Source organism: Hemiscyllium ocellatum, chromosome 31 (genome assembly GCF_020745735.1).
Source record: "Hemiscyllium ocellatum isolate sHemOce1 chromosome 31, sHemOce1.pat.X.cur, whole genome shotgun sequence".
Taxonomy (NCBI): domain Eukaryota; kingdom Metazoa; phylum Chordata; class Chondrichthyes; order Orectolobiformes; family Hemiscylliidae; genus Hemiscyllium; species Hemiscyllium ocellatum.
Genome location: NC_083431.1, coordinates 9,622,840 through 9,767,018, shown reverse-complemented (window position 1 = coordinate 9,767,018; position 144,179 = coordinate 9,622,840). Strand labels below are relative to the sequence as shown.

The 144,179-nt window shown below is 44.9% G+C and overlaps 1 protein-coding gene and 1 non-coding gene across 2 annotated transcripts; both read right to left on the bottom strand.

Annotated features, from left to right (window-relative positions):
- Window positions 1-41,492: 41,492 nt before the first annotated feature.
- Window positions 41,493-41,683, bottom strand: LOC132830613 (U2 spliceosomal RNA). The gene has a single exon (XR_009646396.1). It is a non-coding gene; the product is annotated as a U2 spliceosomal RNA (small nuclear RNA).
- Window positions 41,684-53,066: 11,383 nt separating this feature from the next.
- rtn4rl1b (reticulon 4 receptor-like 1b) lies at window positions 53,067-116,429 on the bottom strand. The gene is made up of 2 exons (XM_060848033.1): window positions 115,858-116,429; window positions 53,067-60,724 (listed from the first exon to the last, which is right to left on the bottom strand). Exons 1-2 carry the CDS (start codon window positions 115,868-115,870, stop codon window positions 59,415-59,417), a joined length of 1,323 nt encoding a protein of 440 aa, XP_060704016.1. The 5' UTR covers window positions 115,871-116,429; the 3' UTR covers window positions 53,067-59,414.
- Window positions 116,430-144,179: the final 27,750 nt, after the last annotated feature.

Here is a 144,179-nt window from a genome sequence, read left to right as displayed (position 1 = left end):
CCCAAATGTACCTCTCATACTACCCATTAAAGTTAGAAGTTATGTTGAGAAGTCTGATATTTTGGAATCAAGCTGTTCAGAGATGTTATGACACACTGCTGGAACAGCTGAGGCATCAGTTCGGGCCTCCCTGGTCCAAAGTTTCAAAGTCCGACATTCTATTTACTTAATGCATACAAAACATAACGTGCCGTGTTCAATGAATGATGGTAACTGAAGGAGTAAGTGGAAACCGCCACCAATTAATAAACTCTCAACGTAGAGTTATTTGAGCTGGGAAGTACCAAAAATGAATGTGGTTTTTAGATATCACCTCAGCATGAGAAATCCTCTACTAGCAACTAATTAAAGATAGTCTAACTGAGGTTCAAATGCTGGCCTGTTCACGCATTTGTCAAACACCTTCAGTATTAACCAACAGCACTTTGAGGTGATTAAGTATAATAAGCAATTGCACCTTAATGAGGTGCAAACTGCTCACTCAACACCTGTTCCCTGCCCAAGTGACTAGATATTTGTTGGTGTTCATTCCGAGCAGCTTTGTGATGTGAGGTGTCGTTCTTTAGGGTCTCCTGCACACCTGGGAAATGAAACGTTGGCTTGGCGACTGCTACACAGAACACCTATGTTCTGTCCGTAAAACTGACCCTGAGCTTCCAGATGCCTGCCACTTTAACACTCCACTCTGTTCCCTGGCCAACACCTCTGTCTCAGGCTTTTGCTGCAGTGCTCCAGTGAAGCTCAGAGCAAGCTGGAAGAACAACACCACACTTTCCACTTGGAGACCCTGCAGCCTGAATATTGAGGTCATTAATTTCAGGGCCTGAGCACATCAACTCCACCGCCCTGTGGCCCAACATTTCAACTCCACCTCCCACTCTGCCGAGGACATGCAGGTCCTGGGCCTCCTCCACCACCGCTCCCTCACCACCCGACGCCTGGTGCCCTTATCCCAAGCCCCACACCAGGCCTTGACATCACATGGGCTGCCACCACAGCCATCCCATTGTCAGCCATTGATGGTCCCCATTAGCAGTGAGTCATTCTCCCAGGCTGACCTTTACCCATTTCTTTAGCTGTCCAACCCTTTTTCTCTCTGACTGGGCTTTATCCCCACCTATTGGTGGCATGATGGGTCAATGGTTAGTCCTGCAGCCTCACAGCCTTGGGTGACTGTGTGGAGTTTGTACATTCTCCCTGTGTCTGCGTGGGTTTCCTCCCACAGTCCAAAACTGTGCAGGTCCGGTGTATTGGCCAGGGTATATTGCACAAATGTTAGTTGCATTAGTTAAAGGGAGATGGGCCTGGGTGGGTTTATCTTCAGAGAGTTGGTGTGGACTGGTTGGGCAAAAGGGCCTGTTTCCACACTGTAGGGAATCGAATACAATCTATTGTTTATTCCTCCTCCCCCCTCCCATTCCAACCTCTGCATATATACCAACTTTTTCCTTGCTACCATCAGTTCAGAGGAGAGGTCACTGGATCTAAACGTTAACTCTGATTTCTCTCCACTGATGCTGCCAGACCTGCTGAGTTTTTCCAGCAAATTCTGATTTTGTTTCTGATTTCCAGCATCCACAGTTCTTTCGGTTTCTCATTCGTTAGGGGCTGGTCCCAGAGATAAAAAGTGAAGTGATTATAGTCCCACTCCCTCATCAGAGAGGGATGACTGGTGCTACGTTTAACCTGAGGGTCATCGCACCTGAGGCGAGGTGGAGAGGACCTTCCTAGTGACCTCATCTAGGACAGAAACCCAGTAAAAACAAGGACTGCAGATGCTGGAAACCAGAGTCTAGATTAGAGTGGTGCTGGAAAAGCACAGCAGGTCAGGCAGCATCCGAGAAGCAGGAAAATCGATGTTTCGGGCAAAAGCCCTTCATTGGATTCTGGATAATCCAAGATGGAGGACAAGAAGAATTTCGGGCTGTAAGAGTTGCTCCTTTTTGTTTGCGGTATTTTAGGTGCTGGAGGTGATTTCCTAGAATTCCAGGAGCAGCAATTACTGTTTCATATGCTGTTGTATTGTTTTGGAACTTTGGGAAAAAAAAGTCAAAATAACAACAGTTTTTTAAAAGGGAGAAGAACAGACAAAGGAAGCACATGGTGAGGTCAGTGCAGGAGAGAGAGAGAGAGAGAAAGAGAGAGAGAGAGAGAGAGAGAACCTGCATAGTTACCGCCTTTGCTGTTTGAATTCATGTATCGCTGGACATTGGAGTGCTGAGCTGCCAGAGGATGTGGTGGAGGCTGGTACAATTGCAGCATTTAAAAGACATTTGGTTGGGTATATGAATAGGAAGGGTTTGGAGGGATATGGGCCGGGTGCTGGCAGGTGGGACTAGATTGGGTTGGGATATCTGGTCGGCATGGACGGTGGGTCTGAAAAGTCTGTTTCCATGCTGTACATCTCTATGACTCTTATCAGGAATAGAGGCAGGGAACCTCCAGGGTGGAGAGATAAATGAGAAGGGGTGGGGGTAGGGGTGGGAAGAAAGTAGCATAGAGTACAATAGGTGAATGAGGGTGGGGAGGGAGGTGATAGGTCGGGGGCGGGTGGAGTGGATAGGTGGAAAGGAGGATAGGCAGGTAGGACAGGTCATGGGAACAATGCTGAGCTGAAAGGTTGGAACTGGGGTGAGGTGGGGGAAGGGGAAATGAGGAAACTGGTAAAGTCCACATTGATGCCCTGGCGTTAAAGTGTTCCGAGGCGGAAGATGAGGCGTTCTTCCTCCAGCCATCGGGTGGTAAGGGAGCGGCGGTGAAGGAGGCCCAGGACCTGCATGTCCTCGGAAGAGTGGGAGGGGGAGTTGAAATGTTGGGCCACGGGATGGTGGGGTTGATTGGTGCGGGTGTCCTGGAGATGTTCCCCAAAGCACTCTTCGAGAAGGCGTCTGGTCTCCCCAATGTAGAGGAGACTTCATCGGGAGCAACGGATACAATAAATTACATTGGTGGATGTGCAGGTGAAACTTTGATGGATGTGGAAGGCTCCTTTAGGGCCTTGGATGGAGGTGAGGGAGGAGGGGTGGGCACAGGTTTTGCAATTCCTGCGGTGGCAGGGGAAGGTACCAGGATGGGAGGGTGGGTTGTAATGGGGCGTGGACCTGACCAGGTAGTCACGGACGGAACGGTCTTTGCGGAAGGCAGAAAGGGGTGGGGAGGGAAATATATCCCTGGTGGTGGGGTATTTTTGGAGGTGGCGGAAATGTCTTCGGATGATATGGTTTATGCGAAGGTTGGTAGGGTGGAAGGTGAGCACCAGGGGCATTCTGTCCTTGTTACGGTTGGAGGGGTGGGGTCTGAGGCGGAGGGGCGGGATGTGGACGAGATGCATTGGAGGGCATCTTCAACCACGTGGGAGGGGAAATTGTGATCTCTAAAGAAGGAGGCCATCTGGTGTGTTCTATGGTGGAACTAGTCCTCAAGGGAGCAGATACGGCGGATGCACAGGAATTGGGAATACGGGATGGCATTTTTGCAGGAGGTAGGGTGGGAAGAGGTGTAATCCAGGTAGTTGTGGGAGTCGGTGGGGACAGAAACCCACCTGGTTGGTATTATTCTGCATCGCAAACCTGCCATCCAGGCTCAGAATGTCTAAAACTCACTTCCTTTGCATGCAAAATTTGGGAGAGAAAAGAAGGACCTTAAAATTGTTTCATGTGTAATGTGGAATAGTTTGCTCCTTGCACTAATTGAAACTCCCTCCCCCTTCCAAAATCTCAAAATTCCATTCCTAGCCAACAAACATACCCCTAAAAAACACAACAAATGGTGAAAAATCGAAATGTGGAATTGGGGTAATACTCATGGCAGCTTTCGAGAGTCAGACCTCAATTCCGAAATGTCATCCTGCTCATATTTGTGTGTCCCTGATTAATGTGTGTCTTAGAATTGAAGCAGGAATGGCATGATAAAAGAACAGTAAAGATCAGCTCATACCCTTTTAAAAATGCAATCCAATATTTTAATTAATCCACCAAGTGGCATCCACAAACACTCATGATTACTGACATGGATTAGTGCATCAGTTCACCTGATTAGACACCAGATTTCCAAAGAATTACACACAGCTGCAACAGCTGTTAAGAAGACAGGCAAGTATTTAGGACTGATAATAGCACACCTAATCCACTCATAATTCCATTCCACGCTTTGCATTTGAAAGCACCTTTCCCATTCACTCAGTTTGTAGAGAGACCCTGATCACTAGCGTAAATTCCATCCAGTTTGCAACACTTACTTGATGAATTTGCTTCATATTTCTGAGGATTTAACTCACACTGATTAATGATTGCTGCACGGAAAGCTATTTACAGACTCCAGCCTTGTCTTCAGGCCAATGTTTCAAACAGCATTTTCAAACAACCTCAGTGGAAAGATATAAATGCCAATTGTTATACAGTTTACAAGACATGCTCAGTTGAACTCACGAGTTCTGTTTAGGGACACAAGGATGTAAGTGGGTCATTCAGTCATTGAGTCATAGAGGTCTACGGCACAGAAACAGGCCCTTCAGCCCACCTTGTTCATGCTTTCACAATTTAAACTAGTGCCATTTGCCTGTATTTGGTCCACATCCCTCCATACCCATCCCATCTATGCACCTTTCGAAACGTCTCTTAAATAATGAAACTGTACTCACTTCTATCACTGCCCCTGGCAACCTGTTTCAGACACTCACCACCCTCTGCGTGAAAGAAATATCCCTCTGCACCTTCTTGTATCTCTCCCCTCTCACCTTAAACCTATGCCCTCTAGGTTCAGACTTCCCTACCCTGGGGAAAAAGTTGTCAGCTATCTACCTTATCTATGCCTCTTATGATTTTATAAACTTTTATAAGGTCACCCTCAGTCTCCTATGCGTCAGGGAACAATGTCCCAGCCTATTCAACCTCTCCTTATAACTTCTCATCCAGGTAACTTCCTAGTAAATCTTTTTTGCTCCCTTTTTAGTTTAATAATGTCCTTTCTATAGTAGGGTGACCAGAACTGCACACAGTACTCCAAATGTGGCCTCACTCAGTCCCCTGAGTTTGTTCTACCACTCAATCAGATTATGACTGATCCCTATCTAAATCTCATCTACCCCTCTCAGTTCTGTAGCGCTTCTCTCTCAGGAGTGCCATTCCAATGTGCTTTGTTGTCGAGAAGTTAGAGATAGTCTACTTTCCCTGCCTAATCTCAACCTTCCTGCCACAAGAGTGTAAGGCAGACACTGCAAACCTGAATCCCCAAGGGGAGACACTGGGCAATAAAAGCAAAATACTGCAGTTGCTGGAGATCTGAGATAAAAACAGCAAATGCTGGAGAAACTCAGTAGTATCTGTGGAGAAAGGAAAAGTTAACATTTTGGGTCCATTATGCCTTTTCTTCAGAACTAAATGTGGCTAGAAATTTGAGGGAGTTTATGTTGTTGACAAAGCAAGGAGGAGTGTGTGGAACAAAAGTAGGGAAATTATGCCTGCAGGAAGTGTGTTTGGATGCGAATCCTATTAGATTGCATGGATTCGGATGGACCAGCAATTAGAGGCAATGAGGAACTTGCATAAGCCAGGGGCTGTGATGGAGGGCAGTTTCAGGAAGGTAGAAAAATCACAGATACAGCAAGGTAGATAGGCTAAGCTAGGAAAGGTAGGAGAGGGTAGGCAGGTAGTGCAGGAGTGACCTGTGGCTCTCCCCATCTCAAACAAGTATGCTGTTTTAGATGCTATAAGGGGTGATGGCATCTCAAGGGAATGTAGAACTGACAGCTAGGTTTCTGGTACCATGACTGGCTCTAGTGTAATGAGCAGTAGGTCAGGTTCTTTGTGATGAGGAACTCTCTAGTCAGGGGCACAGACAGGCATTTGTGCAGCCAACAACAAGAGATTAGAATGGTGTGTTGTCTCCTTGGTGCCAGGGTCAAGGATATCTCAGAGTGGGTGCAGAATATTCTGGAAGGGGAGAGTAATGGCACGGTGGATCGGTGATTAGCAATGCTGCCTCACAACGCCAGGGATCCAGGTTTGATTCCAGCCTCGGGTGACTGTCTGTGTGGGGTTTGCACATTCTCCCCATGGGTTTCCTCCCACAGTCCAAAGATGTGCAGGTCAGGCGAATTGGCCATGCTAAATTGTCCCATAGTGTTCAGGGACGTGCAGGTGATTAGATTAGATTAGATTACTTCCAGTGTGGAAACAGGCCCTTCGGCCCAACACGTCCACACCGACCTGCCGAAGCGCAACCCATCGGTACCCCTACATTTACCCCTTACCTAACACTACGGGCAATTTAGCATGGCCAATTCACCTGACCCGCACATCTTTGTGACTATGGGAGGAAACCGGAGCACCCGGAGGAAACCCATGCAGACACAGGGAGAACGTGCAAACTCCACACAGTCAGTCGCCTGAGATGGGAATTGAACCCGGGTCTCAGGCGCTGTGAGGCAGCAGTGCTAACCACTGTGCCACCGTGCCGCCCATAAACCCATTTTCCTCGGGTTAGCAAGTGTCTTGTAAAAGAATATGTTCTGAACTTCTCTGAAGCCAACCATTCAAAGAATTGAGTTTAGGAGATTGCAGATAGGGACTGCCCAGGAAGAGTGTATTTTCCCTCAACTATTGTCCTGCTCCAATGTGATTGCGCATACAGAGAGCAAGAAAGTTAGAGTCCATCAGTACTAGTTAGTCACTGATAAAATAAAGAAAAATAATTCTTTATTCAGAGAGCTTGGAAGGGGAGTGTTGCTGAACAAAGAGACTTTGAGCACAGGTTCATAGTTCCTTGAAAGTGGAGTCGCAGATAGATAGGATAGTGAAGAAGGCATTTGGTATGCTTGCCTTTATTGGTCAGAGTATTGAATACAGGAGTTGGAAGGTCATGTTGTGCCTGTACACGACATTGGTTAGGTCATCAATATTGCATTCACTTCTGGTCTCCCTGCTATAGGGAGAATGCTGTCAAATGTGAGAAGGTTCAGAAAAGATTTACAAGGATGTGGCAGGGTTGGAGGGTTTGAGCTATAGGGAGAGGCTGAATAGATTGGGGGTGTTTTCCCTGGAGTGTCGGAGGCTAAGGGGTGACCGTATAGAGATTTATAAAATCATGAGGGGCATGGATAGGATAAATAGACCTGGGGTGGTGGAGGCCAAAACTAGAGGGCTTAGATTTAAGGTGAGGGGAGAAAGACTTAAAAGGGACCTAAGGGGCAACTTTTGTATGCAGAGGGTGATGCGTGCATGCAATGAACTGCCAGAGGAGGTGATCGAGGCTGGTACAATTACAACATTTAAAAAAGTCTGGATGGGTATATGAACAGGAAGGATTTAGAGGGGTATGGGCCAAGTGCTGGCAAATGGAACTAGATTAATTTAGGATATCTGGTTGGCATGGACAAGTTGGACCGAAGGATCTGTTTCCGTGCTGTACATTTCTATGACTCTCCAACTCTATGTGACATTTGTTATCCACAGGACCAAGAAAAAAACAGCCTGGGTACTTTCAGAAGGAAACTAGATGGGTGCATGAGAGAAAAGGGGATGGAAAGATGCACAGAAAGATTTAGATGATATGGACGGAGTGTAAAGGAGAGAGGAAGTCGGCCATTAAAGAGGAAGGAGCCTAATAGCACATCACAGCAATCAAACAGCTAACAAAACAGTGCCCCATAAAAACTGAAAGAACTGCAGATGCCGGAAATCAGAAACAATAACAGAATTTGGCGGAAAGGCTCAACAGGTCTGGCAGCATCTGTGGACAGATTTCAGAGTTAACGTTTCAGGTTCAAAGACCTTTCCTCAGAACTCTGAGGATGGAACAGTACAGCATGATTGTTGTAGGAATTGAAATTTAAAAAGAAAACGTGCATTTGAAGTCTCAGTAATAAAACAATTGTTGTTTGTTGTTAAAAACCCACCTGGATCACTTTAGGGAAGGAAATCTGTGGTCCTTACCCAATCTGTTCTAGATGTGACTCCGGAACCTCAACGACGTAGTTAACTGCCCTCTGAAATGATTGAGTGAGCCTTTCAGTTCAAGGGCACTAAATTCTGGCCTTGCCAAAGATGCCCCGAAAGGAAACCCAGATCTTGCTCGAAGACAAGCCCCTTATTGCCAACTCATTTCTCCAGAATTATGCATGGTAAGGTGGCTCCTCACATTGTAGCTGACACCCGTGAACTCTGTAGTGAATCCTTGCAATTTTCTGTCACAGAAAATGGATCCTCAATCACTGTACATATTTAAGGCAGGGTGGTGCGTGAGTGTGATAGGTTTTTTGGGATGAAGGGAATTGAGGAGGAATTGAGGGATAAGATGGGAAGGCAAAGTTGAGTTTGAAAATCAGTCTTGTTCTTGAAGAACTGTAAAAGGGGGCAGCTTCGAGGAGGTGACCCCTGACCCTGTTTCTTAAATGTTGGATTTACAGCAAAATGAGAGCTGCCTTTCAGGTTTTCCAGGATCATTGTTGTGTTTCTTTGTGATGAACTTAACCAAATGGTCGTTGGCCCTTATTCACATCCTGACTGAAAACATCTCTTTGTTGACAAAATTCGTTTTCCCAGAACTCATCCATCAGTGGAGACATCCCGGAAATGAGTAAATGGACTGTTTTATTGTTCCCAGCTGCAGTACGAGCTTCCAAAGTGTCTATAATTGAAATGTCTTTCTTTTTATGTGAGATCAAAGCAGATCTTCAGCCTCCTTAAAAAGAACCATATCTTACCCCTCCTCTTCTTCATATAGTGCCCTGTGAGTTTGTAGAATCATCACAGGGTTTCAGTTTAACACCTTGTCTACACCCTTTGACAGTGCGATGGATGTTCAGGACTGCACCGAAAGTGACAGCCGTTTCATGTGTTTGAACCTCTGGAGGCATGTCGTATCCATGACCTTCTGACTGAGATGTGAGAGTGCTCAAGGTTTCGCCAAGATTTTGCTTCCAATGTAACAGCTTTGAATGCTCCCTGCCTCCATTTGGCAGTCCCAAGTGTTGGAACAGAACATGTCAAATGATCACAAAACTTGGTTGAAATTCAGGCGATGTGTTTCTTTGCCGAACCCACAGCCGGGTCAGGGTGTTGTGAAGTGTTAGTGCCTGGATCGATGAAGGTAAATTCAGTGCCACATGTCTCCGTGCCATCTCCCCAGCACCACCTCACTCTGTGTCATTTGGATCAATTTGAAACCAATTAGAACAAGTTAAATTCAATTCAGGGGCCTATTTCCAAACAAACTGGAAATTTCCAGTTAGTGTATCTCAGACTGGCTTCGATTGTGTCCAACTCCAGATGGTTGGATCATGGCGTGAGGGTGGGAGCCATGGATCATTTGGAACAGCATCTCAGCCACCTCCTCTCCCAATCCTGAACCAGAAAGGTCGAGCTGCAGTGGCTAGCTATCCCCTGGAGGGGTCAGTGTCCTTCCAGGATATCACAGCCAAGCAATTGTGGCTTTTTAAACAGAAAAACTAAACCTGGCTTTCCATTTCTCTCTCCATTCTCATTTTGGGTCAGTGGATACTGACAGACCTCCCTTTGGAATATAGGATTTTTCAATAGGCCATTCAGCCCTTCAAAACCATTCCGGCAATTGAACAAAATCACAAACAATATGGTTGTTGGATTTGATTTATTATTGTCACATGTACCAAGATACATTGGAAAGTATTGTTTTTCTTTTCTACCTGGCGGTGGAATATGAATAAAGATTTCTGCACCTGTTCTTCTTCACTCTGCCTTACACTTGCAGACACACGTCATGAGTGCTGGGGAATAAATAAGCCCTGCTGCTGTTAGGCACTAGTGTGGGGGTTTCTTTTAAAAGAAAAGTATTGTTTTGCATGTTAACCAGATCAATCATACCTTACCTAAGTACATCAGGGTAACAGAACAGAATGCAGAATATATGTGACAGCTGAGAAAGATCAACATGAACATTTGAGAAGTCCGTTCATGTCTGATAACAGCGCGGAAGAAGCTGTTCCTGAATCTCTTGCTAAGTGTTTTAAGACTTTTTTATCTTCTGCCTAATGGAAGAGGGTGGAACAGATTATAACCAGGGGGGAGGGGTCTTTGATGATGCTGTCTGTTTTCCCAAGGCAGCAGGAAGTGTAGATGGAATCAGTGGAAGGAAGATTGGTTTCTGTGATGGACTGGGCTGTGTTCACAAACCGCTGTAATTTCTTGCGGTCTTGGGTACAGCAGTTGCCGTACCAAGCTGTGCTGCATCTGGATAGGATGCTTTCTATGGTGTGTCTATAAAAATTGAGAACAGTCCTTGTGGACATGCCAAATTTCCTTCGCCTTCGGAGTAAGTGGAGGCGTTGGTGTGCTTTCTAGCCTCAACATGGTTGGACAAGGACAGATTGTTGATGGGATTTACACCTGGGAACTTGAAGCTCTCCACAAGACAGAACCCCACTGGTTCTCACCTACCACCCCACCAACCTCCGCATACAACGTATCATCCGCCGCCATTTCCGCCACCTCCAAACGGACCCCACCACCAAGGATATATTTCTCTCCCCTCCCCTATCAGCGTTCCGCAAGGACCACTCCCTTCGTGACTCCCTCGTCAGATCCACACCCCCCACCAACCCAACCTCCACCCCCGGCACCTTCCCCTGCAACCGCAGGAAATGTAAAACTTGCGCCCACACCTCCACACTCACTTCCCTCCAAGGCCCCAAGGGATCCTTCCATATCCGCCACAAGTTCACCTGTACCTCCACACACATCATCTATTGCATCCGCTGCACCCGATGTGGCCTCCTCTATATTGGTGAGACAGGCCGCTTACTTGCGGAACGCTTCAGAGAACACCTCCGGGCCGCCCGAACCAACCAACCCAATCACCCCGTGGCTCAACACTTTAACTCTCCCTCCCACTCCACCGAGGACATGCAGGTCCTTGGACTCCTCCACCGGCAGAACACAACAACACGACGGCTGGAGGAGGAGCGCCTCATCTTCCGCCTGGGAACCCTCCAACCACAAGGTATGAATTCAGATTTCTCCAGTTTCCTCATTTCCCCTCCCCCCACCTTGTCTCAGTCGGTTCCCTCAACTCAGCACCGCCCTCCTAACCTGCAATCCTCTTCCTGACCTCTCCGCCCCCACCCCACTCCGGCCTATCACCCTCACCTTGACCTCCTTCCACCTATCCCACCTCCATCACCCCTCCCCCTAGTCCCTCCTCCCTACCTTTTATCTTAGCCTGCTTGGCTCTCTCTCTTATTCCTGATGAAGGGCTTATGCTCGAAACGTCGAATTCTCTATTCCTGAGATGCTGCCTGGCCTGCTGTGCTTTGACCAGCAACACATTTGCAGCTCTCCACATCAGCCCCATTGATACAGAGAGGGGCGTGCCCTCCACTCACTTCCTGAAGTCAGTGGCCAGCTCCTTCACGTTGCTGACATTTGAGGGAGAGATTGCTGTTTTTACACCACGCCAGTAAGCTCTCTATCTTCCGGTCCAGGACATTCGGCCTCGGACCTTCAGGTGACCATCCTCCAAGGAGGACTTCAGGACAGGCAACAATGCAAAGTGGCTGAGCAGAGGCTGATAGCCAAGTTCAGAACCCGTGAGGATGGCCTCAACTGGGACCTTGGGTTCAATAATATGACCCCACTACACTGTTCTCACACACACACACACACACACACACACACACACACACACACACACTCTTTCAGACCCACACACAGACCCTCTCTCATACACAAGCTATTTCTCATATGCTCACACTCACACCCCCACACTGACACCCACACACACGCCCTCTCACAGACATATACTCACATACAGACGCATATTCTCTCACAGACACCCACACCCCCACACACCCACCCACACACACATACTCACTCAGTCTCCCCTGCGCAAATATACATACAAGTTTGTGGGTGAATTTGTACTTCCAGAATTACATTTTATTTTGCTCAAAAACTGCATAAATCCATGTAAGATTCTCTAACCCCCACTTTGGAAATACAATCAGTCTGACCTAACACTGGGACACAGACAGCTTTTAATTTCACCCCTTCAATGCATTAGACAATAGACAATAGACAATAGGTGCAGGAGTAGGCCATTCTGCCCTTCGAGCCTGCACCACCATTCAATATGATCATGGCTGATCATCCTCAATCAGTATCCTGTTCCTGCCTTATCTCCATAACCCTTGATTCCACAATCCTTGAGAGCTTTATCCAACTCTTTCTTAAATGAATCCAGAGACTGGGCCTCCACTGCCCTCTCGGGCAGAGCGTTTCACACAGCCACCATTCTCTGGGTGAAGAAGTTTCTCCTCATCTCTGTCCTAAATGGTCTACCCCGTATTTTTAAGCTGTGTCCTCTGGTTCTGCCTCCAGAGTGTCCAATCCTTTCATAATCTTATATGTCTCAATCAGATCCCCTCTCAGTCTTCTAAACTCAAGGATACACAAGCCCAGTCGCTCCAATCTTTCAATGTAAAGTAATCCCGCCATTCCAGGAATTGACCTCGTGAACCTACGCTGCACTCCCTCAATAGCCAGAATGTCTTTCCTCAAATTTGGAAACCAGAACTGCAGGCGTGGTCTCACCAGGGCCCTGTACAGCTGCAGAAGGACCTCTTTGCTTCTATACTCAATTCCTCTTGTTATGAAGGCCAGCATGCTATTAGCTTTCTTCACTACCTGCTGTACCTGCATGCTTACCTTCATTGACTAGTGTACAAGAACACCCAGATCTCTCTGTACTGCCCTTTTACCTAAATTGATTCCATTTAGGTAGTAATCTGCCTTCCTGTTCTTGCCACCAGAGTGGATAACCATACATTTATCCACATTAAACTGCATCTGCCATGCATCTGACCACTCACCTAACTTGTCCAGGTCACCCTATAATCTCCTAACATCCTCATCACATTTCACCCTGTCACCCAGCTTAGTATCATCAGAAAATTTGTTAATGTTATTACTAATACCATCTTCTATATCATTAACATATATTGTAAAAAGCTGCGGTCCCAGTACTGATCCCTGTGGTACCCCACTGGTCACTGCCTGCCATTCCGAAATGGAGTCGTTTATTACTACTCTTTGTTTCCTATCAGCCAACCAACTTTCAATCCAAGTTAGTACTTTTCCCCCAATACCATGTGCCCTAATTTTGCTCACTAACCTCCTATGTGGGACTTTATCAAAAGCTTTCTGAAAGTCCAGATACACTACATCTACTGGATCTCCCTCGACCATCTTCAGAGTTACATCCTCAAAATATTCCAGAAGATTAGTTAAGCATGATTTCCCCTTCATAAATCCATGCTGACTCTGACCTATCCTGTTACTACTATCCAAATGTGCCGTAATTTCATCCTTTATAATAGACTCCAGCATCTTTCCCACCACTGAGGTCAGACTAACTGGTCTATAATTTCCTGCTTTCTCTCTCCCACCTTTCTTAAAAAGTGGTATAACATTAGCCACCCTCCAATCCGCAGGAACTGATCCCGAATCTATCGAACTCTGGAAAATAATCACCAACGCATCCACGATTTCTCGAGCCACCTGCTTCAGTACCCTGGGATGTAGACCATTAGGTCCTGGGGACTTATCAACCTTCAGACCTAACAGTCTCTCCAACACCAATTCCTGGCAAATATAAATTCCCTTTAGTTCAGGTCTTTCAGCCACTGTTACCTCGGGGAGAATGCTTGTGTCTTCCCCAGTGAACACAGATCTGAAGTACCAATTCAATTCTTCTGCCATTTCTTTGTTCCCCGTAATATATTCCCCTGTTTCTGTCTTCAAAGGCCCAATTTTAGTCTTAACCATTTTTTTGCCTTTCACATACCTAAAAAAACTTTTACTATCTTCCTTTATATTATTGGCCAGTTTGTCTTCGTACCTCATTTTTTCTCTGCTTATTTCTTTCTTAGTAATCCTCTGTTGTTCTTGAAAAGCTTCCCAGTCCTCCGTTTTCCTACTTATCTTTGCTATGTTATACTTTTTCTCTTTTAACTTTATATGTTTCTTAACTTCCCTCGTCAGCCGCGGCCACCCATGCCTTCTCCTGGGATCTTTCTTCCTTTTAGGAATGAACTGATCCTGCAACTTCTGCATTATACACAGAAACATCCGCCATTGTTCCTCCAGTCATCCCTGCTAAGGTATTGCACCACTGAACTTTGGCCAGCTCCTCCCTCATAGCTCCATAGTTCCCTTTATTCAACAGAAGTACTGTCACTTCTGATTGTACCCTCTCCCTCTCAAATTGCAGATTGAAGCTTATTGTATTATGGTCACTACTTCCCAATGGCTCCTTCACTTCAAGGTCCCTGACCAATTCTGGTTCGTTGCACAATACTAGATCCAGAATTGCCTTCTCCCTGGTCGGCTCCAGCACCAGCTGTTCTAAGAATCCATCTCTGAGGCACTCCACAAAGTCTCTTTCTTGAGGTTCAATACCATCCTGATTCTCCCAGTCTACCTGCATGTTGAAATCCCCCATAACAACTGTAGTAACATCTTTACAACAGGCCAATTTCAGCTCCTGATTTAACCTACATCCGACTTCCAGGCTACTGTTTGGGGGCCTGTAGATAACTCCCAAGAGGGTCTTTTTACCTTAGTATTTCTCAGCTTTATCCTCACTGACTCTACATCCCCTGATTCTGGGTCCCCCCGCGCAAGGGACTGACTATCATCCCTTACCAACATGGCTACCCCACCCCCTCTGCCTGTCAGTCTGTCCTTACGATAGCATTATCTGGACTGAGATGATACCTATTGTTAAAAGCTATCTTGAGAGTGCAAAGTTAAAAATCACAAAACTGGGAGCAAGAGCTGGGAGTGGAGATCTCTTCTGAAACATGGAAGAACATATGGGAGAATACTTGTAAGATCTCAATCTGTAATAGAACATCTGCTATGCAGTTAAGAGTTCTGCACAGGGCTCATCTGGCACCAGGCCATCTGGTGAAATTTAAAAAAGGGGCATCTTCAGTGTGCCCCAAATGTAAAATAAGTGTAGGTACTCTTATCCATTGCTTCTGGACATGTCACAGGCTCCGTGTTTATTGGAGCACTGTAGCGGGAGAGATAGGGAGGGTATTGAGGATTGAAGTCAAAGTAGACCCAATATCTCTCCACTTAGGTATACCGAATTTACCATCTTTAGACGGGCATGGGAAGAAACGATTTAATATTCTTGCATACTGTGCACGGAAGAATATTCTGGTGAACTGGGTGTCTGAGAACCCACCGGGCTTGTTGGGATGGCAGAATCTAATTATGGAGCACATTCCCTTGGGCTTGTTTTTACAAACATGGTACATCACACAACAGACCATTTTTATAAGACATGACAGTCCTACTTGAGCTATTTGGATATAGATTGATCAGCTATCTTAACTAGGGTGTTTGTTTAACCAGGATGGTTATATTTGTCAAGCCCAGGGCCCTGGAGGGGGTCTCCTGAGTTAATACGGGTATATATACAATGTTCCCGTTCCTTTGTTTGGGAGTTTTGCGCCGAGCAGAGCTGTTCTGTATTTCGTGTTTTTTTATTTTATTTTTTGATTTTCTATTTTTTTTGGTGTTGCTTTGCACAGTGTTAGGGTTTGTTTTGTATTATAGGGTAGGTTAGTAGTTAGTAGACAGTAGTTGTATTGTAATTTGTGATTTTTTTGTTTTTATTACACTGATATTTGTTATTGATTGTATTTTTCAATAATTTTAGATGTTTGTAAAGTTAAAAAAATTGCAAATAAATATATTTACAAAGAAAAATCACATAACACCAGGTTATAGTCCAACAGGTTTAACTGGAAGCACTAGCAACCACCTGATAAAGGAACGATACTCCGAAAGCTAGTGTGCTTCCAATTAAACCTGTTGGACTATAACCTGGTGTTGTGTGATTTTTAACTTTGTACACCCCAGTCCAACGCTGGCATCTCCAAATCTATATTGAGAGTGTAATTTTAAAAACATTCTGGGATTTACATATGAAGGAACCAAAACTAACATGGTCATTCTAAAAGATTAGATTAGATTAGATTACTTACAATGTGGAAACAGGCCCTTCGGCCCAACAAGTCCACACCGACCCGCCAAAGCGCAACCCACCCATACCCCTACATTTACCCCTTACCTAACACTACGGGCAATTTAGCATGGCCAATTCACCTGACCCGCACATCTTTGGACTGTGGGAGGAAACCGGAGCAAACCCACGCAGACACGGGGAGAACGTGCAAACTCCACACAGTCAGTCGCCTGAGTCAGGAATTGAACCCGGGTCTCAGGCGCTGTGAGGCAGCAGTCACAGTGCTAACCACTGTGCCACCGTGCCACGATAGACTGAAGTTAAATTTGTTCAGCATTACATTCCATGTCACTGCAATCCAGTTGCTATAAAATTTGTGTCTTATGATTCTGCTCCACAACCACCTGATGAAGGAACGTCGCTCCGAAAGCTAGTGTTTCCAAATAAACCTGTTGGACTATAACCTGGTGTTGTGAGATTTTTAACTTTGTCCACCCCAGGGCAACACCGGCTCCTCCACATAATATCTTCTTCCTGTACTCTGTCTCATCATTGTTTGAGATCTGACCCACTACAGTGGTGTCATCAACAAAGTTGTAAATGGAGTTAGAGTAGAATTTGGCCGCACAGTTGTGAATTGTAGCGTCATCACCACTTTCCTAAATGTGATGAGATATGATTTTTAATATGCTGATATGGGCTCTGTGGTGTTTGAGTAATCACTCTTCAAGCTTCAAGTAATCTGAACTCTACCTTGTTTATTCTGCAGGCTGTTTGCACAGGAGAAGCTCATGGTTCAGGTTGAATTAGACTCATTCACGGTCGTGCTCTCACTACATTATCCAGGTTCAGCTGTGGAAGTGTTTGCTGATGAAACACTCCATTCATACACAACTTTAAACCCTATTGCTAATAACAATATATGCCACACAATATAACCATCACGTTCCATAGGAAACAATATATGTCCTTTTCAATATATTGTAACTCTTCCTGTTATTAACTTCAGGAAAGCACTGGCAATATTACGAGTAATCCAGACTAATGTGTTGGAGCCATGGGTCCAAATCCCATCATGGCTGACGGTGAAATTTGATAAAGTTCTCCAATTAAAAAGCCAGTTTAGCAGTAACCATGTGACTGCTGTCAATTGTTGCAAAAACCTATTGGGTCACTAATTCCTTTTAGGAAGGGAAATCTGCCAGTCTGGCCCACATGTGACTCCAGACCCACAGCAAGTGGTTGACTCTCAGCTGCCCTCTGGCCAATAGGTAACCAGATACACATATGAATGAGATTTTAAAAGTGTTCCGAAACTAAAGAGTTTTTAAAAAAATATCATTCACAAGATGAGGGCATTGCTAGCTAGGTATGCATTTATTGCCCGGGGACAGTTAAGAGTCAACCACATTGCTGTGGGTCTGGAGTCACGTGTAGGCCAGACCAGGTAAGGATGGCAGTTTCCTTCCCTAAAGGACATTAGTGAATCAGACCAGTTTACCCACATCAAAAATGGGTTCATGGTCATCATTAAACTCTTAATTTCACATTTCACCATGTGCTGTGGTAGGATTCAAACCCCAATCCCGAAAACATTACCTGGGTCTCACATTAACAGTCCAGTGATAATACCACTAGGTAATTACCTCTCCCAATTATCATTTGACTTTTTCCTGTGATCAGAATCTCGCTCCTCTTAGCTTTAACTACTACCTGATAAATCACTGCTCCACAGCAATTTCTTCCACCCTATCATTTCACTGAAATGCTTCTTGAGTTTCTTGTAAATTGATTTAGTTGATCACTTGCATTTTCATGAACATAGGACATAGAACATAGAAAAATACAATGCAGTACAGGCCCTTTGGCCCTCGATGTTGCACCGACCCAAGCCCAACTAACCTACACTAGCCCACTATCCTCCATATGCCTATCCAATGCCCGTTTAAATGCCGATAAAGAGGGAGAGTCCACCACTGCCACTGGCAGGGCATCCCATGAACTCACAACTTGCTGAGTAAAGAATCTACCCCTAACATCTGTCCTATACCTACCACCCCTTAATTTAAAGCTATTCCCCCTCGTAATAGCTGACTCCATACGTGGAAAAAGGTTCTCATTGTCAACCCTATCTAAACCCCTAATCATCTTGTACACCTCTATCAAGTCACCCCTAAACCTTCTTTTCTCCAATGAAAACAGCCCCAAGTGCCTCAGCCTTTCCTCATACGATCTTCCTACCATACCAGGCAACATCCAGGTAAAACTCCTCTGCACCCGTTCCAATGCCTCCACATCCTTCCTATAGTATGGCGACCAAAACCACACACAATACTCCAGATGCAGCCGCACCAGAGTCTTATACAACTGCAACATGACCTCAGGACTCCGGAACTCAATTCCTCTACCAATAAAAGCCAGTACGCCATATGCCTTCTTCACAGCACTATTTACCTCGGCGGCAACTTTCAGAGATCTGTGTACATGGACGCCAAGATCCCTCTGCTCATCCACACTACCAAGTATTAGCCCAGTACTCCATCTTCTTGTTACTCTTACCAAAGTGAATCACTTCACACTTACCTACATTGAACTCCATTTGCCACCTTTCTGCCCAGCTCTGCAGCTTATCTATATCCCGCTGTAACCTGCCACATCCTTCCTCACTGTCAACAACTCCACTGACTTTCGTATCATCCGCAAACTTGCTCACCCAACCTTCTAGCCCCTCCTCCAGGTCATTTATAAAAACGACAAAGAGCAATGGTCCCTAAACAGATCTTTGTGGAACACCGCTAGTAACTGCACTCCAAGATGAACCTTTACCATCAACTACTACCTTCTAGTCTTCTTCCAGCCAGCCAATTCCTAATCTAAACCTCTAACGCACCCTCAATGCCATACCTCTGTATTTTTTGCAGTAGCCTACCATGGGGAACCTTATCAAACGCCTTACTAAAATCCATATACACCACATCTACCACTTTACCCTCGTCCACCTCCTTAGTCACCTTCTCAAAGAATCCAATAAGGTTTGTGAGGCACGACTGGCCCTTCACAAAACCATGCTGACTATCCTTGATCACATTATTCCTATCCAGATGTTCATAAATCCTATCCCTTACAATTCTCTCTAAGACTTTGCCCACAACAGAAGTGAGACTCACCGGCCTATAGTTACTAGGGTTATCCCTACTCCCCTTCTTGAACAAGAGTAAAAAGTGAGGTCTGCAGATGCTGGAGATCAGAGCTGAAAATGTGTTGCTGGTTAAAGCACAGCAGGTTAGGCAGCATCCAAGGAACAGGAAATTCGACGTTTCGGGCCAGAGCCCTTCATCAGGAATGAGGAGAATGTGCCAGGCAGGCTAAGATAAAAGGTAGGGAGGAGGGACTTGGGGGAGGGGCGATGGAGATGTGATAGGTGGAAGGAGGTCAAGGTGAGAGTGATAGGTTGGAATGGGGTGGGGGCAGAGAGGTCAGGAAGAAGATTGCAGGTTAGGAGGGCGGTGCTAAGTTGAGGGAACCGACTGAGACAAGGTGGGGGGAGGGGAAATGAGGAAACTGGAGAAATCTGAGTTCATTCCTTGTGGTTGGAGGGTTCCCAGGCGGAAGATGAGGCGCTCCTCCTCCAGCCGTCGTGTTGTTATGTTCTGCCGATGGAGGAGTCCAAGGACCTGCATGTCCTCGGTGGAGTGGGAGGGAGAGTTAAAGTGTTGAGCCACAGGGTGGTTGGGTTGGTTGGTCCAGGCGTCCAAGAGGTGTTCTCTGAAACGTTTCAGAGAACACCTCTTGGACGCCTGGACCAACCAACCCAACCACCCCGTCGCTCAACACTTTAACTCTCCCTCCCACTCCACCGAGGACATGCAGGTCCTTGGACTCCTCCATCGGCAGAACATAACAACACGACGGCTGGAGGAGGAGCGCCTCATCTTCCGCCTGGGAACCCTCCAACCACAAGGAATGAACTCAGATTTCTCCAGTTTCCTCATTTCCCCTCCCCCCACCTTGTCTCAGTCGGTTCCCTCAACTCAGCACCGCCCTCCTAACCTGCAATCTTCTTCCTGACCTCTCCGCCCCCACCCCACTCCAACCTATCACCCTCACCTTGACCTCCTTCCACCTATCACATCTCCATCGCCCCTCCCCCAAGTCCCTCCTCCCTACCTTTTATCTTAGCCTGCCTGGCACATTCTCCTCATTCCTGATGAAGGGCTCTGGCCCGAAACGTCGAATTTCCTGTTCCTTGGATGCTGCCTAACCTGCTGTGCTTTAACCAGCAACACATTTTCAGTTCTTGAACAAGGGAACCACATTTGCAATCCTCCAGTCTTCTAACACTATTCCTGTAGAAAACGAGGCCAAAACTTCAAGGCCAATGGCTCTGCAATCTCCTCCCTTGCTCCCCAGAGAACCCTAGTATAAATGCCATCAGGCCCAGGGGACTTACATATTTTCACCCTTTCCAGAATTTCCAACATCTCTTCCCTACATACCTCAAAGCCATCCATTCTAATTAATGGTGACTCAATATTCACATCGGCAACAATGTCCTGTTCCTGAGTGAATACCGACGAAAAGTATTCATTCAGTGTCTCTCCAATCTCTTCAGCCTCCACGCACAACTTCCCATTACTATCCTTGACTGGACCTATTCCTACCCTAGTCATTCTTTTATTCCTGACATACCTATAGAAAGCCTTTGGGTTTTCCCTAATCTTCCCAAGCAAGGACTTTTCATGTCCCCTCCTTGCTGCTCTTAGCTCTCTCTTTAGATCCTTCCTAGCTACCTTATAACTCTCAATCGCCCCAATTGATCCTTCACACCTCATCTTTACATAGGCTGCCTTCTTCCCTTTAACAAGGGATTCCTTATTAAACCACGACTCCCTCACATGTCCCTTTCCTCCCTGCCTCAAAACTCTACCTCAAAACCTTCAGGCGTAGGGCTTCTGTCCCATCTGCTCACCACTTCAAACTTTCTGGTCACTCTCAGATTCAAGTTCCTTAGGACAAGACATGCGAAGCCACTGTGACCCCATCTGTGATGATCACTTGCTTTCAGACCGAACCAATATCTCATTTTCATGTTTGTCTAGTGGAGTGGTCAGTCGTTTGCAAACAGCAGCATTTGCTTTCTCTTTCAGGAGCTGTGACTCTGCTGCAGCTGCACTTTTTGTATTTGGCTTTGTCCTATCCAGGTCGAACACAAAACTCCTGTTGTACACTCTTGACATTTTCTAAGGCTTTGTTCCTCGCCATTTGAAATTTCATTTCCTCTACTTGATCAGTCAGCAATTTAGCTTGATATTCCTGTCTTTTCCAGACTGATTCTATCAAAACCCCTTCAAGATCTTATACATTTCAATCAACCCCTGACTGCTTTTCTTTCTGAATCCAGCATTGTATGTTATCTTTAGAGAGTTTGAATTGCCATTAAGAGACAGACTTGTGCTCATGTCTTCCTCAATCTTGATATATACATTCCAAGAAACATCACTGCCTTTGACCTTACTTTTATCAGTGCTTGTGCTGGCCTTCCAATATCGGAATGGGGTAGTGATCCCTCTTTATGGCTTAGTTTACATCCTTGGGATTCAGGCAGGTTCCTAGCTGCCCATTTGGTTTCTCCCTCAGCGAGATGGAATGTGTCCAGTCCATAGCCTGTGAGTCTCCAGCGATCGATCTCTTCCAGCTCCTTTCAAGTCTCCCTATTAATTCCGGTGTTCCTTTATATCTGTGTGACGATGAATTCCTGGTTTCATCAGTGAGGCAATGGTGATGTGATACTCAAAATCTTCAAAGCATCCAACCACTTCATTAGAACATTGTGAGTAAATGGGATAAGGACCGTGCAGAGGCAAAAGGTTTATAGTTTAGAAAGTCACAGTCCTGATGGGCTGAAGGGCCTGTTCCTGTGCAGAGTCAAGATTAGAGTGGTGCTGGAAACCACCTTCACCCCCACCTCTATCACACCTACTGCACTTTCAGCTACCTTCCCCTTAGCCCCACCCCCGAGGCTCCCAGCCTCATTCCTGATGAAGGGCTTTTGCCCAAAATGTCGATTTCCCTGCTCCTCGGATGCTGCCTGACCTGCTGTGCTTTTCCAGCATCACTCTAATCTTGACTCTGATCTCCAGCATCTGCAGTCCTCACTTTCACCTATTCCTCTGCAGTACTGTTCTTTGATCTTTGTTCTTCGCACGTTTGCTCCAGATCTCCTTTGTATTTGATAGGAGGGTGCTTATCAATGGATGTGCTACCTACAATGTTCAGTATCCATAGAATTCCACAGATGCATGATCATGATCATTGAGTGAAATAATTTCTCCTCATCTCTGTTTTAAATCTGCCACCCCTTATCCTAAATTTACAGCCTCTCATTCTAGATTGTCCCATAAGTGGAAACATCCACACTACCACTCGGCCTGTATTGTTCTGTCCTGACTTATCAATGTGGCAGAAATGAAAGTACTCGGGGCAAGTGAGGACTGCAGATGCTGGAGATCAGAGTCAAGGATTCCTGATGAAGGGCTTATGCCTGAAATGTCGAGTTGCCTACTCCTCGGATACTGCCTGACCTGCTGTGCTTTCCCAGCACCACACTCTCGAGAAATGAAAGTACCTCCACCTCAGTCTGGTCATTGCCCAGGAGTAGCGCAGTTGGTATGATGTTCACTGTGAAACTGAACCAGGCAAACTGCCCCAAGCAGAAGGTGGCCCTGTACTTCAGTTACATTGACCTCACGGTCGATGGAGTGTCCCAGTGGACAATCCTGGAATGGTGGGGATACCCAAAACATATGTCAAGGTCATTAGCGATTACACAATGGAATGATGAACCCAAAAGGCAGGCCATCAGTTAGCTCCCTTTGAGATCTCGACCAGAGTGAAGCAGGACTGCATTCCAATATCCTCTTTAACCCAATCTCCATCTGCATTTGTAGCCGTGCTGTCAATCTCTGGCACACTCTTTCACCCATTCCACTCAATGATTAGCACAAAACTTCTTCAAAATTCACCCAGAAGTCCTTTGTATTGATGAGTGTTTTGTAAACACTCTCAGAACGAGAGGTTTGCAGATCATAAATGTCAGATGTTCCAAGGTTTCGATAAAAACAAAATACTTCAGCTCCTGGAAATCTGAAACAGAAAAACCTGGCGAAACTCGGCAGGTCTGGCAGCGATTGTGGCACAGTAACAGAGTTGACGTTTCGAGTCCGATACAACTTTCCCGTAGGACTGCACTTGCAGTGTTAACTGTGTTTCTCCCGCCACACATACTGTGTTTCAGGGGATTCCAAGTTGTTTGGATTGATCATCAGGCTGTGCGACCAAATGTCTTCATCAATGCTGCACGCTGACAAATGGTGATTCTTTAAATCCTGGTGACAGTCTGCTTGATAAAAGAGATGTCAGCTTGGATGAACAAGGTATGTCAAGTATTTAGGAGGATTCATATCAAAGTACTAAACCACCACAGACATTAGTCTGTCCCTGGGTGGCACGGTGGCTCAGTGGTTAGCACTGCTGCCTCACAGCAACAAGGACCTGAGTTCAATCCCAGCCTTGGGTGACTATCTGTGTGGAGTTTCTGTGCTTTCCCTTTGCCTGTATGAGGTTTCTAGTGGGTGTTCTGTCTTCCCCTCATGGTCCAAAGATGAGTTGGCTGAGTAGATTAGCCATTGAGAAATGCATGTGTCTGGATGGTATGCTCTTTGAAGGGTCAGTGTAGACTTGATGGGCTGAGTGGCCTCTTTCTAAACTGTCGGGGACTTTAATACAAAAAATCAAGCGGTGTGACCCTCTTGTCATTCCATCCTTTCTCCATGACTGCCCTGCATTCGATATTAGAAACACACAAAGTTCACGTGGGTGCCCTTCACTCTGTCCTGAGCATAGCAAGTCTATGTTACAACATCTTGGAATCTGACAAAGCCCAGTCAACCAGTACCAAGATAATGTCCTTGGAAGCCCATCTGTGTTTGGATGGGAGATATAAGTGGATATTCTGAGATATTTGCTATATGGCGAGCTCGCATCTGGCAAAAGAGACTAAGATCAGACTCGTAACCAGAGACATGCTCAGGGGAAACTGAAGTGGAGCAGCAACAGCCTAAGGAGCTGGTTGGATTGGTCTGAGAGAGAATTCACTGGAGCGCCCGACGCTAACAACTTCTGTCATTTTTGAAAAGGATCATGCCAACGTCTCTTTGATGTCCTAGAACAATGTTATATAGAAGCATCTGTCCTTGTCACAATATTTGAGTTTCAACAGTTTCTCCATCAATGTGTCCATACTGGAGCTGTATAAACATTTACGTGTTGCTGAATCTGCACATCCATCATCTTCATCAAACTTTGTCATGTTTCCTTCCATTTCTAAGAACAATGAACCTAGAACTGTACAGCACAGGAACAGGGCTTTTGGCCCATGAACATGAGCCAAATTAAACCAATCCTTCTGCAAGCCTTTGGTCCATATTCGTCCTTTCCTTCTGTATTCTCATGTCATAGTCATAGTCATAGAAATATACAGCATGGTAACAGACATCACTTAAACGTCCCTAATGTACCTGCCTCACCCCTGGCAGCATGTTCCAGACTCCTATCACTCTCTGTGTAAAAAACTTGCGCTCACATCTCCTTTGAACTTTCCCCTTCTCACCTTCAATGCATGTCCCCTAGTTCCAGACATGCTTCTCAATGTACTTATTACTGTGAAGTTGTGTTAAATCCATACCATTTCAATCCTCTTGCAAATTACTGCTCTTAAGCTTCTATCATGCGTTGGGGGTTGAATGTCCTAGTCAGCTGAAAGGCTGGTTTACAATACAGCATTAACATCACCTCCATAAGCTCAATTCCTGTCCCATTTGAGGTTCCAATAAGGGGTATTTCTCTCCCCTCACTTGGGCTGTAATGATCCTCAGGTTAAACCCCTCCACGAATCATCTCTCTCCTAAATGAGAAAGCCACACTGTGGTCTGGTAAAACTATGGGCACTTGTATTTGAATCTATCAATGTTATTTTAAATTCAGTTGCTGCAGAACTGGTTAGACTCTGCACAATATTTTTGTCATTTTTCAGTCCTTTTATTCTCTGTGTATTGCTGTAATTCTGTATTAAAGTCTACAATAAAGTTTTAAAGTTACATTACTGGTTCTTCTACAGTAATTTACTATTTTCAAATTTTCAATATTCAGTTTCTTTGTAATGTTGTATCTCTGTACCACTTACTGGCTCTCCTCACATCTTCTAAGAACTTTCTGCTATCTTTAATAATCAAAGTATTTGCTTCGTACTTTTCTCATACTTTTCCTTCCCTCTGTAGTCAAACTGAAATTCCCATCCTGACTTGGAACTCGTTCCATTCTATGCCTGCCTCTGTCGGCTACGTCGAACAGTCCCTCCTCAATACCTACGCAGGCACAGTGCCCCAACTCTTCCATTGTTACATTGATGACTGCACTGGTGCTGCATCCTGCATCGACTTCACTCACAACTTCCACTCCGCCCTTAACTTCACTCCCTCTATTTCAGACACATCCCTTCCCTTTCTTGACCTCTTTGATTCCATTTCCTGTGACAGTCTCCAGACGGATGTTTACTATAAACCCACAACTACCTGGATTGCACCTCCTCCCACCCAGTATCCTGAAAGAATTCCATCCTGTTTTCCCAATTGGTCCACTTCTGTCGCACCTTCTCGGTTGAGGAGACAGTCCACTCCCAAGCTTCGCAGATGTCCATCTATTTTGAACAACGTGCTTTTTCTCCACTCTGTCGACCAGACAGTCCTCCAGCGTACCACCTCCATTCCCTGCTCCATTGCTCGAAACACGCCCTCACCCCCCCAAATGTGATAAAGACAGGGTCCACCTTGTCCTCACCTACCATCCCACCAGTCTCTGCATCCAATGCATCCTTCCACGTTTCTGCCAACTCCAACGCCACCAAGAACATCTTTCCCTCCCTCCACTCCCCTGACTCCTGCAAGGACTGTTCCCTTCGACAATCCTTGGTTCATGCCACTCTCCCCACCAACACAGTTCTCTCCACCCCCCAAACCCCCAGGTACCTTCCCCTTCAACCAGAAAAGATGCAAACTCTGCCTGTACATCCCCCCCCCCACCCACCCCCCTCACCTCCATCCAGGGTCCTAACAGTCCTTCCGGGTGAGACAGAGGTTCAACTGCCTCTCTTCTAACCTAGTTTACTGGTTCAGGTGCTCCCGATACAGTCTTCTCTACCTCAGTGAGATCAAACGTAAACTAAGGGCATGTTTCGCTGAGCATCTCAGCCGAGCCCGCAGAGATTGACCAGCCCGCCCAGTCACCACTCATTTTAAATTCCCCTTCCCACTCCCTTTCCAACATGACCATCCTCAGCCTCCTCCAATGCCACAGCAAATTGGAGGAACAACACTTCATCTTTCGCCTGGGCAGCCTACAGCCCTGAGGACTTAACACTGAGTTCTCCAATTTCAAATAACCTTCCCTTCCCATCCCCCGACTCCTTTACCAGCCCCTCCCCCTCCGTTCCATTCCTCTGACTGATCCTTCCTTCCAGCTACCAACTGAATTCATTCCTCCCATTGACCAACCAGGCCATACCCTCTACCTGTGTTCACCTATCCCTACTTCACCACCCTGCCCCTCTCCTCACCCAAAACCCTCCCCTTTATCCACAGCTCCCCTTACAATCTCCCTATGCCTGAAGAAGGGTTATACCAGAAACGTTGACTTCTGCATTTCCTGTCGTGTTCTTCCAGCTTCCTGCTTGTCTCCCTTGAATTCCAGCATCTGCAGTTTTATTCATCTCTTCCATGAATAAGCAGGAACTGCATTTCTTTTGTTCACTCAGGGGATGTGGGTGTCACTGGCTACATCAGCATTTATTCACAGTGCTGTTCGAGAGGAAGTTCTAACATTTTGAACCAGGAACACTGAAGGATTGACAGTACTGGCACTTTGTGGTATTTGCCACCTCTGCCAGTATGTGGCACGGGTTAAGGGTTTGTTTGAGGTAGTTCACTACCATCAGTTCTTTATCGGAACTGTTTGGAGGGCCTGCTTAATTATCAGTAGTAAAGGATAGACCATTCAAAACAGAAGAGGTACCTGTCTTATTTAATAAGATGGTTTATTGCAGGATAGTAATAAATACAGTCTGCATTACTCAGCAGATGTAATTATTAAGGACTCTTAGGAGCCATATAAAATGCATCCGTTCCCTGTGAAAGCTAGTGTCTCCACATCGTCTAATTGTACAACATCGTCTAATTGTGTGGAACTAATGCACTTCAACATTAACACTTTCAGAACCATTGCTTCTCTGGTCAGATGTCAAAATATCCCACAGTATTATTTTCTGAAAGAGTAAGGAAGTTCTTTCAGATGTGGTGTCCAAACTTTAACAATTTCGCTGAAGATCATCAAGTCCCACATATTGCTATTAGTGGGATCTTGCTGTGTGTAAATTGGCTCTTGTCTTTACTCAATTATAACAGTGAGTACACATCAAAACTATTTTGTTGTAAAGTGCCTTGGGAAGTCCTGAGGGTGTGAAAGGTGCCAGATAAATGCAATTTCTTCCTTTCATTGATATGCCATCTGCAGATCTACATCTGCTATTTGCTCTGTTTCCTGGTTTAGTCCAGCAAATCCCATTGATATAAGAGATAGCAATCTCATGGAGCCTGGGGTTATTGACTGTAATGAAAGTATCAGCGAACGTACCCTAAATGAATCACATTCTCTATCTTTTCTGAGTGGTTTCAGTGGATTACTAGCTGGGTGAGACCTGTCTCTTCATGGGTTAGGGTAAACAACAGCAAAGCTCTATTCACACTGCCCCTTTGACATAATAAAACACACTAAAGCACTACACTGGTGCTTTAACAAACAAAATTTAACACTGAACCACTTAAAGACATGTCAGGGCAGCTGACCAGAATCATGGTTAAAAAGAGAGATCTTTAAAGTGGGGTAGGGGTGTGAGTGGGATTTGAATCCAGGATCTACTAACTTAGCTAGAAAGGTAGATAAACCAGAGTTGAGAGTGTGCTAGAAAAGCACATCAGGTCAGGCAGCATCCGAGGAGCAGGAGAGTTGACATTTCGGGCTGATGAAGGGCTCCTGCCTGAAACGGCGATTCTCCTGCTCCTCAGATGCTGCCTGACTGGCTGTGCTTTTCCAGCACCACACTCTCGACTCTGATCTCCAGCATTGGTGGTCCTCACTTTCTCCCAGGTAGATAAACCAGCTATGCCACAGCACCAGCAAGGCCAGAGAATAAATTCCAGAGATTCAATTCGAACCAGCTGAAGATATTTGCACTAACTGTGACTAATGTAAAATCAGCAAGAGGCTAGCACATTATGAGTGATGTGATTATTGGGGATGAAATTATCTGGTGGTATTGGCACTGGGTTCACATCCTGCTACAATAAACGGTGGAATTTGAATTCAATGAAGAATCTGGAATTAAGGCTCTAACGATGACCATGGACCTAGTCCTGATTGTTGGAAATTGGGAAAATTCCATCTGCTTCATGAATGTCCTTGAGAGAAGGAAACTTGTCAGCATTGCCTGGTCTGGGCTACATGTGACTCCAGACCCACAGCAATGTGGTTGACTCCTAATTGCCCTCTAGGAAATAAATGCTGGCCAACCCAGAGATGCCCACCTCTGTGAGTGAACAAAAAAAAATTCAAAGGATTGTAGAGCTACGGAAGAGTATTGATTGAGATGAGTGAGATCATGAAGGGATTGAAAATGAGAATGTGGATTAATTGGACTGGTAGCAATTGCAGATCATAGAAACATGGAAAAGAGGAGCAGGAGTAGGCCATTCTGCCCTTAGAGCCTGCTTCACCATTCAATATGATCATGGCTGATCATCCAACTCAGTACCTCATTCTCATTTTCTCCCCTTTAGTCCTAAAAACTAAGTCTAACTCCTTCCTGAAAACATTCAGTGTTTTGGTTTCAACCATTTTCTTGGGCAGGAAATCCCACAGACACACTATTCTCTGGATAAAGAAATTTCTCTGCATCTCAGTCCTAAATGGTATAATCTGTATCCTTACACTATGTGACCCCCTGGTTCTGTACTCCCGTTATAAGGAACATCCCTCCAGCTTTTACCCTGTCAGGTCTTGTTCGAATTTTATAAGTTTCTATAAGAATCCCATCTTTCTAAATACAGAGAATGTCCACCGTTGGTACACCATGCAGACTACATTGCAAGATTCCCAGCCTGTGCTGGGCTCGCTCGGTTGAAGTCGCACTTTAGCCCAATTCTCCAGGTTGAAGGGGAGGACAGGTCAGCCAGATTTCTTTTTCTTGACAAACAGTGACCAAACCCCTACCCCCCGCCCCCCCCAGGTTCTAACACAATTGGGCTCAACGATTCTTCAAGTCTTGGGTGCCCTCCTCCCGCCCCCAAAACCCCTTGTTAAATTTCACCATGAGTGTCTGCAAGAACAAAACTTCAGATTTCTATTTTGCTGCTTTCATGGGAGTTGCGTTTCACTGGCAATGAAAGCCAACACTTGTCACCGTCCCTAGTTGCCCTTGAACGAAATGCCTTGTTCAGCCACTTCAGATAGCAGTTAAGAGCCAACCACGTTGATGTGGATTTGGAATCTCACGTAGGCCAGACCTGGTAAGGGCAGCAGATTTCCGTCCCTTAATGACATTAATGAACCAGATGGATTTTAATGGCAACTGATGATATGATTGATTGATCTTCTGATTGGTGTCAATGAGACTAATATTCAATTCCACACAGAATCATAGAATCCCTACAGTGTGGGAACAGGCCCTTCAGCCCAACAAGTCCACACCGACCCTCCGAAGGAAATTCAGTTCCAGGATCAGAACGCGACTGATGCAATTCTGTAGCTGCACACAGCAGTGGGAGAGCCGTGACACCCCTGCCTCTGTACTGCAGGAACCGACCAGACCCTGCTGGTAGCCAATACTAGTCCTGTACTCATTGATTCCTCTGACTCAGTCAGCACTATCACTCTCCACATCAACAAACACAAACAGGACAACATAGGCAGCTTTCCTTTGCTGTGTTGACCTGATGTTAGAGTGGCAAAAAAACAACACTGCACAATAATGGAGAGTTGAGTGACCGTTTCTGAAATTAAACCGACACAAGGGAAAATGACTTTTTTTGTCGTCATTCCTTTTGACTGGTCGCCTGGCAGTTCTGGCTTGTGTTCAGAGCTTTATAGGACAGAGACACTGGCTTTTGGTGGATTTCGACAGCAATCTTGCTTCGTGATGGTCTGTTCGGGGGCACTCAAGATTTGCACGTTTACGTAGGTCAGTGGGTTATAGACCAAAGGATGGACCCTGGCCCATATCGCCTATACCCTACATCCACCAGGCCAGTGCCAAGCACCACACAACTCTACTCCCAGCTGAGATCTGTGAGTTCAGCATTGACAGCAGGTATGATTGACTGGAGGCTGTCTGGTTTTATCTGGTTTCCCTTTCAGGTAAAAAAAATTCTATACAAACTGACTGGGGGGAGGTGGAACAAACAAAGTGTTTGATGATTTCCAGCTGTTGTTTTGATAGAAAACTTGAAGGGAGTCTCGTCGAATAACTTTGCCAGGTAGGCAAGGAAGATTGTGCAACAGCACATGGTGCTGCATCTGACCCCATCCACAGGGGAAGAGAAAACAGACAAGTACCACCTGACAGGACCAGGTACAGCCTGCTGCAATACTAAACTTCTCAAATAGGCACCATGACCATGTTGAATCAAGAGTGTGGTGCTGGAAAAGCACAGCAGGTCAGGCAGCATCCAAGGAGCAGGAGAATCAACGTTTCGGGCAAAAGCCCTTCACCATGACCATGTTACTGAACAGGATGTACTTGGCCTTTCCCTAGTCTGAATCTGCCAAGACACTCCCCATTCTCACCGTGTGCACTGCCTGACAAATAGCTTTGTGATACATTGCAACTTTAGCTTACTGCGTCAATGCAAACTATGTGCATTGTTTTAACCAGAAGAGCTGTATTCGGGAAATCAGAAGGGAAGAGAAAGGCAGGACATCTCGACTAATCCAATCCCAAATCTGCATAAAATATTTTTAAAAAACCAGCCTCCCGTTTTTAGGCAGCTGTCCATCCAGACCTGTCGTGATTTTCCCCCAATGTAAGTATGACCCCTGGACAGACTGTTTCGCAATTTGCTTCAGGTGACTAGCAGTCATGCTGCCCTCAGGAATTTATTTTAATCTCTCTGAGATTTACCATTTATGGATAAAACAAAGTTTAGTGGTATAGTTATCTGAATTTAATTTGATTTGAACCCATGGGTGGAATCTTAGAAGGGTCTCAGAGACATGGGCTACGGCACGATTTGTGGAAGATATGGACGTGAGAGATGCCAAGGGGCAAGGGAGGTAGTTAAAGAGGTTGTAGTGATTGTAAAAAGGATCTTATTGAATATGAGCTCCCTGACTGAGGCTGTTAATCTGAGAGACACGGCTGAAATAAAAGGGTGAGTATCCGGGAAATTGGGATGCTGAGTGCCTGAGTCAGTGACAGGCAATGCTATTGTCAAAGGCTACAGGTTTGCAAAGAAAAGGTGATGGGATGTCCGGCACCAAAGAGTTATTTTAAAGGTGGCTTTGGTAAGGTAGGGTCAGAAAACTTGCCAAGCCTGATGGTGGGGAAATTTCTCCAAAATACTTGATACGGCTTAGACTTAACCAAAAAAAGTAAGATTCATTCCTGTGTCTAACGAGCATCTGCTGGGCCTCAGGAGTACTCGTCTGGTATATTAGACCAGGACGTATACCACCTATATGGGCCTACATACCAAGTGAAGGTTGAAATTAACTGACGCAAATCCGTATTCTTCTTTAGGCATCCTTGTATATCTCATCACACAGATCAGTTTCAAGTACTCCCCAATGCATTCAGTGTAAACTCACATGCTGGGAATACATTGGCTGGGAATACTAAGAAAGATCAACGTGCCTTATCTTTGTATGTTTTTAATTATAAATTGAATTCTACACAAGCCCTTTGCGTAGATGTAACAACTCACAGATGTTTCTTCATTTTATCTGTTGGTGCTTTTCAAATGGTGATACAGACAAGAAGCAATCATGCTGTCAGCTCTGGTCTAATCGGCATCAGTCACAAAATGAAGGCAATATCACTGGTGAGTACTTTGAAGTTTATCAATAACCCTTGGGAGCCAATTGTGGATCATGAATATAATTAGAATCTATTTTTATTTCACATTTTGCATGCGAGAACTGCTGGTCCTTTATGTTGACACTTGGCTGTAAATCAAATCTGTTTCAACACCCTGGCTAGCCCAGTCTAACTCAGACCAGTTCAGTCCAGCCTGGCCCAGCACAGAAACGAAAGCAGAAAATGCTGGCGAACCTCAGCAACTCTGACACCAACAGTGAGGAGAAAGCAGAGTTAACATTTTGGTGACTCTTCATCAGAACTGAACTTCATCAAGGGTAACTAGGGACAGGCAAAAAATGCCAGCTTAGCCAGCAACACCCAAGTCCCATGAATTAATTTTTAAAATGGTGAAAGCTTTGCAGTCTGCCACAAAATCTTCTCAAAACTAACGAGTTTTGAGAAGATTTGCAGCTCAGGTTGAGGTTCGGGGTGTAAGTTTGCTCGCTGAGCTGGAAGGTCCATTTTCAGACGTTTTGTCACCACACTAGGTAACATGATCAATGAGCCTCTAGTGAAACATTGGTGTTAATGACCCGCTTTCTATTTATGTGTTTAAGTTTCCTTGGGTTGGTGACGTCATGTCCTGTGGTGATGTCCCTCTGAGAAAAAAGATGAGGAAATGACATCACCACAGGAAATGACGTCACAACCCAAGGAAACTTCAACACATAAATAGAAAGTGGGTCAATAACACCAGTGCTTCATTGGAGGATCACGGAAGATATTACCTGGTATGGTAATGAAACATCTGAAAATGAACCTTCCAGCTCAGCGAGCAAACCTATATCCAGAACAGAATGAACTCTAAAGCATGAGTTCGGGAGGACATTTAGAAAGGAAATGGCTGTGTCAGTAAATGGATAAAAACCAGCAAAAGCTACCCATATGATGACAAGTAGCCAGTCCCCAATTAACTTTGATCATGGCAGATTTATTTCTCAACCCCATTCTCCTGCCTTCTCCACATGACCTTTGATCCCCTAGCCAATGGAGAACCTATGTATAGGAACAAATGACCGCAGATGCTGGAGATCACAGCAGGTCAAACTGACCTGGAGAGAGAACAAGTTAACATTTTGATCTCTGTCTTAAATACACTTGGCCTCCACAGATTCTCCACCCTCTGGCTGAAGGAATTCCCCTCATCTCAGATCTGAAGAGTCACCTCTTCACTCTGAGGCTGTGCCCTTGAGTCCTAGTATCTTCTACTAGAGGAAACATCTTCTCCACATCCACACCCTTCTCCAGTGAGCTGGTGGCCAAGGAGACAGGAGCAAAATTGAGCTTAATTATTATTTTGTAACAAAGTCTTGAGTGTTTCAAAGTTCTGATTCTCTTAAAGGATTGCTGTGTGTGATGTCAGTTTTGATATACAGTCCAGATTCAACATAAAGGGCTGGCAGCTCTCTCATGCAAAATGTCAAATATATAATAGATTTTAGTTCTTTTATGCTCCACAATTGTCTCCCATGGGTTATTGATAAACTTCAAAGCACCCACTGGTGGCACATCATTAGTTTCATGACTAATGTAGATTTCTTTGGAGCTGTGTTGAATAATTTTTTTTCTTGATAAACTTAACAGCATTTGAAAAACACAACAGATAACATGAAAAAAAATCTGCGAGTTCCCAAATTGACGCAGAGTCATTGTGCAAAATTATTTCTTTTTTAATTAAAAACACACAAAGATAAGATGCATTGATCTCTTTTGTAGCTCAAGCATTTCCCAATCTGTGTGTTTGCATTGTGAAGAGTGGTAAGGGTTTGAAATCTAATCTGCATGTAGTGATTAACAAGACAGACAAATAAAGAAGATCTCAGTCTATCAGGTTCACTTTCACTGCCCTGGTAGCTGCCTAATGTGGTGATTTTAGAGTTTAATTGTACAGATTTCAACTCTTGTGAATAAAAGATTTTATTTTTATTCTCTTGCTGGTTGGGCCAGCACTTATTGCCTGTCCCTAGATGACTTTGACAAGATGGAAGTGAACGACCTTCTTGAACCGCTGCAGTCCATTTGTTGTAAGTAGACACAATGCCGTTAGAGAGGGAATTCCAGAAGGTTGGCCCAATGACAATGTGGGAATTACATTAAATTTCCAAGGCAGGATGGTGAGTGGCTTGGAGGGAAACTTGCAGGTGATGGTGTTCCCATGTATCTCTGCCCTTGTCCTTCTCAGATGGAAGTGGTTGTGGGTTTGGAAGCTGCTATCTAAGGATCTTGGTGAATTTCTGCAGTGCATCTTCTAGGAAGTACACTGATGCTATGAAGAATCGGTGATGGACAGAGTGAATGTTGAGAAAGCTTTGTGTGTTCCACTCATCATGACAAACACAAGAATGCCAAAAAGAAATATTCAAGCCTTATAAAAATCAAAAGAACTGCAAATGCTGTAAATCAGAAATTTCTTGAACAGTTCAGCAGGTACAGCAGCATCTGTGAAGAGATATCACAGTTAACTCGGATTTGTCTCCACAGATGCTGCCAGACCTGAACTTTTCCAGCAATGTCTGTTTTTATTTATTATTTATTCAAGCCTTATTCCTCCTTTGAATTATACAAAGTAATGCAAAACCTATCGTTTCTCATGGTAATGCCTCCCTCAATCAGAGACAATTTACTAACCACTCAGTACCTTCTTTTCTCTTGTAGTATAAATTGTTGTGATCCTCTGAAATGTGGCATTCTAGTGTTTGTCCTGATGAGTGCAAGAGGAATAGTTTTAGCAACACGGTCTCTGTCTTCAGCAATATTCAATAGTGCAGCTATTGATTAATTACAGCCAATGGTCTACATGTAGACATGTGAGGAAGAACAGTGACTGGTGTTGGACAGCCTAGGTCAAAACTAACCTGTTACTCCGAACATCCGGCTCTACAAACCACGGGACCTCTAAGACAAGCCATCGGCTATGTCACCAAATGTTCTTTTCTGAAAGAAATATAACTAATTTTCACTTGAACGATTCAACTCGATGTCTCCCTACCAAACCTGTTCTGTAGATCAAACAGTCACTCACTGAAATATTGCTCCTGCAGATTAAGTTTCAATTTACTCTCTTTTCAAGTGCGGGATCTGTTCTCTAGTTCGACTGCTCTGCACAAGGTGAACTTGTTTATTATGTTCGGGTTTATGCTGTTCCTGGAAACAACATTTTCTTTCTCAGCATTCCTTGTACTGACAACCCTCTGTAAACATTATTCATGTTGTCTCTTATTTCTGTTACTGTGACAACTTAAGTATCATTTTTCTACAGTTCCATTTTTTTTACAGACTGAGTCACTGGACAAAGTATGTTAGACTCCAATAGCTTGCTGCAGGTCAATTGCAGCTTTGCAACACTGAATCTCCACTAAGCTGTACGGTATTGCATTTTGTTATTGAATCATGACATCCATACCTACTGACTGGGTGACAGTCAAATGATTTGGATGCAATCATAAGAGGTACAGTTAGTAAGTTTGCAGATGACACCAAAATTGGAGGGGTAGTGGACAGCGAAGAGGGTTACCTTGGATTACAACAGGATCTGGACCAGATGGGTCAATGGGCTGAGAAGTGGCAGTTAGGAATTTAATTCGGATAAATGCGTGGTTCTGCATTTTGGGAAAGCAAATCTTAGCAGGACTTATACACTTAATGGTAAGGTCCGAGGGAGTGTTGCTGAACAAAGAGATCTTGGAGTGCAGGTTCATAGCTCCTTGAAAGTGGAGTCACAGGTAGATAGGATAGTGAAGGCAGCGTTTGGTATGCTTTCCTTTATTGGTCAGAGTATTGAGTACAGGAGTTGGGAGGTCATGTTGCGGCTGTACAGGACATTGGTTAGGCCACTGTTGGAATATTGCGTGCAATTCTGGTTTCCTTTCTACTGGAAAGATGTTGTGAAACTTGAAAGGGTTCAGAAAAGATTTACAAGGATGTTGCCAGGGTTGGAGGATCTGAGTTACAAGGAGAGGCTGAACAGGCTGGGGCTGTTTTCCCTGGAGCATCGGAGGCTGAGGGGTGATCTTATAGAGGTTTACAAAATTATGAGGGGCATGGATAGGATAAATAGGCAAAGGCTTTTCCCTGGGGTCGGGGAGTCCAGAACAAGAGGGCATAGGTTTAGGGTGAGAGGGAAAGATATAAAAGAGACCTAAAGGGGAACGTTTTCACGCAGAGGGTGGTACATGTATGGAATGAGCTGCCAGAGGATGTAGTGGAGGCTTGTATAATTGCAACATTTAAGAGGCACTTGGATGGGTATATGAATAGGAAGGGTTTGGAGGGATAGGGACCGGGTGCTGGTAGGTGGGACTAGATTGGGTTGGGATATCTCGTCGGCATGCACGGGTTGGACCGAAGGGTCTGTTTCCATGCTGTACATCTCTATGACTCTATGACTTGCCCCTACCCAATCTCAAACTGTTGCCGTCAATTATAGTGCATCCCGACTTGTTTAAGTAGACCCCAATTTTTGGAGCTACTGGTTAATTGTTTCATCTCTGGGGTGTGGGTATCACTGGCTCAGCCAGCATTGATTGACCATGCTTAACCCACTTTGAGAAGGTGGGAGTGAGCTGCCTTCTTGAACCGCTGCAGTCCATGCAGGGTACATAATGCTGTCTGGGAATGCCTCACAAGGTTTTGACCTAGCAACAGTGAAGGAAAGGCAATATTTTTCCAAATCAGGATAGTAAGTAGCTTGGAGGGAAACTTGCAGGGACTGTGTTCCAATGTATCAGCTGCCCCTGTTTCTCTAGATGGAAGTGGTCGGGGGTTTGGGAGGTGCTGTTAGAGAGCCTTTGCTTCTTATGGCTTAGACTCAAACCTTGACCCATGACCACTCCCAAACCCCAACACCACTAGGAAAATCCCAACACCATCAAAAATAATTCAGTACATGAATCTTTCATCAAATTCACAGGCTGACAGGCACACTGCTCCTCCTGGGATTGCTGGCTGTTCCGAATACAGGATATAATTCTTGTTCCTTCTTTATGCAGCACAGACAAAGACTATTCAGCCTGCGTGACTGTGCTGGCTCTCTGTAAGAACAATTTATACATCACCACTGCCCAGAACCTGCACCTTCTTTATTTCCACAAAACAATCCAATCCTCAAGATCCTCAATTGAACCTGCCTATCCCATGCTGCCTGGCAGTGCATTCCTGAACTTAACTACTCACTGTGTTCAAAAGTTTCTCTGCTTGTCAGTTTTGATTACAGAATCCCTATAGTGTGGAAACAGACCCCAACAAGTCCACACTGACTCTTCAGAGAGTAATCCACCCCCTGACTAACATACTTAACCCACACATCCCTGAACAATATGGGCAATTTAGCATGGCCAATTCACCTAACGTGCACACCTTTGGACTGTGGGAGGAAACCGGAGCAAACCTCAGGGAGAATGTGCAAACTCCTACAGTCACCCAAAGCTGGAATCAAACCTGGGTCCCTGGCACTCTGAGGCAGCAGTGCTAACCACTGAGCCACCATGCCAATGACATGTTTAAGGTGAAAGGAGAAAGATTTTAAAAAGCCAAGAGGGGCAACCTTCTACACAGAGTGGTTCGTTTGTGGAATGAACTGCCACAGGAAATGGTGGATGCAGGTGCAGGTATAATGTTTAAAAGGCATTTTGATAAGTATATGAATAAGAAATGTTTGGAAGGATATGAACCAAGCAGATGCATGTGGGACTAGTTTAGTTGGAATAATGTTCAGCATGGACAGGTTGGACCAAAGGGTCTGTTTGCATGCTTTATGCTTCTACGGCTCTGTAGCCATACACCTGTGCCCCCTTGAACTCAATGCCTCCATCGATGGCAACAGATTCTCCTTTCAGGTTCCCTCTTCAAGTCAGACTTCATCCCGACTTGGAAATAAATCGCTACTCCTTCAGCGCCAAACTCCACCTCGAAGGTCACTGGGGGTCAACCTACATGGACTGCAGAGGTTCAAGAAGGCAGCTCACCACCACCTTCTACAGGACAGTTAGGGATTTGCAATATATACTAGTCTAGCCAGCAATGCCCAACATCCTCTAATAGCACTAAAAAAAAGCTGTCTAAACCTCTTGTCATTTTAGAACAGTTCTGCCTAATATTCTCCTAAACATCTCATTTCCAAAACGAAAGCCGTCAACAGTTTGGCGTTAAAAACACAACCGCGGTTTTGAAATGGTCATTTGATCTCGTAGCCTCAATATCTTTCTGAGGAATGGTTTTCCACTCAATCTTGTGTGGGGAAGCCCCCCCATTCAGCACTGAATGGCCTCATTCCAATACAATATGAAGGTCATGCCTGTTTGTTCTGGACTCTCCCACCAGAGGAATTGGTTTCTCTGTCTACCTGTTAACAAAAGACATCAGTCCCATCACACTTCAAATATTCTATACTTAAAGGAATACAAACCTAGTTTAGCTGATTTTGCCTTGCATTTTAATTCTTTAATCCCTATATTGTTACACCGTGTGTAATAAAATCTGTTTTAATCTTTCGTCTTACTGTTCGATTGGTGCCTGCACCTCATAATTCTGAAGTGGGATGTGGCACTTCCTGGACAGGTACCACTAACGGCATGGAGAGATATTGCAAAGACCGCTGTGGGAATTCTAACCCTAGGTTGCTTTGTTTCTTTATCTGCCTAATCCTGCCATCCCTCTACCCATCATATCCCCTGCTCTAATGCAACTCCAATGACTTCTTGATTAGCTGTAACATCTAGGTGGGCACTGCCAGTGCTGTACTAGGCAAATACTCCACTGCCAGGAGTGCCATATTTCAGGTGAGACCTTAAGCCAAAACCTGAACTCCCCTCCCACATAGATGTAGCTTCCACAGGAAGGGGACTTCCCCCTGCGCCTTGGTCAATAATGTCCTCTCAAGCAACCAGCAAAACTGATCATCACTCCACCATTTCTGACAGGGGGAGACGGTGTGGTCTCACTGTCATTGCTGTAGTAAATCCAAGGACCCAGGCTAACACACTGGGGACCCTTCAAAGAGCAGATGATTCAGGTACAGTCTAATGGAATAGGTGAGACAGAAGCATCCAGAGCTCCCCAGACAAAAAAGATAGAAATTAACATTGGAAATAAAAAAAAAGTGTAAATGTACAAAACAGAATTGAGTATTAACAAGAATACTGAAGGTTTGGGGGGGGGCGGGGGGGGGCGGGGGGGGCAGGTGCAAAAGTAAATGAGAGAAGCAGAGAGGGTCTACGAAAAAAGACAAGCAGCCAACATGAAGGGAAATCCTGACATCATCTATTGGCATGAAGAGGAAGAGAGTGGTTAATGGAGGAGTAGGGCTGACCAGAAAGGGGGATTTACACATTGAGGCAGGGGTATGGCTGGGATGTTAAATTATGACCTTGCATCAGTGTCTCTAAAGGAGAAGGATGCTGCCCAGACCATGGGTACAAAGGAAGGATCCATCATGACTGCCCCCCATGGCAGCTGGTGGAATTTAAATTCAACTGATAAACCTGGGAAATTGTCCTCGTAATCAATTGCTTACAAAACCCTTTCTGTTCACTCAGGCCCTTTAGGGAAGGAAGTCTGCTGTCCTTACCTACACATGACTCCTGTCCCATAATGACATGGGTTGACACTTAACCCACTCCCCACCCCCCCCCCCCCCTCCAAAGTGCCTGATGGGTCACACAGTTCAAGGTCAGTGAAGGGTGGGTTCCAAATACCAGCCTTGCTGGAAATATCTAGATTACATAAAAGAATAATTTTTAAAAATTAACATGAGTGACTCCACTTTGAAACTATTTAATTCAATGAAACGAGATTTGGAATCTTCAGAGATGATGCAAATCTTTCCTTGCTCTTTCCCTTTGTTTCTCTCCGATATATCAATGTCCTTTTGAAGGTGGGAATATGAAAACTGCACAGAGTCCTCCAATTGTGGCCTCACCAGTGATTTATACAAGGTTAGAATATTCTATCGACTCTCAGTCAAATGCCCTTGAGACATACCTTATGCCTCTTCATTGCTAAATACATTAGAATATTTAATTTGTTCTTTCTTTTTCCTTAAAGACATTGATGTTTCATAAATATTAATTTCATGTGTTCTTTATGTTCATTCATATCAGAAATGTCATTAGTCTAAGGGTGCATGCAGTAAGTAACAGGCCAAAATAAATCCTGTTTGATTTGCTAACAACAGACTGAACACATCATTTTTTTTTCCACTGGAATGGAGATGAAATGGTTTGGTTTGTGCCTCTGAACCCTGTTCCATCACACGGAGCATGTGTTCCATTTTATTTTTGCCCGAGGACTGTTTTAGAATTCAGGAATTCAAAAGAAACCAGACTTACATTTATATAGCACCTTTCACAACTTCAAGGATGACCTAAAGCACAATGCAACCAACTTTCTGAAGTTGCTGCCTGTGCGGGAAACACTGCAGCCAACTTGCACACAAAGGGATCCCACTGACAGCAATGCAATTTTAGATTGCCTACAGTATGGAAACAGGCCCACCCAGACCCCTACTCTATATTTACCCCCGACTAATGCACCTAACACCATGGGCAATTTGGCATGGCCAATTCACCTGGCCTGCACAACTTTGGATTGTGGGAGGAAACCCACGCAGATACGGGGAGAATGTGCAAACTCCACACAGACAGTCGCCCAAAGCTGGAATTGAACCCAGGTCCCTGGTGCTGTGAGGCAGCAGTGCTAACTGCTGAGCCACTGTGCCGCCCAATTATGCTCAGACAGTGCATTCAAATGTATAAATCCAGAGCAAGAGGAGCCCATTCAGCCCCTTGGTTCTGCTTCACCATCAATAAGAGTGTCACTGATTTGACCTCAAATCTATTCATTCTCCTGAGAAGTAATTTAAACTGTAAATATGTCTCGAGCATCTCAATGAAGCAGTGATTGGAACAGAAAGTGTTCAGAGAAGTGATGGAGCTAGAGCAGTCATAAAATAACATCTAAGTAATTCAAGAAAAACCTCAGGCTCTAAGTAGCGATCTAAATCATACCAAGGGTTGCAGAATGTAGCATAGTTTAAATCCTCAGTTTTCAGTGTAGAAAATCAGTTTCCATGCTTTTGTTTAGTTGACAGATGAAATAACTCCACAGTGGCCGGTGTCCTGTTACCAAGTCCACCTTTATTTACACATGGAGAGTCCTAGACACTGATCTAGCTCCCACAGAGCTGGATCTCAGAGTGCACAGAACCTCAGACACTCCTGTTTCTTTTTTTTTCAGAATTTTTAATGAGGGGTGCACCATTCCCAGAAACACTGCAATACTAGGACGATGCGCGAAGTTGGTGGAGCAATCTCCAAACACAACTCCTTCCTGCAAAAATCAGATTAATATTGAGTCCGTAAATAAAGGACATATCAGATATTAAAACTGACAAGAACAGAACTACACATGATCTTAGCCAAGAGGCCGAGAAGCGATATTACTCCTGTTTCTATCTGTCAGCCAGGGCTCCCTGATTGGACTGTTAACCGGGTCCTATCAGGGAACTCTTATTCTATGAGGTCCACCTGGCTGACCTCGTTACAATCATTACAACTGAGTAACACTCATTGATTCCATGCTGTGCCCTGAAGTCAGATCAGCAAATTCCTGATTATTTGGATTAACCACACATGACACACTGCAGTTCACACTGACGACCGTGCAATCCTCCTGCTGCAGCATTGCACTTTGAGACCAGATGTGAATTTTTTATCAAATTTCAGGCAAAAATATCAACTGTTGGAATCATTCAATAGATCAGGCAGTGTCTATAGAGACCCCAAGTGTGAGATTATTGTTTTAGATAGGGTGGCTTTTCATCTGACACCAGTCCCTTAAGTTGCTCTCACCTTGAAACATTTATCCCATTTACCGGTTGCCAGAGATTTTACCACATGCGAGCAACATAGTGCAATATTTTGCTTTCATTTGTAAATTTTAATCCTATTGTTATAGGATAATTGGGATGGCAGAGGCAGGTTGTGAAAAAAGATCTATACCCCACCCCTCTCGTTGGCTATCTCTCCGAATTTTCATTTCTTACAAATAAAGAACTATACCATTCAGCCCATCAAGTCCATAACAGCATTTATGCTTCACTTGAATCCCACCCATCATTTCTTATCCAATCCTATCAATGTAACCTTTCATCCCTTGCACCATTATTTTCCATTTAACGTTCCTGTAAATGCCACTCAGCTCAACAATTCTCTGTGGGATTGAGTTCCACACCAATCACTTAGGTAAAGACATTTTTTCTGAATTCCCTGGCTGATTTGTTGGTGATGATTATAAAACAGAGAGTACCGTCCCTTCCTCTAATCCTGATTACTTGATTCCTTTAGCTGGGTTCAAGCGAAGTCCCACTGCAGGTCTTGATGGCCCAGGAAGATGGATTTGTAATGCAGCTAATCCAATGAAACATCAATCAATAAACTCAGCAAGCACTGGGGTGGCACAGTTGCCTCACAGTGCCAGGAACCCAGATTTGATTCCACCCTCGGGTGACTGTCTGTGTTGAGTTTGCACGTTCTCCCCACATCTGCATGGATTTCATCTGGGTGCTCCGGTTTCCAGTCACAGTCCAAAGATGTGCGGGTTAGAGAGATTGACCATGGGAAATGTATGGTTCTCAGGAATGGAGAGTGGGGTGCCCTTGTGAGAATCAAATGTAGATTTGATGGGCTGAAAGGCCTGCTTCAATACTGTAGGGATTATATGATTCAATGGAGAAAGTCAGCAGGGAAGAGAGCAACAGAATTAATGTTTTGAGTCCAGGATGACCCTTCTTCAAAATGTTCTTGAAATGTTAATCCTAAACTGGACTCAAAATCCAACAGCACAGAAGAAGGCCATTCAGCCCATCAAGTCCACACCGACCCTCTGAAGAGCATCCTACCCCCTGCCCAATCCCTGCAGTTCCCATAACTAGCCTGCACATTCCTGGACACTATGGGCAATTTAGCATGACCAATCCACTTACCCGGCACATCTTTGGACTGTGGGAGAAAACCAGAGCATCCAGAGGAAACCCACACAGACACAGGGAGACTGTGCAAAATCTATACAGACAGTCACCCAAGTGGAGAGTCGAACCCAGGTCCCTGGCGCTGTGAGGCAGCAGTGCTAACTAAAGAACTGCCATGTGAACTGTTGCACTCTCTACAAACCTGCTGAGTTTCTCCAGCATTCATTGTGTATGCACCAGATTTCCAGCATACACAGCATACAAATAATAATAATTTGCATTTATTAACGAGGTTAAATTTCAACCTAGAAATCTTTCCAACACTTGTCGATGATGGATGGTAAGAGAGGGAGAGCTTTCTGGTCAACAACATGATGGGGAGCCTCCACCATCCCTATCCATAGTTCCAGGCTACAACAAGCAAATAGAAAACATGTTGTTGCAGCAACTCAGATTCTTTCAGAGGGGGTCGGAGGGGGCAGTTTGCTGAATTGGTTGGACAATCTGTGTGGATCGGACAACTGTATCACACTAGGCTGGAGTCAGCTGCCTGTGGTGGAGTCCCCGAGACCACTGATCAGACCTGCCTTCAGGCAGAGAACTCAACAAGAGCATTTTATATTGACGACTTCTAGTTTTTGCTCTTTCTCACAAGCGAAAACTCACTCTATATCCATTCGGACATTCACAGATTCTTTCACTACCTTAGCGTATCAGGAAGAATGATCTGGGGTAATTTATTAGGTAGCTTGTTGGGCATTTCTCATTTAATACAGTCACCCATTATTCAATGTCAACATAGTGAATGGAGTACACCATCACGAGTTTTGGAAGAGCTTGCAGCCAGCTGAATGTGAAACTGAACAGTTCAAGGTGATTCCTGGCAATGTTCGAGGTTGGGACTGCTTCTTGGGGCATTAGAAGAGATAGAATTGGCATCAGTCACCCATTACATCTAACCCGGACATACTTAATGATGTTGACATTGAAGAGGTTGAGAAGGAAAATGGAAAATGCTCCATTGTCCTGACTGAACATAAGCCCACTTAATAGATGTCAAAACCTGTGGGAAAAGCACAGCATGCAGGACTATTTCTGCTTGCACATAAATAAAAGGTATGGTCACCACAGAAAAATAGAAATTCCTGGAAAAGCTCAGCAGAGTCTGGCAGTATCTGTGGAGAGAAATCAGAGTGAATATTTCACGTCGAGTGGCCCTTCCTCAGAATTGATTTGATTTACAGCATCTGCAGTTTTTTTGGTTTTTATTTTATATAGTCACTACAGTTCTAGCAAATCATGGGCTGCCCGCTCATTAGAGAGAGACGACTGGTGGTAGTTTAACCTGAGGGTCACTACATCTCAGGCAACAGGAGAGGTTGGGAAGGAGAGTCCCTCATTGTGACCTCAGATGATGCAGGAGTTGAACCTGCTTTGCAAACCAGTTGCCAAGTCAGGTGAGCTAATCCGGCCTGTGTGTGAATGTTCATTAAGAATCATCTGAGAAATCTTCTGAAAGCTGCATACTTCTATTTCTTAGCATTTCTTTCTTAGTGGAGGCACATGTTGGAGCCCACAACATCCCACACTTCTTGCTGTGAATTAATGGGTTGATTGATCCAAATAGACAGAGTGAGTTTGGAGGAAACTGTACAAAACAACAGCAGATGTTCGCAGGATAACATTGCTGTTCAACATCTGCTAGTAACATCACAAACAGAGTCACAAGTTTCACTCCAAATCAGGTTTGTTCTCATCTGAATAAAGATGTATTCATTTTTGTGCTCATCAGGATTAAACAATGTTAATTCTCCTAAACTGGAACAGATAGCTATTGTCAGCATTGGACACAAGAAGTAATCCCTACATTAAGTAGAATGCAAGGTATCCTCCACCATCTTTCTCTCACCACTCTGCAGACAGAATGCTCTTCCTCTTCAATATCAGCAGGTGACCACTGGAAAGATCATTCCATCCGCGGCTACCTGGTCAGGTCCACACCCCCTAACAACCCACCCTTCCCTGCCACTACAGGAATTGCAAAACCTGCACTCACACCACCCCCTTCCCTCTGTCCAAGGCCCCTAAGGATCCTTCCACATCCATCAAAGTTTCACTTGCACTTCCACACATCATTTACTGTACCCGTTGCTCCCTATGTGGTCTCCTCTAGATTGGGGAGACTGGACGCCTACTCGCAGAGTGCTTCAGAGAATATCTCCGGGACACCCACACTAATCAACCACACCAACCTGTGGCTCAACGTTTCAACTCCCCCACCCACTGCCGAGGACATGCAAGTCCTGGACATCCTCCATCACCACTCCCTTACAATCTGACTCATCTTCCACCTCAGGATCCTTCAAACCCAGGGCATCAATGTGGACTTCACTAGTTTCCTCATTTCCCCACCTCCCACTTTACCCTAGTTCCAATCTTCCAGCTCAGCATCATCCTCATGACCTGTCCCACCTACCAATATTCCTTCCCACCTATCAGCTCTACCCTCCTCTCTGACCTATCACCTTCACCCCCACCTTCATCCACCTATTGCACTCCCAGCTACCTTCCTTCCAGCCCCACCCCCCTCCCATTTTTCTCTCCACCCCTGAGGCTCCCAGCCTCATTCCTGCTGAAGGGCTTTTGCCCCGAAACATTTATTTTCCTGCTCCTCGGATGCTGCCTGACCTGCTGTGCTTTTCCAGCACCACTTTAATCTTGACCACAAGATTGGTCAGCACTGTCTGGGAAAAGGGAGTCCAGGTCAGAGACATTGAGCCAGACCTGACAGGGGTGACTCTTGCACTGATACACAGGAGAACTGCTGGGACACAGCAGTTTGGGCATGCATAAAACATCAAAAATTGGATGACAATGCCCAGTGAAGCCATTGGATGATTAGCGCAAACCATGCGAAAGGGAGGAGGTCATTTTGTGCCTAAAACCTGTTCTGTGCCATTCAATAAGATTGCAGCTGACTTATGTCCCAGCTGGCTATGTCGCCATCACCATCACCTTCCCATATACCCACACACAACTAGTCAACAAAAATTGACACAGAAACAAAGAACAGGAGGAGGCCGTTCAACTCCTCAAGCCTGCTCTGCTATTCAAAAAGATCATGGCAGCTGATCAGATTGTAACGTCAAATCCACGTTGTTGCCTGTCCCTCATAACCTCTTGCTTTACACTAATCTACCCACCTCTACCTTAAAGATTTTCCAGGACTGAGAATCTCAAAGACCCTTTGCAAGAAAACGTCTTGCCTCATCTCTGCTTTAAATACAACCCCTGATTTTTAAACAGTGGCCCTTAGTTTTTCTTTCTTTCAGAAGAGGAACAATTCTCTCTGTATGCACTCTGTCAAAATCTCCTCAGGATCTTATATATTGAGATTTTGCTGACTTAGAATCATCGAATCCCTACAGTGTGGAAGCAAGCCATTTAGCCCATAGAGTCCACACCAACCATCCGAACAGCATTCCATCCAGACACATCCCCTACCCTATCCCCGTCACCCTGTATTCCCTACATCTAATCCACATCCCTGGACACTGTGGGCAATTTAGCATGGCCAATTCATCTAATCTGCACATCTTTGGACTGTGGGAGTGTGGATGATGTTTCAATTTATCATCTTAGATTTAAAACTAACAATTGGCAGAGGACGTATTGCTGTTTGTGGAAGTAAGTGTGAAATTTCTACGATCCTTCACATTTAAAGGGATTGATCAGATTTCTGTGTCCAATGTTTAGACTAGTCCTAGACTCCCTAATCCAACAGGAACTGTTTCTCTCCAACTATGCTCAGCTTTCCATAATATTTTAAAAATTCTGATCAAATCACCCCTAAATCTTCTAAATTCTAGATATTACACACCTTATTTCTGTAATCTCTCATGGCAATTTAACCTTGGAGTCTCGGTCTCATTCTAGTGAACCCACGCTTCAATGCCTGTGAGGCAGCAGAGATTAACCCAGCTTTTAAATCTGCAAATTAGGAGCAATTCACTCATTATATTTTATGGCCTGTTTTAAGATCATACTGGAGGTTGCGCAGAGTTATAACTGTCAGTTGTAATAGCTCAGTTGAAACCATTAAAGACTTGGGATACTTTGAGCTCTCAGTAATTATATCGAGATGAGCAAAATGAAATCGACACTTACCTGTGGCTGGGCCTCCTTGGTTCCACAGCACGTGGACCTTGCTGGAGCGTGTGTGGAGCAAGATGCCACCATTCCCAATCTAAGGTGACAAACGAGGTCTTGCTTACATCATGGGACATCCATTTCCAAAGTGAACAGAGTGTATATTGTGAGAGACAGGCAGAATGTTGGACATGCAGTGGGAAAAGATTCATCCAGGGTTAAGTACGACTGATTTTTGAGTTCAACAGTTTTACAGCCTTAACATCTCCCTGCTTTACTCAATCCCACATCCAGGCCCTGGCTACCTAGTGAAGGAGCAGCACTCTGAAAGCTTGTACTTCCAAATAAACCTGTTGGAGCATAACATGGTGTTGTGTGTTTTTTGTAAACTTTGTCCACCCCAGTCCAATACTGGCACCTCCACATCCAGGTCCTGTCATTACACAGCCCACTCATTTTCACACCCCATTATCAGCTTTTCTCCTTCTCCCACTTCACTAGCACCCATCTGTGTGCCTGCCTGACTATCTTACTTACTCAATTAAAAGCCTATAATCACCTCGTTCCCACCTAAGAGGAGAAGAGAAAAAACAAAATTGCCATAAAAAAACCCAGCTTTCACGTGGGACAGATATCTGAGGAAACTTTCCTGACAGGAGGCCCCCCCCAATGTATTTCTTTTATCTTCTTTTCGAAGTGCGTGTTAAATCTTCGTCGATGATGCAGGGATCGTGATGATGAGTTCGTCCGGCTGCTGGGTGGCGAACGGGGCGAGTTTGGAGGATTGTTATTCCAATCTCTTCTCTCTGGTGAGTGATTGAAGCGGCCGTCGCGCAGCCATTTTCAAACCGCGGCCTTTTCACTCAGGCATTGGGGAGAGAGATAGTGAGGAGGGAGTCTTTAAAACAAAACCTAACACTCTCACATTTTAACACATTTGTAAACCTCTCTAGATCCACACTACTCCAGTTACTCGCTTTAAAAGTGTTCTTGTTGAAGTTTTTCTGAAGAAAAATTCCTTTTAAAAAATCCCTTCAATGTTTGATCAAATGTACAACTTGCCCACTTTTTACAAATGTCTTGAGGTGAAAATTTGTTTTGAGTTAAGAAACCCAAGTAGGCCAAGCTTTCCACCTGTCAAAAGCTTTTTCTTTCAAGTGTTTATATTGAAGATTGCCTTTTATGAACAAGTACTTTTTAAAAATTATTTGGAAATTCTGGCCATTTTTCAGTCAAAATTGGAACGATATATTAACAAACGAATGAAACTGGGGGAGGAGGGATGTCTTTTTTTTGAAAGTATCAAACGACGTAAGATTTCAAGACTGTCATTTTGTCTGGGACATTATTTTTAAAGTTTTCCTAATGTAATGATAATGAGGGGTTGCATTCTATATTTGCTTTCCCCATCCCCCTACTTACAGAGCAAAAGGGAAGTGTTTTCAAATTCCAGAGCAAGAGCAAAAAAAAAGTTTCAAAATGATAACTTTAGACCTCAAGAGTTTTAACCCAATGTCGCAGATTTTGTTTTCGTAGGTGTGTAACGTTTTTTTTATTGCATGGAATGGAAAATCTTCCTTGTTTCACAAAGTGAAGGGGAGTTGTCAAAGGTCACTTTACTTGGATTTTTCAGGCACCTTTTTGGTCTTCAGGGCAGCAAAAGTGCAGGATATGAGAAATAAACAGTTTCCCCCACCCCCAAAGTTTATTTCAAAGCAGTTTGTTTTGCTATCAGAGAAAAAAAACATTAACCAGTACATTCCTCCAAGCTGACAAAACTTTCTCTTATCGTGTTTGATTTTATTAACATTAGATATATGGAAAAAGGTAGTGAAATGGAAAGATTCAGAGCCAGTGTTTTCTTTTTGGTCATATGGGAGTCTTTAAATTATTCAGAACATCTTATAAAAGTTTTTTAAAAATGTCTCTGACTCTTAACATGGCTGCCCAGCTGTCTTGTTGAAGTGATTACAGTTCACTGTTGCTGTTCAGCAAATTTTCTTTTAAAGTGGAGAATATGGATGAGCTGTTTCAAATTAAAACATTGGTTATGGAAAGCAAAATGGACTTGTTCCTTGAAATCAAATGCTGTGGTAGAAGTAACAATTATGGTTTGAGCAATAAAAGGTGAATTTTAAAATGATTTGATTTTCATTCTTTCTTACTACCACCTCCTTCCCTGACCAAACAAAACTCAAATTCTCTGGTTGGGGTGTAGATGCTTTTGTTGTTATTTGCTGCGTCAAGTGTGTGATGCTGGAAAATCACAGCGGGTCAGGCAGCATCTGAGGAGCAGGAGAGTCGATATTTCGGGCATAAGCCCTTCAAGGCTTAAGCCTGAAACGTTGATTCTCCTGCTCCTCGGATGCTGCCTGACCCGCTGTGCTTTTCCAGCATCATATTCTCGACTCTGATCTCCAGCACCTGCTGTCCTCACCTACTCCTTGTTATTTCCTGCATTTGCCACAAAGTCCTGATGAAATCAATGAATAATGCTTTGAAGATCTGATGTTAACCTGGAAAATATTGCTTTCATAGGGATTTATATAACTTTATAATTTACATGATCTTGATTAGATGTCTAGAACAGACAAGATTTATAGTTTGTAGTGAGTGGTACAATGTATTCTTAAGAGATGTTAGTAATTTCATTCCCTTGATTTGCTTTTCTTTAAAACTGCTGTTGACAAAGACTTAATGAAGCAAATGGCCTCCTTTTTGTACTATTTGACTCGTGTCTCAGTGGTTGGCACTGCTGCCTCACAGTGGCATGGACCAGGGTTCGATTCCAGCCTCAGGTGACTGCCTGTGTGGAATTTGCACATTCTCCCCTTGTCGGCATGGGATTCCTCCGCATGCTATGGTCCAAAGATGTGCAGCTTAGGTGCTTTGGTCATGCTAAATTGCCCCATAATTTCCAGGGGTGTGCAGGCTATGTAGATTAGCCATGGGGAATGCAGGGTTATAGGGAGGTGGGCTGCTTTCTGGAGGGTTGGTGTGGACTCAATGGGCCAAATGGCCTGCTTTCATATTGTAGGGATTCTATAATTTTTCAACTGTGGATGCTGTAAATCAAAAATAAAAACAGAAACTGCTGGAAAAGTTCAGCTGATCTGGCAGTATCTGTGGAGAGAAATCAGGGTTAACATTTTGGGTCTGGTGACCCTTCCTCTGTGTTCTGAGGAAAGGTCACTTGACCTGAAATATTAACTCTGATTTCTCTCCACAGATGCTCTGCAGTCCAGCTGAGCTTTTCCAGCAGTTTCAGTGTTTGTGTCTTTGTTTCTCTGGGCTTCATCTCCACCTGTCCACTCACTCCTTTACAACACCATTCCTCTCTTGTCAGCAAAAGTACCACTGTTTCCCAGCTTCTGACAAAGGATCATTGGACTCAAAACATTAACAGTTTCTCTCTCCAAAGATACTGCCAGACCTGCTGAGCTTCTCTGGCACTTTCTGTTTTGGTTTTGGATCTTCAGCATTTGCAATTATACAGTCATAGAGTCACTGAGGTGTACTGCACAGAAATAGACCCTTCAGTCCAGCTCATCCATGCCGACCAGATATCCTGAATTAACCTAGTCCTGTTTGCAAGCATTTGGTCCATAGCTCTCTAAACTCTTCCTATTCATGTACCCATCCAGATGCCTTTTAAATGTACCTGTACCAGCCTCCACTGCTTCCTCTGTCAGTGTATTTCCATACACACACCACCCTCTGCATAAAAAAGGTTGCCTCTTCGGTCCCTTTTAAATCTTTTCCCTCTCACTTTAAACCTATGCCCTCTAGTTCTGGACTCCCCCATGCAGGGTAAAGACTTTGCCTAATTACCCTATCCATGTTCGTCATGATTTTATAAACCTCTACAAGGTCATTCTCAGCCTCTGATTCTCCAGGGAAAACAGCCCTAGCCTATTCAGCCTCTCCCTATAGCCTAAATCCTCCAACCCTGACAACATCCTTGTAAATCTTTTCTGAACCCGTTCAAGTTTGACAACATCTTTCCTACAGCAGGGAGACCAGAATTGTTCGCAGTATTCCCAAAGTGGCCCAAACAATGTCCTGTACAACATGACCTTCCAACTCCTATAATCAATACACTGACCAATAAAGAAAAGCATACCAAATACCTTCTTCACTAACCTGTCAACCTGCGACTCCACTTTCAAGGAACTATGCACTTGCACGCCAAGACCTTTTTGTCCGGCATCACTCCCCATGACCTTACCATTAAGTGTATTAGTCCTGCCTTGATTTGCCTTTTCATAATACAGCAGCTCACATTTATCTAAATTTAACTCTATCTGCCATTCCTTGGCCCATTGGCCCATATGATCAAGGTCCCATTGTACTTCTTTGTTTTATATCAAGTAAATTCTCACATCCCACTCAAAGGAGAGAGAAATAAAAATGGATCCCTCCACTACCAAAGTAAGGTGTCCTTTGCTCAAACTTATACAAAGGCTTAGGAGATGGAGTAAGCCATTCAGCCCTTCATACCTGCTTCACTGATCACTGAGATTATGATTGTATTGAATTTTCAGGTACACTTCCTGTCTGCACCCCCACACCCCCCACCCCCCCCACCCCCAATAACCCTGAACTTCCTCATCTATCAGAAATCTACCGAACTTAGCCTTGAATAAATTCAGTGACACTATGTCCACTACTTTCTGAGAAGAGATTTCCACAGAGCAACACACCTCATACAGCATATAAATTTTCCTCTCGTCCATCTTTGTATAAGAAGGATTTAACATCGGAGTGGTACCAGGATCCACTAACATGAAATCTCAACACAACATTTTCCTTTTGCCAACACAAACACACATTGTATAAAAGTGACATGAAATTAAACTTACTGAAGGTCACTGATGGATAATGAATCCCTACTGCATCCACTGCCAAGATCTGAGGAGAATTACGGTGCACTGCTTATCCAGCTCTCAATTGGGAAAAGATCATCTTTGTCCTCAATCTTTATTTCAACCCTGGTCTAGGGATGGAAGGGACCATTTCTAGCTTTGTTGATGACTCAAGATCAGTCCAGGAGACAGTCTGCCTGGTCTAAATTTATGTTGATAAGCTGGGTAGGAGTTATGTTTCAGATCATATATTAATCTGATTGAGCCCATCTTTTCTCTCTGGGTGTTGCTGTAGATGCTAATGATGCTATTCACAGAAGAGCAAGAGGAATCCTAATCAAATTCCTTCTCTCATCTAATATGCCACCAAATAAAGTTACAGATTGTTTCTAATGGCACTGTGGGTGCACATAGACTGCAGTGGTTAAAAGAAGACAGCTCATCTTCACCTTCTCCAGGGAACTTAGGGATAGGTTAGAAATGCAGACCTAGCTAGCAATGCCCACATGCCATGAATGAAGAAAAAGATTAATTCACCTTATGGCTCTTTGTGGGATCTTCCTCTGCCTGCATGGTGTCAAAGCGACAAGGCCAAGGGCATTACAATGTGATGAGTCACCAGCATAAGTGCAAGTTTCTCCATGGAGTCATAGACAGCATAGAAACAGGCCCTTTGTCCCAGTCCTGTCTTAACCCCAAGACTGAAAACCAGTGATGTCTGTGGTCAGCTACAGAGTTCTTCAAAAATGAAGAAGAGCAACTTTGGACATGCAATGGAAATTGCTAAAGGAATAAAACACTGGCAAATGATAGACCACTAGCACAAATTACTGGTCAAATCTGTATTGGTACATGTTTTATTCAGTGCACACAGGGAGTGTAATAGTGCCTTTGAAGACAGAGACAAGTTAGATGTAACAGCACAGTGCGGTCCACCAGCGATATAAATGTGCTTGACTCCACACCAGAAGGTGGCAGGTCCAGGCTTTTGGAAGATTGCCTTGTATCTAAACTCCCCTAGCTCCCAGTTGTGGATGAGTGTGTACCTTGTTCTGTTCAGATCCTGGCAGGCAACATCCGAAATACCAGCAGGGGGCCCAGTTGCTTTGCCACGCTCGTGGGTTCTGCCCAGCCCACTACCATCAGCCATTTGAGCTGTTGTGCCAAGGCCCCGGTGCCAAACAGTGGAGGACACATTGGGCTGCGCATGAAAAGAAGGAGAGTTTTTGGACGCTGTGACAGTCTTTCACAGCCTCGTGGTAAGAGAGGGCAGAGCAGGTGGGAGAGACTTCCTGGTTAGTACCTGATGGTGTGACACTGAGTGAGGAGAGGATCAGATTCCCACTGAGGAGGTCTGATTCCCTCCCATGCACCTCATTCTCAGGAGGCCCAGTTAGCAGCTTACTGAGTAAACAGTTAGCTGTGAGTCAATCAGCTTTGATGGAGTGAGTATGGGAGTAGAATCATAGAATCCCTTCAGTGTGGAAGCAGGCCATTCAGCCCATCAAGCATTCCATACAGTCACCAAAGGGTGGAATTGAACCCAGGTCCCGAGTGTTGCGTGGGAGCAGTGCTAACCACTGAGCCATCGTGCTGTGCTGGTGGTGGTAATCAGCAGGGAGATACCTTATTAAAATTCTTTGCTCCCAGAGGAATCTATTTTAGAAACATGCTATCTATGCTAAGTTGCGCTTATTGAAGAATACTGTCTATTTGTGATGTTGATCTCTCCCTCTTGCCCATGGAGTGTAAAGTTTGAAACATTAATTGCTCAAAGCAAACTTGCATTGAAATAGTTTTGAAATTGAATGGGAAATTAAATTATCTTGTTGAAATTAAAGATAGACTTTGTCATGGTGTTTTATTTGCCTTGATTTCAGTAAGAAGTTATTTTTGGATGGTTTGAGTATTCTGGTGATTCTATAATACTTCACTTCTGATTTTCCCCTTGTTCCTCTATTCAGGCTTCTTTTCCCCTGTTAATTATTGCCAAGCATCTCAACAGCAATATTTCTTTGAGCTTCTTAGCTTGGGGGCCCTAGCTGCTGTCAGATAGTGACTGCTTAACTCTGCAGAGAAGGTTGCAGACAAAACAAAATATCCCTTTTGCTTCTTCACTGGACGAGGTACAAAATATATTGTCAGCTGAAAGAATGTGCTACTCTGTCTCCGTGGGAACATGCAAAATAGGAGCAGGAGCCCAAAGATGTGCAGGTCAAATGGATTGGCTTTGCTAAATTGCCCATTGTGTCCAGGGATGTGGTAGGCTCACTGGATCAGCCCTGGGAAAGGCAGGATGACAGGGTGGAAGGATGGGTCTAGGTGGAATACTCTTTGGAGGGTCGGTGTGGACTTGATGGACCGAATGGTCTGCTTCCGCACTGTAGGATTCTGGGATTCTAGGCTGTTTGATTCCTCAAACCTATTGTGCCATTCAATCTGCTCACAACTCATCAGCTGCCTCAGCCAATGTCTCCCATTCCCCGAGAAGCCAAACATGTGTTTCCCTCAGCCTTAAACATTTCTAGTGATGAAGCACCCACAATGCACAAGGGAAGAGAATTCCAATGATCCATAGCAAAGTCATATCATTTTAACTCAATCCTAAACAAATCACCCATAAACTAAGACAGTGCCCCTGTGTTCTCGGTTCCCTGGCCAGGTGTGAAAATCTCTCTGCTACTACCCTATCGAACCTCTTCAGAATCTTGTTTGTTTCCCTTTTTTCCTCATTCCCACAAATTTGGTTCTCTCCTCTGATCCAAGAATATTCCTTATGTTTTCCCAATTGGCCTTTCTTCATCGGTGTAGGCAAATTAATCAACAATTTATGACCGTGATGATGGTGTGGTGGTATTATTGCCGATAATCCATTAGCCCAGATTAATGCTTTGCAGATCAGTGTACAAATCTCTCCAGGATTAGCTCAATTTCAATTCAATTAATTAACCAAGAATATAATGATGACTCATAACAACTGTCATCAAATGGTATCTACTTCACTGATGTCCTTTATAGGTGAAAATCCATCAACCTTCCCTGATCTGGTCTACATGTGATTCCAGATCCAACATATTTTTATTCATTTGCAGGTTGTCACTGGTCAGGACAGCATTTGTTGCTCAAACACCAATTTCCCAGAGGGCAATTGAGAGTCAACCACATTGCTATGGGTCTGAAGTCACATGTAGGCCAGACCAGGGTAAGGATGGCAATTTCCTTCCCTAAGGTCATGATGTGGAGATGCTGGTGTTGGACTGGGGTCAACAAAAGTCAAAAATCACACAACATCAGATTATAGTCCAACAGGTTTATTTAAAACCACAAGCTTTCAGAGTGGTGTCAAATAAACCTGTTGGACTATAACCTAATGTCATATGACTTCTCATTTTGCCATTCTCTAAAGGTTCTTAGTGAACCAGATGTGTTTTTTTTCCCCTGACCATCAACAATAGCCTCATGGTCCTCACTAGGCATTTAATTTAAATTTTTTAAAAATTAATTAAAATTTCATCATCTACCATGGGAGCATGCAAATCAGATCTTGTGTCTCTGGATTAATAACTTAGTGGTACTAACACTAGGCCATTGCCTCCACTCAAAGTTGACTCTTAATGGCTCCCCTAAAATGGCAGAATGAGCCACTCAGCTGGAGAGCAATCAGGGACGGGCAACAAATTCTGACCTTGCCAGTTATACCCACAGCCTGTGAACCCTATGCGTACTCTGCTTCCTGCCTTAACCCTTGACATAGGGTATATCCCCAGGTGAGATCAGGGGGTAATGTGAAAATCACAACCTCGGAGGAGGTGCCTGGGAGTGGGGGTCAGTCCTTGCCTGCTGGACCACCAAAACTGAACTCCTCAAAGTAAAGCCATTCTGCAACAAGACCTAACCTCTGTGCAACAATTCATCCTATAAAAATGAAAATGAACAAACCTTTCCATCCTGAAAGTTTTTACGATATCAGGAAACTTATCGTTTGACAGCAGGAAAATATTCTACTCTCTCACCTATGATATATTTTGCCCGGAACGTCGACTCTCCTGCTCCTTGGATGCTGCCTGACCTGCTGCGCTTTTCCAGCAACACATTTTCAGCTCTGATCTCCAGCATCTGCAGTCCTCACTTTCTCCTATGATATATTTTGCCCAATACATCTTTTACTTATACAAAAAGACAGTATAAGCAGTAAATAAAATTAGGTAAGGCTATCATTTTGTGCTACCAGTTTATTTGGTGAGTGCTGTACAAACAGTTTATTCATTAGATGGTAATTGCATGTTTTTCACTGGATGAGTGAAATCAAGAAGGGACGTGCTGCACAATATTAACAGTCCTTGGCTCTCTTTATTTGGGGAAGAAAGCTCCTCTTCAAAGTTTAAAATCCTTCAATTCTGTCAAATAAACATCAGGACATTACTGTCATGGAGAAACTTCTTAAATTTTTTTCTTGCGTTGTTTTAATTCAGGTGAACTTGGTTATTTGTCAGAACTGGGCAATAGGAGCTTTTACTCCTGCTTTTGTTACCCAGGGGAAGTTTGTTGTTTGTAGCACTCACCTGTGTGTGCAGCAGAAAACATATTCAGGGGATATATAAATTAGAGGGAGAAAGGTTACACTGAGAGAGTGAACTGAGTTGGGAGGAGGTTTCTGAGTGACATGCACATCCAGGACAAAGCAGTCCATTAGATGGGCATCCACTTGCATTTACCATTCCCTTACCATTGACATTCAGTAGCGACAGTGTGTACCATCTACAAGATGCACTGCAGTACCTCATCAGGGATTATGCTAGAGTTCCTTTCAAACCTGTGACCTCTAGTAGAACAAGGCCAGCAGGTGAATTCCCATCAAATTCACCTCTGGACCACACACCATCCTGACCTGAGATGATATCACCATTCCTTCACTGTTGTTAGATCAAAATCTGGAACTCACTCCCTGACTGCACTGTGCATGCAACTACACTGGTCCATAAGTGTTTCAAGAAGGTAGCTCACCAAAACCTTTGCCCAGGAAATTAGGGATTGGCAATAAATGCTGGCCTAGCCAGTGACACCTACATCCCACAATGAATGAAATAATATAGACACTATCATGAACTAGTTGGGCTGAATGGTCTGCTTCTGTGCAGTTCATTTCAAGTAGTTCAACGTACTTGTGAAAATGTGAAGGGTGACCACAGCTTGCTGTCCCTGATAACATCGAGTACTCTCACATGGTCAGAGGATGTTAAGGCATAGGGTAAGACTCCCTCTGCTCTTCTCGACGATGTACTATCCTCAGTCGTCGAGACACATCCCTCCTGTTGTACCAACATGAGGTCTTCCATCTTCCTGTGCCATTTGGTCATCACAGTCTGCCTACTGACAATACCAACATGCAGCAAGCTGGGGGGAGACCTCGACAGTGGACTGAGCTAGTTGGAGCCTGCCTAACCCCATTTCACATGGAACCCTGGCGTGTAGGAGGAGAGCAAGACTTTTATTGAATTTGAGGTCAGAACAAGGAACATTTAACCCAATGCACCTACCAGTAACCGTCCACCCATTCTCCCATGCTGATTATCTCCAATCGAGTACTGTTCATGAGATATCACCGTGCCTGCAATGTTAAACAACCAACTCAGAATGGAAAGGGGGTCTTCAAAATGAAAAACAAATGATAATGATTGAATGAATACCAATGGTGCAATACATCTGAAGGGTTGGCTTGACGGGGTCATTAGACTTGGAGGAGGTAATCAGGGAGGTGAAATTCAGTCCCCTTCATGCCCCAAGATTGAGGTTTTGCCCTTGCCCCCAACCCCATTGAAAATGAAGCACTTTGGACTTGTGGAACACCACTGTGCTGACAGAAGCAAAACAGATTTACATTTTCAATTGTTTAGATAGCTGAACAAAAAGGGATACTGCGTTTGTTACCATGATCTCTTCCGAAAGGAAAGTTTTTTTTTTGTATTTTTTATATAGATATATATTTAAAGCAATTCTGTAAATTCAGGTACAACAAATTTACATTTAGTACAGAAACAAAAATAAATGGGGAGGTTTTAGTGCCCCCTCCATCAAATGGAGCCACATTCTGAACACCAAATGGATAACGTCTCATTTCCACTCAACTCCTGGCAACCACCACCCAAATGTTGGGGGGGTGGGGGGAGGGGACAAAGCAGAAGCCAGTGAGTTGGACCAGAACAGCACAGACTCCTGTGTCCATCCTATCTGGATCCATGGCTTGTGTGTAAAGCATCCACAATCTCCTCGAGACAGAACAAAAAAACACCTTAGCAAAAGCTGTACCAGGGTAGCAACATAATCTGTAAACATATACTTCCAGAAATGAATATACGTCAACTATATAAGGGCTTCCCATTGTCCAAATGATAGGTTAGACACATTTAAAAAAAAATTATTCTGATACGAATCGTTTCATACAATTATCTGGCCTCCAGTTTTTGGTACTCGGATGAATTAAGCTCTGGGTTTTAGACCATGATCATCCGTGGTGATTATGCAATGCATATTATTCAGCTGGCATCTTACCACCATAAAACCTCATGAGGAGGTGGCTGATGCCAGCTTTGTTTTAGTGTGGTTTGAGGAACATGCCCGCACCCATGCAGAAAACGTCTGGAACCACCATTGCTTCGCTGACCAACACACTCATCCCCTTTCCCCCACCAACGACAAGAGGGAGAAATCCCTCCAGAAAGCAATGGTGCGATCCAAGAGTTTTAGGGCTCCTCCTGGTGTAGCGGGCACAGCTGGCAGCAGGAATGTCAAATAGACGCTGGGAATGCTTCGTCAAAATAAGATTTCTGAGCGCTCCCTCCGACACATCTCCTGCTGCTTTGTAGGTAGTCCTTAGCCACATCATCCCCTGTTGCTGATTCATTTCCATTGGGACTGTTATTCCGATGATTTCCAATTATATTCCAATTGTCCGAAACAATAATACCATCCAACAATATCCGTAGTCTGCCTAAGCACATAGTAACAGTATTAATCACTTGTAATTTTAAAAATTGACTTTTTTTTGTTTTTTTTTTCCCTTTTTTTTGGTCCCTACTGGATTGGCGGCAGTGTTAGAAAGTTTTTGCCCTTTTCATTACTGGAGTGGGTGGATTGGAGAGAGGGGCGGGGGAGGGGGTGGGCTGGGAGCGGGAGATGGTTAATGGGTTCAACGTACAACGAGGACCAGGGCCGCCAGCAGGGGGAGCCACCTGAGCCCAGGACAGGGACGGCTGCCACCCCCAGCCGGCTGCTGGATCCCGGGCGGGGGCTCCAAGTGGGTGCGCCGGGTACACTTCACCCGGGGCCTGCGCTTGGGGGGGAACGGGCGGATGGTCTGGGGTCTCTGGCCGGGGTCGGGCAGATAATCGCCACCCCACGCCCCGTCCGGCGACTTCTTCGGAGCCGCTTCGCCCGGGTAGTCCTTGGCCTCGTCATCCCGCTGGCTGCCGCTGCCGTTCCGGCCGGTCACAGTATGCTCCGGCCCTGGTGCCATGCCCCGGGAGGAATGCCCGGGTGCCAGCCCGTGATGGGGGTGGTGCTGCCTGGTTCGGATCTGGTTGAATGATTCCGAGGCCGTGCAGTTCTTGAAGAGCAGGGGGGACAGGACCTTCAGGTCAATCCCTTGTAGTTCCCTGGGCGACTCACAGATGACGCTGCTGCTCGATCCCCGGAACCTCTGCAGCCATTCCCACAGGGATCGGGATTTGCAGGTACATTCCCAAGGATTTCCGTTGAGCCTGAGGTACTGCAGCGATCCGAGCTCCGCCAGACATTCCCCAGGAAGTGAGCTTAGACTGTTATTGAACAAATACAAAATGGCCAGCCTACGCAGATCATGGAAAGCTCGCTTGTTCACCCAATGAAGCCGGTTCTGGTGGAGCAACAGGCGGTCTAGGTTGACTAGACCTCTGAAGGTGTTCTGGGATAAACTCAACAACTTATTCCCATGCAGAAAGAGCTGCGTGAGGTTCACCAGCTCTAGAAACAGGTCATCCTGAAGGTACTCTATATGGTTATCCTGTAGGTAGAGATACTGCAAGTTATGAAGACCTTCAAAGATTCCATTGGGCAGAAACGTCAACCCACAACGGTAGAGGTGCAAAGCATGCAGCTTCTCCAAACCAGCAAAGGTCTCCGCATCCAGGAACCTCAGGTGCCGATTGTCCCCCAGGTCAAGTTCCTCCAGGAGACTGAATCCATGGAAGGCTTCTGGGTCAATGAAGGTGATGTTGTTGGAGTATAACCAAAGGGTGACTGTGGACGGGCTGAAAGCATTCCTCAACAGAAGAGTTATCCTGTTGTTTTGGAGGAATATTCTCTCGCTGTTGGTTGGAATCCCTTCTGGGATGGAGGTGAAGCCATGCGACTGGCAAGTGACAGTCATCGGGGAAGGGTAGCACACACAGTGTTTTGGACAGGAGACTGAAATGTGGAACTCCAATCCGAGCAACATCAGGAACAGCTCGAGGTGACAGCCTGCAAGAGAACAAAAATACACACTTTGAGTCGTGGTGGCATTCATACAAAGACTTGGCTCCACTTTTAATACTTGAACTGGACAAGGAAAAAAGAACGTAATTTATATTATGCCAGCATGATTAAAGGCTCTTGTGGTGCAGTGGTGGTGTCCCTCCCTCTGAGCCAGAAAGCTCAGGTTCAAATCCCAGCTGCTCCAGAAGTGCATTATAACATCTCTGAACAGGTTGGTTCGAAAATATCTATAACGGTGTGCTTAACCAAACTGGAAATAAATGGGGGGGTGAAGGGAGGTCAACCATGAACCATTACAATTAACTCAGGTCTGAGCTAGTGAACCTGAAAACCACACACTCCAGCAGAAAACAAAGCATCCTGGATATTAGTGTTATTGAGACAAACAGTTCAGTATCTGGTTTTGTTCCATAAATGTTGCAAAATATCATTCCAATTAAACAAAATTATAGAGACCATGAAAGTCTATTGAATCCATTTTGTCCTTGGAGTGTTATGCATTGATGGTATGTGTGTGATGGAATGAATGAATGAATGATCTGATGGTTGAGCCATTGCTCTGAAGCTGGAGCCCAGACCTTGGTTTTCCCACATCTGAATTTTGATGGTAAGGTTGAAATACTATGGAAGTTGGAAATCTACAGTAAAGATCAGGAAATAATGGAAATACTCTTCAGGCATTTTACAACCTCTGGACTCCTTATGGAGTTCATTTTCAGACCATAATCTCTGTTGTTAAACTTCCTTTGCATGATTCAAGGTTCTTTTCCTTCTGCTTTTGCTTTCAAACCGTGGTGCACCTGCTGTGGGCTCTTTTTGTTTCTTCTCTTGCCTCATCATATTAGATGGACAACACAACTCAAAATCAAACTCAGTCTACAAGGTTCAGAGGGGAAGTGAAAGAAACAAATAAGAAAAGCAAATAGAGAGTGTAAGAAGAGACCAGCAACTAACATAAAAGGGAGTTCTTAAAACTTCTATCAGCATATAAATATCTAAAAGTTGGTAACAGTAGACAAGGGGCCAAGAGGAGACTGAAAAGGAGATTTATGTATGGAGGTCACAGGTCAAGACATTAAATGAGAATTTTGCATCTGTTTTTATCCAGGAAGATGATTTTCCAGGTAGTTAAAAGCATTGGGAAGGTTTAAAATAGATAAACAGGGCACATTGGATTGATTGCTGTTAGATGTAAAAAGTCACTAGGATTGGATGAGATGCACTGAGAGAATAGGGATGAAAGTTGCATGTACTGGCCATAAATGTTTAAAACATCATTGGGATACGGTAGAGATCTGCAAATGTTACACACTTATTCAAAGAGGTACGTGTTAAGGCTGAACACAACACTTCAAAACAGATAGCTTAACCTTAATAGTGGGCACGCTTTTAGAATTGATACGAAGATGATATCTTGGAGGGCTCATCCTGTGAGGCCATTTGGGTAGAACTCAGGAATAAGAAAGATGTAATCACTAAGATAGAGTTATATTATAGGCCTCCCAGTAGCCAGTGGGAGATAAAGGAGCAGATATGTAAGTAGATCATGATCAGGTATAAAAAGGGTTGTTAAAGTGGGTGACATAAACTTCCCCTGTATAGGACTCCCTTAGTGCCAGGGGCTTAGATGGAGCAGAACTTGTTAGGTGCATCCAGAAGGATTTTTTGAAATAATATGTATCTCGTCCAACTAGGAAAGCGGCCATACTAGACCCTGTATTGGGGAATGAGCCTGGCTAGGCAATCGAATTTTCAGTGGGGTAGCATTGTGGGAATAGTGATCATAATTCTATACATTTTAATGTAGTTAAGGATAAGGAGAAGACTAATCTTGAGTGAAAATGCTAAATTGGTGGAATGCTGATTACAACAGTATTGGGCAGGCACTGGAGAAATTAGATTTGATGTACAAGATCCGGGAACCCTGGATGACAAGAGACATTAAAAGTTTAGCCAAAAAGAGAAAGGAAGCATATGTACAGTTTAAGAAACTGAAATCAGACAAGACGTTTAAAGAATATAAAGGAAGCATAAAAGAATTTAAGCAAGGTATTAGGAAGGTTAAAAGGGGCTATGAAATGGCCTTGGTAATTAAGATTAAGGAGAATCCCAAGGCATTTTATATGTATATTAGGAGCAAGAATGTAGCTTGGGAAAGGATAGGTCCACTCAAGGACAAAGGAAGGAATTTATCCATGGAACTAGAGGAAGTGGGTGAGGTCCTCAATGAGTACTTCTCATCAGTATTCAGTGAGGAGAATGATATATATGATCAGATTAGGAAGAGATATACTGATATTCTAGGGTGTGTTGATATTAAGGAGAAGGAGGTGCTGGGTGTCTTGAAAAACATTAAGATAGATAAGTCTCCAGGGCCTGATGGGATCTATCCCAGGATATTGAGGGAGGCAAGGGTGGAGGGATTATTGGGGCCTTGACAGATTTTTTTTTCCTCTTCAACCACAAGTGAGGTCCCAGAAAACTAGAGAATAGTCAGTGATATTAATTTGTTTAAAAAGAGCCACAGGATTAATCCAGGAAATATAAGGGGGTGAGGCCTTATATTTGTGGTAGAGAAATTATTGGAAAGGATTCAAAGGGACAGAATTTTCTTGCATTTGGAAAATACTGGACTTATTAAGGATAGTCTGCATGGCCTTGTGTGGGGGAGGTCTTGTCTCTCAAATTTGATTGATGGTAGGATACTGGTTGTTGTCTACGTGGACTTTACTAAAGCACTTGACAAGGTCCCTCATGGTAGAAGGTTAAGTCACATGTGATCTGTGGTGAGTTGCTAAGTTAGATACAAAATAGGCTTGGTCATTGAAGACCGAGGATAATTGTAGAGGAGTGTTTTTTTCTGGCTGGAGGTCTGTGACCAGTGGTGGTGGAATACTGTTGTTTAGAATATGATCTGGATGAAAATGCAGGTAGTTGGATTAGTAAATTTACAAGTGACATGAAAATCACTGGAGTTGTGGACAGTGAGGGAGGTTGTCAAAGGTTTCGGCTGGATATGGATCAATTGGAAAGTTGGTTAGGGAAATGCCAGATGGAGTTTAATTTGCACAAATGTTGGGTAATGCATGCATTTTGGAAGGTCAAATGCAAGAGGTAACTAAACAGTAAATGCCAGGACCCTAAGACGAATTAATATACAGAGGGATCTTGGGGTCCAAGTCTATAGCTCCCTGAAAGAGGCAACACAAGTCGATCAGGTGGTAAAGAAGGCACACAGCGTGCTTCCTTTCATCAATTGGGGCATTGAGTATAAAAATTGGTAAGTCATGTTGCAGTTGTATAAAACTTTAGTCAGGCCACATTTGCAGTATTGTGTGCAGTTCTGGTCCCCACATATAGGAAGGATGTGGAGGCTTTGGAGATGGTGCGAAAGGGGTTTACCAGGAAGTTGCCTGGATTGCAGTGCATTAGCTATAAGGAGAGTTTGGATAAATGTGGATTGTTTTCTCTGGAGCATCAGAGGCTGAGGGGTAACCTGGCAAAAGTTTATAAAATTATGAGAGGTGTAGATAGGATAAACGGAGTCTTTTGCCCAGGGTGGAAATATCAAATACTACGGGGCATCACTTTAAGGTGAAAGGGGGAATGTTTAAAGGAGATGTGCAGAGCAAGATTTTTACACAGAGGGTGGTAGGTGTCAGGAATATTCTGCCAAGGGAAGTGGTAGAAGCAGAGATGATAGCAGTGTTTAAGGGGCATTTAAAGGAGCACATGAACAGGCAGACAATAGAGGGATATGGATCATGTGTGGGCAGATGGGATTATTTTAGAATGGCATCATGGTTGGCACAGACATGGACTGAAGAGCCTGTTCCTGTGCTGGACTGTTCTATATTTTATGATAATTTGAGACAAAATTAACAATCGTTTGGATAAACGTGATTAATTAATGGAAATCAGCATGGACTTGTTACAGTAAAATTTATTTGGATGATGGAGAAGCTTAGTGAGATTAATAGAATGGATGTAATCTACACAAGCATTCAAAAGGCATTTGCGAAGATGTCACAGAACATGCTTTTCAAGAAAGCTTGAGTACAGGAAATAAAAGGGATAGGGCAGCATGGATATGAATAGATTGAGTGACAGGAAAGAGAGACTACTTCATAGACTGGAGGACACAATGTATAATGGGGATTTGCCCAATGGTTAGTGTTTAGATCCTTGCTTTACTTATTGTGGGCATGCAAGACACAATTTCAACACAATACAAAACTTGTGTGTATTTGGAACTGTGAGAAGGATGGTGTTAAACTTTAAAAAGGGCATAAACTTGCTGCTGGTAAGGACAGACAAGTGACTGATGAAATTTGATGCTGATGATGGTGACATGATCCATTTTGACAGGAAGAATGTGGAAAGATAATATCAAATGAAGGATACAGTTCTAAAGGGGACAGGAACAGAGCGGCCTAGCATTCATGCCTACAAATCATTGAAGGTAGCAGTCGAGAAAATAGCTAATAAGTATGTCAGATCTTGGCATTGAAAATTGAGACATTGAGTACAATGGCAAGGGACTTACAATAAACCTGTAAAAATCATTCATTCAGCCTCCAGTCAGAAGATTATTTTCAGTATAGACACCACCCTCTCAGAACTCTGAACACAGTAGAAAGAGTGCAGAAAAGATTCATAAGAATAGCTCGAGAGATGAGGAACTTTGGTTACTTGGATAGGATGAACAAACAGGGTGGGGGGGCGGGGTTCTGGGAAGAGATGAGCTGATTGAGGTATTTAAGCTCATGAGGGGTCTGGACAGAGGGAGTATGGAGCACAATTGTTCAACAGAAGGATCCAGAACCAGTCAAGAGAAGCAGCCATGTCAAGAGAAAAGACTATGTTACCCCAGCAAGTGATTTGGAGCTGGAGTGTACTTCCAAAATTGTCCCTATTACACTCAGTCAAGGTTCAAAAGAGAATTGGACCTTTAGCCAGCGAGACAGAATTGCAGGTCCTTAAGGAGACGGCAGAGGTGTGGGGCTAATTGAGTCGCTGTGGCAGTGAGCCAGCACCGATACAGTGGGCCAAATGGCTTCCTTGTGAGCTGCGATCATTCAGGGAGCACTCTCTCTGGCCTTGTACTACCAACACTAATCTCTCTTTCCTTCCACTCTGTCACAGAACTCTACTTTTTATCCTTATTCCCATTCTCGTCTTGCTAAAAACCGATTCCATCTTAAACATTTACCAGTTCAGCCTGAAACTTTAATTCTGTCGCCCACCATTTCTTCCTTCCTTCTTTCCACAGGGTACTTTACATATGGGAAAGAGAGTCTGAGAGCACTTTTTAAAAATTTAAAATCAGGCAATGAAGCAGAGCTGATCAAAGTGAATTGGCAAATTCGTTTAAAGGATAAGTCAATAGGGATTCAGTGGCAGACATTTAAGGGAGTAATTCAGAATAGACTAAGAAAAATTCCAAGGGACAGATTCACCTTCTCTGGTTAACTAGAAAGGTTGAAGACATATAAAAGAAAAAACATCTAATTGTGCAAGGGTGGGTAGCAGATTACAAGATTGGATAAAATATAAAAACAGTAAAAGTTGACTAAAAAATTAATGAAGGAAAAATTAGAGTACAGGATAAATTTAGCCAGAAATCTAAAAAGAGATCGTAAGAGCTTCCATAAATATTTTAAAAAGAAAGGAGCTAGCAAATTGTGCTTTAGTCCCCTCGAAAGTTGAGTCAGGGGAATTAATAATGGTAAATAAAAAAATGACAGATGATTTGAACAGGTATTTTGCATCACTGTAGTGGATGCAAGTAACTTCCCAGAAGCAGCTATAAATGAGGAGAAAGAAGAGAGGGAGGGACCCAGGAAAATTACAGTCAGTGGGGAAATAGTACTGCGTAAATTATCGGAGCTGACGAATGCTCAGCTCCTCATGGACTTTATGCTAAATCTTTGAAAGAAGTGGCAAGTGAGATTGTTGAAGCATAATTATTCACAGTTCCTTAAATTTAAAAAGGTCCTATTACTTTGTAACTCCTTTACTCAAAACAGGTACACAGCAATTAGAAAACTGCAGCTTAATAACAGTCATATGGAAAATGTTAGAATCTGTTATTTAAAAGGCTAAAGCAGGGCACATAGATAAACTAAAGGCAATCAGTTGGAATCCATGTTGTTTTGTAGAAGGGAAATCATGTTTAAGTAATATCTTGGACAAAAACAGAACTCCTGACAAAGGGGCAGTCCCTGAAAGCTTGTGGTTTGAAATAAACCTGTTGGACTGTAACCTGGTGTCCTGTGATTTCTGACTTTGTCCACCTCAGTCCAACATTGGCACCACCACATAATATATTGGAGTTCTTTGAGTACCATGTGCTGTGCAGAAAAGGGATGTGCTGTACTTAGATTTCCAAATGGTATTTGATAATGTGCCACGTAAAAGGTTATTATAGAAAAGCTCATGATGAAGGCGGCGACACATTGGCCTAAATAGAAGATTGGCTGGCTAACAGCAAACTGAGTAGCCATAAACAGGTCATTTTTCTGTTGGCAATGAGTGACGTGACACAAAGATCAGTTCAAAGGCTTCAAGGTTTTGCACTTTCTACAAATGACTTGGACAAAGGTTCCAAAGGTAGGTTGATAAGTTTGTTGATGACACAAAGGTGGGAAAGATAGATGTGCAGAGGATGCAAGGAGGCTACAGAGAAATACAGTTAGGTTAAGTGATTTTGCAAAATCTGATAAGTGGAGTATAATGTGGGAAAATGTGAAATTGTCCGTTTCTGGAGGGAAGAACTAAAAATGCATGTAAATGATGAGAGATTGTAGGATCTATGCGATGCAGATGGATCTGGGTGTCCTAGTGCACAAATCACAACAGGTGAGTTTTAGGTACAGCAAGTCACTAGGAAAGTTAATAAATAGAGCATTATTTATAATGAGGGGAACTGAATATATAGGGTTATATAGGGCACTGGTGAGACCACATCTAGAGTACTAAGTACAACTTTAAGGAAGAAAGTATATAAATTGGAGGCAATTTAGATTATGTTTACTAGATAAAGCCAGGAATGAAACAATTGCCTTATGAGGAAAGGTTGACAGGCTCCGATGTATTAGCTGGATTTTAGAAGATTAAGAGGCAACTTGATTGAAACTTAAGATTCTGAGGGGTCTTGATGGGGCATATGGAGAGGATGGTTCCTCTTCTGGGAGAACTTGGAATCAGGGGTTGCCTTTTGAGAACAAAGATCATGGTGAATTGTTTTCTCTCAGAGGGTCATGAGTCTTTGGAACTCACTTTGTGAAAATGCAATTTTCAAAGTACCTGAATACTTTGAAAGCAGAGGGAGATGGTTTTGTGTTAGGCAAGAGGGGTGAAAGGTCATCATGGAAAGAGAGAATATGGACTTGAGGTTGCAATCAGATCAGCCAAGACTTTATTAGATAACAGAGCAAGCTTAAGAGGCTAAATGGCTTCCCCCTTGCTCTATGTTTGTATCTTCATATGACTTGAATACCTAGCTCAAACTCACTGTTATTTTCTTAATGCCTTCCACTTCTGCAGTTTTAAACCTCGGCATTTTCCAATGTTTCTAAATCAGGAAGTAGCAGGTTTTACTGCCTTCTTGGTTCTCAAGGTCAGTTACATGTGGATAAGGAGATGAATCAATCATCAATCAATCATCCTCCCAATTGTATAGGTTCAATTCAAACAATGATGGGCCCCTTTTGTGGTACAGTGGTAGTGTCCCTACCTGTGGATGTGGAGGCCCAGTTTCAAGTCTCTGAGCAGATTGATTAGAGAAAAGTAGGTTAAATTCCAGAATGGCATGGTGGCTCAGTGGTTAGCACTGCTGCCTCACAGCGCCAGGGATCCAGGTTTGATTCCAGCCTCGGTCGACTGTGTGGAGTTTGCACATTCTCCCCGTGTCTGCGTGGGTTTTCTCCAGTTTCCTCTCACAATCCAAAAGCTGTGCTGTTTAGGTGAATTGGCCATGCTAAGTTGTCCACAGTGTTCAGGGGTGTATAGGTTGCGTGCATTAGTCAGGGGTAAATGGCGGGGAATGGGTTTGGGTGGAATACTCTTCAGTGGGTCGGTGTAGATATGTTGGGCTGAAAGGCCTGTTCCCACACTGTAGGAATTCTAAGATAAGAAATTCAAACATTGACTGACTCACTGCCTGTAAGATTGGTAGAGGTTAATATTTAAGAAATATTAAGATGTGTACTTGCAATGATAAGGATATGGGCGAAGAGACGGAAAATGGAACTCGAGTAGTTAGGTTGGTTGTTTTTGACTGGCTCATCAGGTCTGAACCAAAGGGCCTTTTTCTGTGCTATAGACCTCTTTGACTTGACATATGTATGATAGTTTTCCTTGTCGTTGTTTCCCATTAGCTTTTGGCCCTTGTTCTGAAAGCTATCAGTTGAGGCAGCTACCTAGGGGTCACCTCTTGGTCAGGTTTTTGTACACTTTCTCCAGTCACTCTGCCCACTCTGAACTCAGACAGTGTACAGTAACGTGCTGAGTGCCAGTTGTAGCTCAGAGAGAAACACGTCAGCTTCTCCTTCACAGGGTTTGTGGGTTCAAAGACTCCTTTAGCATTTTGCACCCAGAACACAGGCTGCTACTCCAATGCAGGCCAATATTAATCTCCAACCATTACTAAAATAAATCAGCTTATGTGCTTTGTATTACAGTTTGTGGGATCTTGCTGTGTCTTTTATTTCTCTGAGCATCACTGGTTGGACCAGCATTTATTGCACAGCCCTAAATGTCCAGAGGGCAATGAAGAGTCAGCCATGTTAACAAAATTATGAGGGGCATGGATTGGATAAATAGACAAAGTCTTTTCCCTGGGGTAGGGGAGTCCAGAACTAGAGGGCATAGGTTTAGGGTGAGAGGGGAAAGATATAAAAGGGACCTAAGGGGCAACATTTTCCCGCAGAGGGTAGTATGGGTATGGAATGAGCTGCTAGAGGATGTGGTGGAGGTTGGTATAAATGCAGCATTTAAAAGACATTTGGTTGGGTATATGAATAGGAAGGGTTTGGAGGGATATGGGCCGGGTGCTGGCAGGTGGGACTAGATTGGGTTGGGATATCTGGTCGGCATGGACGGGTTGGACCGAAGGGTCTGTTTCCATGCTGTACATCTCTATGACGCTATGTTGCTGTGGGTCTGGAGTCACATAGAGATCAGATGAGGTAAGGATGGCAGATTTTGTTCCATAAATGGTATTATTGAATAAAATGGGCCTTCATTATAAGTCAGTATTGGTTACATATTCATCACGCAGCTCGCTTGTTATTCCAGGTTTTTAGTTGAATCAAGCGTTACCACTTTTGTCTGTCATTTATATAAATTATATAGATGAGAAAATAGAAATCACAGTTAGTAAATGTGCCGATGACACCAAGATTGGTGGTATCATGGACAGTGAAGAAGGGTATCTCAGATTACAAAGACGTCTTGATTATTGGGTCCATGCTTTAAAGAGTGACAATGGAGTTTCATTTGGATAAATGCAAAGCATTGCATTTTGGTAACACAGCCAAAGGCAAGACTTGTACAATTAAGCCCTTGAGCCGCATCTCCTCCATTTCCCGCTCCTCCGCCCTTGAGCCCCACCCCTCCAACCGCCACCAAGACAGAACCCCACTGGTTCTCACCTACCACCCCACCAACCTCCGTATACAAAGTATCATCCGCCGTCATTTCCGCCACCTCCAAACGGACCCCACCACCAGGGATATATTTCCCTCCCCTCCCCTATCAGCGTTCCGCAAAGACCACTCCCTTCGTGACTCCCTCGTCAGGTCCACACCCACCACCAACCCAACCTCCACTCCCGGCACCTTCCCCTGCAACCGCAGGAAATGTAAAACTTGCGCCCACACCTCCTCCCTCACTTCCCTCCAAGGCCCCAAGGGATCCTTCCATATCCGCCACAAGTTCACCTGTACCTCCACACACATCATCTATTGCATCCGCTGCATCCGATGTGGCCTCCTCTACATTGGGAAGACGGGCCGCTTACTTGCGGAACGCTTCAGAGAACACCTCAGGGACGCCCGGACCAACCAACCCAACCACCCCGTGGCTCAACACTTTAACTCTCCCTCCCACTCCACCGAGGACATGCAGGTCTTTGGACTCCTCCACCGGCAAAACATAACAACACGACGGTTGGAGGAAGAACGCCTCATCTTCCGCCTGGGAACCCTCCAACCACAAGGGATGAACTCAGATTTCTCCAGTTTCCTCATTTCCCCTCCCCCCACCTTGTCTCAGTCGGTTCCCTCAACTCAGCACCGCCCTCCTAACCTGCAATCTTCTTCCTAACCTCTCCGCCCCCACCCCACTCCGGCCTATCACTCTCACCTTGACCTCCTTCCACCTATCACATCTCCATCACCCCTCCCCCCAAGTCCCTCCTCCCTACCTTTTATCTTAGCCTGCCTGGCACCCTCTCCTCATTCCTGATGAAGGGCTTATGCCCGAAACGTCGAATTTCCTATTCCTTGGATGCTGCCTGACCTGCTGTGCTTTAACCAGCAACACATTTTCAACTGTGATCTCCAGCATCTGCAGACCTCATTTTTTACACAATTAAAAGTAGGGCCTTGGGTAATGCTGTAGAACGGACATTCGTAAGGGTTCGGATACATAACTCTTTGAAGTTTGCGCAGGATGGTTAAGAAGGCATTTAGCTTGCTTACCATCATTGCTCAGTCTTTCGAGTGTTGGAGTTGGGGTGTCATGTTGATGATGTACAAGACATTGGTGAGGCCTGTTCTAGAGTACTGTGTCCAGTTCTGGTCACCTTGTTTTAGGAAGGATATCAGGATGCCGACGGCAAAGGAGGGTTTGACTTATAAGGAGGGGCTGGATAGGCTTGACCCGTTCTCACTGGATCGTAGGAAGTGACTTTATAGAGATTTATAGAATAATGAGGAAAATAGATAAGGTGAAAGGCAGGTGTCTTTTCCCTCAGAGGGGGGATTTCATACAAGGGGATGAGGTGAGAGGAGAAGGATTTAAAAAAGAAATGTGGGGCAATTTTTTGACACAGAGTCATTCATATGTGGAATGAACTTCAGAGGAAGTGATGGATGCGGGTACAGTTGCAACGTTTAAAAGACATTTAGAAAAGTACATGAATAAGAACTGTTTGTCGGGATATGGGCCAAGCTCAGGCCAGTGGGACTAGTTCAGTTTGGGATTATGGTCAACATGGACTGAATGGTCTGCTTCTGTGCTGTATGACTCTATGGCTATCTGCCATGATGGGATTTGAACCCCTATTCCCAGAGCATTAACCCAAAGTTCTGGATTGCTAGCCCCAGTGACATTGTCACGACACCAGCCTTTTGTACTTCCTGCATTACAACAGTAACAAACTGCTTTGGGATGTCCTGAAGTCATGAAAGGCACTATTTGAATGCAGGGCTGTGTTTCCTAAACTGAGAGGCTGCTGCACTGTGACATGGGCTGTTTTCTGTGGTGGGACATTGACACCATCTTGGACGATGCGAGATGCCGTGGTCTGATTGTGAAGGACAGCAGGTGAGGCTTCAGTCAGAATTCATCCCTCAACCAACACCATGAAAACAGATTGCCCCATTTTGAGCACACGACTACAGGGACCTCACTGTGGATTAGCTGCTGTGTTTCTGACATTACAATGGTGACTGCACTCTGGGAGTACTTTGCAGGCTGGTGAGATGCTCTTTGGGATGCAAAAGGTGCTATAAAGATGAACATCCCTCCTTTCTGACTCTACCCTGAAAGAGTTACTGCATTGAGGTCAATCCTGCCTTCAGACCACAGTGAGTAGACTGCAGTTGGGAGCAGGAATCCTGTTTGGCTATTGCTCCTCCTATAAGGAGAAAGTGAGGACTGCAGATCAGAGCTGAAAATGTGTTGCTGGAAAAGCACAGCAGATGAGGCAGAATCCGAGGAGCAGGAGAATTGGCATTTTGGCCGTAAGCGGCTCAGTGTCCTGTCATCATGCATTCATTGGAGGTCCCACGTAGCAGAGGATGACTCTGTCTTCCACTCTCAGGTTGAATCTGTAGGTGGCTCCCACAGGCTCTGTTACACCTGGGGAAGGTGGTGGTCACAGGAAACAGATGGGTGGGGCAGCACATTCCTTTCATTGCTTCCGCTTTTTCCTGACGGGAACGTGCTCAACACCTTCCCGGATGCTCTTCCTCCACTTTGCTGGATCTCGGGCCAGTGATTCCCTGGTGTCTGTGGGAATGTTGCAGTTCACCCATTGAGGCCCTGAGGGTATCCCTGAGGCACTTCCTCTGTCCACCTGTCGCCCACCCACTGCCTGGGAGCAGGGGGTAGAGCACCTAACTGGGGAGTCTCGTGTCGGTCATGGGGACGAGATGCCCAGCCCATCAAGTGGGGAGGGTGGGTTCAGTGTCTCGATACTGGGGATGTTGGCCTAGTCAATGACGCTGGGGTTGCTGTGCCTGTCTTCCTGTCAGTGTCCTACATTGTCGCAACTGACAATGCTTTGTTGCTCAAGATTAGAGTGGTGCTGGAAAGGCACAGCAGGTCAGGCAGCATCAGGAATGATGAAGGACTTTTGCAAGAAACATTGATCTTCCTGCTCCTCGGATGCTGCCTGACCTGCTGTGCATTTCCAGCACCACTCTAATCTTGACTCCAATCTCCAGCATCTGCAATACCCACTTCTGCCAATTGCTTTGTTGCTGCAGAACCACTGGACTTGGGTTTGAGGGGTGTGTATAATCCTGCCTGCCCCCACCTCCCTGCTCCCTCTTCCTATTCAGTCAAGCACCAGAGAGTCGATCAGTGCCTGAGGCCGACTCTAGGTGCGAAGGGGACTCCCTGACCCGTTGATACAGAACGTGGTAGAGAGGTCATGCAGAGGGTGGGAAATTGGTCAAAGGTTAATATTGTAAATGCCCACTGCCCTCAGAATCGGTCTTTGCACTGAGGGCTCGAATTAATAAAAAAGGATTTTGTTTTTTAAAAAACCATAATGTTTTCTGCCATTCAACAGCAGTGCCAGCACCAGCCTGCCCCACTTTGCGCCACCTCATTACAGCTGGCATCAAACACTTCCAGAAGTCTCTGACCCTCAAATAAAAGACAGCAGGCAACAGAAAACGTGCGGATGTTTCGTTTGTTAATGAGTTTGATTGTTTAAATGGTGATTTCAAAAAGCCAGGCGAAAGTGAGGACTGCAGATACTGGAGATTAGAATCAAGAGTGTGGTGCTGGAAAAGCACAGCAGGTCAGGCAGCATCCGAGGAGTAGGAAAATCATCAGGAATGTCGATTTTCCTGCTCCTCAGATGCTGCCTGACCTGCTGTGCTTTTCCAGCAGCACACTCATTTCAAAATGCCAGACAGGATGCCAGCTCCAGTGTCCATTTGCCCATCTTCTGCAACTAGACAGCTGGCATAGTGACATCATGGCATATGGTGGCTCAGTGGTTAGCACTGGTGCCTCACAGCACCAGGGACCTGGGTTCAATTCCAGCCTCGACCGACTGTCTATGTGGAGTTTGCACATTCTCGCCCTGTCTGCGTGGGTTTCCTCTGGGTTCCTCCCACAGTCTAAAGATGTGCAGGTTAGTGTGGATTGGCCGTGGGGAAATCACCTCATGATGTGCATGTTTTGTGTGTTAGCTGTGGCACAAATGTTTTTGCCGGGGTGGGGGGGGTGTTGGTCTGGGTGGGATGATCTTTGGATGGTTAGTGCAGACTCAGTGGGCCGAATGGTCTCTACCTGCATTCCAGGGATTACTATGACATCACGTGTCAACATGCTGAATTTGCTAATGGGACAACATGTCTGGTTTGGGTACAGCAGGGCACATAAATGCTTCTCTAAAATATTCCAAAACTGTCCAATGGGATGTAAGGGCTGGAGAGGCAGATTCAATGGAATAAAGTAGACAGGCAGGAGGCTGGAGGAACATAGCAAGCCAGGCAGCATCAGGAGGTGGAGCAGTCGACATTTTGAGTGTAACCTTTCTTCAGTGGAGCAAATGGCCTCATTCTACAGTAAAGCAGCCATTGTCCCTGTGCAAACTTGCAGGATTTACTTTTTATTTTGCCATTTGTTTAAATTGGGAGCTGTGCACCGAGTCAGTGTCATTGTAGAGGGCAGCAAGTTCAGAGAGCTGGATGAACTGAAGTTGGAGCCTGGATTTTCTCAAATTACTTGTCTCAAGGGAAGTGCTTACAATATATGTGGCATTGGCATAGCAACAAGCTGTGGCACAGAGGGCAGGGATGGAAGGGGTCATTCTTGTGTATTTGTACTGTGATGTTAATTCAAGCAAGGCAGGCTGAAGGGAAGGGGGAGAGAGAGAGAAAGAGAGAGAAGGCAGAAGGTAATCTCACAACAGCACTTTAGTAACATTTAGCAACAGTAGGAGAAAGTGGAAATGAGATTGAGTTGGATGATCAGCCATGACCATTTTGAATGGCAGAACTGATTTGAAGGGCTGAATGGCCCTTTCTATGTTTCCCACGGCCCCTCTCCTTGAGCAGCTTTCTCTCACCTGGGGAATGGCTCAGTTACGGGGTGCCTTGTGGAGGGGAGGTAGACATGGGTAATGGTAGGAGATGAACCAGGAAGGAGTTTTCTCTGTAATACATGCAAGGCACTGAACAGGCCGATCCGTCAAAAATGCTTAATCACTTTTAACCAATGCATCAATTTAAACAACCCATATTATTTATAGATAAATTCTTGATCAGGCAAGGGAATCAAGAGCTGTGAGGGAAAATGCAGGAAATAAGGAATTTCAGATCAGTCGTGGGCTTACTGAATAACAGAGCAGACTCAAGGGGCCGAATGGCCAACGGTTCTATCTCCTATGGTCTTACACAGGGGGACATCATTTGAAGTGATGAAAGAATGACATTTGAATAAAAATAGGAAGGTTATGATGATGATAATACTGAGACTGAAAAGGGAAGGAGGAATGGGTAGTTCACTGGCTCAGTGGTCAGCACTGTTGCCTCCCAGGGTTCCGGGTTCAATTCCAGCCTTGGGAGACTGTCTGGTTGGAACATGCATCTTCTCCCTGTGTCTGCAAACATTTCCTTCGGGTGCTCCGGTTTCCTTCTACAGTCCAAAGGTGTGCAGGTGAGATGGATTGGCCATGCTACATTGCCCATAGTGTTCAGGGATGTGCAGGCTAGATAAGGTTACATGGTAAGGGCTTGTGCCTGGGTGGGACCCTCTTCAGATGGCCAGTGTGGACTCAATGGGCCATATGGCCTGCTTCCACACTGTAGGGATTCCATGAGTAACGTGAGACAAAGGAGAGGTAACACTGTAACATTAGGGGTCTCAGTAGGGGCTGAGTCTATTGCCCCTGTTTATTGTGTTCAGTCTGAGCTTCCCTTTGCTGACCAAGGTGAATACATTGGAGTGATAACCTCAAATAAAAACAGGCTTTAATCCACAAGACAGGTTCTCCTGTGCACAACTTGAAGGGCAGACAAAATGGGTTTGTTCACTGAGGTCTCGGTGTGTCCTGGGACTGAGTTCAAATTTGATCCAGACAGCAGCATTTGAGATGGACCTTCAACACATTACCTGGGCTACAAGCTCTGGAACTTCCTCCCAAACTCCTGTACCTCTGCCTCTTCCATTCAGAACAACCTGACAGCAGGGCATACTTCACCACACTTTTTCACTGTCTGTTTTTTTTAAGAAGTCTGACAATGCTCCCACAAGGTGGCTGGGGTACTGCGTCAAAAGGTGCTACACAAATGCAAGTAGTTGTTGCTGGATGTCCCCCAGCCTGGTTGGGTATGAGCAGACTGAGGGATTTCCCATCTAGGTTTTAGAAAAGACATGTGCAGAGAGGACATGCTAAAATGCTGCTGATTCTGACCATACAAACACACACACAGACACACACACACAGAGCGATACACACACATATAGACAGACACAGACACACACACACATACACAGACACAGAGACACACACACAGAGCACCACACACACACACACACATATAGACACAGACACACACACATACACAGACACACACGCACACACACACAGAGCACCACACACACACACACACACACGCACTCACAGGCACACACACACAGAGCGACACACACACATATAGACACACACACACACACACACACATATAGACACAGACACACAGACACAGACACACACACACACACACACACACACATATAGACACAGACACAGACATACACACACACACACACACACACACACACACACACACACACACACACACACACACACACACACACACACACGCCTAGCTCTCTTCAGCTCCAAGCGCCTTGTGAAACAAATGGTATTGTTTTGAATTATTAAAGAAACATCTTGCCATATTTTTTCATTTGCATACTTTAAACCTTAAATCTTGCAAGAATCTATAAGCAATATGAATTGATTTAAAGCGTTGAAGCATTTTTTAATAGATCTGTCTCTTCATAGTCATGCATTTATTACAGAGAAAGCAAATATTAGAACCCTGAGGTTAACATTAGATACTGTCCAACAGTTCTGTCAGGAGTTGAAAAGGGAAAATGACTGGTCTTGCCTCACCATTAGAATGAATCAAACAAAACACTAAGATGCCATTACCTCTTCTTTCTCAGTACAGGGGTTAAAGGAACAGCTGGATATTTCTGATTGTATTCCTGATAATTCAAAGTAACTGTTGTCCGTTTTATATAAAAAACTGTTCAAAGGGGCATGGATAGGGTGAACAGCCCAGGTCCTTTTCCCAGGGAAAGGGAGTCCAAAACTAGAGGGTACAGGTTGTAAGTGAGAGGGGAAAGATTTAAAAGGAACCTAAAGGTAACTTTATCACGCATAGGATTGTGAGTGTATGGAATGAGCTGCCAGAGGAAGTGGTGGAGGCTGCTACAATTACAACATTTAAAAGGCATCTGGATGGGTATGTGAATAGGAAGGGTTTAGAGGGATATGGGCCAAATGGGGGTAGATTAATTTAGGATATCTGGTCAGCATGGACGATTGGACCGAAGGTGTCTGTTTCCATGCTGTGTGTCTCTGTAACAGTATACAATATAAATCATGATGTGAGGAGGCCACAACTGAAAATATCAACGTGATTGCAATGTCTTTGAATCAAAAAGGAAAAGAAGGAACTTGTGCTTTAATAAATATGGAAAAGAACCTACATTTGTCTAGTGACTTGGGGACATGCCAAAAGATGGTGGACTGAGAGCTGGAAAATGAGTTGGGGTTGGATTACTCTTTTTTGACATCTTTGTAGGCACACTGAGTCTCCTCCATAAATCTTCCGTGTTGCAGTAAATGAACTAATTCAGGAAAGTATTTGCTGTTGTTATGTAAAAGTACGAATAGCCAATTTGTGTACAGCAAACTCCAACAGCAGCAGTACGTGGATGGATAACCTGGGGTTTTCTTTGGTCATATTGGCTGGAGGATTGATAGGAGCAGAATATATTGCATCCTTCAAACATCTCAGATCATTTTCTCGACAACAAATGCAGCTTTCGTAGCGTTGGGAATGCTGTCTTGAAAAAAAGCTGGGCAAAGAGGCTGCAGACTGTAAGCCTATAAGCCAAGTCAGTCACAAAGCTTTTATTAATAATGAAATGCTGCACACACTCATGCCCATCACCCGAGGTTACAAAGGACAGTTCGCCAGACTGTTCACTTTTCGGCGCATTCCATGTTTATCACCCTGCCTATGGCTATCATTGTTCCACCATTTTTACAGTTTGTAGCTGTAGCTGTACCAATACTAGAGGCATCTGCATTCCATAAACCCTTTACACGGTCTTGATATCTCTTTTCATGTCTTTTTGATCTTGCGCTCTACAGAAAAAAACATCAGTGTTTTAGGATCAGTGTGCGACAAGAAAAGGGGGTCACACCATCAAAGCTACAAGATTGAGTCTTTGGTTTAGACAGTGTGGAAGCAAATTGAAATGTAAATATTCATCTGCCTGGCCTCCTGCACAGATCATATTCCGTTAGTTGACTTTCTCAGCCTTAGATTTATCTGCACAATTTAAAATTGAACTTTTTCTTCTGTGTGAAACGGTTATCTTCGCTTTTCCTCAATCTTAACCTCTTCACTGCAGGCAGACCCAGGAGCCCAATTGCACACAAGGGGTATAATTAGCAATTGGGATTTAACTTTTTAGGCACTTGAATGCTAGCCACACTATGTAGCTCCCCTGTCCTTGCCCCACAAGGTGTCATCAAACTGTTTAACAGCCTTCAGAACCACCTGAACAGGCTGTCGGGGCCCAATGTTCTATTCAAAAGCTGTGGCAATGCCAACGGTGTGGCACTCCCTCAGCAGGAGAGTCGGCTTAGGTTATCAGGTTACATATCTGGAGTGCCTGTGCCCTCCTGACTCGGAAACAAGAGTGCCTCCCTCTGATGTACCTCAATAGGTTTATTTCCCAAACCCTGAATTATTCTACATGCAAGTGCTGAAAATGTGTTGCTGGAAAAGCGCAGCAGGTCAGGCAGCATCCAAGGAACAGGAAATTCGGCGTTTTAGGCATAAGCCCTTCTTCAGGAATTATTCTACAGGCAACACAAACTAGCAGTTTTGACTTGGTCTGTTCCCTGGCTCCTGGCTTCCACTAAGGGGCAGCATTGAGCAATTCAACATCCCACCTATTCCCTGGGTGAAGAGATTACTTCTGACTTTCCTGCCAGTTCATCAATCACCATCATACTGTTACAGCACTTAGTCCTGGGCACACACCACAAGTGGAAATATCTTTTCCGCACCAGCTGAATCCACTGAACACCTTCAGAGTTTACATCTTAAGACCGTAAGGTATCAAAATAGCATTAGACCATTTGGCCCATTGAGTCTGCTCCATCATTCTATCATGGCTGATATGTTTCTCAATCCCATTCTCCTGCCTTCTCCCCATCACCCTTAACCCTTTTATTAATCAAGCAACTATCTATCTCTGTCTTAAAGCTTCTCAATGCCTTGGCCTCCACAGCCCTCCGACAATGCGTTCCACAGATTCATTACTCTCTGGCTGAAGGGATTCCTCCTCATCCCTTCATTCTGGGGGCTGATCCCTCAGGTCCTGGTCTCTCCTACCAGGGGAAACATCATTTATGGACTCCACAGCTAGCCTTTCTACTTCTAGAGAAGGGAGCCTCAGCCTGTTCAATTTCTCTCAATGATCATAACTTCTCACTTTGGATGGGGTGGAGGGGTCAGGTAGCTCAGTAGGGTAGACAGCACATTTGTGCTAACAGCATGGGCTCAATTCTCACATCAGCTCAGGTTACCATTGAGGATTCTCTTTCTCATCCTCTCCCCTAAACTGGGGGTGTGATGACCCTCAGGTTAATCCACCACCAGTCACCTCTGTCTCATGAGAGAGCAGCATTAAGGACTGTAGCCACTTAACCCCTCAATGACCCAGAAAAGTGAATTCAATAAAAGGTGTTCACTGATAGGGTTCCTGCAGTGCTGTCCTCTCTCTGCTCCTCTGGGCTGCAGTGGTTCAAGAATTGAAGATGCCGGTGTTGGACTGGGGTGTACAAAGTTAAAAATCACACAACATCAGGTTATAGTCCAACAGGTTTAATCGGAAGCACTAGCTTTCAGAGCGCTGCTTCTTCACAACCACCTGATGAAGGAGCGACGCTCCGAAAGCTAGTGCTCCCAATTAAACCGGTTGGACTATAACCTGGTGTTGTGTGATTTTCAAGAAGGCAGAGTACCACCACCTTCTCAGGGGCAACTAGGGATGGGCAATAAATGTGAGTGCCACATCCCAAGAGTGACTGAAAAAAAATCTCTAGTTCTGCTCTCCCGTGCAACTGAAAGACATGAAAAAACAGTGAAGAAATACCACAAAACAACATTGTCAATGTGAGGGAAATCTTGTACAATGAAGAATCGAAGACCATGTTATATCTGGACGGAATTGCACAGTGTATCACACTGACCTATAACCTAGAAAGTGTGGTCAAATTCCCTCTCCATGACGATGCGATGAAGATCGTACATTGTCATGAAGCTAATTATAGCTGTCACAGTCGCTGTAATGACTGAAGGGAGTGCATCCCAGACCGATCCCTGGGAAAACGGGGCTGACGTGCGAAGACAGACTGTATCAGTTAGGAGTTTATAAAAGGAGGGGAGATCTTATAGAAACCTATAATATTCTAACAGGACTAGACAGGCTGAATACAGGAAGCATGTGCCCGATAACTGGGGAGTCCAGAACCAGGGGTCAGAGTCCAAGGATATTGTGAAGACAATTTAGGACTAAGATGAGGAGAAATGTCTTCATCCAGAGAGTGGGAAGCCTATGGAATTCTCTGCCACAGGAAGTGGTTGATGCCAAGACATTGAATGTTTTCAAGAGGGAGTTAGACATAGTTGTTCGGGCAAAAGGGCTAAAAGGGTATGGGGAGAAAGCGAGAACTGAGTTGGATGATCAGCCATGTTGAATGGTGGAGCAGACTTGAAGGGTCTACTCCGGTTCCTATTCTATGTCTCAGAGGGCCATAAGCTATTTTCTCATGAGATGGGAATAACTGATGGTCAGTATAGCCAAGTGTCATCACATCTCAGACAAAGGGTGAGAATTGAGGAGGCAGGGGCTTCAGGGACCTCAACCAAGATGGGAATTGAACCCACACTGTCGGCATCATTGTCACATCCTAGACAAATGGGCTAACCAGCTCCCACGCTCACACAGCTCATGCAATGCAGCAGGAGCCCTGCTGGGTCAGATCTGCTCTGTTGGCAGCATGGGGATAGTGTTGCTCTCGGGTGGATGTTCAGTCACATGGTTGAGGCAGAGGGCCTGAGAACATTGCTCTCTTGGAGTCAGAAAGCCACAGGATCAAGCTCCACTCCATACACTTGAATCTATGATGACAAACCCAGTGCAGTACTGTGGGAGTGCTGCAGTGCTGACCAGCTCTACAAAGAGATGTGGAGGATCCCATTGTGCTGATTGAAAAAAACAGCAAGGGAGGGATCCCCTTGTTCCCAAAGCCAAATGTTATCCTTTCACCAACCTCTCAAAAATTAAATCATCTGGTTATTAATGTACTATGGTGTGGGGTGATCTTGCTGTAAACAGATTGGCTGCCACATTTCCCACAACTGCACTTCAAATGAACTTCTCCAGCTGTAAAATGTTTTGGAGGGGACCTGGCATTGTGAACGTCGCTATGGAAAGAAATGCAAGTTCTGTCTAATTATTGGCCCACTGGGCAATCCCTGACCCAGGGGTACGTGAGACATTGAGTCAGCAACTCTCTGACCTGTCTCCTCTCACTCAGAATGAACACTCCCCTTGCCTCTTAGCCAGAAACAGAGTCGGCCGGGGATTTATAAATAGTGCGAGGACAACACATCGTGGGCTGTGTGTAGGGGGGGGTGTTTCTTCACTGGTGCGGCGAGAGTGCAGCAGTTAAGGAGCTGTGCAGAGAAAAGAAAGTTGTGTTGCAGATTCATGTGGTGCCTAATCAGCAGAGAGTTTACACTTTAATGACTGTGAAGCCCACATTCTCTGTTTAAATTTGCAGCTGCCCACGGGAACTTAAGTAACAGTGAAACACACCTTCTCCTATTAATTGTATGAGTGGTTCCGAACAATTATTTGTTAAACACTTGTAAGAAATCTCTCTTCAGAGCAGTAAATTGGGAGCGTATTGCAGTCCACAGCCCAATGTATTGACAAACATATCAGATTCTGCTACCATAAATACAAGTGTCTTCTTAGAGAGTCTAAAATCACTATCTTTGGCCCCCACACAGTTTGACACAAACAGTTAGATTAACAACTCAATATCTGGTAACGGAGCCATTGATATCAGCATCTAGCAGCAGGTCCTTCGATAGGAGAAGAAAGACTTACATCATCTTTCACAATCCCCGGTTGTTCCAAAGAGCAGGGAGAAGGCGTTTGGTATGCTTTCCTTTATTGGTCAGAGTATTGAATACAGGGGTTGGGAGGTCATGTTGCGGCTGTACAGGTCATTGGTTAGGCCACTGTTGGAATATTGAGTGCAATTCTGGTTTCCTTCCTATCACAAAGATGTTGTGAAACTTGATAAGGTTCAGAAAAGATTTACAAGGATGTTGCCAGGGTTGGAAGATTTGAGCTATAGGGAGAGACTAAATAGATTGGGGCTGTTTTCCCTGGAGCATGGGAGGCTGAGGGGTGACCTTATAGAGGTTGATAAAATCATGAGGGGCACGGATCAAGTAAATAGACAAGATCTTTTCCCTGGGGTCAGGGAGTCCAGAACTAGAGGGCATAGGCTTAGGGTGAGAGGGGAAATATATAAAAGAGATAATTTTTTCACCCAGAGGATGGTGCGTGTATGGAATGAACTGCCAGAAGAAGCGGTGGAGGCTGGTACGATTGTAACATTTAAGAGGCATCTGGATGGGTATATGAATAGGAAGGGTTAGAGGGATATGGGCCAGGTGCTGGCAGGTGGGACTAGGGATATCTGATCGGCATGGACGGGTTGGACCAAAGGGTCGATTTCCATGCTGTACATCTATAACTATAATTCTTGCTGCAAATTGTAAAAGGCCTAGTTTAGACCACATCTGGAGTATTGTGAGCTGTTTTAGTCTCCTTATCTGAGGAAGGATGTTCTTGCTGGAGAGGGAGTACAACAAAGTTTTACCAGATTGATTCCTGCAATAGTAGCATTGTCGCATGAGGAGAGGTTGTATTGGTTAGGATTGTATTCACTGGAGTTCAAAAGAATGTTGGGGAAGGTATCTTATAGAAACCTATAACATTCTAACAGGACTAGACTAGGTAGACCCAGGAAGGATGTTCCAGTGGTGACGGGGAAGGTTCCAGAAACAGGAGATCCCAGTCAAAGGATACAGGGCAAGCCATATAGGACTGAGATGAGGAGAACTTTCTTTACCCTGAGAGTGTGGAGCCAATGGATTTTACTCCAGCAGAAAGCAATTGAGGCCAAAACATTATGTGTTTTCAGAAAGGAGTTGAATATGGCACCCGGGGCTAAAGGGTTCAAAGGATATCAGGGAAAAGCAGGAACAGTTTATTGAGTTGGATGATCAGCCATGATCATAATGAATGGGGAGCAGATTTCAAAGGGCTAAATGGCCAACTCCTACTCCTATTTTCTAAGATTTTCTGTTAGTCACCATTAGCAAGCTCCCATGATCATGGATATTATACTAACCAAGGTCATCCGTTTTAATCAAATTGATCGACGGGTAGAATCAGGGTAAGTCACCCACTTTTCTTTAAAACAGTCCCAAGGAATCTTCTACTTTCATATGCAAGGGCCTTAGTTTAGCACCTTGCCTGAAAGACTATCTTCAACAGAACTGCACCACGCCTATCTAGCCTAGCTTTTTGTGCCCAGCTCTTTGGAGTGCTAATTGGATCACAAGCCAGCTGGTCAAGTATGAACCAGATACCAATCCTTTTCTCCATAATAGGTTTACTTACAGAATGTAACATTACATATGCCCACCTCCTACGAGCTCCACCCAACATCCAGCTGTGTCTCTTTGTGCTAATTTGAGTGAAACCAAATCAGCACTGGAGCACATTATCAGCCCCTTAAAGGGGCACACTAACACAAGTCACGTCAACAAAAGAAATATACAAACGTTCAGTCAAAGCATGGTTCTGGGCCCAGAAGTGCCCACTAGTCACGGACACAGTCTCTCTTTAGCAGTGCTCTGGGTATTTTCCCAAACAACCTGTTCAGGGATATTATGACATACCGTTGGAGCAGGAGGGACTCGAACTTGGGCCTCCTAGCTCAGAGGTGGGGACACTATTACTGTGACATAAGAGGGCACCCTTCCTTGTAAATAGTATTTAAGAAAAGAGTATCTTTCATCTGTGTCTCTTAATAATCTGGGGTGTGTGTGTGTGTGTGTGTGTGTGTGTGTGTATGTGAGAGTGAAGGGGAGATCAGGCACCTCCACCTAATAAGAAGCTCCCGGGCTCTGGAGCAGAGTTGTGAGTTTAGGGATTGGCATCCAATGAGAGGGAGAGATTATTAAAAAACACTTACGGGGAAGTCCAGACCCTCAATGTCAACTCTGTAAAAGGATTTAAACAAAAAGAAAATGTGTGTGCATTTAATTCTACTTTGGTTAAGAATGCAAATGTGCTTCCCCTAACGTGAATTTAGTAGATGAGATGATGGTGTAGAAGCGTTAAGATAATAACCCAGTGCTCAGGCTGATGGGATGAGGGTTCATATTCCAACATGGCAGCTGCTAGGATTTCGGTACAATTAATGAATGTGGGATTAAAAGCTACTCCAGTGATGGAGGCCATGAAATTATCACTGACTGTTGTAAAAACCCATCTGGTTCACACATGTCCTTTAGGGAAGGAAACTGGTTTGGCCTAACATGTGACTCCAGGCCCATAGGAATGTGGTTGATTCTTAACTGCCCTCTGAAGTGGCCGAGAATCTCCTCAATTCAAGGTATTTAAAGAGATCTATCGAAGGTGTACATGTAGAGGCATAGTTTAGATCACTGTGATGTCTTCCCACAGAACAAGGTCCTCAATACCCACCAGTCACTTTCCACAGCCAACCCCAGAGGAAAAAGGCAACGGCTTCTTAACCCAGAGAGTTGTGTAAAGTGCCTAGCAGATATCTGTAAGCGAGAAAGTGTGTGTGCTTCTGCAGCAGTGTCATACAGAGTTATTGATGATTGGGAACAAGTAATAAGGCTGTAATTTAATCTGACCTCTTGAATGACAGATTTATGGAAGCGATCTGAACCCTTCGATTAAATTACTGCCTTTTACTCCTTCCTTATCATCCTTTATTCTTTTTGCAATATATAACCAGATCTTTCTAAAACCAAAACAGCGCTAATGACACTTAAAGGCAGAGAACCACGCAGACTGAACATCTTGCAGCCAGTGTGGAATCAGAATTAACTCTTCAGCTGCTCTCTCAGTGAAAGCCAGACAGTGGGCAAATGACGATGGGTCAGATATTTTTAATCAGAATGTTCAGATACACTTCTGGAGTAGGTGGGACTTGAAGCCAGACATTCTAATTCAAAGGGTGGATGACCCGAGATCCATTAGTATAATGGGGCATTGATTGGAAGGTTTCATTGTCAAAGGACTGCATGGGGAACACAGTTACTGTCATGCAGGTTACTTCATTGAAAGGGACTGACTTTCAGCAGACCCCCAGCCATCCTGAACTGGTGGCCCTCTGATGACTCAGGAACTGTGCTGTTTAAAATCCATTTTAATGTGCTTAGCAGATGGACAGTAGGAGGGGTGCAATAGGGCTCCTTTTGAAACTGCTTATATTGCTCTTTGAGTTAGCTGGCCACAATCTAAAGGCTGAACATTCTTGTGAATGGCTGCATAATTGGCCTATTGGTTAAAGTCTCTCCCTTAATTACCCTCCGCCTCTTTTCTTTGGGTGTATGTGTCAGTATGTTTTGTTATCATTGCGACGAGTTGGATTCGCCCTCCTATAACAAGGACGAGCTCTTAGTCCCAGGTTCTTCCAACACCTCCCATTCCCAACAAAAGTGATACTCTACCTTTTCTGTTCTCCATTCCCCACCACCCCCTCGCCCCATGAGCAGCCCCTCTGTTCCATAAACTTGAGTAAATATTTCTGTCGGGGAGAAAGTGAGGTCTGCAGATGCTGGAGATCAGAGCTGAAAATGTGTTGCTGGAAAAGCGCAGCAGGTCAGGCAGCATCCAAGGAACAGGAAATTCAACAGGAATCCTGAAGAAGGGCTTATGCCCGAAACGTCGAATTTCCTGTTCCTTGGATGTTGCCTGACCTGCTGCGCTTTTCCAGCAACACATTTTCAGCGCTAAATATTTCTGTCACCTCAAAATATCTTATCCTACTCAATAAGCTCTCTCTTTTTATCTTACCCGGAGCCTTTCTTCATCCCTTGCCCAGCCTTCAACCTGGTATGACAACTGCTCTCCCCAAGACCACATGGAACTACAGCAAGTTGATGAACACAGCTCAGTTCATCACACAAACCAGCCTTCCATCCATTGGCTCTGTCCACACTTCCCGCTGCCTCGGGAAAGCAGCCATCATAATCAAAGATCCCTCCCACCCTGGTTATACTCTCTTCCACCCTCTTTTATTGGGCAAAAGATATAAAAGTTTGAATACTCATATGAACAGGTTCAAGACCAGCTTTCTCTCAAACATTAATGTTGATCTCTCTCTCTCTCTCTCTCTCTGCACCTTCTCTGCAGCTGTAACACTGTATTCTACATTCTGTTCTACTACTTGATGCACTTTGTATGGTATGATCTGCCTGTAGAACAGGCAAACAATACTTTTCACTGTGTCTCCGTACAATGAGAGCAATAAATCAAATCAAATCACATTAAATCAGGTGTCCTAAAGAGACCTTTCTCCTTTCTACCCTAAGAGGATCTTTGTGTTTTTTTCCCTTCAATGTCCTTTCAGTGCCTTCCTCTAACTGTTCTGCTCCAGCCTCCCTGATTCAGTCGGGAATGGGATCTGAGAGTCAGTAGTTCTGAGGATCAGGATCCCAGGAGGAGAGTGAAGCTAGAGTCGTGGAAAGGTCACTGGATGGGTAATTCAGCGCCACTGGCTCTGGGGGACATGGGTTCAAATCACACCACAGCAGCTAGAATTCAAACCAAATGCTAAAAGCCCACTTGGTTCACTTGCCCTCCTTTGGAGGTGGAGGTCTGAACTGCATATTGACACTTACCTGGCCTCTAAAATGGAGTCCAGTGTGTCACTCAGTTCAATAAATACTGGCCTTGCACACACACTGCATGATATCATAATAAAAGTGGGAGTAATTATCTCAGTCGGTGGGTGTGTGCTGAACTATGTGGAATATGAAGAGCCCAGCTTTAATCTCAAGCCTTTACCCCAACAGAATCAGGTGTACCATAATATGGCTCCAACGACTGGCGTTTGGTTAGCTTGAGAGCTGCCAAATAGGACCTTCTCCTCACACACCCATGCACACGCACATGCACATGCACACACCCACGCACACGCACATGCACATGCACATGCACAAGCACACACACACGCACATGCACACACCCACGCACACACACATGCACATGCACACACCCACACACATGCACAAGCACACACACACTCACATGCACACGCACACGCACATGCACACACAGACATTCAGGCAATTTCTTCCCAAGGTTGAATATCTTCTGCTTTGAGAAAATGTCCTTTTATTGAGTGCTTGGAGAAAAGCTGTGTCTGTAAATAGCCCCCACAGCCAGTGTCAGGCAGATGCATTTATAAAGTTGACATGAGAAGAATCCATTCTAAATGTGACTGCTGGAATTTAGAATGGGAAGCAGTTAGGAAATGGCTGTGGATGTTAAAAGTGTTACAGCGATATGCACAGAGTCTGTATATTTATAAAATCCAGACAACATGAACTACAAGAGCACATTTCTGCTCAGCATTGCTTTCCATTCCCCTTCTGAACCCCAGCCCAGATTAGTGCCTTCCAGTAGATAAGAGATGTGTTATTTCCTTATAAATTGAACTGTGATAAATCCTGATAGACCCACTGGTCAAATGGACAGGCACATATTCAAAATCGAACTGTCTGTACTATCGGTTATATCTCCAGACAGGAGACAATTGGCAAGACATTCTCAACACCATACACACCTCCCCCCACATCCCGACCTCCCTCCCCTTAATAGCTGTCTCTCTTCCATCAACGAATAGAAAATTACGATTTTCTGAGTTTGCAGAGCCACCCGAAACCCTCTAAACTCTCATTTCTGCCGAGGAGGTATTAAAGCAAAGCCCTTTAGCCCTCCCAGGTGAATCTAACAGGTCCCAAGACCACAATGTTAAAATAGAGCAAGGAAATGATCTCTGGTGTCCTGAGGAGTATTTACCCCTTAGCCAACATATCATCTTCACAGAATGACAGCATGGGATAGTGGGATCTTGCTGTGCAGTGTGTGCTTGCCACGTTTTCTACACTCCAAGTGACCCCAATTCTGAAGAAGCCAATTGACTCCAAAGAGCTAGCGGACATGGTGAGAGACACCACAAAAATATTTCTTCCCGTTTCTGTCCCCAAGTGACCATTTATTCGCTCACAAACCTTGACAGTGCGAAACACTACAGGCTATTCCACTACAGATGCATCACCGCTGAGCTATGTGACACAGCGGTTATGATACTGAGCTCAGTCACAACCTGGATGTGTTCGAATCCCAACCTAGTAAATCTTGAAAATAAATCTATAGATTAGCTTTGGGAAAGCTGATCATAAATCATCACCTGGTTTTGCAGGTGACGGGACTATCATTCCTACCCATCCAGTCTATATGTAACTCCAGTCCACATAATGTGACTGACTCCTAATGGTCTGTGAGGAAGCCTGGGTATGCCCTTATTCTGTAACAGCAAACGTGGGAAGAAGCCTCATAATATGGAACGTGTGTGTCCTATATACTAACCCGACATGACACCACTATCGGAGGCAGCCACACCCACATACAAACACACCCCACCCCACACACACTCCCACACAGATACACCCACAAACAGACGTACCCACACCCTGACAAAGACATACAGCTCAATGCTACATCTCACACAGACACACCCCTACACACACTCCCACAGACACACCCACAAACTGACGCACCCACACACTGACACAGACGCACAGCCCCACCCTACATCTTCCACAGACACACTCCCACACAGACACACCCACAGACATACCCACAAACAGACATACCCACACCCTGACACAAACATACAACCCCATGCTACATCTCACACAGACACACCCCTACACACACTCCCACACAGACACACCCACAAACGGACGCACCCACACACTGACACAGACGCACAGCCCCACCCTACATCTTACACAGCCACACACACTCCCACACAGACACACTCCCCACACAGACAGCCTCCATTCTGACACAGACACACTCCTCACACAGACACACTCCCCACACAGACAGCCTCCATTCTGACACAGACACGCACTCCCACCCCACACAGACACACACATCCCCACATAGACACCCCCCTTCTCCACACAGACACACTCCCCACACAGGCATCCCCCCCATCCCAACAAAGATACACTTCCAACACAAACAAACTCCCCACATAGCCACTCCCCCATCCCGACACAGACACACTCCCCACACAGACACACTCCCCACACAGACACACTCCCCACACAGACACCCCCCATCCCAACACAGACACACAATCACACCCCACACAGACAGCCCCTATTCTGACACAGACACGCACTCCCACCCCACACAGACACACACATCCCCACATAGACACCCCCCTTCTCCACACAGACACACTCCCCACACAGGCATCCACCCCATCCCAACAAAGACACACTTCCAACACAGACACACTCCCCACATAGACACTCCCCCATCCCAACACAGACACACTCTCCCACCCCACACAGACACACACTCCCCAAATAGACACCCCTCTTCTCCTCACACACTCCCCAAATAGACATCCCCCTCATCCCAACAAAGACATACTTCCAATACAGACACACTCCCCACACAGACACAATCCCCACACAGACGCCCTCCCCATCCCCACACAGACACACTCTCCCACCCCACACAGACACAGACACACACCCCCACCCAGACATCCCCCATTCCCGACACAGATGGCCCCCCATCCCGATACAGGCACACACTCCCATCCCACACAGACACATCTCCATTCTGACACAGATACACACTCCCACCCCATACACACACACCCCTACACAGACATACCCTCCCATAGACACAGCCCTCCCCACAGCCCACACCCCCACACAGACACACTCCCCACCCCCTCAGAAGCACATCTCACAGACACAACCCACACTCAGCCTCACACAGACACACCCGACACCCTCACATAAAAACACTCCAAATCTCCAACAGACAGACCCCACACAGACAGTCCCTACACATCAACATTCCCTACCCACACACAGACATGCTCCATTACAGACAGACATATTCCCAATACACCCCCACCCACACAGACACACCTCATACTATTTATCATCCCTACACACATCCACACAGGAGACTTGAAATCAACAGTATTTTCCCAACAGTTGCTCAGAAGATTCTGGAATCTCAATAGTCAAAACGAGGTTTCCTGATGTTTCTGATTACAGACTCTAACCCTGGCCATGCAGAACAAGAAGGCCCAAGTTTACCTGCTGATCTGTGCTGTCTTAACTGGTCTCACCAAGGAATGGTACTGCTGGGAAAATCCAGCCTCTGTGGGTCCAGTGACCCTGTTCTTCAGAACTGGACCTGAAACGTTAACTTTGCTTTATCTCCACAGATGCTGAAAGACCTGCTGAGTTTTCGAGGCAATTTCTGCTGTTGCTTCAGATGTCCACAGTGCTTTGGTTTTTTTTTCATAAAAGTTCATTCTGGTCGGACAAAGCCACTTTATATTAAAAAAATCCTTTCAGTGTTTCTGAACCTCCCCATATCTATAACCACAGTCAATCTCTATCATCCTTTAAGGTCCATGTAATATTATAATTCTGACCACTTTCTTGATTTTTCCCTATTTCTCCACTAATGGCTGTGCCTGTGCCCCGAGCTCTGGAATTCCCTCCCTAAATCTCTACCTATCTCTAGTCTGTCTCTCTCGTTCCAATTTTAAGATGTCCCTTATTAGCGAGGCCAAAGACCATACTGTGGGCCACCTCTCCCAATTTCTTATTATGTGCTTCAGTGTAAAACCATCCTCAGTAAAGAGCCTTTGAGTATTTCAGGCACTTTATAAAGGTTAATTGTTACTGTTGCTCAGTAATTATTTGGTTGAATGGTCCATGTAGGAATTGGGAGTGAACCCAACAATTAATCTCATCCTCTGTGAGATAGATTCCAGATCATATCCAAATGCATGTTCTTCGCTTGGGCTACTTATACAAAAGACGTGGAGATAGGGGAAGTAAATCACTGTATGGCTAGCCTGTAAGGAAGTCCCATCCACTCATTTTCTATAGTTTATGAGGTCACCTCAAACCCTTGAAATAAAAACGGAAGGTTCTAGAAGGGCCATCTTCAGGATGTCTTCACACACCACAGAATGTCATGCCTCATAGGCAAATGTTCACTGCTCCAGACGCAATACTTTGAGACGTGACCAGGCGCTATACATAAGAAACTGTTTAGCACACACCCAGATTTTGTGAAGAGCTTGGAGGGGAATCTGTTTTTATTCATTCATGAGATGAGGGCATTGTTGGCTAGGCCATGATTTATTGCCCATCTCTAATTGCCCAGGGGGCAGTTAAGATTCAGCCAGATTGCTGGGGGCCTGGAGTCACAGGTAGGCCAGGTCAGGTAAGGATAGCAGTTCCTTTCCCAAAAGGGCATGAGTGAAGCAGATGGAGTTTTTTTTGACAACAATGGGGCAGCATAGTGGCTCAGTGGTTAGCACTGCTGCCTCACAGCACGAGGGATGTGTGTTCAATTCCACCCTTGGGTGACTGTGTGAAAATTGCACATTCTCCCTGTGTCTGCGTGGGTTTCCTCTGGGTGCTCTAGTTTCCTCCCACAGTCCAAAGATGTGCAGATTTGGTGGATTGGCTATGGGAAATGCTGGGACATTCTTTGGAGGGTTGGGATGGGCCAAATGGCCTGTCTCCACACTGTAGAGATTCCATTCTACAATGGATTCATGGTCAAGATGCGATTCTTTTCTTTTTAATTGATTTCAAATTCTGCTGTGGCAGGATTCACACTGGGATCCCCAGAGCATTACCTGGGTCTCCGAGTTAATAGTTCAGGGATAAGACCACTAGGTCATCACCTCCCCTACGTGGGCAGTTATTTTTTTGAGAGCTGAGCATTGTTGAATGTTCCTACTCTTGAGACAGTGCCATGAAATCATTGCTGTCCAACCACAAAAAGTTCTTTCGGTAGGAGGACACCTTCAACAATAGCCCTGATGTGGAGGAGCCAGTGTTGGACTGTGGTAGACAGAGTTAAAAATCACACAACACTGGGTTATAGTCCAACAGGTTTATTTGGAAGCACTAGCCTTTGGAGCACTGCTCCTTCGTCCGGTGTCTGATGAGGGAACAGCGCTCCGAAAGCTAACTTCCAAATAAACCTGTTGTTCTATAACCCAGCATTATGTGATTTTTAATCTTGATCAATGCAGCACTCTGCACTGGTGCTGTCTGGGCAGTGAGTTCAGGTCAATTGACTGAGATCTTGATAAGTTGTACTGTGTGGAAACAGATTGGAAATTTCCATCTGAACCACTAACTTGCACTTCCTTTCAGATCCTGATGACCTGTTTTTCGGCTCCAATGCCCAGAGCCTATGCCTGCAATGTATTACTGCCTTCAAACACATTCTAAACTCTTGTTTTGTATGTCGTTTCGCCTGCAGATAGACATTATTCATCACTCTCTCTCGCTGGCCAGAAAATTCTCATTGAATAGATTTTGTAATTAATTTTGATTTGCTTTGTATATTTTATTATTTAAATCAGTAAAGTTATGGATTTTTCTCCTAATTGAATGAGCTCCATTTTCTTTGTTGAGAATATCATGCAGCATTTGATAGTTTGGTCACAGCGATAATTCCAGGACAAGCCTGTTTACTGTAAAACATGTGACATCCTCAATCCTTTTTGAAGGCATGGTATTGGATTACAAGAAATTGCTGCAGCAAGGCACAGCTAATTGAACCTGCCTGATGACTCATACCTCCTGGCCCCGTACTCTTGCTGTATCTGAGGTACAGTTCCGCTGGGACAACTGACCCCTCTTGTCACTTTGTCCATCTCACCATTCATTGTTCGAAGCAGTTAAGCTGATCCCTGATCTTGTCCCAACCCAATAGCCACATTCAATGGAACCCTACTAGTGTGGAAGCAAGCCATTCAGCCCATCAGAGTCCACACTGATCCTCAAGAAGAGCATTCCTACCCCCCCCACCCCCAAGACCCACCTCCTTACATGGTAACCTTCCTTTTCCCATGGCTAATTCACCAAGCCTGCATATCCCTGAACATGATGGGCAATTTAGCATGGCCAATCTGCCTAACCTACACACCTTTGGACTGTGGGTGGAAACCAGGAAACCCACACAGACACGGAGAGAATGTGCTAACTTCACATGGCCGCTTGAGGCTGGAATCAAACCTGGGTCCCTGGCATAGGAAGGCCGCAGTGCCAACCGCTGAGCCACCGTGCTCCCCCCAGACTCGGCCCCTGAGTGCTTTGTCCTCCCCAGCATCAATTCCCACTCAGCAATTAGGAGTGGGAATCCCAGAAGGTGTTTGAGTAGCACTCTTACCACCCGAGTTCAAACAGGCTGACGTTGGGTCCTGTTCCATCAACCTCAGTCGAGAATTGCAGGCCCATGCTCCTAGTGTCATGGTTATGAAGGCCCATGCTGCTGGAGGGGGTCAACTTTGGGAAGAGATATGAAATGGAAGCCTCTCCACCCTCTGATTTGGACATAAGAGATTCAGTCCAGAATTCCAAGTATAAGCAGGCTAATGCCCATTGTAATCCTGCTCAGTATCTGTTCGTCTAGCTACATTACAATAGAAACAAATGGATATCTATGCTTTAGAATGGGTGCTGTGTGATGGAATGAACTGCCAGAGGAAGTGATAGACGCAGGTACAATTACAACATTTAAAAGCCATTTGGACTTGCTACATGGATCGGAGACGTTTAGATGGATATTGAGCAAACATAGGCAAATGGGGCTGGTTCAGTTCAGGAAATCTAGTCGGCATAGGCGAGTTGGGCCGAAGGGTCTGTTCCTATGCTAACGATCACTACTGTGGGATCTTGCTGTGCTGTACAACACGTCAAAAGCACTTCATTGCCTACAGAGCTTTCAGGAAGGTTAAAGGGGATGAAAGACTGTGGAGAAATACAAGTCTTTCTCCTTTTCTCCTGCCTCTGTACACTCCACCAGGCGACCCATCCTTCCCCAACCCACCACCCCCTCTCCCATCCCATCCCCACCCTCCCCAGCCCACCCACACCCCTCCAAGCCCCTGAACCCACATCCAATACATATTTCCAGTGCTGCCTAATCACTAGTCAGTTCAGTCAGGACAGGTCACAACACTTGGATGACCCCATCTCATTATTTACGGACTACCTTCACTTCCCAAGACATTACGGTTTATGACGGTGCGGCCTCATCTGGAGTATTGTGTGCAGTTTTGGTCGCCATACTATAGGAAGGATATGGAGGCATTGGAACGAGTGCAGAGGAGGTTTACCAGGATGTTGCCTGGCATGGTAGGAAGATCGTATGAGGAAAGGCTGAGGCACTTGGGCCTGTTCTCATTGGAGAAAAGAAGGTTTAGGGGAGATTTGATAGAGGTGTATAAGATGATTAGGGGTTTAGATAGGGTAGACACTGAGAACCTTTTACCGCTAATGGAGTCAGCTGTTACTAGGGGACACAGCTTTAAATTAAGGGGTGGTAGGTATAGGACAGATGTTAGGGGTAGATTCTTCACGCAGCGGGTTGTGAGTTCATGGAATGCCCTGCCAGTAGCAGTGGTGAACTCTCCCTCTTTATGGTCATTTAAGCAGGCATTGGATAGGCATATGGAAGTTATTGGGCTAGTGTAGGTTAGGTAGGATTTGGTCGGCGCAACATCGAGGGCCGAAGGGCCTGTACTGCGCTGTATTTTTCTATGTTCTATGTTCTATGTTCTATTTTGATTCAGTTGAGACGTTAGAGGAATTGGTAGGGTCAACGAGGAGAGAATCAGTTCCTCTAGCTCTGATGAAGAGTCATCTGGACTCAAAACGTTAGCTTGCTCTCTCTCCTTGGATACTGCCTGACCCACTGTGATCTCCAGCATTTGGTTGTTTTCAGTTTCTGTACCAGACTGGTCCTGGATTTGACAAAAAAAACTGAAAGAATTGCAGTTGCTGGAAATCTGAAACCGAAACAGAAATTGCTGGAAAATCTCAGCAGGTCTGGCAACATCTGGGGCGAGAACCCATAACATTTTTCAGGTGTAATGACCCTTCCTCAGAACACAGGTCCTGGCCTGGGCTGATCAGGGCTGCTGTGTCAAGAAGCAATTCTTCAGACCAATAGAAACGGAAGTCGGGAGCTTTCTCTGACCAGAAAGTGGCTGAGGCTTGGGGAGAAGCCAACTGAAACTTTCAATGCTGAGATTTTCCTGTAAAACGATAGAGAATTCATTGTTGCTGAGTCACAGCAACTGACAGGATTCGAAATACTGTTCTGCCATGACCTCACTAAGTGGCAGTGTAGACTCCAGCAGCAGAAATGACCTCCCCCCAAGGGCCCAGAGTGGGGGTACAGCTGGGCTCTGTGGGTGGGGATGCTGCTGTTCTCCGGCCAAGACTGGAGGCGACGGTCTCAGGACTGGAACAACACTGGGGCCTGTGATTTCTATCTCTGCTCCCTGCTCCCTTGTTTGTCGTTTGCTACACTGAAACACAAAGAAAAGGGAGCAGGGGTTCCTGAGGATATTCAAGGCAAACGGGCCAAGTGCTGGAGAGTGGGATTAGTGTAGAAAGGTCAGCACAGACCTGCTGGACCGAAGGGTCTTATCTCGGCTGTATGACTCTAAGACCATACAGCCCCTTCACCATCCAGAAAACTCCATGGCTGATCTTGCATTGCAAACACTTCCTCACACCGCAGTGATTTTCATTGTGACCAACAGATTTCAGATTTGAGTGTGCAGCACTCGTTGACACAGTAAGGCAGCTCAGATTCCAAAGATTCACGACGTTCCAAATAGACACTCCTCCTCATCTCAGACCTAACTGTCCAACCCCTTACCCTAAGACTCCCTAGGAAGCCGTGTCTCAGTGACCTCCTGGCTTCTGAGAGCCATATGTGTTTCAATGAGATCAACTCTCCTTCTCCTCCATTTCAGACCTCACCAATAACAGAACAGGTGCCGAGATATTTTCAAGTGATTTTTTTTTTGAAGTGTTAAATCAGTGTTGCTTTGTGTGTGAACTCACACCAGGAGACTCACTAATTGTCAGACTACACTATGTTTGCACCTTGCCGGTGTAAATCCTGTGGTGTCATCCTACAGAACATTTAATGGGTTCTTATCAAATTCTTCCATCTGCCGTATCTGCCATGATTATATTAAGCAGCTTCTCACCTGTTTAACGAAAAGAGGACAGAGCTCAATTGGAAAGTGTTGAGAGAATGATGAGACAGAGAGAGAGAAAAACGAACATACTCTCCATTTTGAGACTTGGCTGCAAGTCTCTCTCCCTCTCTTTCTCTATCCCCTCCTTTGTTCTACTAGTTTCAAACATTCAGAATCAGCTGCTGGGCGACTCTGAGTACAGGCGACGCCATTTGGAGAACAGAAGAAATTCTAGTAAAATTTGTTGTCCTTTTTATCACAAGGAGGTTTTCTTTCAAAAACAGAAGAAAAGTATCAGTAGCGCCAGGTCTGCTCAGTGGGTTCATTGCTCCATGCTGCGTTGTACTGGGTCAGACTGAGCAGTGCAGGCCACTGGTTTATTTTCACTTTGGTCTTTACCGACGGCACTGATCACAGGCCCAGTTGTACAGGGGCTGCTGTAATTGGTCTCAGAGCTCCAGACCAGAAATAGAGAGATAGAAATGAAGGGAAGAGAATGTTCTGGGTCAGTGTTTTTGATTTTCCACAGGCAGAAGTTAGAACTGGAGCGTTATGACCATTTCTGGGCGCCATAACCAATGAAAAAGGGCGAAGATATGGAAACACCATCGCTTTTAAGTTCCCTTCCAAGCCATTCACCATCCTTGCTGGCAAATATATCATCATTCCTTCACTGTCGCTGGATCAAAATCCTGTAATTCCCTCCCTAATGGCATTTTGGGTTAACCCACAGCAGGTGGACTGCAGCAGTTAAAGAAGGAAGCTCACCACCACCTTGTGAAGAGTAACCAGGGATGGGCAATAAAATGCTGGCCCAGCCAGCAATGTGCACATCCCACAAATGAATTTAAAAAAGACTTGGGTCACAGTGTGGAAGAAACTGACTGAGATAGTCTCAGGGATGAGAGATTGGAGTGATACGGATGGCCTGGAAAGGCTGTGTTTGCATATTGCTGCAAAAGGGACAATATTTTGTCAGAAACTTTAGCTTTATGCTCATCAGGACACCGTGCAAGAATGCTAATAAAGGAAAAGCCAACACCAATACTACTGCATGCCAGGAGTGTGCTGACTGGTTGGCAAGTGGATTCTGATTGGTGCAGGAGTTGCCATGGAAAATGCAAGATGCATTATTATTTGTAGAGATTTGATAGAGGTGTTTAAAATTTAGACAGAGTTAAAAAGAAAGAAACTACTTCTAGTAGCGGAATGATCAATAAACAGGGGACAACAATGTAAAGTGATTGGACTGCAGATGCTGGAAATCAGAGTTGAGAGTGTGTTGTTGGGAAAGCACAGCAGGTCAGGCGGCATCTGAGGAGTAGGACAATCAAAGTAAAATGAGGAAAGCTTTACCCAACCCGTGGGAGCAGAGATATACCAGAATGATTCTCGGGCTGGTGGTTTTTAACGACAGATTAGGATGGAGAATTAGTTTTACACAGACCTTTGGAGAACACTGCATTGATGCAGTGATGGAAACAGATTCAATGCTTACCTCCAAAATGGAATGCAAACATATGGACCTGGATAAATAGATTTTTTAAAACTTGAAAGGGAAAAAACTTGCCGAGAAATTGACCAGGGGTTAATGAGATTGTCTTTAAAAACAAAATTGGTGTGGTCTGAATGGACTGAATGGCCTAATGCTGTGATTCCAGAATCAGTGAGTAGCATTGCTGCTGTAATAGACACACCCAGGTTTTGGACAAAGGGAAGAAGAATCAGATTTGCACCAGTGACCCATCCTCCTGTGGGCAAATAACTCAACCCTTCCCATCTCAGACCGTGAACATGGAGGGACACTGAGAAGATTGTCTTGAAGCATGTGGGCACAAAAAGAGGCAAAAACTCCATGTAATGCTGTCAAATTCCTTTTTGATGAGGCCAGCATTTATTGCCCATTCTTAATTGCCCAGAGAGCAGCTAAGAGTCAACCTTGTTGCTGTGTGTCTGGAGTCACATGTAGGCCAGACTGGGTAAGGATGGCAGATTTCTGTCCTAAGGACTTTAGGGAATTGGGTGGGTTTTTCCCAAGAATCAATATGATTATCATTGATTTCAAATCCCACCATCTGCTATGGTGCGATTCGAACCCGAGACCCCAGAAGATTCCCTGTGTCTCTGAATTAATAGTTTACAATACTATCACTAGGTCATCACCTACCCTGGGACACTAATGAGCTGGCATGGTTTCTAGTTAAGGGGCACAAAGTATTGGTTAATGAGGGTGATAGGGATCAACAAATTGCATTTAGATAGCAGCCCTGGTGTAGGGATACATCCTGAGGTGCTCCACAGGAATGTTGTCAGATGATAAGTGGACATTGTAGGAGACATTAGATTAGATTCCCTACAGTGTGGAGACAAGCCCATCAAGTCCACACTGATCCTCCAAATAGTACCCACTCAGATTCATTTACCCCAACTAATGCACCTAACACATTGGGCAATCTAGCATGGCCGATTCACCTGACCTGCACATCTTTGAACTGTTGGAGGAAACCCACGCAGACACAAGGAGAACATCCAAGCTCCACACAGACAGTTGCCCGAGGTGGGAATCGAACCCAGGTCCGTGGCGCTGCGAGACAGCAGTACTAACCACTGATCCACCATGCTGCCCTTGAAGGGGTGAGTAAAAGTCTGGCCAAAGAGGTAGGACTTAAGGAGAATGAGCAAAGGTTGGCGAGGAGGAGAGTTTTTAAGGAGAGAGTTGCAGAGCTTCGGGCTTATAAAACTGAAACTACAGACTCCAATGTTAGGGTGAAGGGAGTAAGATGATGTAGGCAGGAGCCAGTGGAATATGGAGATTTTCAAGGATTGAAGCTGCTTTCAATAACAGGGAGGGGTAAGGTCCTGGTGAGATTTCATCAGAAGGATATGAATGTTAAATTTGCAATGTCACCAATCCAGGGGCCAGTGTAAATCAGCAGAGTTATGTGATAGTCCTCACTTTCTCCTGGAGTTATTAAATACATGACTTGGTGCAAGATAAGCCTCACAGTTTAGGGATGCTTTGAAATTTGTAGAGGATTGAAGATGCGAGACCAATTTGTTGGAATGAATAGCCAAATCTGGAAATGATAAAAACTTTAGATAAACGCAAAAAGTGTAAAAAAAAAAGCAAGCAATGTTGGATGAAGGCGGCATTATTCACCATGCCTGGTACTTCCTTCAGTTTATCAGATCAGAGATAGATGTAACCACGGGGGAGTATCTCTCACGCATCCAAGTCACCTGGAAATGCTTCACCATGAGGCAATGGATTCTAACCAAGAGAGCAATCTGGGCTGATGTGTAATTCCATTACCCGAGCTCAATGACCAAGTACTCTTGCCTGCTTACTTCCCTGGAAACAGGGCAGCACTGTGGCTCAGTGGTTAGCACTGCTGCCTCACAGCACGCAAGACCCCGGTTCAATCCTAGCCTGGGGTGACTGTCTATGTGGAGTTTACAGTTCTCCTTGTGTCTGTGTGGATTTACCCCACAGTCCAAAGATCTGCAGGTTAGGTGGATTGTCTGTAATGTGGAGATAGAGTAGGGCTTGGGACTGGGTGATATGCTTTTCAGAGGGTTGGTGCAGGTACAATGGGCCAAATGGCCTCCTTCCACACTGTATGATTCTACAAAAGTATTAATTATTGAATATTTTCTACGAATTTTAATCAGCAAAACAATAATCAGAATTAAACCATGAGCCCCATATGCAAGAGCAATAGAACTCAAAAAGCTTCACACTATCCAGAACATGAGCTCCTGCTTGATCAACATCTTATGCACCACTGTCAACATCCAATTCCTTCTTCACAAAGAGAACTACATGTGTCATCTATAAAGCTACAAGAACGCAGCAATTCTCCTTCAACACTGACTTCAAAACCTGAGACCTCTCTCACTTAGGAGGGCAAGGGCAACAGACTCACAGGAACACCACCATGTGCAGGTTCCCCCATAACTACTCACCGACTTAGAAACATATCGCTGTTCCTTCACTCTGGTTGGGTCAAAGTCCTGAAAATCCCTCCCTAACCACACTATGTGTGTCTCTACAGAACAAATAGTGCAAGCATTAAAAAGCAAGATTCTTGTCAAGGGCAATTAGAGATAGGCAATAATTGTTGGACTTGTCAGGGATGGCCACGTCCCAGTAATGAGTAAAAGAATCTTGAGGCGAGTCAGAGATCTGAGAGGGCAATGACCTTCCAGTGGTGGGCAGTGCCATTCTTCATCCATCTGCTCCACTGGGAAGGAGGTCTAGAGACTGGAGATGTCAGCAGTGACCTGCAGTAGGAGCCTGCACTTCCTGAGGGACTGTTTTGCAGAAATGTAGTGAGGCCTGACCCTCTTCCTGTGGACACATTCATTCAGCTGGATATCTGTGTCCATCTTCCTGGCTTTCTCGAAGGACACACAGCCAAAGAGAAAGCAGCTCGTGCTGCTGTAGGCATTGGTGATGCTTTCCCTCTGACCCCCTCATCATCGGTGCAAGGTGCAGTGGAAAAGTTGCTCCCATTGCCAGGTTGAAAGATGTTGACAGGCAGGTGCAACTGAGGATGGGCAAAAGTGCAATTCTGAAATTGACAATCACCCGTCATAAAGTGACAACACTCTGGCAGGGACTGAAAGATTCGAACAGCAGTGTTTCTCACCCGGCCATGGCTGGAGATCTTCAGTTTCACAGATCAAAGCTTTCCCAACCTCTCATTTTAAAAGCAACAGCCTTCCTGCTCAGGACTTATATTGTTCACTCTGGTTGTCAGACCAGGAGAACGTGTCTCAGAGGCTGCTAAGTCCAGACCAAAGGATCAAAGTCACACTGAATTACCGATTATAACATTTGAATGCCTTTTCCAACAGATGTCCCCCACTCACATACAATCCCATCCCAATGAAAGCTAGAAAAGGACTAGGTGTAGCTGGGATTCCCAACTCACTTTTACAGAATTTATCTATCCACAAACTCCCAAAAGCATGTCCCCTGGGAAAAATCCCAGCCACTCCCCCACCCCATGATTCTGGCTACATCCTTCCAGAAAGCAATAGTGAGGTTTACAATGATGGGTGCAGGCCTATAGCCCATACAGTTTGTATCCATACATTTCCTGATTTCTAGCAATTAACCTGGCATTTGTAGGTGCTGTATGTATCTATATTCTTATGTCCAAATTGTTCTTGGTGTGTACTTATACTGTTCCTAGTACTTTCCAGCAATACCCAAAACTTCAATCTTTTGAAAATTTTAAATAAAAAAGTGGAAACTATAACTTTATTAAATTGAGATGAGGATAAACTTGTTCACTCAAACGGTAGTAAATCATTAGAATTCTCTGCCCTAGAGGGTGGTGTGTGTTCAGTCATTAAGTAAGTTCAAGACAGAGATGGATAGATTTTTAGTTGCTAAAAACATCAAGGGAGATAGCACAGGGATATGATGTTGAGCTGCATGATCAGCCAAGATCTAGGAAGTCAAGCTGGCTGGAGGGGCTGAATGGCCTACATCTACTCCAATAGGCAAAACTGTGGCAGGTGATTTCAATGTCAGCAAGTATGAGACTATCCATTTTGGGCTGACAAAGATATCAGGGTATTTTCTAGAAGTTAACTGGATGTCCAAAGAGACTTGCTTTTGGGGGGGGGGGGGGGGGGGGGGGGGGGGGGGGGGGGGGGAGGTGTTCGGGTGCATCAATCTTTGAAATGTCACAGACAGGTGCAGAAAATAATCAAGAAAGCCAATGGAATGCTGGTCTTTATATCGAGAGGACTAGAGTATAAGGATTCAAAAGCTCGGCTGTATCTGTGGAAAACCCTGGTTAGACCCCACTTGGAGACTAGAGTGGTGCTGGAAAAGCACAGCAGTTCAGGCAGCATCCGAGGAGCAAGAAAATTGACGTTTCAGGCAAAAGCCCTTCATCAGGATTCCTGATGAAGAGCTTTTGCCCGAAACATTGATTTTCCTGCTCCTCAGATGCTGCCTGAACTGCTGTGCTTTTCCAGCACCACTCTAACCTAGACTCTGGTTTTCAGCATCTGCAGTCATTGTTTTTACCCATTTGGAGACTGTAGACAGATCTGGGCACCACACCTTAGGAAGGATAGATTAGCCTTGGAGAGAGTGCAGTATAAGTTGACAAGAATGATGCCAAGATTTCAAGGAGTAGATGAGTTATGAGGAGATATTATACAAATTAGACCTGTTTTCTCTAGAATTTAGAAGTTTAAGGAATGATCTGATTGAAGTCTTCAAGATAGCAACAGGAAACAATAGCGTAGATAAGCTATTTCTAGTGATGGGCGATTCTAGAACTAGGGGCATAGTCTGAGAGTTAGGACCAGACCACTCAGGAAAGATGTTACGAAGCACTTCCCCACACAAAGGGTGGTAGAGGTTTGGAACTCTCTTCTACAAACAGCACTGGATGCTAGATCAGTTGTTAATTTTAAATGTAAGATAATTTTTTACTGAGCAAAGGTATTTAGGAATATGGGCCAAAGGCAGGTATATGGAGTTAGGCCACAGATCAGCCATGATCCCAATGAATGTGAGAGCAGGTTGAAGGGGCTGAATAGTCTACTCTTGTTCCTATGTTTCTATGTGCCTATAGAAATTCCTATGTCCCTATAATCAGTTAACATTCCTTATTTACTGGCATAGTTATCATTTTATTTTATATTTTTAACATTTTCCTCCAGTACAGAAAGAGAAATGAAATAGAAAGAGTAAACCTTTTCTGTTATGTAAAGACTTAACTCTTCTCTCTTCGAGCGGATTTACATGAAGCACAAATCTTAACTGCCACCAGCCTCTTGAACAATTGCCTTCACAGGCTCCGGGTCAACAGATATTTCATGCCTTTGTTGTTTCCTTCTTGATCACAATATTCAAGCATAGCAAGTTTTCAGATCACTTAAAAAGGCATTCTACAGCAGCAATGAATGAGAGAGGCTCTCAGGCCACTCCATACCTTTGCCTCTTGGTCATTCGGTTGTCAGGATATCTAGATGCTCCATCTTTAAGGCTCTGATAGTGTCAAAAGAAAATCAGCTCTGTGTGGTCCCTGCAGCCTATGATCAGTAGCAGGCTACAGGAGTGGGAGCAGCCCCATCTCAGCCTCCAGGTAATATAAAGTAAAGGAGCTGAATTTCTTGACATCAGGCACAAGTGGCTGCCTGAGGCATTGCAGCTGTTTTAAAGAGTTAATAGGGCAAATCTAAATTTCCTCTGGTGCAGGGGATCCATAAACAAAGGGGGTCAAAACTTTTAATGTGAGAGCAGGATATTCAGGGGCAGTGATGGATAGCACTTGCTTCAGGGGAAATCGGATCCACCTTCATCCCAGAAAGGCTGGCGGGGTTAACTGAAACAAACGGAGATTACTAAATGGTCAGGCAAGCATAATACAAGCTGTGAAACAAAGTGAGAAGGCTGAAGGGAGGATTCCTACCAGCTATAACAGAGTTAAATGTTGGAACAGGCTTCAAGGTCCAAAGGCCTTACTCATAGAGATATTGAGATGTACAGCATGGAAACAGACCCTTCAGTCAAACCCATACATGCCAACCAGATATTCTAACCTAATCTAGTCCCACCTGCCAGCACCTGGCCCATATCCCTCCAAACCCTTCCTATTCATATACCCATCCAAATGTTGCAATTGTACCAGCCTCCACCACCTCCTCTGGCAACTCATTCCATACACGTATCACCCTCTGCATGAAAACGTTGCCCCATAGGTTTCTTTTATATCATTACCCTCTCACCCTAAACCTATGCCCTCCAGTTCTGGACTCCCCCACCCCAGGGAAGAGACTTTGTCTATTTACCCTATCAGTGCCCCTCATGATTTTATAAACCTCTATGAGGTCACCCCTCACCCTCTGACTTCTATAAGTTTCCCAACTTTTGCCAATTCCAGAGCCAAGGGGCTGGGAATGTGGCCTGGATTTGTGATTTGGATGTGGAAATTTCACTGAAAGCCTCCAAAGTCGCAATAATTAACACTTCTGCATAATGAGAGCGAACAGTAAGTGGGAAAACTGATTTTATTTGAGACATAGCACACACCTACTTTCCAGTCAGACCATTCAAAGCTGAGCAGGTACAACTGCTATTATATAGCAGGGTTAGGGAATGTATAACTTCACAGAGATCCATGCACTTTGAAAGCAAACATTAAGAAATAATGCAGCCCTGACCCCTTTTCTGCCTCTGAACATGTCTTTGTGCTGGCAGGAGACTCCAGGGACTTTGATTACCTCCAGAAAATAGAAACACAACAGCTGGGACAAACAGGTTGAGTGTGTGAAGCACACGTTCTGTCTATTTGTACCTGAAAATTACAATCAGACCTACAATCGACACAGCAACTCTGAATCGCAGATTCCAACAATCTCCTGCCTCCATGTGAAATACGCTTGCAAAAACTGAGGATCAATCAATTTGAGAAATGAACTCAAAATTACCAAGGGAAAAGGCACAAGTCCAATGTGCAATGGGACATGGAGTTATTCATTCCAGGACTTTAAGAAGTGGAACATTCCATTGAATCCCACCTTAGAGCACAGAATGACATTTCCATAGAATCCCACCTTAGACCACAAAATGAGACCATTTGGTCCATCTGTGCATCCCCTTTGAACAGCTGACACGTTAAAATGTGGAAGGATGGACTGGTTGGAAAATGTTTACAATGCATTATATCCCATTGACAAAGCTTCTGCAGCCCACAACCTCCAAATTTAAATCTCTTGAGTTGCTGGCTCACGCATTGAGTTATTGAAGAGCTGATGAGATTTTATATTTTTTTCACTGACTTCTCTGAATCTAAAAAAGGACTGTTTTAGCATCAATCTCCCAGCTTTCAGTAGGATGATTAATTTTATAAATTCATATGTGGACATTGTTCATACCCAGTGGTAGAAAGCATGTGTGGATGCAAGTTTGACTCTGCCCTCTATAACTGTAAGTACTTAGAGAATCATCTGGGTTTTTTTGGAAAAACTTGTCTCCATCTCCAGTAATTGCTTAGATATCCTCCTATCTATGTGGGTGGATCTATCTGACACTACATGGCTCCCTTTTGAGGTGCCAAGTTTCCAAGTGCCATCAATGTGGTCTCTCATGCCACTGAGCAGTACATTATGGGGAGGTGAGGGGGTGGGTGTGAAAGGATGATGATTAGTCTAGACAGATTAAAGGTTGGTCAAGATAAAAGGCAAAACATGACAGGAGGAAAGGTGGAGAATTCCTAAGCAAATTCATCATTTTGAAAGCAGCTCTCTAAACTTGGCTTTCAAAGAAAGTATTTTTCTATAAAGTGGGGTCTGCAAATGAAGCAAATTCTTTGGAAAATTCTTGAACACAGTTCAAAAAAACCAACTAACTACAACAGTTCCAGACATGGTCAGCTGGAAATGTCTCTTGATGATTCCAGAGCTGGGTTAACCACAACTAATCTCAAACATTTCTAGAGTGAGGATAATGAGACATAATTCTACAGCAATTCCAATGGCTCTTCAATTACAAAATCCAAGACTATCAGAGCAATTGGCTACCTCCCAAATCCAGAACAGTTACACTGTCAGGGAGCTGTGTCTGTTTGTATTTTGTCCTTTAATGCTGGTTCTCAAGCGGAATACAGAGTTTGGTGAACATGATAAACTTCACATTGTTCTTGAGGCTTACTTGTGTCATGACCAGGAACACAGGTGACTAATTTTAGAATGGATCGAGAAATGGATCGAGAAATCACCAACAAGCTGATTATAGCTGCCTCGGAGCTTGTAATTCAAAGGTTTGGCTGCATGCCTTTTAAAACGAGCATTTTCACTTGTGAGGGTGGTGTGGGGTGGACTTTTAAATGTACCTCAGGACTACAAATTATAAAGATGTTTGACCTTTCCCACTAATAATGATAAATGTATATTTAAACTAAAATGCAAATAAAGATGGACAGTCAGACAGATGGTAAAATAAAACCCACAGCAGTGTTGAATTACATAGATGCAGTTAATTATACAGCAAATCAGCATGTTAATTAGAAGGAATGGGGGGGCAATAAATGATGTACCTTTTATTCAATATGTTAACTGTTTACAAAGCCCACAGAGAAGGAAGGTTATAGAATGGTGTGGATCAGGGTCATTCCAGAACTAGGCTTCTGGGTTCTTGTGGTGAGGTGGTAATATCCGTATCTCTGAGCCAGGAGGCCCAGATTCAAATCCCACCTGCTCCAGAGGTGTATTATACCATCTCCAAGCACAGTGTTTACAAAATAAGTAGAAGAGATTTCAGACTAAATCATGACAATGGGGCAACCAATTCCCCAATAAACAAAAGACACAATGTTCATTGATATCACAAAACTTGCCTTCAGTTAAAGATTAAAGGAGACGGTCAATGGACAATCAGCTAGGGCAGTGCGGGTAAAACCACTTGAATTGTTTAAGGGGCAGCTGTATACCGGCAGTGGGAAAGTAAAGACCAGAGGGCTGTTCAGGCAGTAGAGGGAGAGAACTGGTAGTGGCGAAACCTGAGGGTCACCTGGGGGCCTCAGGAAGTCAGGGGAGATTGAAGGGAATTCGTTCACGGTCAGTGTGGGAATTGAACCCACGCTGTTACTATCACTCTGTGCCCCCAACTAGCCATCCAAGGTAATCACAGCTTGAGGGGATGAGGTGGGGTGGGGTGTAAGAGAAACTGCTGTGTTTGCTGAGACCATTGAACGAAACTGAGGTAAAAGCCGCCCTCCTCTGTACCTTCCTCGCCAACTCCAAAATTTAGTGCTTTTTTTTATCCTGCTAGCTTTACTGCTAATCGAACTGACAATATTGTCTTTAGATGTAGTGATATTCGGTACTGAAATCTCTGCTGGTGTCAGTAGGTGGACAGAAACCCCTGTGCAAACCGCTGCGAGCTAAAATAAAATCCGTCGACAACAAAAAAAAACCCCTGGCACAGCAGAGTTCTAGCAGAACGCGAGCTTCAGTTTTAAAGATTCAGACTTAATCCGCAAGTTTGCTTCAGAGACTGGATGCTGTCTGGCTGACCTACATACCGCCTTCCCCCAAAACTCGCAGAGTAAAACTCGAATCAGAGCACTGTTTTCCATCCGCAATCCCCTCTGCCTGAGAGGCTGCTTCATCCTCTTACACCCCAGTCATTTCACAGACAGATTTGCTGACAATCAGGCGACACACTTAGGAAATAAGTCAGGAAGAATAGTGTGTAATAGCGTTGTATGAACAAAGACAACTGATACTGCTGCCATCTATCAGATCACTTCTGTGACAGCGTGTGCTGTGAATCATTCTATTATATAGGAACTTATGCTAATTTCTTTCTCAGCGAAATCTAAATTACCAGGAGTCTAAACCCAAAGGACTAAATACAATGAATCAGAAACTGGACTATTTTCTTACTCGTGACAGAGGGATATATCCCGTCCTCCGACAAGGATCCGTCCCCTTCTGTCCCTCAGGGAACAAAAAAAAACCGTTTTACTCTCCAATTCCGATAATTGAAAGTCATTTTTTTCTGCACTAAAAACAAATTAAATTGTTCCAACCATGCCATTTGAGAAAAGCATGCAGCAACAAAAAAAAGAGGGAATTCAGAGTTACAAGCATCACGTTATCTACTCATTTGAATTAATTGCCTTTCAGCCGAAGGAATAAATTAAATGAATTTATTTTAAAAATAAGGTCCACAACAAAAAAACCAGAATTAGATCATAAAAATAAACTCGCTGCAGAACTGATCTCCAAATGATCTGAAACATGTCAGGCTTGAATACGGGCTTTTGCCCCAATCGTCGATTTTCCTGCTCCTCGGATGCTGCCTGACCTGCTGTGCTTTTCCAGCACCGCTCTAATCTCTGCTCTTGTCACTGCTTCCAATGTTAGCTTGAACCCTGATGAACGTACGCTGACAAAGTCTGCTGGGTGTGTATGGGTCTGTATGTGTGCTGGGAAATGTTTATTTAAGGACCCAAGAGCCGGTCAAATGTCCCGGCGTTTCTTTTGTTAAGTAATTCGAACCTTTGTGTGTGCGTGTGTGTGTACGTGTGTGTGTGTGTGTGTGGAGTGCGTGTGGTGTGTGTGTGTGGGGTGTGTGTGTGGGGTGTGTGTGTGGTGTGTGGGTGATGTGTGTGTGTGGTGTGTGGGTGATGTGTGGGGGGTGTGTGGGTGTGTGAACGTGTGTGTGTGGGGGGTGTGTGGGTGTGTGAACGTGTGTGTGTGGGGGGGGTGGGATGTGTGAGTGTGTGTGGGGGTGGGGTGTGTGTTGGTGTGTGTGGGGGGGTGGGGTGTGTGTTGGTGTGTGTGGGGGTGGGGTGTGTATTGGTGTGTGTGTGGGGGGTGGGGTGTGTGTGTGGGGGGGTGGGGGGTGTGTGTGTGGGGGGGTGGGGTGTGTGTGGTGTGTGTGTGGGGGGGGTGGGGTGTGTGTGGAGGGTGGTGGGATGTGTGTGTGTGGGGGTGGTGGAGTGGGGTGTGTGTGTGGGGGGTGGGGTGTGTGTGGTGTGTGTGGGGGGGGTGGGGTGTGTGTGGAGGGTGGTGGGATGTGTGTGTGTGGGGGGTGGTGGGGTGGGGTGTGTGTGGGTGTGTGTTGGTGTGTGGGTGTGTGTGGGGGTGTGTGGGTGTGGTGTGTGTGAGGGGGGTGGTAGGATGTGTGTGTGAGGGGGGTGGTAGGATGTGTGTGTGAGGGGGGTGGTAGGATGTGTGTGTGGGGGGGTGGGGTGTGTGTGTGGGTGGTGGTGGGATGTGTGTGTGTGGGGGGGGTGGTGGGGTGGGGTGTGTGGGGGGGGTGGTGGGGTGGGGTGTGTGTGTGTGGGGGGGTGGTGGTGGGGTGGTGTGTGTGTGTGGGGGGTGGTGGGATGTGTGTGTGTGGGGGTGGTGGGGTGGGGTGTGTGTGTGGGGGGGTTGGTGGGATGTGTGGGGGGGTGGGGTGGGGTGTGTGTGTGTGGGGGGGTGGGGTGGGGTGTGTGTGGGGGTGGGGTGTGTGTGTGTGTGGGGGTGGTGGGATGTGTGTGTGGGGGGGAGTGGTGGGGTGGGGTGTGTGGGGGGGTGGTGGGGTGGGGTGTGTGTGTTTTTGTTGTTATTCTTCAAACAGCTGCAGATGATGTAGGCACCATCCCCGTTCCTCGAGTGGTCCTCCCTCAGACTTGGCTGTGTACGCTGACCTTGTTAGAAACAAATTCTATTGCTATCGCTCCTACCGCCACTCACTCAGTTCAGAAATCACAACCAGCCTTGGTCACACGTTGCTGCGTTAATAGAACTTACCGGGTTTAATAAACTATATAGACACTTCACATCCCCCGCCCGCCCCAAAACCTTGTTTAAAAATCCACACACAGCTGTTAGTCTCGCAGTGAAACCGGACCTGTTCATAATCTCTCTCCTTCTCTCGGAGTTTTAACACAGCCCCCAGGGTAGGTGGAGAGGCTGTTCATTAACAGAACGGTACACAACTCGATTGGAAGAGCTATAGACGCTGAGGAGAGGGGGTGGGTGCAGGCAGCATTTTCCAAATTCCCCAGGGACCCTCTGTGCCCCAGTTTCTATCTCTCTCTCTCACACAACACACACAGACACACAGAGCATGTGAGCGCTTGGTTCCGCTCTCGGTGTGTGTGTGTGTTCGATGGGATGGGGACAGGCGGTAAAGGGAGACTCAGGGAAAGCCAGCCCTTGGATGAGAACGGGCTGATGACTCCCCCCTCCCTTCCCCTCCCCTCCCCTCCCCCATCACCCTCACTGGTCGGATTCTCTCTGTCCAGAGCGAGTCACTTTCAGAAATTGACCAGTTAACTGGGTCTCTGCAGGAGGTTGGCTTTATTTGGGGGGAGGGGCAGTTTGGACTCTACTCCTTAACCCTTTCCACGACGTAAACTCCACTCCCCCTCCCCCCACCCACCCCCTGTTCTCCCCACCCTCTTTCCTATCTGCCCGGACACACAACGGGAAGAGGTGTCAGGCTATTGTGCGCTGGAACTGCCCCCATTCAGTCCGGGGTTCCTCGGGAAGGATCGCATTGTCCTCTGGCAATCGTTATGATCCTGATCTCAAAAGGCACATCCTGCTCTCAGGGACTTAGTGACACCAACACAAATCCCAGATACAGTTGAATTTTTTTTTGAGTGGAGAGAGAGAGAGAGACGGACAGTCTGTGCAAACCCTTGTCCTCACCAGGTCAAATACAAGAATGGCAAATTTCAAATTTATTGTTATCCCTTGTCTTCTGCTGGCATCCTCAGATTAATCATTCCTTCCTCGGGGAAGATTAATCAATCTGAAATTACCTGTTCCAGTTCTGTCCATAGCTGAATTTCAGATCCATGCCCGCACCCCCTCCCTCTCATACACCCAAGAAACCACCACCTACCGCCCCCACCTCATCTAACTTGTCCGCCCGAATCATTCTACCCTGCCTGTTCATCTCTGCATTAAACTGCACTAACCCTGAGGGCCGTGCATGGTGCGCGGAACCCAGTCTTTCACACACACACACATACAGCGCTGGCCGGATTCGAGCGAACAGCTCAGCGTCCTATCTCTGGGCTAGAGGGGTCAACACAGCGCTGGGTTCGGATGGATACTGCCACCACGTGTTATGAACTATACCAGGAAAGACAGAGCGGTCAATAAACACCAAGTGACTGACTAAAACTCAACCTTCGAAATCTTGTATCCTCTCTATATAAATCCGGTCTGCCTGTTTAACAGCGATGGTATAGGGTCCGACGGCAAACGCCGTAGCATAACTAGAGCTGCGGCAACATCAGGTTTAGGAAAGTCACACGCACTACAGTCTAAAATATGTGCCATTTACTGACAACCATCTAAGATAAAATAAAATTGCAAGAAGCCTGAAGCTTCGACCGTTCAATTCTGTGTTTACTTCTCAGGAGATTGCAAAGTGTCACGTGAAATGGGACAGCAGCGATGGCATGTAGTGCCCTTCACTGCATCCTAAACTCGGCTAGGTAAGTGAGGGATTAGGAACGGGGCACAGGGATTTAGGCACAGGGTTGGCATAACTGGGATACTCGAGGGAGTGACATGTAGCTCATCGGCGCCAGATTGGTCTCCATTACACCATAAACAGCAACATTACACGCCACTTAATCCACTCTGCATCACCTATTACATTATAGAATATCTAATAGCTTCTAAATATCAGAATGATGACACTCTACCTAATGGATTCTACATCTATGATCTGAACACTTCTAGTACTCCGTCTCCCAATATACGCCATCATTCAGTACACCCGCTATGATTACATAACTTCGTCCGTCTCATTCATTCCTCACATCCCACTATTTTTTTCACACCACACACTCCACTGTCACCCACAATCTCCCAATCCCACTGGCATCCCAGTATCCCAATTCCACTGTCACCCACAATCTCCCAATTCCACTGTCAACCACAATCTCCCAATTCCACTGTCACCCACAATCTCCCAATTCCACTGTCAACCACAATCTCCCAATTCCACTGTCACCCACAATCTCCCAATTCCACTGTCAACCACAATCTCCCAATTCCACTGTCACCCACAATCTCCCAATTCCACTGTCAACCACAATCTCCCAATTCCACTGTCACCCACAATCTCACAGCCTCCTAATCCTATAATCACCCACAGTGTCTCCCGATCTCACTGTCCCCTCACACACATTTTGCCCCATTATCAACCTCATTGCCAACAAGAAGAATGGGAGGTGATCTCACTGAAGCACCAGCCATTTGTAAGGAGATTGACAGGGGGGTTGCTGGAAGGATTCCTCCCCAGGCCGGAGAATTGGAAACAAAAGGGGGCCTCAGTCTCCGAAGATGGAGTGGGCCATTCGGATGGGTTTGAGAAGAGCAGAGACCTCTGTCTCAAAGGGTTGCGGGTCTTTGAAATGTTCACCGCATAGGAAGCCTGGTCATTGGAATATTCAAAATTGAGTGAAGGATTTTGGGGATATTAAAGGATTTGGAGGAAATGGGAGCCACTGGTCTTCATCGATGGAGCAGGGTTGAGGGGCCAGACGGTTACTTCCATTTCTTATACTAGAAAGCCCACCAACCAATACATTCAATCCGCTATTACTGGGCCACCCAATAAAGTTCTCAGTGTACAATGGCCCGATTTGTCCTGTCTATTGGCGCCATTTCTTTCCCAATCTTGTGTCAACAGAAAACACCGCATCGCCATTCTGACTCCTGTGTGCAATGCCCACCGCCCAGTCATGACTCTGACTCCCCCAGACCTTTCAGTGGGTCGTAAAGAAATCTATCTGGTCTTGGACAAGGAACAAAGAGGCATTTCGTGAGAGTCAGCAAGCCCAAGAGTCCTGTAAACTAGCTGAACTTGGCTGTGTGGAGTTTACATCAGCACAGGGCTCAGGGCACCGCCTTGGAGTCTCACAGACAGGCACCTTCTCCCGCTGACCAGGATCTGACCAAACATTGGACACTGCCCCTTCACTGCCTTCCCACCCAAAGGCCGTCAGTATGAAACACGGCTCCTAATTTTCTAACAGTTTCAAATTTGTGGTATTTATACAGATTGTCGATTGTTTCAGATTCACTTCGTGACAATCCATGGGGTTTTGTTAAAACTGCAGTTTTAGACGCCGTTAGGGAACACTGAGCTTCGGTCTGATAAATGGGCCTCGCCCATATCTCTGTTAGCATCTGAAAGGTCTGTCTGCAGTATTGGATTTACACAGAACAATATTTACTCCGCTGTCACTATCAAGATTTACTTTTGACCAGAGCACTGTATTCTCCCTGGTTTTACACTGTCGAACGTTTAAAAACTGCAGCCAGGGTATAGAGGTGTATGTATATTTTTTTAAAAATCAAATTACAGTATAAAATCACATTTTTTTTTGACAAACGTGTGAGGAATCAGCTACTACAGATAAGCACAAGGATATAAACCTGTCTCAAATAAATCTCAACTAAAGCGGAGCCGCTTTGGGGAGTGGAGGGGTAGCGGGGGAGAGTGACCAGGTTAATTCCCACCTCCAGATCTTTGCTTTACAGACCGGCTGGCTCCGATTGAACACCTCCCTTGACGCCTCAGCACCTGCGGTCAGATCTTGCAGCCAAAGTCCGGTTTAGCTTCGAACCCGAGCTCGCTGAGAAAGTGGAGCCCAATCCTAAACTCTGGGTCTCTCTCCACAGATGCCCTCCAGCGCTTTGTGTGTGAGTGTGTGTTTATAAATTGTCTCTGAATAAATCGATCATTAATCGATACTCAAAAGTATTTTCATAATCGATTAGAAGAAATCATTTTTAGTTGGGAGGGTGGGGCTGCGATAGTGTTAAGTATAATGTTGCGTTTTAAGATGACCTACATAGGTACACACACGCACATCCATAAACCGCTATCCCAAAGCACAGGTAAAACTGAGGGGACTGAATTATTCCCGACGACCTGGACTGACACTGAGGAACTGCAGCAAAGCTATTCACCTGGTACAGCAACTTACACTGAAAACAAAGCCAGAAATTGCTGGAAAAATTCAGCAGGTCTGGGTCACTGGAACCTGAAACGTTAACTCAGTTTCTCTCTGCACAGACCCGTTGAGTTAGTCCGGCGATTCTTTTTTTTCACATCTTGAGCGTCCGCAATTCTTTATATTTTATTTTTGGACTGATGCTGCCAATGTTTAAGTGAAGCCTCCGTTGAACTTTTTTATTTGCATAGTTAACACATGCGAAGGGTGTACTGCTCACTCTCCACCCCTGACCACACGGGTCAGGGAGGTAATGCTTGGATGGTCAGCACTTTCATGCGGCGGTTATTTGGGTTAATCGGACATTCCAAACATAAACATACATTGTTGATGTCTGCGGACAAATTTGTTTTTGACAGGGTTGCAATCTGTTTTCTGAGCGGCCTTTTTTGGTGGGGGGGAGGGGTGGGCAGATGATAAACAGCATCGCCCCCCCTCCCCCATGCAAACCCAACTCTCATATCTGTCTAACCTCCCCCCTCCCTTTTAGTTACGACCACTGAAGGCGCTCAATATCCAGAGAGAGATGCTAGATCAGAGCTCGAGAATTCCAGGCGACCAGCAACATCAACACAGCTACATTATGGTAACATTTAAGCACACGCTCTCGCACACTGATAGGTAGATGACACCTTGGTTCGGAATAGGGAGGGGAGGTGACTTGGGAGTTAGAAATTGAATTATTTATTTTAACCCCCTTCCTCCTCTTCCTCTGTTAAAAAAGTGAACCAGATGTCACATAACGACGAGCTATATATAAACACACACAGACATAAATATTAAAATAACAGCTTCAGCATTGACTCTCCAGTCATCTCCTAGCGGCTGAATCCACGCCATATATTCTCGGGCGAAGAGACTGAGAGAAAATGGAAAATGAAAAGGTGCCAATTTTTTTTACAAAATATCAAATCCGCCAACATAGCTGATTTGACCCTTAAAATGCAACGAGAGAGATAAATCCGTTTGAGCGAGGAAAGAAAATCCACACAGTGACTTGTTTTTTAGGAAAGACCATCCAATCTAAATTACAAAAAAAACCCGATAGTTTCAGGGTGCTGTCAATTAACAGCTTGCAAACCATGTTCTCAAACAGACCGAAAACTTATATCGAAAGTCCGCAATCTGTGACTGAACCAGATTGAAAATAAATTCCGTGCATCCAAAAAAAAACTCGCACTGCGGCGATTCTTGCAATATTTAATAAATGTTACGTATCAGTGAATATTTTATGCATTGAATCCCAGGTCGATATAGGAAAAATAAGGTGGGAAAATTAGTGACTGCAAAACAAAACACAGAACACTCCATTTCAAATTCAGATTTCAACAGCAAAAAAACACACGCACAAACGACAAAATAAAACTTACCTTTCCTGCTCATTTTCCTCCCCTGACCAGCCGCGAGAAAAGTTGGCAGTTCACAGAATAAATCTCCTCGAATTTAGCACCGATCCGGCAGAGGGAAGCGGGCTGTCGGCTGCTTCACAGAGATCCTGAACCAGGTCTTTTGCATCCTGAGAGTGTTAAATAAAGAAAGAGAAAGAGAGAGAGAGGCAGCAAGACACAGAGAGAGAGAGAGAGAGAGAGCGGCTGAAGCCGACAGGAGACACACCAAGCCCGGCTCACAGAGAGTCTGTGACCCGGTGGTGGTGGCGATTGTAGGGGCTTGGGGTGGGGTGGGGGGTGGGAGAGAGAGAGAGAAGGTACGGAGGGGTATTCTATCAGACCCCGGGAAGGAGGGAAGAGGAGGAGAAGAGGGGGGGAAATGGGGAGGAGTTGTCGTTTCAGAGAGAGAGAGAGAGAGATGGAGAGAATAAAAGCAGCCCAATTTCAGTGTAGTTTTTTGGGGGTGAGGAGGAAGTGGGTAAATTAGACTACAAGCGGTCGGACATAGACGTTGTAGTGGTTACAAAGCCAGTGTGCAATGTTGAACTGCTTAATTCAGCCTGGGAAAAAAAAGTGTGTTGGAGGGGAGGGAGAGAGGGAGGGGGGATGTGGACTGACGTGTAATCGACGCCGGGTATAGGGGAGAATTACACGCTTTCCCTTATAAGGAGGGGAAACGGGCTGGTCTGATTTCAAAAAGACAGCAGCGCACTTCCCCTCTACCCGGCACAGTCTCCCCCCTCCCTCCCAGTCCCTAGCCTGGGATCCCGGTCAGAACCCCCCCACCCCGGGATATTACACAGAGGTGATTCCAAATGGAGATACTGAGAGGATGGATGAATAGAGACAGAGATCCAAACCCATTCCCTCCCACCTGGCTGCAGTTTGCACATTCCGCGCGGTCTGCAACATTGTCAGAGGGAATTCAAAATAAAATATTAGCGGATTCCCCCACTCCACTTCCCCACGCCCTCAATAAATCTGCCCGGGGACATGTTCAGAGGCAGCATTGGGTACGCCTGTGAAACGGGAATTGTGCGCTTTCGTGATGGAGAGTAAAGTTGAGAAAGTTGACTGGATCCCCACCGAACTATCACAGTTACCTCCCACCTGCCATCTACCCACCGCCCTCCCAGCTACCTTCCCCCCCACCACCCCTAATTATCTCTAAGCCCCTTCGCCCCCCCTCCCCCATCCCCCCACATTCCTGATGAAGGGCATATCCCCGAAACGTCGACTCTCCTGCTCCTCGGATGCTGCCTGACCTGCTGTGCTTTTCCAGCAAAACACTTTTCCACTCGGACTCTCCCTCACCTGCGGTCCTCACTGTCTCCTTGGCTCCTCCATGACTACCCACCTGTTCCAGTCCCATATTTCTGTGGGTTTGCTTTAACCGGACTGCTCAGACAGGCCTGGGGCAGGTGGTACCAGAACAGGGGTCCTCCTGACCTTCAAAATCAACATGAGAATTGCCTCAGGAGATCAAAGATATGGAGGATACAGAGTGCGGAGGCTCTTGTGGTCCAAAGGCAGGGGCACTACCACTGGGCTCCAAGACTCTCCATATTTTGTCCAGCTGTATAACTGACCTCCCATCCCTTACTTTCTCTTTATCCCTCCTAGGATCCTGTCTTGGATTATCATATCTACATTCACTTGTTCCCCTCTCAAATACTTCCTTTTCCCAATTCCCTTCCCTAACCCATCAGGGCTCCTCTATTTCCCAACTTGACTGTCTTGTGGGCAACCCTACAGTTGTCCTCTGGGTGCTGTTAAGCTGCTGTGGTAGCATCCCTACCAGTAAGCTAGAAGGTCCAGCTTCACACCTCACCTGTCCATCTCACCCGTGTCACAACATGTCTGAACAGACTGGTTAAAAAAAAACAATATCCAACTTCCTTCGAGGCACTCTCTCATGGTCTTATTCAGACACACTACTCCAATTGACCTTCCTACTCATTGTGCTTCCCCCCCCTCCCCTTCTCAGAGCTGAATTTTGCATCCTGTCTAATTCACTCCTCCCGCCAGAAGGTCAGCTCTGACTCAATATCTTCATGTAAACTGGCCTTTCACTTATGAATGAGGCTCTGGTTGTAGACTTCATGGTCTTAACAGAAGTGTGGCTGAGGGGTGGTGATACCTGCCCTGTTACCCTGTCTAGCTGTGTGTGCCACCATTGCTCTGTAAAGACCATCACTGGGGTGGGGTGGTTCTTATTATCAAATCACACTTTGTTCTGATCTGCCCAGCCTATGCCAAAACTCCACCGACACATTCACATCATTTGAACATTCATCTATCCCACTAACCTCTCATTCAATATCATCATTCTCTTCTTCCCAAGTGTAAGAAAAACACATCTACTGCTTCCCCCTCACTCACCCCCTCAGTTTCTGCACTGATTAACTTCTCATCTTCAACTTTCACTTTAATCTCATCGTTCTTTCTTCTCACTGCCCTATTATTCTTGCAAAATCTTTCTCTCCACGCAAACTCCCCAACATGTATTCACTTTGACATCGCCATCCCACTAAGTCTTCAATTACTGATAAGACTGCCTTTTGTAGTTTGGATCTCTCATTATCCAGATCCCAAGCACTTGTCCCAAGCCTCCCTCCATTTGTCTCTATCCATGGATGAAAATAGCCCTCAGTTCACTTACAACTGCCCATTCAATATTGCAACTCAGTAGCTTCAGCCCTCCGCACATAATATTTCTGCAACTATTGATTCGTTTTCCCTTTATTCATTCATGGAATGAGGGTGTGTCTGACTCGGCAGCACTATTGCCCATCTCTAATTGCTCAGAGGGCTGTCGGGGGTCTGGAGTCACCGGGTAAGGATAGCAGTTTCCTTCCCTGAAGGGCATTAAATGAACCAGATGGTTTTTCCAGCAATCAGCAATGGATTGGTCATCATTAGACGCTTAAATCCAGATACTTATTGAATTCAAATTCCACCATCTGTCATGGTGGGACTTGAACCTGGGCCCCCAGGACAATGTCTTGGTCTCTGGGTTAACAGACCAGTGACAATACCACGAGGCAATTACCTCCACCCAGTTCTACCCTCTGCTCCAGTTCTGATGGTCTCGTCCCCTGGCATTTCCCTCTTGCACGATTTCCTTCATCACTGCCTTACATCCATACGACCCAGAATTGAAAGGATATGGTTTAGCCACCCATCACCAAATCTGGCTAGGTGCATTAGGCACTATCAGATCCTGCTGACATCTGCTAACACGGAAACAATCATCTGGAAAGCAAACCCTTTTCATATCTGCCTCTGGCCTGGTCCCCTCCACCTTCATCTCCAACCAGAAATGCAAGAAACTTTTGCATTTATTTGTCACCAAACGCAAATCAACCCAATCGGTTGCCTCTGTCATGTCACTCTCATTATCACACATGGACAGACCTTTACTTCCCCTCAATACTGTCCTATTGCTCAAGTTGCATCCTTCTTTCTGTAGTTTCTCTCCCATCTTCCCTCATGCCTTCTGTGAGCTCACTTGTCCATGAGATCCATTTCACACTCCCTCAATCTTATTCCCATTAAATTGTTGACCAGTAAAGATCCCCTCCTAGTTCCCATGCTGGCCAAAATTATTAATAGTTCTCTTTCTTCGGGTGTTGTCCCCCTCTGTTTTAAATCTATCAGCATCACCTTGTCTCCTCAAAGAAAACCCTTGACACCAACATTCTTTCGAAGTATCATTTCAACTCCAACTTTGTTTTCCTCTGCAAAGCCTTCAAATGCAGTGTCACTTTCCAAATCGTCTCCCAGGAATACATCCAATCAGGTGTTTGAATCCATCCAATACGGTTTTTGCCCCAGCCACAGTAGTGCAGCAATCCTAATCAAAGTCATTACCCCATCTGAGTGATTGTGACAAAGGTCAACCGCATGACCTGCCTGCAGCCTTTGATGTAGTTGACCACACTATCCACCTATATTACCCCTCCACGACCATCCTGCTAGGTGGGACTGTACTCACATAGTTCCAGTCTTATTGATTTAATCATATTCAGAGTCTCACTGACAATGGCTTCTCTTTCCACTCCCTTTTCTTTACTTCTTCTATCTCCAAGAATCTGTCTTTGGCCTCCTTCTGTGTCTCATCTACATGCTTCACCTCGGTGACATCACTCAAAAACACAATATTGGTTTTCACACATACACTGTTGGCACCCAGCACTTCCTAACTAGTATTTCTCTTCAGCCCATTACTGTTGCTAAGATATCACTTGCTTACCTGACACCTAGTATCCTCCAAAAGTAACTGTTCAGAAGACTGAACCCACTATTTCTGTTCCTTACTCCAAATTCCTTTCCTAACCACTGACTCCATCCCTCTGATAAGCACCAGATTGCTCACAGCCTGGGTGGCACGGTAGCTAAGTGGTTAGCATTACTGCCTCATCAGCACTGGGGATCTGGTTCAATTCCAGCCTGGGGCAACTGTCCATGTGCAGTTCATGTGTTCTGTCTGGATTTCTGCTGAATGTTTCAGTTTCCTCCCATTGATCCAAAGATGTGTGGGTTGGCTGTGCTAAAATTGCCCATAGTGTGCAGGTTAGTTGGATTTGCCATGGGGAATGTGGGGCTATAAGCAGGGGTGCTAAGTGTGAGTGGAATGTTTTTCAGTGGGTCAATATAGACACGACGAGCTAAATGGCCTCTTTCCACAGTGTAGAGATTCTATGAATCTTTGTATCGTATTTGTCAGGTGGGTTTCTGACCATATACTTGTGTCATGCCTCTGACCATATACTTGTGTCATGCCTCTGACCACCTGCTTCATCTTGGTGATGTCACTACAGTACTTTGACGCTCAGTATTATCAGCTCATCTGCTGCTGAAATTCTCACTTACGCTTCTGCTAATTTTAGGTTTGACCATTCCAATGTGTTCCTGACTGGTTTCCCATATTTACCCTTTGTAACACTTGAGATGATCCAGACTCTGCCACGTGTGTCTTAACCTACAGCTAGTGCCATTCACCTGTCAGCCTTGTATACACTGGTGCCTGAAAATGCAATATCTTGCCTTTAAAATTCTTATGCTTGTTTCCAAGTCTACCGATGTTCTCTCTTCTCCCTACTCCTCCCAAAAAACTCAATCACATCATCTTTATACTCCCCATAATCCTCTGACATATCTGTTCCTTGCTAATTCCATCTCCCAGTTGGATAACTCAATCATTGGTGACCACACCTTTAATTGAATATGCTCTAAAATTCCTTCCCTACACATCTCCATTTCTCTTCCATGCTTGCCACCTTTAAGGCATTCCTTAACCACAACCTCCTTTCCCAGGCTTTTGGCAGTTTTATCTAAGATCTCTGTGTGTGATTTGTAGTCTATTTTGTTTTGGAATGCTCCTGTGGAATGCCTTGAACCCTTATATAACTTTAAGGGTGTTATGTAAGTGTAAGTTGTTGTTGTGTTCTCAGCTCTCGGGTTTAACAATCATTGTTTTAAATATAGAATTACTGTTACCTGGAAACAGTGATTGGATCGATGGTGACTGGATTGTGAGCTTGCATCTCCTGCCTCCAAACCGGAGCTTGCTAACTGCTGCATGACGAATAACAAATTAAATAGACTCAAGATTTACACTAAATATTGGTGAGCTTAGTTGTCCAGACCTTGTAACTACGTAACTACACAAGGGCAGTGGTTGTAAAACATTAGCTAGGGACATCTGGTGGTGGAACAGGAATGGGTTGCCAAAATCCACTTCAGTAATATAAACCTACACATGGTCTTGGTAGCAAACATCCCAGTTGGGCTGGGGAGGGTGGAGGACAAGGGATTGTTTATACTCTACAGGAATAGGAAGGAAGATTGGCCAACAGACTGTTAAAGAGGAATGGTTTAACAACAACAACATGGCTCAGTGCAGACTCAGTGGGCTGAATGGCCTCTCTCCACAATGTAAAGATTCTATTCTATGATTTATGTAGTGTCTTTAACAGTGTAAAATTTCCTGAGCTATCTGGATGGGTATATGAATAGGAAGGGTTTGGAGGGATATGGGCCGGGTGCTGGGCAGGTGGGACTAGATTGGGTTGGGATATCTGGTCGGCATGGACAGGTTGGACCGAAGGGCCTGTTTCCATGCTGTACATCTCTATGACTCTATTGCACAGGCACATTATCAACCAAGATTTTGAATCCTAAAGAAGGAGACGAATAAGGAAAAGGTTGGACAAAGAGGGTATATTTTACAGTAGGTATGTTTTAAGCAGACTCTCGAAGGAGGTGAGAGAGGTGGAACATCGGATAGAGCAGCACATGAAGTGGCAAAGGCAATAACAACATGCCAATGCAGCTCCAGACCCAGGCGGCCTGGTTCGCTTTAATGAATTAAAATTGGAGAGTGGCACATTATTAAAATTGAGAGTGTGGTGCTGGAAAAGCACAGCAGGTCAGGCAGCATCCAAGGAGCAAGAAAATTGATGTTTCGGGCAAAAGTCCTTCATCAGGAATGAGTCCTTCATGTGCTGCTCTATCCGATGTTCCACCTCTCTCACCTCCTTCAAGAGTCTGCTTCAAACATACCTACTGTAAAATATACCCTCTTGGTCCAACCTTTTCCTTACTTGTCTCCTTCTTTAGGATTCAAAATCTTGGTTGATAATGTGCTGTGCAATAGAGTCATAGAGATGTACAGCATGGAAACAGGCCCTTCGGTCCAACCCGTCCATGCCGACCAGATATCCCAACCTAATCTAGTCCCACCTGCCAGCAACCTGCCCATATCCCTCCAAACCCTTCCTATTCATACACCCATCCAGATAGCTCAGGAAATTTTACACTGTTAAAGACACGATATGAATCATTGAATAGAATCCTTACATTGTGGAGAGAGGCCATTCAGCCCACTGAGTCTGCACTGAGCCATGTTGTTGTTGTTAAACCATTCCTCTTTAACAGTCTGTTGGCCAATCTTCCTTCCTATTCCTGTTGAGTATAAACAATCCCTTGTCCTCCGTACATTCCTGATGAAGGGCTTTTGCCTGAAACATCAATTTTCCTGCTCCTCGGATGCTGCCTGATCTGCTGTGCTTTTCCAGCACCACATTCTCAACTCTAATCTCCAGCATCTGCAGTCCTCACTTTCGCCTATATTATTAAAATGTCTAGTTTTCAGCACTGTCAGCTTTTGGGTAGTTTGACGTTGCTGTGTGCGAGAGTTTACTGTGTAAAAATTGGCTGATGGCTTTCAGATCACACCAGAGACTATGGGAAGATGATGGCACAGTGTTAATGTTCCTTAGAGATCCAGACCTATGTTAAATGATTCATCTCCCACCATTGTAACTATTGGAATTCAAATTCAGTTCATAAAAATCTTGAATTGAAAGTCAGTTCTAGGAAAGGTGGCTATGAACCCATCACTGATTGTCATGGAAACCACCCAGCCCTTCTTTTAGAGAAGGACATCCACTGTCTTTACCTGGTCTGGTCTACATGTGACTGCAGACCCACAGTGATATAGCTGACTATTAACAGCCCCTGAAATGGTTCAGCAAACCACTCAGTCTGAGGACAATTAGGGTTGGAAGAAAGCCTGGCACCTATGAAAGAATAAAAGTAGTAAAAGGTAGCTATGTTTAAAAGTTCTTTGATGGCCATGGATTCCTTTGAGACATCAGAGACTGTGAACAGTGCTATATGAATGCAAGTTTTCCTCACCGCTCAGTATCAGAGGATACCATTAAGATATTTCATGGCACAACAATAATTGGTTTAGAGAAGGTGTTTCCAGAGTGTGGGACCAAGATAAGTAAAGGTTCTGTTTTTGAGCAAAAGTGAAGTCTCTATAGTTGCTGGGCCATAGGGTCACTCTCCTGTTAAAGAGAGACAATTGGTGGTGGTTTAACCTGAGGGTCAGCACAACTCAGGCATGGGGAGAGTTTGAGAAGGAGAGTCCTTCATGATAACCTCAGCCCGTGTGGGAATTGGATCCATGCTGTTGACATCATTCACCAACTGCCCAGACAACTGAGCTAATTGACTCCTTGTTATTAAACAGCAGAGGGTAGCCAGCAGTAAAAGTGTGCAGGGTGTCCGGAGGGATGTCGTGATAGAGATGACTGGGTAGGAGGACATGTTGCATCCGTTCTCTGGGATTTTCATTTGAATCACATCCCTCTGTTCAGTGTTGAGATTGCACTGTGAGTTTCTTTGCACTGAATGTGTAAAAGCACTGATATGAAATGCCTCTGTCCATGATATAATCAAAAGCTTAGCCCATCTTTATTAAATAATGGTCAGATAAATGGTATATGATTACAGTAACTATTCACTAGATGCTCTTTGTGGTTTTAACTCCTGGGCATGTAATAATATGTGGAAGAAATTGTAAGGTAAGAGAAAGTGTGGCTCGGCCACTGTTGAAATACTGTGTGCAATTCTGGTGTCTCCTTCCTATCAGAAGGATGTTGTGAAACTTGAAAAGGTTCAGAAAAGATTTACAAGGATGTTGCCAGGGTTGGAGGATTTGAGCTACAGGGAGAGGCTGAGTGAACTGGGACTGTTTTCCCTGGAGCATTGGAGGCTGAGGGGTGACCTTATAGAGGTTTATAAAATCATGAGGGGCATGGATAGGGTAGATAGACAAGATCTTTTCCCTGGGGTGGGGAGAGTCCAGAACTAGAGGGCATAGTTTACAAAATACTGTGCAAGGACTGTAACTAAAACTACATTGGACAAACAGGCAGAAAACTAGCCACCAGGATACATGAACACCAACTAGCCACAAAAAGACGTGACCCTCTCTCACTAGTATCCTTACATATGGATGAGGAAGGACACCACTTCGATTGGGACAACACATCCATCCTAGAACAAGCCAAACAAAGACAAGTATGAGAATTCCTAGAAGCATGGCATTCCAACTGGAACTTTATCAACAAACACATCGAGTTAGACCCCATCTACCACTCCTGAGAAAAAACAGGAAGTGACTTCACCACAGGAAATGACATCACCACAGGAAATTACATCACAAACCCAAAGAAACCCAAACATATAAATAGAAAGCAGGAATTATCAGCAGTGCTTCGCCAGAGGCCCACTGAAGATGTTACCTAGTAGGGTAATGAAATGTCTGGAAATAAACCTTCCAGCGAGCAAACCTACATCCAGAACCTCAACCTGAGCTTCAAATCTTCTCAAAACTTGCTAAGACAAAGGTTTAGGGTGAAAGGGGAAAGATAGAAAAGAGACCCAAGGGACAATTTTTTCAAGCAGAGGTTGGTACGTGTATGGAATGAGCTGCCAGAGGAAGTGGTGGAGGCTGGTACAACTGCAACATTTAAGAGGTATTTGGATGGGTATATGAATAGGAAGGGTTTGGAGGGATATGGGCCGGGTGCTGGCAGGTGGGACTAGATTGGGTTGGGATATCTGGCTGGCATGGACAAGTTGGACCGAAGGGTCTGTTTCCAAACTATACATCTCTATGACTCTGCAATAATGTAGTGCTTTACATCAAGTCTAAAGTATCCCAAAGCATTTTACAGCCAAGTTACTTTGCAAGTGTAGTGATTATTTTGAGGTAGGAAATGCAAGTGCTAATTTAGGCATACTACAAACTCACAACCAGAAATGCTATAATGACCCGTGTTATGATTCACTGAGTAACATGGTGGAAATTGTGCCCCTATATTCTCAAAAGTTTAAGATTTAATGAAGTATATAAAGTTCACCAAACTACCAGACTTTCAGACTCAACTTGATAGAAAGCATAGACCAAATTATTGTTCTAAAAATAATTAGTATCCACTAAAAGTAATTTGACTCTAGCTACAGGTAAACAGTTATAAGCTATCAGCATAAAACACTACTAATTAAAACACTAATCCCCTTATAAACTCACCCTTTCACACACACGCACAGACAAACAAACAGAGGAAAAGAGGTTATGAACAGAATTGAAAAACTGGGAAGACTGGTCAGTATTCTTTCTACCAGGTTCTGTTGTTGAGATGATCTTTATGACTCCTCTCCTGGCCAGCATGTTGCTTCAGTCGTTTTTCTCCAGTTGTTTCCAATGGTTGGCAAAAGACACAAGGTGGTCGGTTCCCTTATACCATGTCTCTGATCCATCAGTTCAAAGCAACAATTGCCTCAGCAATGATAAGTGAATTGGTTTTCTTCAGGTTTTGATTGTAGAGAACAGAGAGACGACTCCTGAGCTGGGGAAGAACTGAATCGTTTTCTCTCTTTCTGTAACTTGCTCCAAGCACCAATCTGCCCAGTTACCTGGGAACCAATCATACAATTTTTGGTGGGGAAAAGGTAATTAATAACTGATCACAAGTCCATAGACTGATCCGCTTTATGTTACCAACAAGAGCTATATTTGTACTCCCCACTCAGCTCCAAATCATCTCCAACTTCACCTCAATTATTCATTGTTCACACAATTATTTACACAATCATGGATATACAGTTATTTGCTCCAAGATGCAGTCACTTTTTCAAACACAGGCCAAAATAGTTCTGAAGAAGGGTCACTGAATTTGAAGCGTTAACTTTGTTTTCTATTTGCAGATGCTGTCTGACCTACTGAGTTCCTCCAACAATTTCTGTTTTGCATGTTTATAATTGCTCCTTCTCATTTCAGTCCACTGTTCTGAAAAAAAACACTAAATAATAAGGCACTACCCTTACACCAGATAAGTTGCTTCTTAAAGATGGTGGCACAGTAGGTTAGTGGTTAACACTGCTGCCTCACAGTACCATAGACCTGGGTTTAATTCCACCCTCAGGTGGCTGTCTGTTTGGAGATTACACATTCTCCCTGTGTATGCATGGGTTTCCTCCCATAGTTCAGGGATGTGCAAGGTAGGTGGATTAGTCATGCTAAAATTGCCCCCTAGTGTCCAGAGATGAACGAGGTAACTGGGTTGGCCATGGGAAATGCAGGGATAAGACGGGTGGGTGGGTCTGGGTGGGATGCTCTTTGGAGGGTTAGTGTGGAGTTGTTGGGCTGAATGGCCTGCTTCTGCATAGCAGTGATTTTATGAGTGGTAAGTATTGACCAGGAAACCTGACTGAGCAATTTCAATTCTATATGCTGCTGTTATCTACATGTCTAAAGTTTAAGCCTGGATCACAGCCTTGAAAGCTGTGGCTGGGATCTTTCATTTTTGTTATCGTATGCTATCTCCACTGTCTAAAGGTCAGCAGTTTCCATTTGGATCATCAGCTTGAGCTTGGTGGTGAAAGGAATTTCCTCAGGCTCAGCCACTCAACTGCACAGTCTCCTCAACTTCCGATCTGCTAGCGAAGGGGCCCAGGCAAGTTAAAAGCTTGAAATGGACCTCTCAGCATCATGACGAAGAGCTGGTAACCAGCCATGATTCCATTAAAGGGTCTAAGGTCTGCCTTACTGGATAAAAATAAAACACTACGGATGCAGGAAGCCTGAAATGGAAGCAGAAAGTACTGGAGAGACTAAGCAGGTCCATGGAGAGAGAAACAGAGTTAAACTTTCAAGTCCAATATGACTTTTATTAGTCACCCTAACCCAGGTCCAACTGGGGAGAAAGAAATCATGCAGGACTTCAACTCATCCATGCATTCGAAATAGTTTGGAGAAGGAATGGACATTAGATTAGATTACTTACAGTGTGGAAATAGGCCCTTCGGCCCAACAAGTCCACACCGACCCACCGAAGCGCAACCCACCCATACCCCTACATTTACCCCTTACCTAACACAACGGGCAATTTAGCATGGCCAATTCACCTGACCCGCACATCTTTGGACTGTGGGAGGAAACCGGAGCACCCGGAGGAAACCCACGCAGACACGGGGAGAACGTGCAAACTCCACACAGTCAGTCGCCTGAGTCGGGAATTGAACCCGGGTCTCAGGCGCTGTGAGGCAGCAGTGCTAATCACTGTGCCACCGTGCCGCCCACATTAGTTATTCACTTGTGGGATGTGGGTGTTGCTGGCTGGGCCAGCACTTATTGTCCGTCCCCAGTTGCCTTGAGAAAGTGGTGGTAAGCTGCCACCTTGAACCACTGCAGTCCATATGCTATGGGTAGACCCACAATGGGAGGGAATTCTAGGATTTTGACCTAGTGACAGTGAAGGAATGGCAATATATTGCCAAGTCAAGATGGGGAGTGGCCTGGAGGGGAACTTGCAGAGGGTGGTGTTCCCATATATCTGAAGTTGACAGGGGAAGACATATTGCAAGTGGAGAAAGACCTTCACGAGCAGATCTGTGGGATTATTAATCGCTGGCTTTATTACTGTAGAGAGGTTGATCTCAGCTGTCAAACTGTAAAAGGGTTGATGCTACCAGAGCAACCAACTCACAGGAAGATACTGCAAAGCCTCCCTGATAGTGTGGAATAGACGGTGGACTGGTCTCTGAATTCACTGCCTTCTTTTGTGGCAGCTTCAGAGAGGGCTTTTTAGGAACCCAAAAGAACTTGCCAGGACTGGCAACAGCACATGCCTCTTGTTGCATGAAATAGGGGAGTTGGAGGAAGCCAATCAGCCTTTCAACCCTGTTCCACCATTCAGTTCAATCATAGCAGATCAATATTTTAACTCCAATCTAGGAGTTGGAGTAGCTCAGTCAGCCCCTTGGGTCTACTGTGTAATGATTGTAATGAGGTCAGCCAAGTGGACCTCATAGAATATGAGTTCCCCAATTAGGGCTGTTAATCTGGCCCAATCATGGAGCCCTAGTTGACAGATATAAATATGAGTGTCAGAGGTGCTGCTCACTCTGAGAGAGCTGGATTAGTGTCAAGGACTCTCCATGTGTAAGTGTAGGGTGACTTGTTTCCAGGATACCAGCCTGTGTGGAGTAATTGCAGCTCACTATTTAACACAATCATGGCTGATCACATCTTGGCCCGAACTCTGCTATCTCTCCTTAAGCCTTCAGATGGTGGTGGTGGAGGATTATTTTTCAGACTGGAGGCCTGTGACCAGTGGAGTGCCACAAGGATTGGTGCTGGATCCTCTACTTTTCATCATTTATATAAATGATTTGAATGTGAGCATAAGAGGTACAGTTAGTAAGTTTGCAGATGACACCAAAATTGGAGGTGTACTGGACAGCCAAGAAGGTTACCTCAGATTACAACAGGATCTTGATCAGATGGGCCAATGGGCTGAGGAGTGGCAGATAAAGATTAATTTAGATAAATGTGAGGTGCAGCATTTTGGGAAAGCAAATCTTAACAGGACTTATACACGTAATGGTAAGGTCCGAGGGAGTGTTGCTGAACAAAGAGACCTTGGAGTGCAGGTTCATAGCTCCTTGAAAGTGGAGTCACAGGTAGATAGATAGTGAAGAAGGCATTTGGTATACTTTCTTTATTGGTCAGAGTATTGAGTACAGGAGTTAAGAGGTCATGTTGCGGCTGTACAGGACGTTGGTTAGGCCACTGTTGGAATAGTGTGTAATTTTGGTCTCCTTCCTATCAGAAGGGTGTTGTGAAACTGAAAAGGGCTCAGAAAAGATTTCGAAGGATGTTTCCAGGGTTGGAGGGTTTGAGCTACAGGGAGAGGTTGAATACGCTGGGGCTGTTTTCCCTGGAGTGTCAGAGGCTGCGGGGTGATATTATAGAGGTTTATAAAATCATGAGGAGCATGGATAGGGTAAATAGACATGGTCTTTTTCCTGGGGTAGGGTAGTCCAGAACAAGAGGGCATAGGTTTAGGGTGAGAGAGGAAAGAGATAAAAGAGACCTAAGGGGCAACTTTTTCACACAGAGTGTGGTGCGTTTGTGGAATGAGCTGCCAGAGGAAGTGGTGGAGGATGGTACAATTGCAACAATTAAGAGGCATTTGGATGGGTATATGAATGGGAAGGGTTTGGAGGGATATGGGCTGGATGCTGGCAGGTGGGACTAGATTAGGTTGGAATATCTGGTCGGCATGGACCAGAGTTGGACTGAAGGATCAGTTTCTTTGCTGTACATCTCTATGACTCTATGTTTGTCTCAATCACCTCCCATGGCAGTGAGCTTCACATTCACACCACCCTCTGAGTAAAAACAATTTTCCCTTAATTACCAATTGGATTTATTAGGTGCAATCTTTTCATCTGTGGCTCCTACTTCTGGATTCTCTCACAAGAAGAAATTTTCTGCCCACATCTCCCCTGTCCAAGCTTACAATGACTACCACATTGTTGTGTTAAATCCCAGTTGTTTGTCCTTATAATTGTGCTTCTGACTTGCAGTGCTGCTTTTAATGATCTATAGTCTGAGATCCCTCCGTTCTTTTACTCCATTCAGTATTTCTTTATTTGCTAAAATATTGGCAGCAATGTTTCTATTTTTTCATTGAGTACACAAAGTTGCAAGGGAAATTGAAAATATTTTTGTCAATTTAGGGATCCTCATGGGGCTTCTTCTTTTAATTATGAATAGAGTGTTCTAAAGGGTTATGAATATAAATGATGTGGATCATCCATGTTACAGTTATAATCTGATCAGATGTTAATGCAAGTCTCTGTGTAGTGTCTGTTTGCCTGGTTTGTCTCCCTCAGCAGTCGCTTGTTACACTGCTCTTGCCTCCAAAGGTTCATATTCCTGTTCAGCTCTGACTCTACCACCTCTCTAGGGAACTGCAATTTTCAATTCCCCGTCTCAAGTGGAGGACACAGCAGGTCACCACAACATTGGGAGCAGGTTGGATGGAGCTCCGCCAGTCCAGGCAGCTAAAGATTGCTTTTCAGCCTGGATTAGTGAGTCCGTTCAGTTTTAATCTTGGTCTCTATGTGAGCGGAGGACTCATTCCACTGTTGTCACCCACGTTGCTGTGGGCAACCTGCTGTTAAATTGAGTCTGTCTTAACTTCAAATGGATAGCCAATCCATTGCGGTCTGATTGTGAAAGGAGACACAAACATTTGCTTGTCAAAGGGAGAATGTTTCCTGCATCTCCCTGCATTCAATAATATTTCACCTCCCATGTGGTACCCCTCCCAAGGCACTTCAGATAGACTTCAGCAAAGAGGTAGGGCTCCAAACCATAGGTGAAGACATCAGGAGAGGTGAGATAGCTTAGTCATAGAGATTGGTTTCAGGGACTGTCTTAAAGGAAGAGAGAGAGAGAGAGAGAGAGAGAGAGATCAGGGTAGAACTCCAGAATTTAGGGCCCCAGGGCAGCTGAAGGCACGGCCACCCGTAATGTCATCTAGCACAGAAGAGACCCTACGGCCCATCGAGTCTATGCCGACCTACTTATTTGGGTTTTCTCCGGGTGCTTTGGTTTCCTCCCACAATCCAAAGATGTGCAAGTTCGGTGAATCGGCCATACAAAATTCCCCACAGTGTTCAGGGATGTGTTGGTTAGGTGCACTGGTTGGGGAAAATGTAGAGTAATAGACTAGGGACATGGGTCTAGGTGAGATACTCTTCACATAAGTACGTCCTGTAGCTCTGCACCCTCACAGTGACTCTGTGATCTGATAATAATTAATGATCAATGAACTTCACCTCATACCACGTGTGATGACTTGGACAGTGCTGGCAACAGGCTGATAATACATTGCCATCCATCACAAACAAGCAAAAAAAACTAACTCACAGCACCTGTTGCCTTTTGCCACAAGCCAGTGACCAAGAACCTAAATGTCATATCTTTACTCAGCGAGTCGTGAGTTCATGGAATGCCCTGCCGGTAACAGTGGTGGACTCTCCCTCTTTATGGGCATTTAAACGGGCATTGGATAGGCATATGGAGGATAGTGGGCTAGTGTAGGTTAGGCGGGCTTGGATCAGCGCAACATCGAGGATCGAAGGGCCTGTACTGCGCTGTATTTTTCTATGTTCTATGTTCTAAGTTTTGAGCCAGAATAGTAGCTATCCTGATCCTGGAGGAAGTTGGTCATCCTTCCTCTAAGACGGAGCTACGTCTTGGGGATTCTGTGCTGAACTGCAGCCCATTTATGCATCACTCCAGTGACCCTGTGCACCTCCATATCCATGAAACTGTGGGAGAGTGGATTGGCAGATCTGCTGTGATCTGTGCTCCTATGAACCTGAACAGAACATAGAACATAGAACAATACAGTGCAGAACAAGTCCTTCGGCCCTTGATGTTGCGCTGACCTGTGAACTATTCTCAGCTCATTCCCCTACATTATCCGATCATTATCCATGTGCTTATCTAAGGACTGTTTAGCTCTCCCTAATGTGGCTGAGTTGACTACCTCAGCAGGTAGGGCATTCCATGCCCTTACCACTCTCTGAGTAAAGAACCTGCCTCTGACATCTGTCCTAAATCTATCACCCCTAAATTTGTAGTTATGCCCCCTCGTACATGCTGACATCATCATCCTAGGAAAAAGTCTTTCTCTGTCTACCCTATCTAATCCTCTGATCATCTTGTATGTCTCTATCAAATCCTCCCTTAGCTTTCTTCTTTACAATGAGAACAGACTCAAGTCTCTCAGCCTTTCCTCATAAGATCTTCCCTCCAGACCAGGCAACATCCTGGTAAATCTCCTCTGCACCTTTTCCAATGCTTCCACATCCTCCCTGTAATGGGGTGACCAGAACTGTACACAATATTCCAAGTGTGGCCACACCAACATTTTGTAAAGTTGCAACATGATATTGCGCTTCCAGAACTCAATCCCTCTACCAATGAAACCTAACACACTGTATACCTTCTTAACAGCACTATCCACCTGGGTGGCAACTTTCAGGGATCTATGCACATGGTCTCCAAGATCCCTCTGCACATCCACACTACCAAGAATCTTTCCATTGACCCAGTACTCTGCCTTCCTGTTATTCTTCCCAAAGTGTATCACCTCACATTTAGCTGCATTGAACTCCATTTGTCTGAGTTACCTGGTGTTCCTCTTCCTGGCAGTGACTAAGATGGGAATTTCTACAGAGAAAGCCATTTTACACTCCTCTCTGCTGTTTGTTTTAATTAATTCAAGGGATGAGGGTATCACTGGCTTGGCCAGGATTTATTACCCATCCCAGCGGGTATTTAAGAGGCAACCACATTGCTTTGGATCTGGAGATGGCTGTTAGGGTCTAGAGCAGGTAAGGATGGTAGTTTCCTTCCCTGAAAGGGATTGGTGAACCAGATGGGATTTTTTTCTTTTTTTTCCTCATAACCCCCCACACTACCACCTAACTGCGGTCGTACTTATTTTTTCCCCCAGTACCCCTGTTGTGTGTGTGCCAGATGGTTTTTTTAATTCCCTGACAATCAATAAAGGATTATCATTAGACTCCAAGTCCCATCTTCTGCTGTGATGGGATGGGATTTGAACCTAGGTCCCCAGGACATAACCTGCATTACTGGTTTAACAGCCTAGCAATAATGACACTCTGCCATGGTCTCTCTTAGGGAGTTCTGTTGACAAGAAACAGGCAGAGGAATGATTTCCCAATGAAGTCATTAGTCTCCAAAGTAAAGGGTCAAACAGTACTCAAAATTTGGACACAAGACCAATTCGGTGGAGGGATGAGGAGAATTATGTTATATTTCTTATGACTTGCCTGAAAGGGAGGTGGAAGCAGATTTGATGATAACTTTACAAAAGAGAATTACAAAAAGAGAATTACAAAAAGATTTACAAGGATGTTGCTGGGGTTGGAGGATTTGAACTACAGGGAGAGGCTAAATTGACTGGAGCTGTTCCCCCTGGAGCATCAGAGGCTGAGGGGTGACCTTACAGAGGTTTATAAAGTCATGAGGGGCATGGATAGGATAAATAGACAAGGTCTTTTTCCTGGGGTGGGAGAGTCCAGAATTAGAAGGACATACATTTAAGGTGAGAGGAGAAAAATTTAAAAGGGACCTAAGGGGCAACTTTGTCACACAGAGGGTGGTGCGCATATGGAATGAGCTGCCAGAGGAAGTGATGGAGGCTGGTACAATCACAACATTTAAAAGGCATATGGATGGGTACATGAATAGGAAGGGTTTAAAGGGATATGGTCCAAGTGCTGATAAATGGGACTAGCTTAGGTTAGGATATTTGGTCAGCATGGATGACTTAGACCGAAGGGTCTGTTTCCGTACTGTACATCTCTATGACCCTATTTATGACTTATAAACTCTACTTAGATAAATACTCAACAGAGAAAACAGTTTGGGTTATGGGCAAGAAGCAAAGACAGCAAGACTAATCAGATATCCTTTGAAAGAGTCGGCACTGGGGTGATGGACCAAATGGCCTCCCCTTGTTTTGTATGACTCTGTACAGACAGAAATTTGATGTGGGTTTTAGAATCATGATGTTAAAACCAAATGAGATTTGCCAGGCCCATACTTACTCGGAGCCAGATGAGGGAAAACTTAGAGATATCCTTCTAACTGGCCACTTCTCCACTTACCATCCTATTCAGGATGGGATGGCTCCTGATAAATCAGCCCATTCACAAGGCCTCAGTTCTAAAGTGTCCACAATCCTACTTGGAGAGCTGGCTCCTGCTGAGGGCACTGCGACTTCTGGGGAACACAGTGTGGAAGCATCAGGAGGCTCCTCTAATTGGAAGGAGACACTCTAGTTGAGTCACTGGGACTGTGGAGGATAGTCTTTACTGCAAGGGTATTGAGGTACAGGAATAAGGAATTCTTGTTAAAGTGTGCTGGGCTTTGGTGAGCAGTTTCGCTCTCCACAGCTCAAGGAAAGGATATTTGGCAAAGTCCGAGTTATCAGATCCCAAGCATCTGGATTCCCCTACTGAATATCAGATTCCAGTTGTGTGAATTCTGGATGCTTGGGATCTGGATAAGGAGGACTTTGCTGATATGAAGTATAGAAAGGGAATCAAGAATATGATGCTTTCTTAAGGTCAATTCAAGACTTATCAATAAAAGAGAGAATGACCCATCATGGCCAGGAATTGATTAGTGGTTCTAGAACAAAGAACAAAGAAAAGTTACAGTCCAGGAACAGGCCCTTCAGCCCTTCAAACCTGAGCTGATCCAAATCAACTGTCTAAACCTGTTGCCCAATTCCTAGCATCTGTATCCCTCTGCTCCCCACCTACTCATGCATCTGTCCAGACACATCTTAAATGAATCTACCGTACCTGCCTCTACCACCTCTGCTGGCAACGCGTTCCAGACGCCTACCACCCTCTGTGTGAAGTACTTGCTGTGTGTATCCCCCTTAAACTTTCCACCTCTCACCTTGAAAGCGTGACCTCTCATTATTGAATCCTTCACCCTGGGAAAAAGTTTGTCTCTGTCCACCCTGTCTATACCCTTCATGATTTTGTTAAACCTCAATCAGGTCCCCCCTCAATCTCCTTTTTTCTAGTGAAAATAAACCTAACCTACTCAACCTCTCTTCATAGCTAGCACCTTCCATACCAGGCAACATCCTCGTAAACCTTCTCTGCATCCTCTCCAAAGCATCCACATCCTTTTGGTAATGTGGTGACCAGAACTGTACACAATATTCTAAATGCGGCCGAACCAATGTTCTGATTCCTCATTTAAGACTTGTCCTACTCTTCCGATGTTCCTCCAGGGCCCGTTCTGTTCTTAGCTCCCTAGACTTTATGTATGCTTCCCTTTTCCACTTGGATGCTGGGTTTTAAAATGCACTGTCATCTTGTGGCAGTGTTGAGTTGGCTCTTCCCAACTATCAATCACATTTCTCAAGAAACTAGTACACTCAACTAGCTAAAACAATCCACACCTCCCCTCCTGGCCTCCAAAACTTCATCCCTTTTCTGTGTATGCCAGACACTGGGGAGATTATTGTCCCAGCATTGGAGACAGTGCAGCAAAGGTTCACTCAATTAGTCTCTAGGTTGAGGAGGTTGTCCAACAATGGGAGGCTGAGCAAATTAGATCAACATTTTCTGGAGCTTCTGGTGAGTGGCATGGTGCCACAGTGGTTAGCACTGCTGCCTCACAGCGCCAGAGACCCAGGTTCAATTCTCGCCTCAGGCAACTATCTGTGTGGAGTTTGCACATTCTCCCCGTTCTGTGTGAGTTTGCTGCAATTTCCTCCCACAATCCCCCAAAAAAATGTGCACGTTAGGTGGACCCAATCTCAGAATAAAGGGCTGAATTATTTAGGAATAAGATGAGGAGAAATCTCTTCACTCAGATGATTGTGAATGCTATGTCAGTGCATATATTTGAGGCTTGGTGCACAGTTTTTCATCTCTGGGGGATAATGTGAGCAGACAAGAAAGGGAAGCTAGCCAGGGTGGTTAGAAAGCATTTAGCACATTTACCTTCATTAGATTACTTACAGTGTGGAAACAGGCCCTTTGGCCCAACAAGTCCACACCAACCTGGTAAAGCGCAACCCACCCATACCTTTACCCCTTCACCTAACACTATGGACAATTTAGCATGGCCAATTCACATCTTTGGGCTGTGGGAGGAAACTGGAGCACCCGGAGGAAACCCACACAGACACTGGGAGAATGTGCAAACTCCACGCAGTCGCCTGAGGTGGGAATTGAACCCGGACCTCTGGCGCTGTGAGACAGCAGTGCAAACCACTGTGCCACCATGCTGCCCATTATTCAGTCCTTTTGAGTATAGAAGTTGGGAAATCATGTTGACTTTGTATGTCCAGTTCTGGTCACCCTGTTATAGGAAGGATATTATTAAGCTGGAGAGGGTTCAGAAGAGATCTACCAGGATGTTGCCGGGTATGGAAGGTTTGAGTTATGAAGGAAGACTGGAGAAGCTTGGACTTTATTCACTGAACTGTAGGAGGTTGAGTGGCGATGTGATAGAAGTTTATAAAATAATGAGAGGTGTAGGCAGAGTTAATGGTAGCTGTCTTTTTCCTTGGATGGAGGATTTTAAGGCAGGGGCGCATTTTTAAGGTAAACGGAGAGAAATTTAAAAAAGACACGAGAGGCAAATATTTTACACAAGAAGTGGTTCACATGTGGTATGAACTTCCTGAGGAAGTTGTAGATTAGATTACATTTAGATTAGATTAGATTACTTACAATGTAGAAACAGGCCCTTCGGCCCAACAAGTCCACACTGACCTTTTGAAGAGCAACCCACCCAGACCCATTCCCCAACATTTACCCCTTCACCTAACACTACGGGCAATTTAGTATGGCCAATTCATCTGACCTGCCATCTTTGGACTGTGGGAGGAAACCAGAGCACCCGGAGGAAACCCACAATGATGGGTCCAATTACAATGTTTAAAAGAAACATTTAGATAAATACATGAGTAGGAAAGGTTTGGAGGCGTACGGGCCAGGAGCAGGCAGGTGGGACTGGTTTAGTTTGGAGTTATGTTCAGCATGGACTGGTTGGGTCAAAGGGTCTGTTTCTGTGCTGGATGACTCTATGACTCTGAAAACCAGCCATGATCACATTGAATGATAGAGCAGGCTCGAAGGGCCGAATAGTTGAGTCCTGTTTATATTTCTTATGTTTTGGCTACAGCGTCCCTTGCCCTTGACCTGATCTTTGTTGGATGGAGCCTCTGACTTCCATGGTCTCTCGGACTGCAAATGGGAGCTGCCTCATGTTCCTGGCAGCCAGACTAAGTGTTAGCAGATGGAGTTGGTTATTGGAGTTGCTCCATTGCTAGCAGATTGCCAATGAGTGCTCCAAATTGTTTCACTTGGCTGTCCTGTCTGCAGCTTGTGAGCAGATGATCTCAGCAGTATTAAGGGTCAGCAACATGGTCAAAGATGCCCTCCTTTTTAAAGTGATGGCGAACCATCTTGTTGTGAACGTCCTGTGGCACAGTGGGTAGCGATCCCAGGGTTCTGTGTTAAAGGCCAGGCTCAGGTATTGGATAGCCACAGGAGGTGTGTCATAATGCTGCCAATCGACCTGAATGTCTGTCCAATGGCAGGCCAAAGGTACAGGTCAGTGATCATCCAGAACCATATGGTCAAAAGAAGCCCTCACAGGTTCACACCATGAGCAAGTGTCACCTTCTCTCCAAGGGGCTGGCACACATAAACTGCACCTCAGATTGTTATATAAGCTCCTAGAGGACTATTCAGTGCAATTTCCAATGTATCCATTGGTACAATCCTGAAAACATCATGTTACAGCATTATGAGACCCACAGTTGCCTTCTGGTTTGAATTAAACTGTTAAAAGAAGCCAGAAAAGTAAGAACTTACTGCAAAAAACAAAACTCAGATCGTTTGACTAAAGTTACATTGATTCATGAGGAGTAATCTGCGTCCTTCCAAACTTGCTGACTAACAAGCTTATATATTTCTACACGTTTTCTGCTGTCATTGGCCTGTCTTGAAGCTGGGACAAGTCTCCTCCTACTATGTATTAATATTGCAGATGCTTTCATGCTTTGCTAGGGCTCATGGCGCTCATTCAATATTTCTAGGTGTTTTTCAATGTAAATCCTGGAGCCCTGCCTGCACCCACATGGAGTATATCAATATTTACAGGATCCCCCAATATGATCCCACAGGGTCCATCATTAGTCAGAGGTGGTTGTGAGGAGGGTACCGTTATTTCCCGGAGTCTGCCGAGCTGTTATCAATACACAGTGTGTCAATACTACAGACTGAAAGGATTTTTAAAAATTCATTCAAGGGATGTGGGAGTCACTGGTGGGCCAGTGTTTATTGCTAGGAGTTGACCACATTGCTGTGGGTCTGGAGTCACATGTAGGCCAACAAATGCCTTCTGTAAAGGACATCAGTGAATCAGATAGGGTTTCCAATAATGGTAATTTTCAGTACCTCAATTCCAGATATTTTAAGATTCAAACTTCACCCACTTGGCAATGGCAGGACTCGAACCCAGCTCCTCAGAACATTACTCAGGCCTCTGGACTGATAGGCTAATGATAGTATCACGAGGCTATAGCCTGCCTTTGAAATAGCTACTGGAGTAGGACGCAGACTGATGGCATTGGCAGGACTTGGTGGAGTCTTCCATGTTGAATCTGGACTTCATGCACTCTCATGACTTCAGGTCAAAGCCTTCCCCTGTACCAAATCAAACAAAGTACAGCCTGTATCCTCGTTGTAGACCTAACTTCTGGTCTGCTTTGCACCTTTTTCTCTCCTGCCTAGGAGCAAGCATGAGTAAAGGCTTAGGCAAGAAGAGAAAATAGGAAAACACATATGAAACCTTAAAAAGCAAAGTATTGATTGTAATAAAAAACTGTAGCATGGCATTTTGAAGGATTTCATTATTTCTAATTGAATCATGATTACACCAGTCGGTTTAAGCGTATGTATCTATCCCTGAAGGAATAACAGGATATACTTCCAACTTCAGAGATCGGCCTCTTTTCATTATAGAAGAGAATGAAATTCAAGTTAATATTTGATGGTCCTGTTATTCCAAGGTACTGCAGCTCAACTGAAGGCCATTTGAAAGGGAAGAAAATAAACTGGGAGAGAAAGATCTTCCACAGATTGGATGGTTTGTTTGATTAAGATTAATGGCAAATTCCTATCTCGAGCAAATGGGAATTCAATGGAGATAGAATATTTTTGTCTTTTTTTATTACAACAAGGAATTGACCTTAAAAAGAACCAGCACTATAAATTCTTATGCCAGAATAGAGCTTCTTATAAAGTCATTAATAAGGGACTTTGCCAATGCAATTTGTGTTTGCAAAAGAAAAGTTCTCTTTAATAATATGTTTGAAATCCAAAGCTTGGGCGTCTTCTTCCCCCTATTTGTGTCAATGTTTGAAGTTGAAGATGTGATTTCAGGGCCATCAATAATTCCCCGTTAGCTTGCAAAATCACAATGCTTCACGGGCCTTTTAAGTTGGAACATCTCAAGACTGCATCTAAGAGGGAACTAAATTGTTTTTCTATTAAAGGGCACAGGGAGAACAAAGAGACGGAGATCAGTCCAGATGCATTCACGGAGGAAGATAATGGCACAGACGCAGCAAGCTGATTAGTAGGTCTCTGTGTCGTGACTTTCCCATGATCTAGTGTGAGGACTTTTGACTCAACACTCGCACTGTGCCTTTGATGGGACAATATCCCCCAAATCCATCTTCATGGTTTGTAACAGAAACAGAGCAGGAGGAATCCACACTTAGGGAGGAGTGATGAGATGACCTGAGCTTGATCTTTGGGATAGAAAGTTGGTTTCTGAGGAATCTTGTTTTAATAGAGGGAGAGAGAACACACTGAGGTGAAAGGGCTTACAAGGAGAATTCCAGCATACCGGAATAAGATCTGAATATCAATCATTTTTCTTTGATGGATAGATTGACGTTCTGCAGGTTATTCAGAGCATGGATGGGAAGGTGGAATTTAGAGCACAAAGTCAGAGCAAACTCAAACGGCCAACTCTTGCTCCTCATTTATGTGTTAGTAACCTGGCCACTTGGTTCTGCCACTGATAATGGTGCTATAGGTCAGAGGGAAGGAAGGAAATCAGAGGGTACTGGGACAGTGATGTTTCTAGAGATCAGATTGGACCAGGATTTATTACAATTTGCAACTCAGGACTGGCATTACGGAATGAAGTTCTCATGCAATTTGCCTCAATTGGCTATTACACTAACAGCGCATCACTACCCAAGCTGCAGTTGTTCTTAACCAATGCCTGTGCTCACAACCTTATAACCATTGTTGGTGTAGTAGTGTAAAATTGTTGCACTTCCTCAGGGTGCAGAGACATTTTCCTAACCAACCTATTCAGAAATGTCACAACACTTCTCTGGAGCAGGTTGGATTGGAACCCAGGCTAGGACACAGGAGCCCTGCTTCAAGTATAGGTCAGGCACTTAATTGTCAAATCCACACAGTCAGCACAAGTCAACCACATATTCAATCATAAATCATTTTAGTAACACAAATTCTCTGCCTAAACAGGGTGGACAAGAATGATTCAACAATAGCTTTCAAAAGGGAACTAGTTAGATACTGGAAAATGAATATTTCTCAGGGTTACAGGGAAAGAGGAGAGGAATGAGACTAAATGGACAACTCACTCAAAGGACTAGCAAGGTTAGGTTGGGCCAAATGACCTCCATCAGTGTTATATAGCTCTATGATTAGGGTTTGAACCTTGGGCCTTTCTTACACAATGTGGTTTTAATCCAAAACACCTATGTTTGAATTATTAATGGAGATCCATATAAACGTGGATAACTTTGACCTCAGTCTTTCACCTAAAACCTGAATGGTGACCCCTTATTTGCATTGCTACTCCATGATGGCCACCAGTCGGTACCGAGATGAGAAAGCAACATAGTGCAGAGGCAGGAGGCACAGCCACGCGTCGAAAACTATTTGGGTTTAGATATTGTCTCTCAAGATGATTCACATAATTAATTACTTTGGGAAAGTAGCAGCCGCTGTTAATTGGGCAAAGGCAATTTGTTGGGCAGTATGAGCCCACAGGCAACAATGAGACAAATGATTAATCAATAGGCTTTAGCTGGATGGGATTGATGAAGGAATGACATGCATGAGCCTAGAGACAACTTGCACTTTGCAAAATACTGCCCTTGCTCTTCAGGGTTTGCCTGAACACAGAAAGCAGAGCCTGTGCCATCAATGGATTGTTTGCCTTAATTGTGTAGTCAAGTCTTGGAGTGGGCCTTAAAATCACGAAGTGCTGCTACAGTGTGAGAGTGGAACATAATTATTAATTGCACACCCCCTTACAGCCAGTTCCATCTCAGCTGTAGAGGGAAACTTGTGAGCTTTCCAGGGTTAGAAGGATTTATAGGTTATTGCATTCCACTGGAGCTTTACTTGATTGTCTTAGGGATTTGAAGATAAATTTCCTAAGTAGCACAGTTTTTTTTTAACCTCTCCCTGGTGAATGCTTGACAGATGGGGTGGGGTAATTAATGGTGTATGTGGCTGCATGATGTCCAGGTGGGACAAATTCAATGGGTCATTCAGTCTTTTCTCAACTTTGCTTCTGTATGTTACTCTGTTTTATACTTTTAGGGGTTTTTTTGTGATTGTGAACTGCCAAACACTTATTAATCCCCTGGCACATCTCAGTTTCATCCAAGGCTGTGCCAACCTCCCGGCTGCTTGTAGTTTATAAAATTAATTCACGAGATGCGGGCACTGCAGCCTGGGCTAGCACTTATTGCCCATCCCTAGTTGCCCTTAAGAAGGTGGATAGGAGCTGCCTTCTTCATGGCCTCGAGGGATTGGCAATGTACAGTGGACCAATCTGCGCCAACCACATTTCGCTAAGGAGTAACCAAACAATTGCAGACCCTTTAAGAAGCAGGGCTGAGAGTCAGAATAGATGGTGATCAACTACAATTACATAATGGCTGCAGCACAGATGGCAGGACTGGTTCGCTCAGTTGGCTGTACAGCTGCTTTACAAAGCCAAAGTATTGGTTCACTTGCCATCCTGGCTGAGGTTATCATGTAAGACACTCTTTCTCAACTTCTCCCTTCACCTGAGGCAAGATATCCTTCAGGTTAGATTGTCACCAGTAATATGTCTCTCTCTCTCTCTCTCTCTCTCTCTCTCTTTCTCTCTTGAACAAAAAAGCATGGTCTGGTAGGCCTATGGCAACATTACCATTACATTTTGCAACACAACAGGTTGCCAATAGACCCAACAGCCCTCTGCAAGAGCGATGCAGCTAGATCAATATCCATACCCTTTCTTCAAAGCTTTGCTTTAATCATCAAATGCTTATCTGGTTTCCTTCTTAAAGCCTCAATTGAACCTCCCTCCACCGCACTTCCAGCCAGTGTATTCCAGATCCCAAATACTAACTGGTAAAAAAAAATGTTTGATTTCTCTCATTTGGTTGTCGCCTCTGTTTCTTTTAAAACTCTAACATGGACTATAACGGAAACATTACACAGAGAATGAGTGGGCACCTCACACCAGGGTGACCCTGAAGCATTCCGGGTCTCTTTTAGTCTGTTCCTTAAGATTGCCCAGAGTGGAGCAGAAGTGTATGTGAGCTTCTGTGTGTCTCCGACAGGCTCGGATGGAGACTGAGCACAAACAACAGAAAGCGTGAGTGATAACCCGAACATCTCCACCCAACTCTTCAAAGACAGTCTGGCCCCACCTGCAGAGTGGTGTACAGACCCAACAGCGGACTCAGGACACCCACCTCTGGATTGGAAGAAAGTATCCCCAGAGACTCAATCCCCAGAGACTGCGTGGGAAGAAAAATCGCTTTCAGTCTCTATCATCTGGTTCACTCTGCCTCTGTCAAAACAAACAGTTTCACTCTCCATTTTGTAAGAGTGTCTGGTAACCTGTGAGAATCAAGCAGAGTTTTTTTTTCTCTGGTCAATAGGGACAGTTAAGCAGTATTGAACCTCAGGATTTAGGAACTGTCTATCAAAAGGTCGATCAAAGCAGATGCAGTTCTACCAGCTACTTAATGTTGATTCCCTTATCAGAAAAGTGACCACGACAAGGGACTAGAAAAGAGGAAGGAAACACATTGAGAATCTGAAAACGCACAGCAAAAGCTTTCAGTGCCTTAAAGAGGGTAAATCTCAGGTTAATGCATAGGATATAGAAGCCTCTTTAAAACTGTTTTGGATTCTTCAGCTCCTGTGAGGCTGCAAGCTAACTCAGCAATGAGGCAGTTCGTTGCTGAGTGATGAACAACTCATCCCATTTCTGTCCAGAGGAAGCACTCTGCCCCCAATGCTAGAAACCTGCCTAGGCAGTCACACAAGCAGGTTATGATTCTCAGGATGTCTTGCCAAGAGAATGGATTAAAACCCAAAACGGACATATCTTTTTTTTTGTTCATTCATGGGATGAGGGTGTCAGTGGCTGGGCCAGCATTTATTGCCCATCCCTAATTGCCCAGAGGGCAGTTAAGAATCAATCACATTGCTGTGGGTCTGGAGTCACATGTAAGCCAGACCAGGTAAGAATGGCAGTTTCCTTCCCTAAAGGACACGAGTGAACCTGATGGGTCTTTCTGACAATCAGCAATGAATTCATCATCATCACTAGACTCATAATTCCAGATTCTGGATCAGTGGTGCTGGAAGAGCACAGCCGTTCAGGCAGCATCCAACATGCAGCGAAATCGACGTTTCAGGCAAAAGCCCTTCATCAGGAATAAAGGCAGTGAGCTGGAAGCATGGAGAGATAAGCTAGGGGAGGGTGGGGGTGGGGAGAGAGTAGCATAGAGTACAATGGGTGAGTGGGGGAGGAGATGAAGGTGATAGGTCAGGGAGGAGAGGGTGGAGTGGATAGGTGGAAAAGAAGATAGGCAGGTCGGACAAGTCCGGATAAGTCATGGGCAGAGTGCTGAACTGGAAGTTTGAAACTAGGATGAGGTGGGGGAAGGGGAAGTGATAATTCCAGATCTTTTTAAATTGTTGAATTAAAATTTCATCACCAGCCA